We start from the raw sequence: 144,179 nt of genomic DNA on the forward strand, positions 1-144,179 counted from the left end.
ACAAAGCAAGGGTTCTCTCAAGCTTAATACCTCAATAAATTTGAAAATATTCAACATGGTATGAAAATATGTTTAAGAATGAAAAGCCAAAGAAAAATATCATTCAAAAAGTTACGATAACATGAACAGAAAATCAATACTCAAATAATGCAGAATATATTATTTAAAAATTAAAGACAAAAAATGAAGGCATGATTACTTGAATAAACAGGAAAATGTACCATTAGGTGAGAAAAATTCAATACTGACAATGAATTTCACAAAATATTGTGAATAATTACAAAAATAATAACGAAGATTTAAAATAAAAAAATTAAAATAAATTTCATGAATGGAAATCAGACTTCATCTCTTAAATACTTCAAAAAAACACCTACCCCCACATTTTCTGCTTGTATTTGTCACCTAGTTTAGTCAAGGTTTCCAAATACTTATTACGACACTCAGACTGGCAATCCAGAATATGGGGAAGTATTGAGACTACACACAGCGGATGCTGTTCACATGCCTCCTTCAATGTCGCCTCATTAATTATCTAGAAATGATAAATGCAAATATTTCAGAGATTTCTAGAATTTACTGCACGAAGTATTATATGAGAAGTATAAGAATTTTTCCGAGAAGAAGATAATTAAGATACAAAAAGTATAGTCATCCACAAAGCCTGGATTGACACATTTTATAAGAATAATAATACATGGGCATAAATTAATTATCTAAATATACAATGATTTGAAATAAAATGAAAACATGAAATTTAATGTAATGAAACTGATACACTCAGCTAGATATCACATTTATGGTTAATGTTTCCATAATTTAAATTATTACATACATCATCATAGGTACATATATTAAATTGATAAGTGAAATGAAGGATTTAAAAAAAATAGAGAAGCATGGTCATACCTTCCCCATCATTTGCAACTCCAAAATAACACAGACCGCTAATTAAAATATGTTCATAATACACTTTCTAAATTAGTAACATAAGTAAATTACATGTATACCCAACACCAACCCTTCAAGTTGCCACTGACACTCAAAGCACTACAAATACGTCAGACAATAGACAGGACCTCCTTAAGTTTAACGAACATCTGCATCATATCAAATTGAATTACCTATAATAATAAAGGTTTCATCACAACACATTCCATATTGTGGTCATAGAATAGAAGACGACAGAGAAAGGTGAATGGCAAAGAGATATATTATGGCAGACTTAAAATTCCTTCTGTTCCTTCCAATCATAAATGAAATTCAATAGAGGATCTGAAACAAATGCTTTCTGCAGATGAAACCTTCAAATGGTGTAACAAGTGGCGGAAGTGGCCACGTAATTCATTCGACATTCAGCAAGGAAAACAGTGAAAGACTGATGGTGAAAAAAATTAATCAGGGATTGTTGCAGGGATCTGAAAGGAAAAAGTGAACTTAAAACACTTTCAGCATTTGATATCAAACAGGGTAACCATTGATGAAGAGATCATTATAAACTCAACAACTTGCTTGCACAGAGAAAACATTGCTTGGAGGTGCCCACACAGAAAGGCCACGGGCTTAATATAGAATACACATCAACGGTATCAACCCAAAGGTTGTTTCGATACGAGAGGGTAGAGCTCACTAAGCCCAACAATGTGTAGAAGTCACACATCGGGGTAATAGGGGGGACCAGTTTCTCTCCCAACGCTGCCTGCAGTTTCACAGGAAGATTTGGTACCAGACAAAATCACACCACTTGGATGAAGCCAAGGGTTTCCAGAGGTGTCACTCAGAATCGAACCTGGGCCCTCCGGTCAGTAGCCCAGCACACTACCCACTGGAGTATGACATCCTCATGAAATAAATGGTCCTTTAAATTGAAACAGCTCAATGGCCTTACCTACTTCATGGCTATCTTAACACATGCTTTGGCATACGCATCACATACAAGGAAATGATTTTAAACTTCCATATTCACAACATTGTATTCTCTTGGATGGCATTTTCTTAGGTCCCCCTGCCCACTTGCTAACTTCCCTCCGTACTGAAGATTTCTGATGGCACACAGATCAGCTCTTTATGGCACCCATGACAGGCAACCACTGTCTCGGTGCAATGAAGAGCACAAATGCTCCCGCGCAGCCGGAATTTCAAACATACAACATGCCTTTCTGTAAATTACACAATGTGTTTACTACTACAGGATATAATACCTTTAGGACAGCTGGAATTATTGTAGTGGAGGAAAATTTATCAAGTCCTAAAAGGATTACATTATCTATAGAAAACAATAGTTTTAGATATTACTCATATTCGGCACTTCTTCTAGCCTGTTGGTTGCACGCACCAGGAGGCAGATTATTTGCAATTAAACCCATCTCACTTGGGCAAATACTGTGTATGACATCAAATTCCATCTCAAATCCCTGTCTACACATATCTAATACACGAATCTAAAGCATTGCGTATGTTTCTAATCCACAAACAGAAGAATCAAAGGTGTGGAGCGGAAAGTTGACAAATGCTAAATTGGGTGGGCTTCTCTTGAGAAGTTTGACCTCTTCTTTCCTCTCTTGCCTATGCAATACAACTCACTTAATGGATTACACTTAATTACTGACCTAAAGGAGAACATGCTGGAACTAAAACTTTAAATTCATCAAATGTCTTTGCAAATAATTTAAGAGCTTGAAGATTTTATTACAGAGGTGTACGAAAGTTGCCGAGAACCAGAGAGTATACACATAAAAAAGCAGCATCTTGGGACAAATTACAGATATTTAATACAATACTTTTACACTGCGTTTGCTCTTCACTATAATTTCTGGTGTAGTTTTTGAGACTGAAAAGCCCAAATTTGGAATTTCAAGAATGTAACTAGACAGCATGATACAGAAGTAATCAAGAAATTGAAACTTTATTAATCTTAATTGTCAATAAAATTCGGATGTCAAAACATTTCCTGTTTTATAGAAGATAGACCTAAGAGAATATTAAGAATTAAATAAAAATCAGTTTCCAAAGCCATATATAAAGGACTACGTATGAGCATCATGCACAGACAATATTTTAATACGTAAACATATTTAATCAAATGAGGAAATCGATATTAAGACATGAACAAGTGTGGGTAATAATAGAAGCCAGCAGTTGGACAGTGCAAGGCAGGAAATTCAAAACAAATATGCAAATGCAATTAGTTCAACACAGTCCTTTCCCTGAAAACTAATGAAAATACATCCTCTGATCACACACACACAAACATCAGTTCTTCCCCTCCAGTTCTTTAGAAGCAGCATGGGGGAAACCACAAGGACAATGGTAACGTTATGCTGCAATCCATATACTACTAAATGAGAGCTGAAAGTTCTATGCTCCGGGATATAAGAGAGTTCCGGGGATTCCCCCCGGAAGCAGCATAGAACTTATCAGCTCTCATGGGGGAGAGGGGGGGGGGGCAAACCCCCCACCCCCATGTCCTCGAGGCATTTTCAGGTTGTAGTCATGTGTTGCAATTTGGCCAATACACATGACTCCCATATACAGTGCCCAAATTCCAAAGAAAATCACCTTGAACTGAAGATGCCTCCACCACTGGGGGCAACTCTGTTGCCCACAGAGCAAGCGTATGCAACGGAAATCCCTGAAAGCAGAATGGTAACTTCATCAAACAGCCATCGCGGAAACCTTAATAAATAGGCACTGTCCATATTCCGCCATACGTTGGGGTAAAACAGGTCGCTTAATGATTTAAAAATTCAATAATATTAATCTAGTTTTCAGGCATTCATTTGGATAATTTTTGGGTTGCTACATTTGACTCAAGTTTTTCCTTTTGAAATACTGTTCGCAATACTTGAATTATCGCATTGTCTGATATGGAATAGCTAGATAAGACACAAGAGACAAAATTACGGACTGCCATGAATTTTTCACTTCCCGTGAAATCCCACGCTTTTCTAGGCTATCCAGTTCAGCAGTGACCAAATGCTTATGCAGAGGTCAAATTAGTCACACTGATGTTTAATTTGTGGTTTCTCCGATCACTCTGGGTCTTTGATGGCACTGCCACTCTTGTGCACATAAAATTACAACTCAAGTATGAGAGGCAACACATGAAAATTGCTCCATCGAGAGTTTTTGTGGTGTTTCAATGTTTAAATTTGATGGAAAGATAGAAGCAAGGGCATCAGTGGCATTTTTAATAATGACTTTTATAAATAATTTATACAATTTTCCATGAAGATTATTTCAAATATGCAGTATTACCTATCTCCATTAATTTATAAACAATTAAAAAGCCAACAGAAGAGCAAATAAAAAATTGAAATCAAAATCAGTAATAGCCGAACATTTCTTTGAAATGAAAGAATGTGTAATGGTAGTCAGGAAAGGATTGGAATCATAATCTCACTTAACTGATTAAGTAAAAGGAAATACTGGCATACCTCCTTCATTTCAGGAGCGGGCACATTTTCTGCATGCTTGTCTAGCGCCCAAGAAACAATGTCCGAAGACGTCCTCCCGCCATTATATTCCTGGGCTGAAAGTCTATCTTTTGGACCGGATGGAAAAAATTTGATGGTAGGATAGCCCTGCACTCCATACTCACTAGCTTTACTTTGATGAGCTGTTGCATCCAATGCTCCCAATTTCACCTACAACAAACAAACATGGCTTAATTTACATCTTTAATTTCATGTTTTACCTGAGATATATTTCATGTGAAAATCCTGATGTGGCACATTAGAGAACTCCATCCATTTGGGGAAATGCAACCCATGCACTTGATATTATATCAGTTACTCTAATTTAAGACATAAAATTTGCATCATACATGACTTTGCAGAATACATGATAAAATTACGAGTTACACAACAACCAAAGGCAGAAGATTAAGTAAAATTCATAATTATATGCATTACCATTACAGCTGCAAAGTTATATTTTTATCCATTGCATAACAACATGAAAATTTATTTTAATTGGAAAAGATTTCTTATACAATATCACCAATACAACTATCAAGATAGATTTTGAGAACAAATTTTGGACTTAATGAGTATTGAATGACGAATTCCTCGAGACCTTTCTTTGTGCAGCACTCTTACCTAGTTTAATGACAGTAGATCACATTAAAAAAATCGAACCAAGGCAATATCCACGGGCTATTCACACAAAATTATAGCATAATGTCTGTCTTTCATTTATGATTAATACAGAGATAACTTATGACCTTTAAATTCCCATTTACCTTCTTTAAGATGCATTAAATTAATGTGCTGCTGACATTCATTTCACATGCTCATAAACTGACAAGTGCAATGGTGGTAAGTTTTATAAGTTGAGTAAAGACTGTGTGTGTGTGTCTAAGTGTGTGTCTGTATGTGTCTGTCTGTGTGTCTATCTGTGTCTCTGTGTGTGTGTCTGTGCCTTGTCTGTGTATGATAAATGAGACTTAAAGATTTAAATAACAGACAATAATCATACTAAATGCGAGTCAAAATAGGATTTTGAGGAATGTATACCTAAAACAGAATCTGTTGAGGGAACTGTAAATGTTCAAAAATGTCACGATAAATACATGAAAAATGACATATACCTTTCCCTTTAATTCGGTAGCAGCCTTGGCCCAGTGAGGAGCAAGATTCTTGCAGTGGCCACACCATGGTGCATAAAACTCAACCAGCCATATATCATCCGAACCAAGAACTAGTTTGTCAAAATTGGAATCTGTAAGTTCAATTACATCCTTGGAGTCTCCACTCTGCAATGAAATGACAAATGTACGCATGAAATAAGACGTATGACAAGATAATAACAATTAAAAACGAACTGTGTCAACACAAAATTTAATGAAATATCACATCGAAAAAGGTTTACACGATACAATGTTATCTCGCGGCAACAACTAGGTTAAATCATTTGAAATGATAATGAGACTATCTAAGGTTCAGATTTTTTTCTTTAAGCTTTGACTTCTCTCATCATTTTATTAATTCGTCGTGAGTCTGCATTTTAAATTGTTGCAGAACACTTTCGATTTTCCCAACTGATAGAATTATAATTTTGTCTTAAAATCATCTATACTTAATATTTCTGGAATTTTTATTAAAATCAAATGAACTCAACGAAATCGCTGTATCTGATTTCCATGGAACCAATCTTCATCCATCCAATTCATCCCTTGGTAGTTATAAGTTTATTCATTGGATGACGAATTTTGAAACGTTGCTAATAGATTTTATCAATTAGCTCCTGCCGGGGTGGATGTTCTATTTATTAAGAGAAAGGAGTACGGAAATCACAAGTGGCAAATTCCGGTAAAAACATTTGTCGTAGTACTTCAGGATGACCATTAACTGTTTGAGAACTAGTCTGTCATGAACAACAAATTATTGTGACAACATGCTAACCTGCCTGAAAAAAATCTTATCTGTGATGAGTAAATATCGTAATCAATTGAATTATATAAATAATTAGACTAATAAAAATGGAAGAGACAAACTTGATATATTTGACCAATAAATTAATTACAATGCAATGCATGGCAATATAATTTTGTCCTAGGAAACAAAATTATATTGCCATGTTATATATCAAAATAGGCGTAAGATATGAAAATAAATGTTTGTGAAATATCAAATGCTTTCATTGCCTCACATTCAAAGGGCAAAAACAGTAATAAATTACGGTGATTTTTAATGCAAAGAATTTTTAACGTGTACCGACTTACCTTTGAGCCACCACCACTTGATCCTCCAGACTTTTCCATCCTTGCCTCTACCTTGGAACGAGCTGCTTTTAAAGCAGCTTCCACAATTCCGTTGGCATTTCTAGCACCCTGAAAATCCTCGGGTTTCCTCTTGTCTGCACCAAATATCTTGATTGTCGGAAAACCTCTAATTCCATACTTTCCTGCTAGTGACTTGTGCTCATCAGCATTTACTGCTCCAACCTTAACCACTCCCTGTAAGAGATTAAGAAAAATTAATCAATTTCTTTTTGTGCTTACAGTAGCTTTCTACGCACGTAAGATTAAATTCTCCGCAGCTAATTAACAGCATTAATATTACTTAAGATAGCATAATTTCGGTGCCTTCAACATAAGGTCTAAAATTTCATTTCTGAGACATTTATTTGGACAAGAGCTGCTTGTTTTCCATCGATTTCAGTAACAATCAAGAAAGAATAGATAGCTCACCTTTAAAGCATCAGCAGCCTTAGTATAGTCTGGTACCAGCTTTTGGCAATGACCACACCACGGTGCAAAAAATTCTACCACCCAGACTTCATCGCCATCGATTACGAGTCGATCAAAATTTGAAGGTGTAAGGTCCACTACATTGGAAGAGGTCGGAAACAGTGCGGCTGCACCGGTGACAAATCCTACGAAGAAAGCTGAAAATACAAATTGAATATTATGAATTAATACATCATTCCTCAAACCTGTTGAATGTTATGCTCCCTTACCCTGGAACACGAGAAAAGTATCAAAACACTCAACAATTGGGATGCTACGGAAATATACTTATTCTAATAATCTTTTCCTGGTCTAAAACATGTCACAAACTAAACAAAATGAAAAGTATTGCTTTGCATCGCAGAAATGGTAGAAAAGAAGCATACCCAAACCAAGACGGCTTAATCCCCTCATTTTACGGTCTTTCGGCTACCAACAAGGAGCTTCTTGCCGCTGCAATCAAATTTTAAGCATTTATACACAGCTTACTATAGAACTTCGCGGCCGCCTACGCGCTTCTCGTTGTGAATCTGTCTCCAATGCGTGGTGGAATGTGATTGGGCCACCGCTCACCCAGGCAGGCTTAGACATGCGTACACGTCGTTACCGTCAGCAGATCGGCAATCGTTGACAGTTTGTTTATTTGTCGCAATGGATAATTTAAAATATGAAACCGAAAAGCATAGAGCAAAACAGTCAACAAACACAGTACTTTTTAATAATGTATATTCGTACTTTCATTGGTGGAGTATTATATATGTACTGTTCATTCTAAAGTTTATTAAATGAATTTTTAGCATGAATACCTCTCAATATAAAGATTTTCAAAGGCATTAATAAAATATTCCGCAACAAGTATCATTAGTTATATCATAAACGAATGACTGACTTTGTTTCATAGGCATACATTGAATTTCCTTTGGCGGGCGTTTCAAATGATATTAAAATTAATTAACAGCGGTAAATGCATGTAGCTTTAGTATACTGATAAATTAGTTTATTTAAAGTTAGGCTTTGAAATGTGTTTCTCTAAGAAAGTGCAATGAATAACACTAACGTACTATTTTACATTGATTAAAAATTGGTAGCTCAAAACTTTTTTATGGCATGCAATTCGCCAAATTGTAAGTCACAGACAGATTTCTTTAAATCAGTCCAAGTACCAGAAAAAAGTCTTAGAGTGGATGAAACATTAATATTCAAGGGATTCATTTATTTCATAATTTTTCAAGATAAGATTTTGTGTGTCATGCCAGTTAATCTTGCATGTTGCATGCATAAAGGCCAACAAATTATTTTGATCTTAATGCATGTTCTCATTCTACGGTGGATATTAAGATTTTATGCAAGTTTTAAGTGAGTGAAAACAACATTAGTACCTCTAATGGAGAAGGATGAATGGTTGCAGTTTCAATTTTAGGATTGAAATGCTGATGATGGAGTAATTCAATAGTTCTGAGTTAAGGAATTGAAATTTGATTTTCAAATTTGAAGAATCCATTTTTAAGAAGCGATAATATCCCAAATTGATTTTTCGACATTTCTGTTTCTATTCTATTTTAATAAAAAAGATGTCATGCAACTCTATCTTTCAATATATCATCTTTTGGATGGAAGAAGTTCAACTTCTTCCATCCGAAAGTTATACCACTGCCAAAGGTAATTGATTCCACTGGCTCTATTTTCACTTCTCAAATTGTGATTTCTGTATTCATTCTCTCTTCCAAACACAAGGATTTTAGTTTTATTCTTGTTGATGCTCATATTAGACAAGAATTCCCAAAGTGCTTCATCTACAGCACTCTTGTATTTCTGCCGATCCTGTGATTTCATCTTGAAACCAGAGCATATTAATTGCATCACTATTCACCTTGACTCCAAATTATTGAGCTCCATTTATTTTTTTCATGGCTTCATTGATACTTCATGGCCCCTTCTCCACTTTTACACCAAAAATTACATGTACAATGAAGATAATTACAAACACCCAAACCCCGGGTGGAGGATCAAGCAAGGCAGGAATCAAACCCACCTCTGGGTTGGCAGGCAAGGGCATTACACTGCCAGAACAAGGGGCGGCAAAAGTCTTCTATTGTCTCTTAGATATATGTTAAATAGTTCTGACAGGAGTTTGCATCTTTGTTTAACTCCTTTGTTTATATTGGCCTCTATTTTTCATTAGCAAGGTTGTAACCTGATTCTTTTAGAGGTGATGAATTATTCTTCTGATCTTGTAGTACATTCCAAGCGCTTCCAGTATCTTGCTCATTTTGTTCAATTAGGCCAAAGGTCTTCTCCACGTCCACGAATGCTACATATAATAGCTTGTTCGTACAGATCATTTTTTTGAGCAGTACCCTCAACCTGAGTATGCATTGCCTCTTTCCCTGAATCTGCATTGTTTCTCCATGGTGCTCTCTTCTGTTCTTTCGCCAATAATCCAGGCAAATATTTTCCATGTGTGAGGCATGATATTCTATGTTCTTTGCATTTATCTGTTCTAAGTTACTTCAGCATTGCCATCTTCACACTCATTAGGTCCTCTGGTTGTTTTCCACTGTCATAGGATAATTAGGATATTAAATAGGATCAAAGGACCTTTAATTATTCCAAAGAGGGTATCCTTTGTTTTGAACCTAAATGTCTTCATTATTTCTTCATTAATATAGGCATGTATAAAATACATAAACAGAGAGCACACAGAAGAGATGAAGACTTACACAAACGAAACCACCTCCTGTGGGTGATGAAGTCTTCAGTGGCACAACCACCTTAAGCGGATGGAGGTCTGGTAGGAGAAGGGGAGGAGGGTTGAGAGAGGGCAGGATTTGGTTGGGTAGTAAAAGAAGAGAAGAAAAAAGTGGTGGAAATGGGTCCTGCAAACAGCATTGAGTTATAGTGCCAGTAAGCTTCAAGAAACCATACACGGAGTACAATTGGAGAGTTACAAATTGAGTAGCTTCAGTCTTGATGAGGTGGAAGTCGAACATAATAAATAACTGATCAAAGCACTTTTCCACTTGATACATTTTTTTTTATTTTACGACCAGGCTTTAAGACCTGATGATGGTCTAGTACATCGAAACCTAGTCGTACAATAAACAAAATGTTATCAAGTGGAAAAGTGCTTTGATCAGTTATTCATTAATTGGAGAGTTGGTTGGTCAGAGTAAGGCGATCAGTTTATTAACATTGTGGTACGCCATTACCCTTAAAAAAGGAAATGATTAAATCTACAACGTTGGGGTCAGGTCATTGGGAATGGACGGGTAGAAGGAGGCACTGAATATTAATTTGTAATCAGCAATATGAGACACGAGTGAACATTGAGACCCATATAAAATTAACATCCAAATCAATTTTCTATCATACTGGGAGAACTATAATGAGACTTATCAAATTTTATCATTTTAATTTATCATCACAAATATAAATACATTCAAATGATATGCTTTGATGAGCAAATACAGAGTGATTGTCTGGACGGAATATTCAACATAACCAATAAAAAAATAATTGGATAAATACTCTCAAAAATTATTCAAAAATAAAATAATACAAAAATAGATCAAAATAAAAAGTCGCTGACCATAGCGCAGGAATATGAAACTACATGTAAGCTTCATTGATTGCTGATGAATAGCAGAGTGGGCAAGACATTCGAGAATTCATTTCTTGCTGAAAAGCATGGTGATGGCAAACAGTGCAGGTCCATTGAGCAGCCGTGTGAATCAATGGCCTCCCAGATGCAATGCATGCACCAAAGCAATCCTTGCAACTTGGACAGAAACTTAACCTGGAAAGAGAACAACAGGTTATGCACACTATCTATAACAACTCACTGGATGCCAGAGAGTCAAAAAGTTTTGAATTGCCAATATCTTATGAAAACCCTTGGCCATTATAAAGCTCACTACTCTGGGCAGAAAAAGTGCGATGGTTATTTTGCAATCTCCACACTTGCAAAGTTCTATTTGATTGCTGTTAGATCTAAGTCTCCTGATTCACCAGTTTATACAATGAGGCAACGTAATATGCAGATTAATCAGCCGCCCAATAGTTGGACAAATTACATCGCCACTACTTTCAAATTAAAAAAATATATATTATGGAAGAAACAAAGAGAAATGAAATAAAAAATCATATAAAAATGAAGAGCCCAACTATTTACAAGGTGGTTGAATAAGTTGCGTAAATACTCGTTTTAGGAATGCCATCAGTCAAGTAATCAATAATTACTAAACCATTATATGATTATTATCGATAAATTACTCATGTTGTCATTATGATCACTATTGATTAATGGCCATAGATAACTGCCCACATAAACCATACACACAGTAAACATCCCGGAGGTCAGTTTGGTAGGAGAGATGGTGGAGTTCACCCTGTAGTAAGCCCAACCAAACGTGAAATTTGCATCAGGGCAGGTGGGGTCATCATATCGATCATGCCTCATATATTCTTGGACAGTTCCTTGCCCTGTGCTGGTTATGGTTTCCCAGGAACCTGGTACCCAAAAAAATCACACGGTTTGGGTGGAGCTGAGGGTGCCCGGACAGGCATGCCTGAGAATCTAACCTGGGCCCTCTGGGCAGGAGTCCTATACCGCTCTACCCCTGGACAACCACAACCTATTAATTTCCCATATACATCTTTGATAATATCTCAGAAGGGGATGGAATGAAAAAACTTCAACAACCAAAAACGATTAGAGTATAATAAGAATAAGCCTAATAAAAAATGAAATCAATATGGTGATATAATAGTCTCTACAGAGGCTATAACTATTGACAAAAATTGTCAACATACCTATCAGATATTCGGGAACCACAATTATGACAATCTACATGCTTAATTTTATTGTCTTTTGGTGCATGTTTCATGAAGATTTCCAAGGCTAAATCTTCATACTTTTCCCTTTGTTCATCAGTTAGCTACATGTGGGAATAAAAATTTAATAATACAAAATAAACATAATTAAAACACCAAAATATGTCATTTTAATCATAAATTATCATATATTTTCATGCAATGGTATCACTGAAGTGGGTCCTAATATCAGATTTTGTCAGATCCAGTATTCACCATGGTCTAACTGCAAACGCAAAATGATATGATCTCACAACTACAAGGTTCAATATAGAGTTTATGAATCTGAGGATCCGAGCTTTAATGAGCAATATCTTTAAAATAAATAGACATATTGTACATTAAACATTAACTCTTAAACCTAAAAACAAAAATGCAAAAAAGTCTTACATTTGGGAGAGCCTCTAGTTTAATAAATGCCTTAGAACAAATCTCATAAGCTTCAGAACCACAGGAAGAGAGTGCTATGAGACAGTGGACTGTTTCCATATCCAAGAACTCCTCATAGTCTTTTAGGAGTAATGAAGTCTTTAGGGCAGCTTCCATGCTACCTGAAGATGGAGAAATAAAAATTGATTACGACAATGAAATAAAATTAAGCATGACAATGAGTTAAAAAATACAGTTTTAAATCAGCAAGCGATCAAATAAACCTCAAAAGGTCAGTGTAAATAATGAGGTTACAGGTACAGAGTAGAAGGGGTGTCGTTAGAACAATGTGGGCACTTATTTTCTAGAACCAATTCCTGACTTCTTCCAGATTCTCCGACGAACATTCAGTCTTTTTTATTCCAAATGTTTTTAATTGTTACAGCAAATTTTTTGAATTAATCCTCATTGCTGGGTGTGGCAATGTATGAACAACAGTCAGACTTACATTGGTTTTTGACTTTTGCCAGGACCTCATGTCCTATGACATACGCCAAACATTAACTGGTTTCTCAATGAAAAGGAGAATCATAAACATTGTGAATTCCTACTTTGGAAATAATACTACTTGAAACATATAAGGGGAAAATTTCATTTTTAATCAATAAATGTAAAGAAAATGCAAAAGCGGAAGTGTTATTTTCAGTCATAAAAATCATTGGGCCAAACTTGACGCAAGCTAAATAAAAAGGAAAGCTTTTAATTTGTAGGTCATAGGTGAGAATAATGACATAGTAGTTCAATTATTATCAGTTTCAGCCACCCCCTGAAGTATAGGGACTGAGTATATCAGGGTGCTTAAGCCTGGGTACGCTGACAACAGACTAAATTACACATTGGAATCCTGGTGGGTAAAAGCAACATCAGTAACATCTTTGAGAATACACACAGTAGCGAATAGTGATAATTTTCAAATAATATTATCAAGTATTCTTTTGCATACCTTCATATATCTGCTTTTGGGCCAGCATTAGATAGTGGTATGATTCAGCACCCTTCCAGACATTGTCCAAAATGAGATCCGAGTCAGTTAAAACCATCTTCTCATTCTCATCTTTATCATGTTCTTTTCCTGAAAGTCATAAAAATATAGGTGGGGGATAGAGTTTTATGCTAAATCTTTTGAATATATCATGGCACAAAAATAAACAAGATATTGGCCCTTAATAGTGTAGCAGGAATCAGCTGAATTTAAATGTGGAAAAGTCCCAACTACTCTACTTTGCAAATAAAAACAAAAACATGGCCACTTTTGCAATTGAATCAAGTGGAAAACTAATTCCCCAAGCGTCCCATGCAAAATTCCTAGGAATAGTTCTAGATGGGCGGTTGTCCTGGTGGGAGCATATATGTCACCTGGGCAAAAAACTGAATACCATTTGCTTCCTTATTAGAAGCATCAGGTTTACCGTAACAATGGATGTCCTCATGCCAATATATTATGCAAATATCTACTCCTGTTTAGTATATAGTATCCTTTTCTGGGGTTCTTCTCCGCTTGCAGACACAATTTTTAAAATTCAAAAGCGAGCCATACGCTTAATTGTCAAAGCAGAGCATAATGCTCCTTGTCGTCCATTATTCCATAAATTGAACATTTTACCTTTGCCATGTATTTATATCTATGTATTACTGGTGTACACTTTTGTAAACCTTTCAATGTATGACACAAATTGTGGTATTCACCACTATGGGACCAGGTCTAAAAATGATCTGCACCGAACTTACGTAAGAACTAGAACCACCGCACTATGCCCTAAATCTATAATAATAATAATAATAATAATAATAATAATAATAATAATACTTTATTCATTTTAAAAATGGTACAACTATATTAAATGTCATCAATATAAGTATTATTTAACATATAAACATACTTTCTTAAATGTGATGAAAATTGTCACAAAAGAATTCATCCAATGAGTATAGTGGGCGAGCAAGTAACCAGGTATATACCCTATTCTTGAAACTCTGGATACCATCTGATTTCAACTGAGTAGGCAGATAGTTATACAGTCGTATGTTCATATTGTGAAATGTGTTTTAAGTTAATGACAATCTACAATAAGTAGTATTTAGATTCGATTTACCTCTTGTGGAATAGTTATGGAGGTTGGATCTTAATTGGTAAGTTTCTAGATTAACTTTCACATGAATCAGAGCCTTAAAGATATACAAACAAAATACAGTCATGATTCTATACCTAATAAAAAAAGGTTTGCAGGAATCACGTGGTGGTATATTAGCAAGAGAGCGAATAGCTCTCTTTTGCAGTAGCAAAATTTGTTTAACATGAGGGGAATGACCCCATAACTCAACACCATAATTCAAATGACATTGAAAGAAGGCATGGTAAAGTGTTAAACGATACTCGGGTCCCCTTATGTTTAATAAGCTAAATGAGGACCTGAAATCCAGCACAAACATTTGTCTATTTAAAAGGAAATTGAGAGCTTTTCTTCAAAGGAATTTGTTCTATTCTATTAGGAATTTCATGGAACATGAAACTTAGAATAGGTATATGTATTACATTGTGTATTATTGTATGTATTGACGTGTCCTATACTATGTGTACAATTTTTTTGTATGATGCAGTCTCTGGACAAATAAAAATTATTACTATTATTATTATTATATACAATGTACCAAAATTTGGGGAAATCTTGTATCTGCACATGATGTTCAAAGGTGAATTGGCAATTTTCATGTAAAACTGCAGCCATGTGCTTTTTTGATTTGTCTTTCATGAATAACCTCATGAAATAGTCATCTTTTAGCAGCATTATTAGAAGAACAAAAACAAGTAGTTTTACTCATAAAGTTGACGATTTGGGAATTGTTATGACTATAATTATTGGCATTCTGCCATTTAAGGTAGGTTTTAGATGGACACAGACTATGCAATGAGTGGTATGGCAATACATCTCTTTGCCCCTCTTAACAAAACACAACCTGAAAAAACAATATGACCTTCTTCAATTCCACACATTTCCTGTCTCTCTCTTCATTCCATGAAACATACCTATCCCTTTCCTACCCCTTCCTAGCTCACCTAATGTTCTCCCCTCTTCAACGTTCAATCACCAATCAAAATGCTAAGGATCATCTTTCCTGTCTCCTTATGATTTCTCCCATCAACCCCCTATGCCCCCCCACCATACCCAGTACTTCCTCAAATGTTTTCTCTCCTGTCTATTTCACCTTTTACCTATCTTATATATCCACTTCTTCCCATACCTCTTCTACCATTTCCCACTCATATACTTCGAAAAGCACTAAAACATGAAAATGGACACCCATGTCTTCTTGCCCCTCATCCTAACAGCTGGCCTCGGTGGCTGCGGGGTAACGTCCTCGCCTACCAACCTAAAGGTCGCGGGTTCGATTCCCGCCTAGGTGGATTTCCCTCCATCTAGGGCTTGGTTGTATGTGATTACCTTCAATATAATGTCTGTAATGCAGGGTTAGGTGGAAGAAGGGACTATTAGTCTCAACCTCGCCCAATTAAGTCGATGAATAAATAAATAAATAAAAACACTCCAACCTACACTCACAACTGAGCAGTCTGAGACTTGGACAGATTAAGGATAACTGGCTTAACCCTCCAATCCGCATAGTGTGATCTGTCAGTGCATTCCTTTCAAACTGAATACGGCTGAAGATCCTATACTTGTAGATGGTATGCCAGGCTGGCCACCAGTTGGCATGCTTATTCATGGGTGAGGCTTTCAGGAGTTCTTTCAATTTCAGTTCGGTGAATGAAGAGCGTGCCGCCAGTCCAGCCCTCTATATACACTACCTCTCAATATAACCTCCGCCAGTAGACTACCTGTTGACTGCCACACACTGGACACGGTCAAATATCTTGGAGGGGGTTAAGCATAAACGTTTCTACAACTGTACCGAGAAGATGAGGGATGAAGCCTTCTTTTGAAATAATTGATCCCAGTACCTCATAAATTGCTAAGTGTTACCCTGAAAGTTGTTAATTTTGGATAAATTTTTGGTGTTACTGCCTGATAACTTTTATTTGATTTGTTGCTTGCAGTCATTTGAGTAGGGATGATAACTGAGCCACTATTAGCAATGCTAGTGAATGATTTGGAATGAGTAAATTTAAAGAAAAATACCATGATTATAAATAAAATTTATGCAAATAAATAACCATTAGTTCAATCATGGTACAATTGTGGCTGGAATAATCAACCACCATATTTATCATTGGCACTGTAAATGAGCTTCAAAGATTTAAAAGGTTGTTGAAAATGCTCCACCATGAACTAACCTTTAAGAAGAGATTTGCTTCTCAAAGCATGAAGATGACGCTCCACCAGAAGAGCAGCCAAAACATACAGCTTCTTTTTCTTTGCCACCAAATTGTTTTTCTCATCTTTTGCTATCTGGAAAAATTTCACAAAGCAAAGATAATTAGATTCCATAATGAAAGTCAGCGACAAACTTAAGTGTTCCACTCACTTGAAACATTATTTTTGCTGCTTCAAGGAAACATTCTGCTTTGCAATAGAGCTCTATGGCTTGAAAAGTCTTCTTCTCTTCAAGCAGGTGTGATATATATTTAGACAAGAGACCTGGAACATCTTCATCGATATTATGCTCTCGGGCTAGATCTACAGCCGTCGACCATTCATTCAGAGACACACACACATTCATCGCAGCTTTTTTTTGACCACACTGAAAATAAAAATGTCTATGATTCCTAATGTTTTCAATGCAAAATAATTACAAATATATCACAAATACACATAAAATCTAAATCATCAAAATACATCTTAGGCCAATTAATTTCCTTAATAAAGTGCCAATGTAAAAATTCTTTCGGTGAGAGATACTTGAAAATATGGGTAAACCCAATGATAATACCTTGAGGTAAGCATCAACAGCATCGCCACACATGCCAACTGATGCAAACATCTGCCCCAGCTCCATCAGCATGGGGTGCCCAGGGGAGAAGCTTTTAGCCAGAGCAGAAAGCTCTTCCCATTCTTCGAGAGCATGGAGACATCTCGCCAGACGCTCCACGTCACCTCCTTTGGTGTACATTTCCTTCGCCCTGGACCATTCACCAGACACCGCCAACAGATCCCCGGCCTCATTACAGGCCTGCTCACGCCTCCAGTCCTCAACGTGCCCACCGGAGCCACCTGAGTGCATTAACTGCAGTGCCGATTGCCAATCTCCCAGCTTCTCTCGCAACGTCAATGCCAAGTCCCTTCAACAGAGATGGGATTTACGATCGTAAACTTAGAATAAGCAAACAGAGAGTAGAGCCTTCAACAGATGTCTACGTACTACGACAACTACCCCCATGGGTAAGTTCAGAAACTCTTCACCAGAGATGGCTTGCACTGAGGTTGAGAATACTTCTTTGGTGGACAACTGGTTAGCGGCCTAACCCATGAAATGAGCCAGTAATAGTTCTACGGTAAAGTATTGTGATATTCTTCAGAGCAATATCTTCCTTCAACCACGACAACCATTTGGACTGACTCCAGTGGATTGGTGTGTTCACTGAATTTGAACAAATGTTACCTTACAATGAAAATCGACATAAGGGTTACTTAGTTGAACCAATCAAATGCCAAGCATTCATACATTTTGTGCCACCATCATCACTTGGGCTGATCAATTCATGGTAAGTCTTTTTGAAATTACCAAAATCAGAAATAAAGAATTTCTTGGATTGGCCAACATTTAATAATGTAGACTGTAGCATGAGCTACAGATCTTTCATTAGCATCATACATTAATAATACATAATTATAAAAGAAATTATGCTATTACCCGAGACAACAAAAGGCAAAAGTAAAGAAAATATTTAGAGGACACAAAATAAATACATCAAAAATGAAATGTGCAAGGGGAATCCCAGAAGTGCCCGACCCAACAAAGAAAACACAAAAACTTTGGGAAAAAATATTATTATTTATCAAGATACGAGGGCTGAGCAGGAAATAACCTCCGTTTTCGTGGAGCGCAAGAAGTAGTGGATGGAGCTGAATCGATCCCTGTATTAACGCACGGAATAGGTCAGTACATTACATCTCGATCTGCAATGGCTGGAAGGTCGCACCACTTGTCGTTTGTTTACAATAGCCAGTCAAAATCAACAATACAATTGAAATACCTGCCAATTTTGAAGTTCGTTCAGAGATAATGTTTTTACTGATAAAAACTTAGAAGTTGCTGGCATTCATCGGGAAATTTGTACTCAGTACGGACATAATGTGATGAGTGACAATCAGAGTAGTACGTCAGTGTTGTCGTTCATAAAAGAGTGAACATAAACGCCCATAATGAAGACGGAATTAGCTGCCCACCCGTCTGTGGTGAACCATGAAAATTAATGAAAACTTTCGTAAAAACCGGTGTTTTACCATAACCGAAATCTTTAGAAAGTTTTCCACAGATTTCTAAGACTTTGTTGCATGGAAATACAACTGAAAAGTTAGGCTACTACATGTTTTGTCATTGTCTCGACGAGGAACTTCAAGATGCCGTCGTCATTGGTTGTTTGGGATATCCAGCGGCAGAATTTTATGCTGATGGAATTTGAAAACTGGTTCAGGGATGTGTAAAATGTTTGAATATTTTTGGCAAATATGTATAAAAATAATAGAAATAAGTAGTTTTGAGATGAAAACAATACCTTTTTCCTTTCAGTTCTATACACTTTTTCCAGCGATGTTCAATAATTTCGAACTAAGCTAAATCTGGCGAATAGGTTGCATGAGGTAGCATTCAAACTTAAATTCATGAAGTTTGGCCATTGCAATAACAGAAATATTAGAAAGTATGGAATCTATAAAGAATATGTTTTAATCCATTATTGAAATAGAAAGAAAGACTCGTACTTTTCCACAGATTTTATTATACGGAACAACACGTTTCACCGACTTGCGGCATCATCAGGTACCTGATGATGCCGCAAGTCGGTGAAACGCGTTGTTCCGTATAATAAAATCTGTGGAAAAGTACGAGTCTTTCTTTCTATTTCAATAATGGATATCAATTACTTCCACGAAGTGAAGCCTGAAACAATAGAAAATATGTTTTAAGTTTGAAGATGCCACGTTGTTTAGTATTCATTTGGCAGCCATCGATAGAGAACGTTTTCAGTGAATTTATGAAAATGGAGAAAATTAGTCATCTTTATGTGATACAATGCTTTTATTTGAAAGGCCTCAGGCCAACCAATGTAAATTTTTTTCCAATCAGGACACGAATTACTCCCTCAGTAACACATGAAACCCACACTGAGGAAGATCAAGTTGATAAGAAAAAGGCTGGAATAGACTGACCAATCAGAGGGTACCTGAGAGCCTGCCCATCTGTGCATAAATTGGCCATTTGCACTATCTCGACATCGTCAGCCCTGAGGATAGAAAACGACTCGTTTCCCGAGAGATTGGTATCATCGATGGAGGAACTTACCCGGTGGAAGACCCGTGTATCCTTTAGCACGGCAATTCGCTGCCATGGTTTACATTGCAGTGCTCAAGGAGGGAGGGGGCGGATGAGTTTTAGTTGGCTTTGGTGCAGGAGAGGAGGAAGCGTGAGAGTACTTGGCATGGGAAGGATGCTAGGAGAAGGAAAAAGCGCGCCACAGTAAGTTAGGGTAAATGTTTTTCCCAACCTCACATCCTAGATGTTCCACAATGCTGAAGGAAAGAAGGTGGGATATGCTGACACATCAGTAACCAAAACAACTTCCTTTGCCCAATTCTTGAGAGTTTCAAATTTCTCCAACCCTCATTACTACCACAGTGGAAAAAATATTAGGACAGAAATCAGTCCCATGTACATCTTCCAGTCGATGCGAGGTGAACAGAGATGCTGTGCTCTTTTTCTGCAAATATGATTCATGCTTTCCCTACACACACTATCTGTTTGTCTGTATATAGCTAGGCAGTCTTCAAATACTACCGTGAGCCCCATTCCTGTCCATTTTTCCTGGTTTAAGACAATCATGCTCTTTAAGTTAACTTATTGTTTGAGGCAATCTTTTGTTCCCGCATTAAGTCTCTTAATGTTTTGGATAAGATTGCCTAAGTGCGTGAGTTTACATCATTTGCCTTTGACCTCCTCAACTCCATATATGAGTCTCATGGCATGTTTGAAGACTTTTTTCTTGTCTAAACACTCCATCAATTTTTCCATATAGCAATAACTGATACCACTTGTTTCATAATGCAAAGTACAAAATTTCAATAAAATGTATCAAACAATGGACAAGTTTATCTATATAGTAGTAATTTGAAAACAATATAGGTTTGGATTTTTACATCAGACTATAAACATGAAATAACAATAAGGACAACCACTAACATCCGAGTCCTAGGTGGAGGAAAATTCATCTAATCGAACCCACAACATCAGGGCTATCAGGTGAGGATGCCACCCCACCACCACTGATGGCAGCGGAAGTTTCCAAAAGCAAAATCTCAGAGCTCAATTACATTAATTTTTCAAATTATAATTAGTTACAAAGTATGAATAAAACTTTTATAAAGTAACTGGCTAGAGTTATGCTAATAACTCCATCATAACAATCAACTAAGTATAAATGATAAAGAAAGAAGAGAAATAATACCTGCGATCAGCCTCTATATAAAGCTGCTCAGCCAAATCAAAGTCTTTCAGGTAAGCAGCAACTTCAGCTCGTTTGAGTTTTTCTCCTTGAACTGTGGCAAGGCGCTTTGCAAATTTTATTGAGCCATAATCCCTGCAGCGAACAAAAGCCTCTTCAGCACGTTCCAGATCAAGAGTTTTTAGGGCTGCTTCACCCAGGAGACGCCTGAAAGCCAATTGCAGTTTTGGGAATTTTAAAATAGTCAACCAGTCAGGTAGATGATGCCTCAACTATTGCCCGTGAGAATGTTTTTGAAGTTTCATCCACAATAATATTTTATGACTAAACCAATAAGCACGTTATGAGAATCAAAATAATAATGATATAGTCACACTAAATTTATACATTTAAAGCATACATACTTCGGCACGATCAGTGACAGATTATCTGATTTCCAATTTTGGAAAAATTCAGAGTATTGATGTTGATTAAGGTTAACCAAATGTTAGGTGTATCCCACCAATTCCACAATTCAATGACAGATTTCGAATTGATTAATCATTAATCATTTCACTTCCCTTTGAATGTCAAATCAATATTATAATGCAATAATTTTGTAACCTTTTTTAAGTCAAACAACTTCATTCACATTTTCTATTTAATGAACCATGAATAGGCAAAAGTATTTAAGATGGTCAAATGCGGAGGCGAGGCATGCATTATTATCTTGCAAAATTGTGTGATTCTAATGAAGCACACTGAGCAGTTAAATTTCACATTCAACTGCCATGCATTTTCTCATATTTTCCTTCCCTGACCACCTTTGACTTAGCCTGCACCACTTTCATTGGATTTTTAAATCATTGGATGCATGCATCTAACGCACTATTATAATGAACAATCTCACCTAATGCATAATGTACAGTAACTTTTCAATCGTGCGGATTACCGATATCCTTAGAGCTCCTTTTGAGCTATCCTTTGAGGTAATAACGTTGTCGAGAAAATCTTCATCTTCCTGGACGCCGTCCAAAATTTCCCCCCGCGACAGTTTTGGTTCCTCGCTCAAGACCTTTGGCACCAGCTTCGCGCACACTTTCCTCATCGCAAGATCCTCTGTTACAATGGTGTGCATGGTTCCGATTGAAAGGCCAGTCTCCTCACTGATAAGGGCGATGGTTAAACGCCTGTCAGAGTCCAAAACGTTTTTTGCTTTGGCCATCTGAGCATCGGTTCGATCGGTCATTGGGCATCCGACGCGCTGCTTGTCTTCGACGAGCTCCCGGCCTTCCTCAAACATTTTGTGCCATCCTAAAACTCTTACGCAACTTAACGCATCATCCCCATAAGCCTGTTTATTGAGTTCAAGGGTCTCAGACGTGGATTTCCCGAATTTAACGCAAAACTTCACAGCATAGCGTTGCTCGATGGTGCGCTCCATCCTGGCGTGACGACACCACAAACAATCACACGTCACAAAAATCCACCTCCTGTCTCAATTCATGCCCCGAGGCGACTGAACTAAAGTGCGCCTGAGTGGTGGGGGACCCCTCTACCGAGCCAACTGGTCGGATCCCCATCCATCTCTTCGTTGAGGCTACAGCGAACAAGTCGCGATACTTATTGTACGGACCCTGTACATTTAATTTTTCAAGAATAATAGTACAGGGAAGAAATAATTAGGTGGTTTCTCTTTGCAGATTTGAAAGGATAAAAAATTATTTTCCCAGGTTCTGAGCTACCATTTTTTACTGACTCGTAACCCCAATATATTATTCTTATCTTTACATGTGACTTATGATCAAATATTGGTGAAATGATTATTAGATTTGATCACCAGCCATAACAATGATGCCACTCAAGAACTTGGGGCACCTAATTTTTGGCCTTTCTAATCTCAATGATTTAATGAAAGGCTGGTGAACACAGTCAGAAAATAAATTGAATGAACTTACAATTAACTGATAAGTTGAAACTGAATAGATTGGTCACTTCAAAAAAAATCATTACATGCTTGGGCAATGCAGAACACTTTACCAGAGCCTTGGGTGTGGATTTTCTTCAATGAAAGTAGAGGCTTCACCAATTCCAACTTTACTCAAAAGATCTCGAGTGTCCCTCAGTGATTTTACTTCAAGATCAAGAATGTGCTCCGAAACAGATGGGTGCTCATCACCAGACATCAAAGATGAGGTTATGATTTCATCCATGAGAGCAGCACGGATTTCCAAATCCTGAGGAAAATAAAAACATAATTAGGAAATGATGATGAACGGCCAAAGAAATCCAATAAAATTTAAAAAAAATAAGACAATCATGGCAGAGTAACTCAAATTTAGCACATCAACCAAATGATTACGTTAGGATGAGACAACTCGAGCAACACATATAACATTTACAATTTTGCATTTTAATTCTTCGCATAACATCAGTACCTGGTCCAAAAAATTTATTGAATTTAAAGCACAATACCAACAACTAATAGCATCAGTGCAGTTTGATAAATTAAAATGCTTTGGGGGATATCTTTGAGATCAGTATGGGTATCAAGGACATACACGAAAGCTGCAGATGTAACCGGAGCTTAGAATAGGCTCTTCCGGGTCCAAGTCACGGAATATGTACATCCTCGTCTTTTCCATAGCAGCAAGTTGCAATGGGTTGTCAGAGGCCCAACGTGCATCCCAAACGTCACGCCTCTCAAAGGAAGACACCAACGACTGCTCTTCTCCCGAGGACGTGAGATCCACCAACGTCAGCATGCCATTCACGTCAATCACTGACAACCTCCTAGTTAAGTAAATCGCAGTTATCATCAGTGAACTTCTTAAACCATTAATCCCTCCGCTGATTATTTAAAAATTACAACCATATTAAAAATAATACTGCTATAAAAAAAATTTAATGTTGCATGAATTATCAAAGATGATTTTTTTCCATTAAAACACTAGCGTTTCCATGAACTGCATACAAAATATCTTAGTTTGAAGTCAAGGTTTCGCTGAATTTTGTTTGAGCCTTTTTGAATCTGAACTCAAGTATATTCTTTTCTAACAGATTTAAAACTTACTATCACCCTCACTTCCATCTCCTTTATATACTGTTCTAATAGGATACACATAACAAGTGAATAATTCGAAATTACACAAGGTATGGTATGTTTCAGTATCGACTAAGGTCATGATAGAAAAATTAAAGTTGACTCTGAAAGAATTTAAGAGACCACTGATGAGTTAATGAAGCTAAAATTGATTTCTTAATCGTAATGACCAATAATATTAATACCATAAAAAACCATAAACAAAGTAATCAACCCGAAGGTCAGTTTGGTAGGTGATGGTAGAGTTCACCCAGTACTAAGCCCTATACGCCGTGTGAAATTCATGCATCAGGGTAACAAGGGGGCCCAATTCCTTTCCCTGTGCCGGTTATGAATTCCCAGGAAAATCTGGTACCCGAAAAATCACATAGCTTGGGTGGAGCTGCAGGTGCCCAGAGTGCCTTGCCCGGGAATCGAACCCGGGACCCTCCGGTCAGTAGTCCAACGCTCTATCCCCTGGACTACCGTGGCCCACGATATTAATACATACTTATCTTAATGAATTATCTTCAGTGAAAATTATATCTCTCACTAAAACTAACAAGGAAAATTGCTCTAAGGAAAAGAGAGAGAGAGAGAGAGAGGAATGATAGGCTGAATCAAAAAAAACCAAGACGTGAATAATCAAGTGAAGTATACTCGTATCATTACCACGTGTTACACCATGAATTTCCCATAAACTTACGTAGAGTCAGAGTTGATGGCCATCTGGTTGGGTTTTGCCACAGCGACATGTGTGCCCAAAAGTGCGACACTAGGAAGCACAGAATAGCGCTGCAGTTGACCCGATTCTCGGCCAATGATGAGTAATTGATCAGAGGAAGCCAAGCAACATATTGGATCATTTGTACCTTGCTGTTGCAAAAAACAAGATGCCAATTATTAAACTATGCAATGAATTAATAAACCATGCACACGAATTAAAATTTTTAGAGATGTCCATATCAGTAACAAAAAAGTAATCTTTTCTAGTGGTAGTTTTGAGGGGAGGCGACCGACAGCTGAGATCATTTGCGCCATTGGGGTTGGACAGGAAAGGATGAAGGGTGGAGAGAAACCCGGCGTCGGCATTAGCCTACTGTTATTGACGAAAGGCGCCAAGGGGTCCGCAGCTTACCGTCCCATCTGACGGACGGCGTTCTCACTCAAAGTGCCCTCCACAAAGCACCTCAAGTAGGGATCGGGATACCATTGAAAAATATTCAATACCGCCGGGATTTGAACCCGGGCCCTCAGGGTGGGAAGCCACTGCACCATCACGATCCCCAATAATCATTTCTATCAATTTCAATTGAAGGAAGGTTAATAACCTTTGTGAGTAGTAGTATCTTTTAAGCTGGAATCCATTATATAGAAGCCTACTGCATTGAAGATTTTAATGTATTGCCCTTCTGATGGAAATTTGCAACAACTTACTTTAACTGACTGGTCCAACTGCCACACTGGATTGGGTACGCCAATTGGAGTGTCATCAACATGAAATACCTTGTCCTTCTTCTCATGCAGCAAGGCTGTTTGACATTGAAATGCAATAAGAAAAATTAGGGTTCACGATCCTAAACAAAAGTGTTTCAACTACGTACATGGTAACAAAAGTCTTATACCAAAGGAAAGTAATAGCAGAAATAGTCAACTTCTTCCTTCAATTGGAGAGTTTATAGGTTCAGAACCTGAAAACAATGAAACAACAGAAAATCGTTTGGCAGTAGCCACGTAAAGAATATTCATAAACAAAGGAAATTATTTCTGTTGTGATTTCTATGAAAAATGCAGAAATTTAATTGAAATTGACAATGAAAAGTACTCTATTATTCATTAAATATATGAGAAATTAGCAACATAATCAACTTGAAAAAAAACCTTTGCTATAAAACAATCAAAATTATATTTTCTATAATATATACTTTAAATAAAGATGCACCAATCCTACCATAGTACACATGTACATGATCAATGAGATTATTATTTTTGGTACTCTACCGGTTAAGGTAGGTTTTTGGATGGACACAGCTACTAAATAAATATTTTGTGATTCCTAACAATAAACAAAATCCAGTACCCTACTCTTCTATTGATTAATAATCTCATTACTGCAATGGCATCATGCGCACCTCTCCCCTTCCTAAACCCAAACTGATCATCCCCTAAGTAAACATTTGCCCTACTCTCTATCCTTTTGTTTATGATCCTGAGAACAACTTAAGCTGTTTGGGATATCAAACTTATTGTCCTGTAGTCCTCACATGATGTAGTCTTTACCTTTTCCGGAATAGGAACTAAAACTGATCTCACAAAGTCTTCCGGCCAGATTCTTTCCTCATAAATACTGGGAATGAGCGCATATAACCTCTTCCTCCCACATTTCCCTAAACATTTCAATAATTCCGCGGGAATGTTATCCACCCCCACGGCCTTATTTAGTTTCATCTCCCTTAATGCCCTTTCCATCTCATCGTCAAGTATGCCTGGACCTAAGCTATCTTCCTCTGCGTTATGTTCCTTTTCCATGCCTAACTTTGCTGGTCTAAGTTCTTTACTCCACAGTTCTTCTATATACTCCTTCCATCTCTCCTGGATCTTTCCTGTGTCAACTATTATCTTACCCACCTTATCTCTAACTGTTAGCATAGATCTCCCTTCCTTACTTCCCGATAAAGATTTAACTTTGCTATACAGCGCACCAATTTCACCCTTCCTCTGCAGAATTTCCATATCCTTGCACTGCGTCTTCCACCATGCTTCTTTTGCTTTATTTGTTGCCCGCCTCAGTTAATTGTTTAATTCCTTGTACTTCATTTTGCCAGACCCTGTATCTACATTCTTCCATTTTCGCCGCTCATCCATCTTTGTAATCATCTCATCCGTGATCCATGGTTTCCTAGTCCTTTTAGCGTTAACAGTTCCAATAGTGTCTTTTGCGGCTTTAGACAACCCTTTCTTGATCATTTCCCATTTTTGTTCGATAGTACTAAGCCCTTTGCCACCCTCCATGATTTTCTCTACAGCCTGTTTGTATTCCTTCCTTTTCAACCCATTTAATGCTTCTACATTCCATTTTCTAACCCGCCGCCACTACCTTATCTTTTTGAAACGGACGCTACATTTCACAACAACTAAATTGTTGTCAGAGTCTGCGTCCGCTCCCGGGAAGCTGTGGGAATTTATCACACTGTTCCTAAACCTGTGTCTAACCAGGATATAATCTAGCTGATACCTTTCTGAGTCACCAGTCGTCAGTTAGCTTCGTGACGCAGCGGGAAGAAGCTGCTTACGAGGATGCAAAAATTGTTTCATTGTCAAGGCGACTATGTAGAAAAATAGCTAAATGCTCAACCTTTCCAACGATGTACACAAAGTTGAAAATAAATTTGATTTTTCATGAAAATAAAATAGGGGACCTTACTTTTCGAATCGTCCTTGTAATTATAAGTAAAGATTTGTTTTTGAGAAGTGCATATGTCTTCATACATTGTACAATAACCCTAAAACTCTCAAGTACTTTTTAAAGTTGTTTAAATCAAGGACATTAGAATGGCATTGTTAATTTTCTTCAAAACATTTTTCACGAAACTTCAAACATTAGCAATGCCCTTAAGATAAAATTTTGAAAAGAACAGGTGAATGAGCACATCTTTCAGAGGGTTACTCGGCACACCATCGGATGGAATAAGGCATCAAATAAAGTGAAGCACTCTTCAGCTGCTCTAACTTACTCAACAAAACCATAATAAACAGTACGTCTTGCCTTCTTTGTGGGGACCATTCCTCACAAAGATCAAAGAAGTGAACCAAAATACAAAAATATATGAACTCTCTAACTCAATATCTTGGACTAAGCTGTGTGTTTTAGCACTTACTTTAGTTTTGGTGGCATAGTTTTTGACCAAAAGAACTGGAAAATTATGGGGAATTCCAAAGACGAATTCAAATGATGATCTATAAGCTTCACTCCAAGTTGATGTTCATCCGGAAGGAAAAAAACATTGAATTTTGTCTTCATAATCATTATCGTTTGAAAATTCAATGGGAGACTTTCAATGTGATTTACATACACTATAGGAGCATCTGATAAAAAATGAATTAGCTGCTAATATATTTGCTATTGCACACCAGTTGAAATCTCCATCGCTGATCTTGATTTGGGTGTACGATAGCGCCACAAGAGAAACCGGTCTTTGGATGCTGCAAACACATGACTGTTATTCATTGAGATCCAGAATGGCTCAACATTGACATATTTGGCTGAAAGAGAAAGGAAGAAATCAAAGTTACATAAAAAAGTGACACATAAACTCATTTGGTTGTTACAATTTTCTAAACATGAATCAATATCAGGATCCTAAAATTGATTTGTTGAAGCAGGAACACTATGTACAATGTCTTATTCAATAGAACTTAAAAAGAAGAGCAATTGGTATTATGCAAAATGAAATCAAAACCTTACTGTCAACTGGAGTTCCAATGGCATTGCATAATATGAGCCCAAATTTCCCTTTGACTTCTTCTTCCCCTCGTGCGCCAACACTTGGTGAATCTTCTTCTAGAGTAGCTAACACACAGTGATCTCCAGAAGATGCCATTCCATACAAGAATTTCACAGTTTTGGTGTACAACTAAAAATGATAAGGAAATTTTTATATTAGGCATAGGGTGATACTTTTGATATCCTATGAAAGTATGCGTTGCTTAGACTCCAAAAAAATGAATAATATGTTAAATCAGAAGTATGTAAATTCAAAGAAACTGCAGGAGATGCCGCAACAGTCACTTATTAAAGCACTTGGCCAGACATCAAAGTATTCAGATTTAAATCCTGGTCAAGGCCCGCAATTTTTACACTTTGAAATTGTTGCATTGGCAGAAGTTAGAACATTCTCCGTACTTCATACAAACTAATATGCATTTCATTTATGGCAAGAGACAGTAACATATAACTGAAGTCAACAGAGCCATGGGATATACCCACTTACTTTGATGGATTCATCATCCACTTATATAAAAAAATTCAAGAATTTAACAGGCAAAAATAATTCGCCAAATGAAAGTGAAAGTGGAATAACTAAAGCGTCAAACATATCTTTGAAGCTTAAAAAATCAAGTTGAATGATATTTGCTAGTCTGTATACTTCCTTTTACCAAACGAATAACTCGTAGCTTGGTTGCCCTGCAGAGGACTTTTACTTTTTAATGGTTTGTCTAATGAACTGAAAAGTACTCATAAGACTCCTCTTGTCAAACACTTTTTGTTCATGAACTGCACTATTATAGTGAAGAAATCAATAAATGATTGTCATTCTAGTTTATCAATTTAAGGGTTGGTTTGAGAGAGTTCTCCAAACTATCCCGTTCTCTGCCCATCCGTTCATTCCCTCAAAGCTCTTTGCACTGACACTTTTCGTCACCCACTCCTCGCACTTCATTCTAGGCCTTCTTCCGCTTGCTTCAATTATGATTTTCAGCCAACAATTGCACCTCGGGATATGCTACATACATTACCCTCTTCTTCTTGTACGCTTCCTCCATATGCTCGTCCCTTCACTTGTTTCCCAAATGGTACTGAGACGTGCTTTGCATTCTTTCAAAAGGTATCTCAAAGCTTTGTACGCAGCATCAACTTTTCAATGGACAAGGGCATACCTCACTTCTTGCCACAACATCTCCCCCCCCCCTCTCTTCTTTGGCTCTCCTTACTTTTTGGTTGATTTCATTTCTAAACATTTTGTAGCATATCTGTCCTTCCTCAGTCCCTCAGCGTTTGTACTTTCTTCCCTCTCTCTCTCCTATAAAGGTTCAGTATTTCATTAGACATCCATTATTTCCTTTGACCTATAGTTTTCTTTAAGCATGAAAGACCAGTCTTTTACATTTCCTTTTTCAATTTCTGATGGAAATCCAAATGAAGCTCAGTTATTTTTTCCAACTTTCATTGAGTCTTTATTCTTTTCTTTGGTATCTTGACTTAATGATGCTACGTAATTAGCACCACATAATGGTAAATGGACAATATCAGCCCCAATGGTAGCTTTCGACCTTTAATTGATTCCTAAATCTCTGCTTCAAGACTATGGAGTCAATTTGTTATCTTCTTAGATCTCATGGCGTCATGCATCATCTTGGTGGGTGGTTGTGAAAACAGGCTCGTCATCATTAATTTGTATTGTTAGCAGAATTCTAAAAGACCTACTTCTCTTTCATTTTGCTTCCCTATTCTATTCCTCCCTCATGATTTTCCCTGCTAGCTTCTATAACGGTTGCATTTCAGTTTCCACACACAGGGTGCGTTGCAAAAGCAATGCCATCCAATGTCCCGGACTTTGCCGTGAAACGAGTCTCAGTGCTCTCCAAACTGTGGAAGCGGCAGGACGACGTCAGTTGTAGTAAACCTCTGTGTGCCCACCGTGGAAAAAATTAAATCAACGATCAAGCAACGTTCCGCAATTATTAAGTTTTGTGCTAAACTGGAAAAAATCTCCTAAGGCGACTAACAAAATGGTTTGTGACTGGGACTCTGCTCCTCTGTCCTATTGACAAGTATCGAGGTGGTTAAAGGCCTTTGAGGTTAAGGGCCGAGAAGAGGGTCACGACGAACAACGACGCTGTCTGGGCGGCCGTCAACCAGCAAAACCAACAACAATGCGGCTCATGTTCGACAATTGTTGGACTCTGACCGTCGATTGTTTATCAAGATGGTTGCCAATGAACTGAACTTGTCGTCCACTGCTGTGTTTCGCATTGCTACTGAAAATTTAGCGATGAGGAAAGTGTGCGCCAAGCTCGTGCCCAAGGTGTTTGCAACAATGTGCTCCTGTGAGTTCCTGGTTCCAAACACCAGGTGCCAGTATACCTAATTAGATTTTTTCTGCCTTAATATTTTTCTTACTTTGGCAATATTGTCATATACAAGGTCTGTTCAAAAAGTATCAAGACTGTTGTGTTTTTTCAAAAATTATTTATTTATTCAAGAATAACTATTTTTTCCCCTCCAAAGTAATCCCAATTAATTATTATACACTTGTGCCAACGTTTTTGCCAATCGTCGAAGCATTTCAAAAAATCATTTCTCGTCATCTTGTTCAGCTTCTCCTTCGATGCAGTCTTTATCTCGTCAGTCGTAGCATAGTGTCGTCCTTTCATGGGCCTCTTCAGTTTCGGGAACAAGAAAAAGTCACTGGGGAATACGGTGGCTGCGGAATCATTACTGTGTTGTTTTTGGCTGTGCACAAGAAACGATGTGTGAGCAGGGGCGTTGTCATGGTTCAAAAGCCAACTTTTGTTCTTCCACATATCCGGGCGTTAGTGATGGATTGCCTGGCGCAAACTGCGTATAACTTGCCGGTAATATTCCTTATATACCGTTCTACTCCGTGGCAAGAACTCATGATGCACCACGCCCCTGCAATTGAAGGAAACTGTAAGCAAAACTTTCACATTCGACCGAACTTGGCGCACTTTTTTTGGTCTTGGCTCGTGCTGCAGCTTCCATTGGGATGACTGAGCTTTAGTTTCCACGTCATAACCATAAACACATGATTTGTCATCAGTTATGACCCTCTGGAGAATATTTGGGTCGTCGCGGACACCTCATTAGCAATGTTAATACGTTGCTGTTTTTGGTCGAAATTGAGCAATTTTGGTACGAATTTCACAGTGACTCGTGTCATGCCCAAATCATTGGTAAATTTCGAATGGCATGAGCCAATTAATATGTTTAGGTCCTCAGCAACTTCTCTAACGGTGATTTGACGATTGGCCAAAACTATTTTCTTCACTTCATCAATGTTTTCGTCTGTTGTTGACATGCTCGGGCGTACGGCACGCTCTTTGTCATTCACATGTTCTCGGCCTTCTGAGAACATTTTGTGCCACCGATAACTTCGGTCCAAGGTAGCTTCTCTATATGCCACAGTAAACATTCGGAATGCGTCCGTGCACTTAATTTCGTTTTTCTCACAAAATTTTATTAAGATTCTTTGATCAATTCTTTGGAACAGGCAAAAGTCGAAGACGAGCCAAAACACGTCCAAGCAAAACAGCTGTCAACAATTAACTTGACGTTCAAAATGGCCGGACTCTTTGGCATAAGGGAGAGACATAAGTACCATACATAACGCCACAAAAAAATCGAAAATCAAATATACATAACCTACTGAAATTCAAATTTTGCAATACTTTTTGAACAGACCTCTCCTATACCACCTCCACTTCATTATTATCCCAGTCTGCTGTCAATATGTAAACTTCTACCACTATGGTATCCGTGGGTTTAGTTTCCATTTGCACTTCTAATTATTTTTTTATTGTACTGCAAGAAACTCTCCACCCTCATTGCAGCATTTTTCCATTCCAGTATTTTCACTCGATACTCAAATGATACTGCAGCTGTTGCTCCAAAGGCATCCTTACCACGGCAATTTCATTTCATTAATGCCCAAAATGTCAACTACACACCTTACTAATTACAGGAATTTGTACACTTTATACCTATACCATCATGGAATGACCAGTCCTCCATCATGTCATCTTAAACCATATTTTGAAATAAATTATTATTAAATAAGATTTTACTTTTTACCAGGAACAAATTCAAACCTGTGGCACATGGATTTCATATAATAATAATTAAACAATAAATATATTATGAAACCTTAGAGATTATTACTTCATAGATCTACTCGGTTCTATTCCTACCTCATTGCTGGTAGTTTCCCAAAATGTTATATTAGTCCCCGTGACTGGCTCTCGGTGATAAACGGCTCCTTCTGCAGCATTGACTGTTGGTGGACAGTGGTGGGCGTAAACTAAAGTTGTGGCCAAATAACACCACTTATACTGAGGTCGAACATTAGCAAAGTAGATGTGCGAGTCAATGGCAAATGCTAATCGGAGAGATCCAAATCCATCCCATGCCAATGCTGATATTTGACGGCCAGGCATTCTTAAAGTGCGCAGGCACTGTAAAATGGAAAACAAAAATCTGTACATCAAAGGAAATCTATGGTAATATTTCAAGGGCATAAAATTCACACAGGACAACAGAAAGAAAGAAAACCAAAGGCTTCTACTCCAAGCATAAAAGCAACTCTGCCTCTAATATTTTAAGACATTGCACACAAACAGGGAAAGGAACTGGCCCCCCTACTCTGATGTGTGAATTTCACACGCCGTATAGGGCTTAGTACTGGGTGAACTCTACCATCACCTATCAAACCGACCTTCGGGTTGATTACTGTGTTTATGATTTTTTTATTGCTCACATGTACCACACTGCAGACATACTGCGATGCAAACTGTACCACACTTCATTATTTGAATTCCTGCTCTTCACTAATTTATACGACGGTAGGCAGAATACTAATGCACACATGCTTGTAGACCACAAACAAAATGACCTTCAGAAGCACTCCTGGTGGCATGTGGAAGTAACATTCCCCCTCAACACGTATGGGCAGGTTTGAGGTATTTTGAGAAGTATGGAGATACATTCTAGTGCTATGTCAACGCGAGTCAAACAGCGTGCTGTTATTGAATTTTTAACTGCAGAAGAAGTGACTCCTACTGAGATTCATCGTCAATTAAAGGCTGTTTATGGTCACGATGATGTTGATAGCTCTACTGCAAATCGATGGGTAGTAAAATTTCGTGGTTGCGAGCCTGGAAGAGCCATGATTGTTGATGAAACACGCAGCAGACGTCCGATCACTGCCACGATCGACGTTAAACATTGCAAACTCATCGAAGATTTGATTCAAAATGAGCGGCGAATCACTCAGAAGCATATTGCAAACCATATTGGAATATCCAAGGAACATGCCCGCTTCATTATTGAACAATTAGGATACCGTAAAATCTGAGCACAATGGGTGCCATGCCTTCTCACAGATGGGTAAAAACAAAGCCCTCCTCATTCCCCCAATCTTGCGCCTTAAGATTTTTATTTTTTTACCTCAAAAATTTGATAATTGGACCTCGGACAATGAGGTGAAGGCAAAAATTCGAGAACAGCTCCCTGTTTAACTCGCATTGACATAGCACTGGAACATACCTCCATACTTCTGCTTCTTGAAATAAACTGGATGAATGTAACAACCTCAAACCTGCCCATGCGTGTTGAGGGGAAATGCTACTTCCACGTGCCACCAGGAGTGCTTCGGAAGGTCATTTTGTTTGTGGTCTTCAAGCATGTGTGCATTAGTTTTCAGCCTACCCTCGTATAAATCTACATTTTTTCCTACAAGTGCCCATGTGGGTATATGGCAGGGGGTTTCAGGTCACTAGCCATTAGTATAATTGGTTATTATTTGCATTCCATATTATTTTACTTTCAGGAAGCTCACATTGATAAAATAGCATGGCATATAAAGCATTAGCTTTCTCTGGAATAGTTTTATGCACACACATCCAATTTTTATCCAGATCCCATTCCTGGCACCAAACACTCATACTCCTCTTACAGTTGCTAGTACAGGTCTCATTGTCCATTTTATTGCTTACACCTTAGTAGATTACTATATCACTTGGTAATGACTTGATATTTGCTAGCTATTTTGGAATGAATGCCATTGATGTAACTGAGAAAGAGGATGGGGTCTCCAATTCCTTCCTGTGGGATGACAAAGACTACTTTTAGAAAATCTGAACAAATTCCATCAGCCATCATTGTTCTCAGAAAACATCCAGAGCCCATTTTACTATTAAATACACATAATCATAGTATAGACATCAGCTTATTGGGTGGTGCTCAATCAAAAGAATTTACTAAGTCTAAGGGAATTGTATCTAATCTTTTAATTAAGGTTTTCACAGTGATTAATATTTTCTCTACATGTACATTAACCTTTTTTGAAGTTTACAAAGAAATGTTGAAATTGATACAATGTACAGGAAGGTGAAAACACTTCTTTTAACTATATGGTATATAAAGACAGTTGGCCATCAAGGCTAGACATTAAAAAAAGAATTATTATTTTTAGGTAATCTACCAGTTAAGGTAGGTTTTTGGATGGACACAGCTCCTAAATAAATATTTTGTGATTCCTAACAAAACACAAAATCCAGCAACACACTCTACATCAGGTCCCTCTTCATCTCTGAGTACTTTCTTCCTCCCTTCATCCCGACCAACATCCCTATCTTGTTCCTTCCCTTTCCTATTTTGCCCTACATTCTACCCTCTATCACAGTCTTCAACATCCCACTGCCGGTCAACACCCCCTTCATCCACTTTTCCTGCATCCATAGGATTTCACCCAACGAACCCCTCTCTTCGCCCACCATGCCAAGTACTTCATCATTTGTTTTCTTCTCTGTCCATTTCACCTTCTCCATTCTTCTCCACACCCACATTTCAAAAGCCTCCAGTCTATGTCTATCCTCCTGCTTCAATGATCACGTTTCCGCGCCATACATAGCTACGCTCCATATCAAAGTCTTTGCGAGTCTTTTCTTAATATCCTTACTCAACGTCCCTCTCTTCAATTCCCTCCTCCTTGTGAAAGCCTTAATACAGTTATTGCCTCCTTGTGAAAGCCTTAATACAGAAATACAGTTATTCAATGATAATTTATTGTAAGTGACACAGGCTTGATTTTATTAATGTAGGCAACACACTAAACTTCTATATCGGTAGTAAACTCAGCATTGACTTAGGCACAATAGAGCACTTGTGAATTATCTCATTTAAATTTTTATGGTAAATTAGAATTTTGCCTTAAAGGGTCTCAAAAAGTGTTATTTCATCCCTACAAACAGTAAGTGTTAATGAAATTCTGTGTGCCCACGGGTCAAGTTACATGTGAAAAACCAAGGGGCCAATTAAAATCATTCTGAATGAGCATGAAAGACAGTTTCAGGTTAGGATGATTTCAGCCATCCCTGAGCATATCAGGTCAGTAATCAATGCAGAAGACACTCTCGTCGACGAGACTAAAGTTTTGGCCAAAAATGTGACTGCATTTTCCTCATCTGATTCAAGAAGCAATCAAGGTAGCCAAATAGACATCTCATTTTGACAGGGAATATGGTTAATGGCTCAGTTGTGCGTGGCAGAGATCCCTAACCACCAATAAGTAACAATGCCCTTGGTGTTTAAATTTTTTGAATTATGGTCAGCTGCAGCTACCTGAGCAAGACACATAAGGACTGCATGTAAAATTAACTGATGTTCTCAGAAGTAAGAATGAATCATCAAGCCTTAATAAATGCTCAACACACTGCAGTAAATCCTGAAAACAGTATTATTATTACAAATGGTTGTCAACCAAATAAGGCAGGTTATAGATGGGTACAGCTCATACAATGGCACAACAATGCTATTACTTGCCTTACTTACAAAAAAACACAACCCAATATCCAATTCTAAAACAAGCCCCTCTTCATCTCTGTTTACTTCCTTCATCCATCCAACATCCCTATCCGATTCCCGCCCCTTCCTTGCTTGCCCAGAATTCTCCCCTCTATCATAGTTTTCAAAATTGCATAGGGGATAATTAGAATTGGTAGTGCATATATTTTATCCTGCATGTTTCTTTCTACATATTATTCTTTTTATTTAATAGACAATGTCAATAGTCTTATTTAATATTCAATGCCTCTTGCTGGTGGAAAATGTAATAAAAAACCATAAACATGGTAATCAACCTGAAGTCAGCTTGGCATGAGGGGGCTAGTGCCTTTCCCCGTGCTAGCTATGGTCAATCCCAGCAAGATCTGGAGCCAGAAAATTCACACAGCTTGGGTGGGGCTGAGGGTGACCTGAGAGGCTTTCCCTCCGGTCAGTAGTCCAATGACTACTTCTACCCCCTGACTACCACAACCCACAGAAATTGTGATATGGCAAGTTAACTGATTCAGCTGAAATCGCATTAAGGTAAGATGAAACTTTTAACTTCCTCATTTGTCATGGAGTGCTCTTAGATTTAATCTTTTTCCATACTCACCACCCCAAATGGAGAATAGAAAAGGACTACGTTTGTTTCCTTAGTTTCTGGCTGATTTGAGGGCATGACGCCCGCCACAGCAAGTACACTTCCATCCTGATTCCACTGACAGCAGACAGCCTTCATTCCACAATCAATAATTACAGGAGCTGTAAATGAAGACAGTCATTTCATCTTCCAAACAGGAAAAAATAGAAATATTCTGCTGACACCACTAAAATGTTTGACATAATTAATAACCAGACTTATAAATTAAAATCTAAAATGCACTATTTAAACATAATATAATTATTTTCACTGAAGATAATTTACAGAGCTCCAATCAAGTTTAAAGGCACCCTCAGCTTCACCTAAGTGCAGGGATTTTTCATATCCCAGACCTTCTGGGGAATCCATGGGCAGCACAGAGAAAGGAACTGGCCCCCCCTTAATCGCCCTGAGAGTGTGTCATTTTCACATGTGCTTGGGATTCGTACAAGGTGAACCCTTCCTTCACCTATCAAACTAACCTTCCAGCTAAAAATTGTGGTTAGTTAATATCCATAATTACTCCTATCATTACATGCTACCCAGCAGAATAAAGTGATAGATATGACATGAGAATTAATCATCATAAAAAGTAGGTATTGAGATTATGAAGGAATAGGAAGGCTAGGACATTCCGTTAAGTTGGGGGATATGAAGTGGAGTGGGTAAAAATGTTAAGATATTCCGGAAGTGTTTCGAAGGATGGAGGGCAGAGCGGTGGGGACATTAAAAGACGAATTGCATTAAGGGGCATGAGAAATGAAGAGGTTAAAGTTGATTTCCAGTACCTTAAGTATGGCGAAAGCAAACAAATAGTGGAAACTTCCATATGGATCATAGTGTTGTACGGTTCAGGAACTTGAACATCATTGAGCAAAGATCATTAACGTAGATTAGATATGTTTGAAAAGATTGGTTTGGAGAAGAATGGAGAAAATAAAATGGACAGAAAGAAAAACAAACGCTGTAGTTCTAGGCCTGTTAAGGGGGAGATGGCGGTTGGGGGTGATTAAATGACAATGTGGTTGCAGGAGATGCTGAGAGGCGATGAGATGCTGAAGATGGAAACAGAGGGGAGACTGCTGAGAAATTGAGGTAGAGTGAGCAAGGGCACTGGGAAGAATGCAGAGCTACGGAATGAGTTAATGCAATGTATATGGTAAGGGATTTAAGAATACTTTTTATCACATAAGTTAGGACTTGGAAGTGGAGGAGTACGTAGTACCAAGGCCCATCAAAACCATGACCTAAGCTGGTAGACTATAGCTACTAACAATAATAATATGTGCATAAACTTAAAATTTACACTGGCCAAATTAAAATATATCCAAAGAAATCTATTGAGAATCAAGAAAAGACACAAAACCTGCAGCAAAATGTGCATATTTTCAACATGATATTAGATTGCTTTATTCCATAATGGTAAAGGAGTGCACCACAAGTGATCAAATGTTTTTCCCTGTAAACACCTGCCACATACCATCATCATTTTCATTTTTCATGATTTGCAAATGTCCATTATTGAAGAGAATCGCAAGGCAGGGGGAATCTGCTTCCATGTAACCATATCTTCCATTGTACCACTGAAGCCCAACAACTGTTGTGGTAGACCGGTAGGATCCGGAGACTGGCCCCATGTTTAACTTCATCTGAATCAATGAGATACATCAACATCATAATCTTAATCATCATCAATTTTCACAAATATGAATTCCATGAACATTTTGAAAGGAAAACAAACTATCAAAACGAGAACTTGTCACATCATTAAATAATGATGATAAATACATCAAATCATCAATAGCTAATAAAACAGAATACCATCTTACAAGGAAGTTTCCTTGATTGTCATAGGCATGAACTTCTCCTCCGACCACACTGAAAAGCAGAATTTTTCCATCCGGAGACCATTCAACGCCAGAGAGAGGCTTCCCTTTCACATCCTTTCCCCATATGCGATTCCCATCCACAGAGCCAACTATGACTGCACCTATTGAAAAAATAGCACCATCATTAACTTCGAATCAACTTTCATTGCGTAGAATAGATGAATTCAAATAGTTAAAAATTTGGTTTAGAACCTGACGAAAATTTCATTTACCGTCTTCATACACAATGCATATTTTCTGCCCATCGAAGTTCCATGACATTCCTTTCACTACAGACTTATTTCGGTTGTTTATCATTTCCTCATACCAAGCGCCCTTTAAGTAAAACCATTTAAGTTTAGCAATTAATGAAACTTTTGATGCCATACAACACAGTCATTGAAATTCTTACTTTGTATAGCATCCAAACGATGATCAGTCCATTCTGATCACTGCTAGTGAGTTTTTGATGATGCTCATTCCAAGCAACTACTTGAATTTGGCCACTGTGGCCTTCCAGAGTTTGATTCATACTTAAATTAGAGGGAGCAGCCAATCCCTTTACTTTGCTGTCTTTTCCGGAATCTAATTTTAATACTTTCAACATTCCATCTTCTCCTCCGCAAGTAATAAATCCACATTCCTTGTTCCATGCTAAACAATTTATCTGCGTGCTGTTCGGAATGGCAATCTGTTGGGTATGATTTTAAAATATATTACGAACATCTCTTAGCCTCAGTCATACACTTTTAAAATACCGAGGTTTCACACACTTTACCCAGGCTCTTACCTTCTTGCTCAAGTATATAAACATTTTCAATCGCCTTAATTCGTTTCACATTCCTAATATATATTTTTATAGCCGGCGAAGTTCTAGACTTCAAAATTAATACAAATATTTTCCTTCTTCATTGTGGGAACTTCAAAAATGTTTCCTGCTTCCTTCGTATTCATTGGTCTTCAATACCTGGAAAGTGCTGCCACCCCACGAGCGCGACTAATACTTGATTAAGCGTCGCAAAAGTGGTCTCGGTCTACCAAGAATTGTCGCAAAGTTACTCACCCCGCCCATTCTATCACTCACCTGGTAGGATCTTTGGTGGGAGTCATTTGTAATTCCCCAACGGGTGATCTACCAGTGAATACCTATTAGTATTTTGGTTTGTGTAGCAGAGCAAATTCCCTGGTTTGTTTTCGACATGGGTTTCGCTCAAAGTGTTTCGTGACTCGGGCGAGTGCTTCAGTTGACTGGAGGGAGCGAGCACCTGTGCCTTGATGTGGGTGGTTGATGCAGGTGAGAGGCAAGATAAAGCTGAAACATGGCGTCACTTGTTTGGCGAAAGAAGCGGTGGCGGGATAGCCAGCTGATATGGCTGCTTTTGGCTTGGAATGTGTGGATCGTAGTGGCACAGACTAATTATCGAGACGGAACAGGCTCGAGGGACTATGCGAGAGAAGGTGTGTACAATCCAGACGGGAGCTATGGACAGGGAGGATATCCTGCGTACGGACCTCAGTGGCCCGGGCAGCAATGGCAACAAGATTGGCAGTCTCAGCGAAAACAACAGAATTATGGAGCCTTCGATGATAGGTGAATTTATTTTCTAACATACCTTTGGTTTACATAAGATATATTGTTTCTTGGGTTTTAGTACAAATTTATTGGAAGCGGCCCTTCTGTGCTGGATATTGCACAGAAACGAATTAGGAATGCCCTCGAAAATTCGTTGTTGAATGTAGTTTTTACTTTCTACGTCATTTATGTACTAATGATTTGAACAATTTTTACGTATTTTATCCTGGGCCTCGTTTCCATCGTTTTAAAACTTTTAGAGTAGTTAATTTTTGGAGATTTTGAGGCACGTTTGATGAGATCGATGAAATTCGTAAATGTCCGCTACATTATATTGGCCGCGCCCACCTCATTTGCCAGATTCGCTGCAGTCGCATTTGGCAGATTCTGAGCATGCGTGCTACTCATACGATACGTACTGTTTTTCCATCTCTAGTAACTAACGCACGGGGTTGGAATGCCGAAGACCGTCGTTAGTACCAAATAAACTCTTTCGAATGAAAAACTATTACCCCTGGAAAAAATGGATTAACTGGAAGGGCTTATTGCAATTGTCGGTCAGACATAAGACGAGAAGTAATTCAAGAGAAGACTGCTTAATAAGACGAGAAAATTCTTCCCCTCTGTAATTCCGAAGTTAACACCACCCTGATCCACCCTACATCACTCTTAATCCTTAACGACTTGGTTTTTGTGGCTGTTGATGTGTCCTTATTATGCCATTGCAAACCAGTGTCGCCCGCAGTTAATAAATAGGTGATTGGCGCCTTAAATTTCTATAAATTACCTCTAGTCGTTGTTGTACACTATTGTACCTCCAAAAATGTAGGCATATGGCCTCCATCAATTATTTAAATTAGAAAAAAATTAAGCCTTCCCCATAACGAGGGATTTGTTGTCCCGCATCTTTCCTTGGATTATGTTTTCCTTTTCAAATATTACTTTTACATTAATTGGTAGTATTCGAGGAAGAATGGCTTTATCATCAATGGCTTACGCGCAAATGCACGGGGGTGAAGTCTCTTCCTCCTTAATACAAGAACCCATGAGCCTTTGTTAATTGGGAGTAAGTATAATCTCCACTTTCCATAATTGCGAAATTGCCATTTATAATTTTTATATGGCACCGCTTGGAATTGTTTCTGATTACCATAATCATAGTCTATGCTAGTTGGGTGGTAATTGTCAACTTTTACTGAATATTTTTGTACCAACTAACTGGGTGCTAAAATCGCCAACATTTAAAATTTTAATTCATTTGGTAAATACAAAGGTTGTAATAATTACCGATGGCACTGAAATCAGCCCAACAGCGTTAATTCATTTGGACATTAGTTGGAGTTGATAATGAATCCTCCGTAGGCCTAACCGAAATTCCGTTTTGATTACGTTACCGTCAAACCTCGAGGTAGATCAGAGAATTGGGGATCGTATCTGGAGCGTGGGCATGTGCATGAAATGGCATAACTCGTGAAGTTGTTCCCTGTCTATTAAATAATCCATTCTGTGTATCAAGTAAAATCACCGATCCTTCACTAAACTTTTATCCATAATCCTCTGGATTGCAAATGGAAATGCACCGGCGTTAATTTTCACTATAAATGATTTTAAGAATTAGAAGTGGAATGGAAACTAAATAAATACGGATATAATTAGAAGCAACTTAATTTTATGAGTCCGTGTTTTTGTGATGGATGGTGGGTTTCCAAGGTGACGAAAGACAGATGAACAGAAATAACGACTACACGATTTTAATGCGGGTTTTTACATGACAAAGCACCAAACCCTTCCCATGGAATACACCCTTGACGTGGTGGAAGGGCTTGTGCGTTCCGATGACCCCTAGAGCTGTGCTGGCGGGAGTAATAATAATTGCTCCTGGTAGGGTCACCCATGCCAGATAGGTCGAAGGTTAGGAGCCAGACGAAGGTAGTCCACGCAGCGTCTGTTCCTCACTGAGGCGGCTGCAATGGCGTCTGACCCCAGTGGGGCGGCCAGTAAGTGATGGTGTCACGTTAAAAACACTATTGAGGAAGGCAACGGGAAACCACCTCAATTATCATTCTCAAGATTGATAATGATGGTCACCCCAGAGATTTTGAGTTATGGCAACTACGGGACGGGCCTGTACGTGTGTACGACGCGGAAACATGATCACTGAAGTAGGAGGATAGACATAAATTGGAGGCTTTTGAAATGTGGGTGTGGAGAAGGTGAAGCGGGCCGAAAGGAAAACAAATGAGTAATTGGACGAGAAGAGGATATTGTTGGTAGAAATCACAAGGAGGCAGGAAAGGTGGATGCAAAGCACACTGATTGGCAGTGGGTTGTTTGCAAATTGTGATATACAGAGGGGAGAATGTTGGGCAAGCCACGGAGTAGGAATAGGATGGATAGGCATGTTGTGCAGAATGAAGGGAGGAAGGAAGTATACTAAGATGAAGGGGGGCTTGTTGTAGAGTAGGTTGTGTTTAATTAGGAGAGACGAGATAGTTATTTGATAGTTGTGTCCATCCAAAACCTACCTTAACCGGTAGATTACCTTTGATTGATGAGGACTAGTGATGTGAGGTGCAATATGTTCTTTTCAATAAGGCGCCTATTCCACATCTCTAAATTTGGTTATTTAAAAACTTGCATATCTTTGTGCATAGGTATCCCTGTCAGAAATGCTATAGGAATGTACGGCATGAGGGCTTATACTTTTTGCTTATCAAGGAAATATTAATTTTGCAAAATGGTAAGATCGTTTTCTTGTATTTAATTATGAGAGAAAAACACCAGGTGCTATTTGTTTTTTAAAATGAAACTACTGTTTTGTCGTTAGCTAGGATTTTAGCTTTTTAGCTAGGTATGGTGGGCGAGGAGAGGGGTTTGTTGGGAGAAAAAATGGATGAAGGGTTTATTGATAGGCGATTTCCCTCTTCTTACGTGTATTAGGGATAAATGTCGCCATCGCAACTTTTGAAAATTAAAACAACGGTTTCAACGTTACAAAGTAATCATCAGGCGTACCACACATATGATGTTAACATGCTAACGTTGAAGCTTGTTGTGTGAAATAAAAAATTGTTTAGATTGGAGACTTAAGTTACAGATTCTTAATATTATTTCGTCGTCGGTCGCTATTGCTCAATTCCCTCTACTTTTGGTGAGTGCCCTCCATAAACCGCTCTCGCCACACACTCTCCGAAGTACACATACTTAGGCACTGTAGGCACTCTCTCTGTCCACTCTATTTTCACCATTCTCTGCATCTACCAGCGCCTCCTCGTCTTCTTTTCCCTGATGTTTCCATCTTCCAAGTCCTAGTACATCCGCAGCATGGAATACATCCCATGTAAAATGCTCTTATGACAGATCACTTCTTATGTCTATGCTAGTACGTTTTGCTGTTAGTAGCTAGTTCTTTTAATGAGACGCCATCCTGACCAGTACTCTTCTGCTTACTGTCGCATTGAACGATTGCTTGTCACCGTTAGGGGATCGAGTTGGTGCGGTAGCCATCGTACTGGCTTCCCACCCAGAGGGTCCGGTTTCAAATCCCGGAGGTGTCCAATATTTTTCAGAGGTATCTCGATCCCTACTTGAGGTGCTTTGTGGAGGGCACTTTGAGTGAGTGCGCCGTCCGTCGGATTGGACGTTAAGCTGCGGACCCCTTGGCGCCTTTCGTTAAGAGTAGGCTAATGCCGACGCCGGGCTTCTCTCCACCCTTCATCCTTTCCTGTCCATCCCCTATGGCGCAAATGACCTTAGCTGTCGGTCGCCTCCCCTCAAAACTACTTCTACTTGTTATCGTTAGTGATCTTGCTGCCTAGATTTAAGGATCCCGCGACCGAAGACGCATAAGCCCTGAGGTTATTTAAGTATTCCAACCCGTTTGTTACTGCTTGGTTGTTTTTTAATTTACCCCGGATGTATCTCTGTGTCTGTGCCGAGCCAATCGCTGCTGTGAATCCTGTTATTCGCGTCCCAACTCTTTTAGATTTATATTGCATTACATAATTGTATTTTTCCAAATTTCTAGGTGCAAATCATTACTTTGAAGTGTTATTTGATTGTATCTACAAGAATTACCCATTACCGTTTCGTGTGCTTTTATAAGTATTAATGAAAGCATCGAATTGCCGATCAGAGGAAGCGATGTCGTTCGGGTGCTGGCTGACTGTGGGCATTTTGCTCAGCATGTTGCCATACGATCGTATTCTTCGTGCCGGCTGAACGATCATTTACGATGCATTGGGGATGTGGTGTTGATTTTTTTAACATCTCCCGCCCCAGTCTCCTTAAACAAGGAAGCAGACAGATTATGAAACTGCCAGCATTAATGTTTCATTGGGGAAAAATCTACGAAAATTTGGTGACCTCAATGGTGGCAATGAGAGAATGATGAAACGAAAGTTTGATCGAAAATGTCAGAAAAATTCCCCGGAACTCTGTTTACGGTAGAAAACAGGAGTTAAAAGCTATATATCTAAAATGCCAGAGTGTAATGCGGTGTGAATGAGAAAGCAATGTTAAAATCCATTCCAACGCATTTGTAAAAGGGTAGGCTGAAAAGTAATGCAAACATGCTTGAACACCACAAACAAAAGCAAATAGTAAGATTGGGCAAAAAGTACAGTAAAGTACAATTCATAAGTTTCAAAATCATATATTTATTTTTCAACATAGTAACCGTTGAGGCTAACACATTTCTCCCACCGTGTAACAAGTTTTTTCATTCCGTCACTGAAAAACTCTTCCGACTTTTCTCGAATCCAGGACTTGACAGCTGCCTTCACCTCATCTTCCGAGGTGTAATGATTACCCTTGAGGTGTCTCTTGAGTTGAGGGAAAATATCGGGGGAAATAAGGAGGGTGTGGAATCGGTTCCAATTTCAGGTTTCGCAGAGCCTCTCCAGTTGCGGGGTGCGAGGTGTATGGACGAGCGTTGTCATGTTGCGAGATTGATTGTTGGCGCCAGGCTGCCTTCAACACGACAAACTCGACGTCAGAGGTGTTTTAGAGTCTGTATATATTGAGATGATTTTACCGTGGCCCCTAGTTCCAGAAAAGCGGTTAAATAAAAAGTAAAAATGAAATAAATGAAAAATGTTATGCATCCTGCTTCTCGACAGACAAAGTGAGGAACGATGGAGTCGTTCGATATAGAAGAGCAGAAGGGGATAGGACCATATGGAGAACTCTACGGCAGGGAAGAACTAGATGAATTGGACACGCATTGAGGCATGGATTGATTAGGAATGTAATAGGACGGAATAATCCACGAGGAAGACCAAGAGCTGTACATTTCAAAAAAGACAAATTGAGAAGGACGTAAAACAGAGAAGGCATCAAGGATTGAGGGAATTGGCATTGAATAGAGTTGAACGGAGGGCTGCAGTAAACCAATCCTAGGATTGAAATACCGATGATTATGATGATATCTTGCTTCTCACCATTTTCGCTCCCGTCCGAAACAATCGGCGTATTCATCGCAGTAATATTTTTCGCGTTCTTTTGTTCGACTCGCGCGGCTAAAAAAATGTAAAAATGAAGGGTGCGTCATTTTTTGAGTTGATCATCGTAATTGGTTCTGATACTTCTTTGTAAATGGCTTTCAGAAAATAAATATTTTTTAAGAAATTTTTGTTGTATGCATACATTAAGAAGTTAATGCCATGTGGTAAGAAATACGAAATAGCAAGACACACATAGTGTAAGCCAAAAACCAATGCGGAGTGACAAGAATTATGACGCCGAAACAGATGCAAGCAGCGATGAACAGTGACGACATCTGAAGCCTTTTGAGACCAAATCTGCGCTCTGTGTGGGGATTCATGCTGCATTCGCTGAAGGACTAGTCACTTATGCGCTTCTTATTTTCTTCACGGAAAAATTTGCTAATGGCATTAGAAGTACGTCGTTTGAGATTTACTGAGCCACGTATAGGAATAGGTCAGTAATGTTTGGTAATAATTTCCATGATTTACTCCATTTAGAGCTTTAGTTTGTTTGTGCTATTCAGCAATAGGGAAATGCTACATCAGTGCGTCGCAATCGCGGATTGGATGTACTTATCAGATTTTGCCAGCCAAGAGAATTTTTCGTTTGCTGCGCTATTCATAACTTCGAGTGCCGAATTCGTAAGTTCTTTTATTTTTGTATGCTATATTTTTTCAGTTAATTTTTGCTGTGCGTAATACGTGGTCAGCCTATCGGAGGTTGACTTCGAAACATCCCCGACTTATCTCCGCTGATTTCCGAAGCACTTGGTTACAGAATAAACATTCTTGGCCCTAATTCGTTTCCGTCCCAAACCTTTGATACCTTATATCCACCAAACATTCTACCGACTAGCACAACCTTCGATATTCATCCACCGATGAGGGTTTCCTCCATTCACTTCTTGTTCGAACTCCCCCCCCCCCCCCCGATTTCCTCTCTTCCCAAACGACGTCTGGCGCTCCGTGGGTCTCCATTATTCCCCTCCTCCTTATTCTCACTTCCTCCATTTTACGTCGACGTTCTTCTCGACGACCAAACTTCGAAACCTTGCCTCATCGCTATATCAACAATTCGTTTCCATAGACGCTTCCTTGCCCTCCAATTAATTACTTTCTCTTCGTAATATCTTATTCTGTTGACATCATTCTTAATCTGATATTCACACTACTCTGTCTATCACCTTCCTTTGCCTTATTTTTCAGGATGAAAGTAGATTTTTCGTTATTTATATTGGAATGATAATTTTGCCTAAATTTAATGTGTCCGTTGTCTTAGTAAATTAATATTTTTCGCGATTATATTTATTTTAAATAGCTTTTATGTCAAAGCTGTGATGCAGAGGAAATCATAATCTCTTCTTGAAATTTGAAATCTCCGTGATCGTTTTTTAAGGAATTAATCGATGTTCAAGGGTATAAATTGCAAGGACGAACCATCCATTCGAGGTCGCTGCACGCCATATCAAACGCATCTCAATGCTTCGCCCCAAACCCGTGAAAATACTCATCTGGATTTGCCATTTAAAACTTATCGCACGAGTGGGTCATGTGACTCTGGTGACCCAAAGAAACAGTTGTGAGGTGTAATCCATGTCTCTCTCCCAGAGGAGGCTTTCTCCTCGCCATCCTGCTCTTTTGATTCCGTTGTCATCACGACAAAGGAAACGCCATATCTAGTCTTGGGATCTTCTGGGCTAACGGGTTGCTCACACGTTATTTGGGCTTGGAAGGTGGTTCTTATTTGTGCCCTGTAGCATGGTAGAGACAGAAATCCATCCAGTCATCAACCCGCAGGTTGGTTTTAAGCATGCAGTTATGGTGAGCTCAACTGCGCTGGAAGTCATGCATTCTGGTCAGGGTTTGAAATGTTTTCTCCAATTGGTCATTCGACTGGTACCAATTGGCGCCGCGTGGTGCTGCTAACAGTTGTAGCTTGATCTACATCTACGTCATTCCCAGCGAGCCGTTGTGAGGAATCTGGTTAGATGGGGTGGGGAAGGGCGGCAGCCTACATTATATAGTTTCTTGGAAACGCAAAGATTTTGCTAAAGAAATAGCATTCGGCATTGGATTTCTTCATTACAATGTTCTTATCTTTCTATTACAATGTGTGCTTAGCCGTTGGTTGGTGGCGGTTGTGAGTTGTTCAATTTAAAGAACAATTACTTAAATCTGTCTGTGCTGGAGCGTACAGGGTTCGTCCGGAAAATAAGTGTACTGAGCTCAGGAAAAAAAATTTATTACACTTTTACATATCTTAAGCTAATATTCCTCAAAATAGGACCCTTGTGAGTCGATACACTTGTTCCAGCGGCGTTCCCATTCCTGGAACGCTCCCGCGAAGGCATCATCGGGAACCTCTCGAAGACTCGTCGTCGACCTCTTCTCTGCCCTCCACGAACATCTTGTGCCACCGAAAGATCATGTTTCTGGAAATGGCTGACTCCCCGTAAGCCTGGTTAATCATACCGACAGTTTCGGTAGACGATTTCCCAAGCTTTACCGCAAATTTGATGGAATAACGCTGCTTCGGCATCGCGTTCCGTGACGTGGGTCGAGCGTGGAGGTTCGCGTTAACAGAGCTCCTCACTACACCACAGCTCAGAGCCGACTGCCTTTTTCAGCGTCGCTTGCCAACATACCCCCCTCCAATCGCAGCCCGTCAGAGCGGTGCTGGGCGCGCCTGGAGCGGCGCGCCCAGCCCAGGAGTCAGTACACTTATTTTCCGGACGAACCCTGTATTCTTCAAGTGGCAGGAGCAGTTTATGGGGAGGTGGCCGACGGCTGAGGTCATTTGCTCGATTAGGGATGTGTAGGGGAAATCGAGGAAGGGTGGAGAGAAACCCGGCGTCGGCATTAGCCTGCTGTTAACGAAAGGCGCCAAGGGGTCCGCAGTTTAACGTCCCATCCGACGGATGGCGTACTCACTCAAAGTGCTCTCCGCAAAGCACCTCAAGTAGGGATCGGGATACCAGTGTAAAATATTTGCCGCCTCCAGGATTGGAACCCGGGCCCTCTGAGTGGGAATCCAGTACGCTAGTCTCAGCACCAACCCGATCCCCATATTCTTCAAATTAGTCTAATCTGCCATTATCGATTCTGCCCTAATAGCTGACCCCTCCGTGTCAGTGTGACTCAACTCGAGGGTCCTGTCCCTTTTTGGGTGTCTTTTTTTAGCTTGCTCTATGGAGCGTTGACCCCGTCACCCTTCCCTCGGTTCATCATCTTTCCGATTTGACCTGTCTTCTTTGAACCTGTCTATTAAATTCCTCAATTACCAATCTGTGATAAATTACAGAATTTTTTCCCGATGTTTTTAATAGGGCTCAACCATTAGTTATATACTCTGCAAGCCACCGCTAGGGTGTGTGGCAGGGGGTGGTTACACCAGAATAATTTTGACCCTAATATGATGTTACCACGGTCGGAAAATGTTATTATGATCCCCTATCGTTCATGGAAAAAATGACATCTTAAATCTATCTGTTCTACACCAAATCTCTCTCATTTAATTGATATGATCTCTCCTTCCATAGTACGATGGGGGTAATAATACATTTTCAACATCACTGCTGTAGAGACTCCCTTCCAATTCATGCAAGAGCTTCAATCTGTAATTTAACCTTCGCTCCGTGAGTGATTCCAAGCCTAGCTGGTCTAATATTTTGGATTCGCTCCGAAGTTTTTCATAACAGCGTTTCACAAATCTAGCTCCTCTACACTGCACGCAATCCAATTCGGCAATCAATCCAACTTCGTGGAAAACCAATATACTTGCAGCATATTCTAAATAAACCATTTCGAAATGGCATTTCTCCTTAACGTTTTCATTACATTTTCCTATGCTTCATTTATTGAAGCTATTCGTCTTTAGGTACATCCGTGTTCTTGCATTGTGTGTGTGTGTGGACCTCCAGTAAAAAATTTTATTATTCACCTCGCCGTAATGAAGGAGGGTGAATTCTTCCCAATGAGTTATCCCAACCCGATAATCTGGGTTCCCAGGAAGATCTCATCTAGCAGATGTGCGAGAGACAGATATCCCTGATAGATCACACTTACTCTAGTTTCTTGGGATGAAACTATAAAATCGCTAATACTTCAAGTTTCGGGGGAATTGTTGTCGCTATGAGAATACTAAAAAATAAAGTAAACCAAGGAAATCCACTACATTGAGAATGTAAATCGTTTCTAATGTCGGCCAAAGGAATGCATTGGTAATGATTTCGCTTGTTTTTTGTGGTGGCAAATGCATTTATTTAATGAGGGCATAGAAAAATCCCATTCTACCAATTTTGTTTTGTTGATAGATGCAATTCCATCAAACCTAGAACTGGTTATCTTCCTCAAGTCTTCACATTCTTCACTTGGTTATCTGCGATTTATTGTTCATGTATCCTGAGTTCTATTCTGTTATTCTCCCAATTCGCTTCTCACACAGCATACTATTCCAGTCAAGCCATTTTCCTTCTTCTCCGGCTCTGCTTAATAGGTTGCTCAATCGTCCAATTTGTTCGTCAGTTACCAATAGCACCACGTTTACGTCAGGTCAATTGTTTTCTTAGTCATTGTTCATCACTACCAGGTTGATCACACTAGCTTGAAAACTCATATTGTGCTCGATGTGACATATCTTAGCTTTTTCTTTTAGATCGACCCGACCGAAATACTCTCCTTGTAAACCACGCCATTCCCATTTGTGTTCAGATGTCTGTGCCCTAAAATAAATGACGTTTTAACGGAAAACAATTTTTTGACGTCCAGTGAAACCGGCATCTCTTTGACCCTCTTGCTAATCTCCGAACGAAGTATGGAAATTTGAATTTCAAATAGGATCTGAACGAATGTACACCAGTGAATTTTCGACTGTGACATGTTTGTGCATCTAGTCCATGATTGATTTGCTGCGGGACCCACGAACCTTATTTTGATTCGTGACAATGCGCATGTTCATGTTATAATTTCATTTTATTTCAACCAGGTCAATCAATCTAGTCTGTGGGAGCATGAAGCAACCCTCTTGTAGACAGGTGTCCCTCAGGGGCTTACGGAGCGGACGACTAATTCAAGTTTAAGGTATGACATATGCCGTCAATAAGGGAATAAATACACTGATGGAAATGATGCTATGAAATGAATTGTTTGCTGGTCAAATTCCAAAGAAACTGCGAGAGATGCCGCAACGGTAACTCTTTAGACAGAGTCAGCCGCTAATGTGCATTTCAATGCAACAATTTAAGAGTGTAAAAATCATTTGCCTTGGTCGGGATTCGAACCAGTCAAGGCGAATGATTTTTACACCCTGAAAATGTTGCATTGTTTGCTGGTGTTTGCATGGGAATGTATAGATTGGAACATACTGCATGCGCACGAATCACTGCCAATGGACAGCGTAGCTATTTGTCTGTTTAAAATATTTAATCCGCACTGAGCATTTCCAACTAATTCTGGGTTTGCTCTGATGGATACTAGACGCTGTGAGAATGCCTAAATTAAACTCGTGTCCTCGCGATCGCACGGAGCACGAGGAAATCCAACCTCCCAGTCAACACAGCAAGTGTTTCCGGGTCGATAAATTTTCTTTGATCATATGCACAAGTTGTAATGGACGGGTTCGTGTTGCCATCGTTAGCGAAAAATTAGGCTACAGTGGGTATTGCTTTGGAGACGTTTTCGTTAATGTCAGTGTCGTGTTTGCTGGGAATAAAAAGTCAGGGTTTTTCAGTCGTAGGTTTTGCTTATGTATTAAGGAAAGAAAGCGTCAGCTGAATGCGTTTACTTAATAAATTTATGATAAAAGGTAATAATATTTTTGCGCCTATATGGAGGAAAAGTTAAGAGACTGAGAAAATGTGTCATTGCGACCTAGGTTCGAAATATGGAGATGGACTTTGTAGGATTCTTATAGAAAGTGTCATGATTCATAGTGTACCAACTTCAAGGATTGTGCAGTAATTTTCGCCACTTCGGGTGTGGCATTGCCAGCCTTACTTCATGTGACGATGGAGTAATTATAACTTTCGATATCTTTCGACGTTTGCGAAAAAAACATTTCAAAATTCTTTCCGTTATTGACTTTTAGAGCTATCATTCTGCAAAAAACGTGTCAGGATATCCCGTGAAAGGGAAGATCGCCGTAGGAGAGGAGACAAAATGGATGAACCTTTGGTGCAGCTCTGATTTCGGCCTGAATCTTCATCATCATAGTCGGCCTCGAGTTTCACGTGTTCTCTTTCGTCCGGTTATAGATAAAACAACTACGCTAATACGCTCGTGTATTTTCGCGATCTTTTCCCTGCCATGTGTGTTTAGTGCTTATGCTGATGCAAATAGGTATTGATTATTGGGGGAATTGGAGACTCTAGTGACGGACATTCGTGAAAAGGTATTAATTTGGGAGAGAATAAGGAGAGCATCCCAGAATTCCCTTCGGAGGCTCGCTAGAAGAGAAATTGTTCGAGTCGTAACAGGAATACTTCCTTTCCGACCGAATAATCTCCACTTTGGGAATATTCTCCACGCTTCATAATTTTCCTTAAGTGTTTCTTATATCCAAATTTTGGGTCGAAGCCGCTGCCTGTAGAATGCGGAATTCAGGAGCTGTTGTGGGAAATCAAGAAACAATTTCGAGCCCGATACGTTTGACCAAATGAATTGATGCGAAAGGCCCCGCGAAGATGCTGTTTAGAGGACATTGGCTTGTATTATAAAAGAACTTGCTGCTCTATAATCGACAATAAGGCGAGAAAGTTAAGCTTTCAATTTTAATGAGGCGATTGATTTTAATTTCTGTGAGCCTAGCTGTAAAAAGTAACTGCGTAGATAATTTTCACCTACGAAAACTTATATCTATGTTAATAATCTAGTTGAATTGTTTTATTGAAACCAAAGATTTATTGCAATCAATTTTCTATGCACGGACATTTTAAACTAATCCATCAGCAAATGCCAAACTTACTTGGTTTATGTGTACATTCTGCTTTACTACTTGAAAATACATCTGAATATTGCTGTAAATATTATAGATGCATTCCATTTTACCTTTATTATAATTTTCAAGAATTCTAATTTATTCGGCTCGTATCGCATTTTCAGATTTAACGGTTAAAACTGGAAAACGTACCCATTTCTGTTGCGAGAACCGCATGTGAGATTGAGTGTCTGTCATCACTCGTCCATCACAACTGGCTGATGTGGGTGAGAAACTGTCCATTTCTCTGCTGAAGTTTAAAATTTTTCTCTGTACATCAGAATCGCTCATCCCACCAATGTAGTATGTAACGCTGCCAAGAATGAGCGGAGGTGATAAAAGTCAGCTATGGAGCTGCACAGGAGTTCGTGACAGATCTCTTCCCTACTTCTACATACTATATACATAATACCCCCCAAGCCGCCGCATGGGCGTGTGGCGGGGGGTGTCAGGTCACCACCCGTAAAATGGAACACAACCACTCGCAAAATCAACATATGCATGCAAAACATTACCCACAGTGGCGTATTCATTCATGCAAAAATCCTTTCATTCTACTTGCATGCAAATACACGTACTATCACGTAGGATGCAGTAAGAAATGTATCCAATAACGTGCAATTTGAAAAGTAGGAAGGCGAAACTCCACCACCACACGGACATGCTACTTAAAATTCTTCATTCTAAATGCCAGTAGCGAATGCAAGGGGTTAAGGCAGGTTGCAGTTATTGAGGCATAATTGACTTTGTCTCTTCAGTTCACCATGCGATGGTCATCGGAGCTAAATTCTCTCTTGAATTTTTAAAATGTCTTCTTTTCTTAAACTATGCTTTCCCGACAAGACCCTGCAGCCCAAGACGCGTATTTTTAGGTTATCGATGGCGGTAAAATAAATTATATGAGCTGAGAGAGTTTTAGGCATTTAGTTGCTCCGTGACTTGAATTAAAACAATAGCCAAAATAATGATTTCTCCTTCCTCGGCGGTTTTTTCTCTCTTAACATTTATCAGGGATGCCTTTTTAAAATTTCACCGCGCATTGCAAGATATCCTTTTAAGCTTCGTCTCCCACCGTGCCCAAAAGACTATTTCTGTGCTCTTTCCGACTTTATGCCTGGCTTCGCGTGCTGGAGTTGGATCAATTCCTTGTAAATGTTACCAAAGAATCGATTTTCAAGCAAAAATTCATCACAGGCGAACGTGCAGGCAGTCATCTGAGAATATCTACGTTTCACTCATTGTGGATTTTTTTTAATTTTCCTCCTTCTATTCGCATTTTGACTAACCTCCGTGTAACTACGCAAAAAAGTTGAATTAATATTTACGAACTTGAATTCTCGCCATGGTTGGTGAGCCAATACAATGGCCATGGTGAATTCAGGTCTCGTAGTCTGAATTAAATGATTTGATCACAAAATGAACCGATATAAAACGGAATAAATGTTGTCCATCGTGAAATAAATATGTCGAATTTCTAAACAATGCCTTATTAGGACCAAAAGAGTCTATGGTGCGCGATATGATAATGCATGGAAAATTTTCTACGATTTACGTAGACTGTTTACAGTTATGGCTCCTTTCTTTTTCGTCTTTAATTAAATTCCTTAGGCTAATTTAATTGTGAAAATATATTAATGAGTATACGCTTATATGCTTCACTTTTTGATGAGTGTTTTTCGTGCATACTTCTGATAAGGTATTTTGATGTCCGTCCATGAAGTCTTAAGAAAGTTCGTTGGAGTTTTTCGAATGGAGTAAGTGCCCTGGGAGAACTCCGACCTCGCTTGGGAAAATTAGTCGTTGGAACAATTCTATGGACGTCTTTGTGCGGAAACGGTGGAGGCATTTCTCGACCTCATTGAGCAGATCTGGTTCATTTCCAAGGACAAAGTAGAACCAAGCACACGGCCGACTGCTGCGGCGAAAAACAGCTTCGCCAACTCGCATTAGTCCGTTCTGAGGACCAGGAAAGCCAATGAGTGGATGTAGGCTTGCACAATTTTTTTCCATTCTCTTGATCGTCGAAGGGGATAATTGAAATCATTCGGAAAGAATCGGCCGTGGTAATTCGATTGTCTCCGCACTTGAACTCAATCAAGCCTCCCATTGTCCATGATGAGAACTGAAAGGCCAAATGCATATATGCACTTTACAGAACGGAGTTTGGTCATTAAGAGGCCGTTCTACTTTAGGTGGGACAAGATTCATGGCACGAGGAAGGCAGAAAGTTTCAACCAGTGAACAACACATCGTGTCTTATCGTATTATCCATTGCTGATCGGTAGTCCTTATATTCTCAATTCTGCTCGTAATAATGCGTCTTATTAATTTTTTTCAGGTTTTTTGTGATTCATTAAGTGGTTTACTTTAAAATATTGCCCTATGCTCATTGGTCCACATTAAGTTCTTATATTAAAATTGCAGCTGGTTTACACGCACATAATGTTGCTTCCAATCGCTTGATTAGGATAAATATATTTTTTTCTGATTCCATACTAAAAGGTTGTATGGTGACATCGGGAGCGATCCATGTAAATTAAGCCTCCCGTAAGCATTACTTATTGATTTTTATTTCCATCGGATTTAATGTCACGAGTCCTCTTTCGGTAACTTTAGGGCAAAGCTTTCTGATCGGTTCATGGCCATGGAATAGTCGCTGTATTGGTAATGTATTGCTACAAGTAGGAATGAGATTGTAGAAGATTATCTCTCTCGTTTCGAAATGATTTACACCAGTTACAGTTATTGCGTCTTATGTCAGGGGTTTTATTTACCTATTACGTGATGCTATTTATTTGTTTATTTACGTCATCAATAGTTTTGAAAAGTAAATTTATGAAGAAAAGAGGGCATCGAGGCACATCTCTCTCTCTCTCTCTCTCTCTCTCTCTCGCCTGCAAATGCTGAATGATCTAAAACCAGAACAAAGGGCGTGATTTAAGATAGGGTTGATTAATTCTAGTATGATTTACTTCCTGAATAAGACTTGAGTCATAGAATCTGTATCACCAGGTTGGTGAGATATTGAACATTACTTTTCTATTTTAAACAAATAAAAATTACGTTCTCATCACTGAAACCGGTCTCTAATTTTACTGTCTAAAGAATTGACAGTACTTAGAGAAGTGAAAAAAAACTCGTAGACTTTTCTGGACTTTCTAGTCTCGCACGTTGTTCTCCCCAATTCGCATTCCGTTAATTTCCTTTTTTATTCTTCTCCTTCCCGTAGTGTTTTATCTTTCGACACACCTCCGTGAGTGAGTCTTCGCGCGTGAATCTGTGGAGTTCGTGCGGTGCGTGGCTACGCCTCGGGTTTCTGTAGGAAGAAGCGAAGCGTGGGCGAAAGTATCAAATGATCACGAACGCCAGCTTAACCAAAACTCTGAAAGTAGAAGGGGCATCAGCGTGGCCACTGCACAGAGGCATCAACTACACAGGAACTGAAATATCATCGTGTGTAGGAAAATTCGTCTTCGAGAGGAAAAATACTGATGCATTTAGGATAGATAATCGTGCTTTTACGCTGTCCTCGTGTGTGGGAGATGAATGGTGGTTAAGTTACCTTTGGACTTATTAGTAAGATTTTACTGCATTGCAATAATGGTTGTCTCAGAGAAGAATGAAAAAACTCTGAGGATGTACCGTTTTTTTGTCACCAAGTGGTGATGGAGGTGGCATTTAAAGGAAATACTTAAAACTTAACGATTAATTGAAGAAAGATTAATTAGCGTAAATGCTATCTTCCCACTGAACCACGAGAGTAAAATCCTTGTAAACTGTGAGTGAGTCTCCAAAGGTTCGCTGCAGATCACAAACCCGAATGTGTGTTTGTGTTCGCATCTCTGCATTCATTTTGATGTCATTCTTACGCTATTTCTGACCTCGCAATCCCGTTCTGGTGGTCTTGGCCGACTGTTGCAGTGGAGAGGACTTCGGCAGGCTTCTGTCTTTTGACTCCATGTGTAAATGTCACTTTTCCCTATTGTGATAGGTCAATCCTTAATGTGCATACATTCATAGTTGGTTATAGATGGAAATTTCTTCACTAAATTACAAATGTATGCCTCCCATCAAGCACCTACTGTACTCAACTCAACGGCAGGTAGGTACCTTGCATTGTTATACGCTGGTTTCAACGATAAAAACGCCATCGCTGCGAATGCTGCTTATTGTCATCTATTATTTTATTCATAATTTGGTAACATTTTCATGCCCCGTTTCATGTGCTCTGTATATAATTTTCCTAATTGCGTAACCATTGCCATATTTCCTTATATTTACCCTTCACGGACGGCATATATTCCGTAATTGACATGCAAGTTCGCGACTTCTTTCTGCGGTTCCCAAAAACTACCTCCACCCGCTGTTTTAATTTTTTTCAGTAACTATTCGTTCCGTTACTTTAATCACAGTACCTTCTAACTGCGCCATGTTTACTTTTCTTCCCATCGTTTCTTTCTTATTCCGAATTCCATTTAAAGCGCTCAGAGTTTAAGAGGACGCCTCGATAGCTTAACTGGCTATATCACTCGACCGGATATTGAGGGATCTGGGTTCGAATCCCAGTCAAGGCGAATGATTTTTATGCTCTGAAACTGTTGCATTGAAATGGAAAGGGTCTTTCCAAATCGTAGCTTAGTATCTCGAAGAATATATAAATCCGACTTGCTAACAGTCCCGTATCAAAATAAAGTTCTGTGCCTTAAATCGCAATGCTTCAATTCTGACTAGAAGTGAAATTGGAAAGACATCATTCAGAGCCTTGCCTATGTAAAAAAAACTGAAGTACTCCCAAAGCTTTTTTTAAAGTTATCGTTCACTTTTTAAAACGCGAACTAGCCCTATGTTCTGGTTCGGAGATCCGTACATTTTAATATCTTGTTATGACGCGGTGAATTACGTCTTTCGCCGTAAACAAAAAACTTGGTGTAAACCTCACCCATTTTTTCACTGACGAATCTCTTCCGGTTGATTTCCTCTTCATTGTTATCTGCCAGAAATCTCCTCCGATCAATTCCTCATTTGTTTTGATTCTGTTACGCGAATGCTTTGGGTTGACAGTTTGACCCCCATGTGCCTCCCCATTGCCAAGGACGAGCGAAGGCGGACTCGTAACTTATTTCCATGCCGCAGAGGGTCGCCGCTGTGGCGTGCGCGAGGGTCAACGACCCTTTGGGACTCATCCCCTTCCCTCTTCCTCTCCACATCTCTCACACTTTCTTCCCCCCCCCCCCCAGGTTCAAGTATCAACCGATGACCACCGAGCTGCCGCTGCCGGGGATTCTGGCAGGTTGGCAACCGGAGCTACAGGGCCGGAAGAGGCCCGATTCCCTCAACCTGGATATCAACGTCCTCGTCTCCACCAACTACGGGCAGGTGCAGGGGTTCAAAGTTTACCTCTACGACCACCCGGATCCGAGCGTTGGGTTCCGCACGGCACATTCGCCGGTCGACCGAGTGCAGGGTGTCGCCCTGGCGTTCCTGGGCATCCCTTACGCCATGCCACCGGTCGCTGAGGGCAGATTCAAGGCGAGTCTTCTTATCTAGTACTATTCTTTAAGGGTCTTTGACGCGCCGAGTATCCGAGGCTTATATCTCACCTTCGCCTGCTTCAAGAGCCGACCATGCAGTCAACCTCAGTGTAAACCAATTGAGTATAGTTGGACTACTAGTAGTAGTTGGAATTCGAACATTATAAATAAAATATACTAACAATTTTCCACTAAACAATAAACACAGTAATCAACCCGAAGGTCGGTTTGGTAGGCGATGATAAAGTTCACCCAGTACTAAGCCCTATATGGCGTGTGAAATTCACACACCAGGTTAGGGGGGCCTGTTCCTTTCCCTGCGCCGGTTATGGTTTCCCAGGAAGATCTGGTACTCGTAAAACCACGTAGCTTGGGTGGAGCTGCAGGCTTCCTGGTAATTGAACCTGGGCCCTCCGGTCAGTATTCCAATGCCTGGACTTCCGCGACCCACAATTATTTTTTATTTTTTAAGTTCAATAGTACGACCAGGTTTCGATGTCAGGTCAAGATGAAGACCTGAAGATGATGTAATACTTCGAAACTATTTGTTAGTCGTGCTATTACACTTATCTCGTGGAAAATTGTTACTATCTTTTCATTATTAACCTCAGTATGTCATGGAAAAGTATAAACTATGGAAAACATGTAATAAAGACTTGTTGACAGTTCTGTAAAGAAGAAATCGGTCGATTCCTTCATAAAACTGAAGTAACGATCGATGGTAGCTACGAAAATCGAAAATTCGGGAATCAGGTATAATATTGGGGATTTTATGTTGTTATGAGAACAGTGCACGCTTCGCGCACACCGTAACTAAAACAATAGAAACTGCAACTATGCCAGAGGCGTTCCGACACTTTGGTTAGTAATGAATTTGAACCAGAATATAAGTGTGAATACTGAAGGAATACTATTTAAGTGCACTGTATAAATCATTCGAGAGAAAGTTTGCAGCTAGCCTCACGTGCCTGTTTCTTGAGTTTTTGTTTAATTTTCCTGTCTTATTTATAAGTACGCAGAGATTGAGCAATTACTAAAGTTTCCCCTCCCCTGCAGTTAGTTTGAATTCCTCCATTTTTACGAACAATTTTGGTTTGTTGACATACAGGTATTTATCTGAGATAAGAGAATGATTATGATCTTGATGATAAAATTAAGATAACCGTAGGCTTCCACAATAAAAGAGACGGCGAAAACTGTTACAAAAAACTCATTTCTATGTCAGATGTTCAGTGATGAGTGATCATCGATTTTTTTATTCGCATTGTTTATTGGGCGGAAATATAATCCATTCATCCGTTTTTGTAATGTATTTTAAAATATTATTTTCTGAAAATAGGGATACCTACTTAGGTTAGTTTGATATTACTGCGCGAAGCCTAAGTCAGTATCTATTGGCGTAAATAATATTTTATTCGGGTGTGCACCGACAAAATCACTACTCACAACTCTCCGTGATAATTTTGTTCACCGTGGAGTGGTCTACCTGTATTGCTGAAACATCTGCTGTTTTTCCATCCGTCGAAATGAATTGGTTGCGTTTTCACATTGCATATTATAACAGTGCGTGAGCAGCAGTATTTTTACCACTAATTGGGACAGTTTGAGTTTCATTTTCAAATGAGACTTCTCCAAATCCCCCTTTTTTCAGCTTTGCTCCTGTTTCGTTTAGTCATGTTTAAGACTCACCTGTAACATGTCAAAGAAAGGTCGTACTAACGCTTATATAGCACGGGATACGGAAAGTTTAGACCGTGATGGAGGCTTCTAACTTTCCAACGGCCTTACCCTGCCCTAGAAACCTATTTATTAGAAGTTCGAGTTAATTTTTAAGGCATTAAAAGCACGCCGTAGTAAAATCAGCGCTTGAGTTGAGTAATTAAAAACACACGAGCGTTGTCGCCAAGAGACTGACTAGTTTCCCTTGCAAACATGCATTTGCTTTCGGCCGTCACGGGGCCACTTTCTTCGGGTAGCGCTCCATTTAGGGGAGGGAGAAAGTTGCTATTGCTTTGGAGGATTAAAGTTCATGGACATGCGAGCAGAGTCACTCGTAGTGGAGACACTTGAACGCAGCTCTCATCTTTAAGGGACCTTTTTAAGCGTTAAGTGGTCTGTTTCATTGCGGCTCAGTCAATTTTCTGAGCCATTACCCATTCTAGTCTCTATTCTCACGTGTGAAAAAATGTTCTTCTACAATGAGACTCTTATCTTAGGTATTTTTGTTATAAATGTTGTAGATTGAAGTAATATTCCCTGAGACAATGCTTTTCCCAGTACAGATTGGATGGTCAATTCGAGGCGAAACCAGGATTCTAGCCTGGTTTTTAGGGCCGGGTTTTGGACACTACAATTTTGTCAAATCTGTAAATTTGAGTTAATTCTGGACAATTGACCTTTTATCCGCCACTCTCTTGCATATGCCGTGAGGGGCATTGCGTTTGTGACACAAAGGGTATCGGGGAAAGTCACATTAAATCCCCTCTTACCAAAAACATCGTGTATTATACAGCCTCAGACCCATTACACCATTTACGTAAGCAATTGATTACTATGGATGGCTAGACCCATTGGTAACCTGACGCGATAACGGAACATATTAGCATGGCGGAACATTGCCTGGGACGGGGTAAAGGTAGACGCGGTCACGAGACTCGTAAGTCAGGCCCGTAAGGTCCCGACGAGGAGTGCGGAAGCAGCGAACGCTGTCACAGACACACACAACACGGCGTAGGCCCTCGTCAGTCGGAAGGTAAGGGGTAAAGGCAGGATAGACGCGGTCACGAAACTCGCAACCCAGGCCTCGTCCGAAGGTAAGTCAGCCAGCCATAGGGCACGCTGGCGCGACAAGCGCAACACAGTCGAAACCTCGCGTACTACCCGTATCGCGACCAGGGCTTTTATACCCAACTTTTGGAACCAGGGAAGGAATACTATGTCGCGTACTTGCGACATTTTGTCATTGTTCACTTGGGAGATTCGGAGGAGCCAGGGAAGGAATATTATGTCACATACTTGCGACAATACCATACTAGGTGTGATCCAAAAAAGACCCGACTGAGAAAATTTGAAAGCATTGGTAAATCTGCCGAAGCATAGAATAAAGCCAGAGTTAACATTTTAAAATGGGTAGAGCAAATATTTTTAAAATATATAGTTTGGGATTTGAATATTGGGATTAAATAATAAGATTTTTAAAAAAATTGAGTTGAATTAATACAAGTATTGGACACGCGAGAAGCATTTTTTGACAGCTAAATATTTTGACTGAGTTAATCAGTATGATAATTATATAACAATCACTAGTCGTCAGAAAGTTATCGAAAAGAAAAGTAACTCATTCTCGTATGATATTTCTGTAATTGCAATACAATGTTTATGTGTAAAAAATCCATTTAATCTACGTAAAAAATTGTTAGAGAGAATCTTTGTTTTTTCTTCAGGTATAAACAATCCATTTGCCAATATTTCTGAATTTAACCAAAAAGGTAAAACATTGAAAAGAAATTGCTTTAAAGAGGTCACATAAAATAATGCGCAATGGAATAATGTATAAGTTGTAAAGGTGAGGGATACTTTACACCTATCAACAGTTGTAATTATCCACAATTTAATTAGTGCAATCTAAAAGTAAAATTCTCAAAATATAATTTTTCAATTGATGTTAAATTGCATCTAAATGTAGAAAAAAGTAAAAAAGTCGTCTTATTTCCCAATCCCAAAGCCGATCTGACAGTATGATGTGGGTAGAGGTCACTCGTTACTAACTGTCAACCCTACGGCATATGAAATTAATATGCTCGGGTTATCTTCATTCATTGTTCAAGTTGCGCCTAATTTTGTGGAATTAAGAACGCAGAAACCCATGCTCGGTGTCAGCCTCGCAATGCGAGGAAGGCGACTTGCCGTCGTTGCGATATTGGAGCTCCCGATTGCACCCTTCAGGGGAAGATATTGATATATTTTGACGTTCTGTATTAAAGGGCAAAGCCGTTCGTTTATAAACTTTCGTATCTCCGTGTGGTTTTCGGTAATCAGTTGGGCGCTTCCATTCTTTCGAACAGAGCGCACCTTTCGGTCTGTGGAAACAGACTTCTGCGTCGCCGCCGTGTTGTAACTTATCATATTCACTGGCAATCATGATGCATTGCCCGTTATAAGAATTGAATCTGCGTGAGTTGTTTTCTTTATTTGTTGCAACTGGCGATTCTCTGAGTTGGCTCACCTAAGTGACATGGCCGACAGTGCATTTGTTAGCTGCTGACTCTATCGCGTGTCCAGAGTCGAGGCGACTGCAGTTGAACAAGTATGCTTTTTTCCACGGATTGGTCTTATAGTTAAACTACTGGAGGGGCCAGGGTTCAAAACCAGGCGATACCATCGCACCTTCCAACTTACGGTTATTTATGGGTGCAAGATTTCCCAGGGAACAGTAAGCGACATTGGAATAAGAAAGTGTAAAAAACTATAAACACAGTAATCAACCCGAAGGTCGGTTTGGTAGGTGATGGCAGAGATCACCTAGTACTAAGCCCTATACGGCGTGTGAAATTCACACATCAGGGTAGGGGGGCCAGTTCCTTTCCCTATGCCGGTTATGGGTTCCCAGGAAGATCTGGTACCCGAAAAATCACATAGCTTGGGTGGAGCTGCAGGTGCCCGGAGTGCCTTCCCCGGGAATCGAATCCGGTACCCTCCGGTCAGTGGTCCAACGCTCTACCCCCTGGACTACCGCGACCCAATAAGGAAGTGTACCCTACCCTAAATACGTGATTTCAAAAGCTGAAGGGCGTAACATGAGCATTGGCAACCCTATCTACATTGGCCGGCTCCGGTGGCGACTGGGTACCGTCCTCGTCTGCTAACCCGGAGGTCGCGGGTCCGATTCCCGCCGAGGTGGTTTTTCCTCCTCCTAGGGCTTGGGTGTATGTAATTGTCAAATTATGATATTAATGTGCAAAGTCCGATGTAAAGTTCGAAATGCTATTTTAGGACTAATGCTTAATAAATAAATTACCCTATTTGGATGTGGTTGATGCTGAATTTTAGAATTGCCATGCTCCGGTGAATTTGTGTTCTGCCTTTGGTTTCAAATCGTAAATCCATTTGATAGGAGCTAGTTTTTTTGCCACCTTATGTGATCACTCTGCTTTTTCACCTGATGCTATCGAATTAGTCACGAGTCGACGTCACGGGCGATGATGAGGTAGGAGGGTAGGCGGCGGGAGATCGGAAGAACGTCCTTTCTTCAATCGGAGCTGCTTATCTACTGCACCTGTTATCTCCCATCGGATACGAGTTAAACTTAGATAAGAATTTTTTTATTTTGTACTGGGGCGGATTACGGATTCGCTTCTCCATTTATTCTTACTGGCATCAAAGACCGAACGAATGGACATTTTCAGAAGTAGCTCAAAGCGTCTCAAGTAGTGGTAGTTATTGGGGAAGTAGTAGTTAGTTTTTGGGACGCTGCAAAATGAGGTTTTGTGTGATGCCTTAAGCATTTCAGGATTACAAGAAGCTATCGATCTGCAAGAAATACAAACCATATGTTTTTTATCTGGTGGACGATTTTAGCATGGTTATATGCAAACGTTAGGAGTGCAGAATTGGGTGTTTAGGTGTGAGGTGATGACGTTATTTCATTTCTTTTCTTACCACTTTTTATGTATTCTTCGTATAATTTTTGTCTTTTTGATATCTTCTGCCCATTCTCCGTTTCAATTTTATTGTGAAAGTTCATGCCCATCAATAAACAATTCAAGGGAATGAATAAGGAGTAGTTTATGGAGGCAAGTTGAGCTGGTTAAGAATATAGTACTATCGGTTGTAGAAGAATAAATAAGTAAATATTGATGAATGGAGTCTTTCCATTTCAATGGTACGTTAGAGAATGAATGGCTGGGGGTAGCTAGCCTAGCTTCAATTTGAAATACTAAAGAATAAGGAATTAAGCCATTCATGCAATTGTAAATCAACAATTTTTTATGAGAATCTGCCACTTTTATCATACATGTACCGAAGAGTATTATAGTTCCTGAAAGTACGAGGGTCATTAAATAAGTGAAGAGAAAAAGAGCCGTAACTAAAAAACGGTTAATTGGATTCTTGCAAAATTGTGATATTTATTGGCGTAGTTGCCCCCAATATGTCTGCAATAGCCTCATCTTTCATGTAGCTTCCTAATCCCTTCGGCCAAGAATTCTTTCGGTTGATCCCGAAGCCACTTTAGCACCGCTTCCTTGCCTTGCTCGTTAATGGCAGATGTTTTTCCACGTAAAGCGTCTTTGAGTCGTTCAAACTGGTGAAAATCAGGCGGGGCAAGGTCTGGATTGCACTCAGGATGAGTTGAGACCTCCCAACCCGCTTCTTGAAGCTTATCTCAGGTCAGCGTGGTTGTATGAGGGTGGGCGTTGTCGTGATGAAAAAATGACCCCTTTTGCCAAAAGACCAACTGTGTTTGCTTCTGGTACCTGGTTTAAGTTTGCGTTCCAGCATTTCAGACTGTACCCTGTGAGTCCAAAAAGATGGTCGGGAATCACCCGCGTAGGGTTGAACCTTGAATTTTACGCGAACAGGAGAGCTAGTTTTTTTCCACTCCATACTCTGTCTTTTGGTCTCATGATCGTAATGATGGATCCAGACCTCGCCGCAAATCACTATTCTTTAAAAATAATCGTCTTCTTCAATCGCACTTCATTGCTTTATATCTTGACTAATGGAAAGTCTCGATTCTTTTTTAGCATCTGTAAGCTGCCTTAGAGCCCATTTCACACTCATTTATCTGTACTTTAAATGGCAATGAATGATATTGCGTACAGTTGCAATACTTACTTGAACTTTCTAAGCTATCATTTCAACAGTAACTCTTCTGTTATCGCGAATTTGTGCATCGATCCTCGATTCAAACGAGGGACTAGAAACTTCGACTGGGCGTGCACTTCGGGGCTCAGCACCCACACTTGTTCGGCCATTGTTATACCGAACAACCCACTTGTAAACATTCGCATGGTTCATAAAAATTTTCCCGTATTGTAGCAACATCATAGAAAGTATTTCACTTAATTTTACACCTCCTGCGACTCAAAATCTAATGACAGAGCGCTGGTCTTCGAAGGTGCGATCTTCTACTGTACTTGCCATGGTGAACTGAATATTTTGAGGTTATGTTGATATAAAACAATCGAACGGCTGAAAAGAGCTCATCCCAAGTTTGCCAACTAACACCCCTGAAAAAAACGGTAAAGAGTCATTGAATAGTTTTAAAATGAGAGCACTTGTCTCTTCACTTATTTAATGACCATCGAATATTACCCGAATTCTCACCCCATTGTCGAAAAACCCTTCTAAATGATGTTTCCTTCATTTGCGTTTCTATTGTGCTCAGATGCGTGTATTATTGCCATCTTAGCTCATCAAATCATGGTGAACACATATTGTTATCTTTACTTTATTTTTGTCACAAATTTTTTTGCTTTTCTTAAATTTTTATGTCCCTCTCCTTATTATCTTGTATTTACTTTTATCTTTGGTTTATTTACAATCCATGATCTAAATCTTATATTTTTTCATTTGACCCGAATTTTGATCATTTCTAGCGGCTTTTAACTTTTTAAAGTTTTGCCCGTTGTGCAGAACTGCTGGGAAGAAATAATTAAGAGTTTGTTAAAAATTGACAATATCTGATTAAGAATTATTGTTGCACTGTTTCCTTTTCATGTGATCAGTCCTTGAATTGGTAAATGTCAATACTATACAATACCAATATTATTTGTTTCGAAGCTCTTATAGAAACATTCCATATGCAAGTGTGCATGTTTCCATCTGGATGGAAAGATATGTGTAACATTGTCATGTCTTAATTTGCAATAATTTCTACCCTTATTGTTTTCTCATGCATGTCCATACAAAGCTTTCTGTCAGTTTAATGTACAACAAATTCAGGGTATGACCAGAATGATAATTAAAAGCTGTGTCTGCTGATCAGCCCATCATACAGCTCGCTTACTGACTACCTAACAAATTCACCAATGACAGTGAAATTTTACAAAATGTCCATGTAAAAAACTAAATTTGGAAATAAAAAATAAAAATTGCATTGTGCCATTGATCTAAATTCTCACAACAATTAATTCTCTTTAAAAAACAGAAACAAAGTTTTTTCTCCTTATATGCAGATATGATTCCTTTTTTATTAACTAACTAAGAAGAACATTCCTTGAGTGTATCTGTAATCTGTCTGCTACTGCGTGAGCTTGGTGTTTTACAATGTGCCCTTTCCCGAAAAAATTGGTGGAAATGTTAGACAATGGAAAATGAATCCGCCATAGTTCTGTGGATGGGATGATTGGGTGAAATCACCCGGGTAAGGTATCCGCACTGCCAATTCCACTAATTAAAATAAATGAGTTGGGGGCTACCTTATCTCCAGAAAGAGCTCCTTTGGGTAGGAGAGAATGAGTTGTTCTGCTTCATACATATGCTTTCTCTTGATCCAGCTGGAATCCAACAAATGGAAACTACTTGCTCCAGCAGGATCTAACGATTACTCATCCTCTTTTGGCATTGTTGCCTTAAATCTTCTTCTATCAAAGTATGCTCACCATAGTCTTTTGGAAAAAAATGCCTAGATTTCAAGATTAAACATAAGTGAATGAGAAAGGGTTCATATGCATCACATATAAATATTTTATGACTATAATTAATGCAGTGGTGAGTCATGCTAGGAAGTAGTCATATTCTTTCTGCTGTATCACTCCCTGCCCTCCACTGATTCTGTGCAAATCCTCTCGAAATGGATGGAATAGGGAGCTAGGATCTCTGGGGTGATGATTTTGTGCACGGAAGGATGAGGTGTTGGAGTTGAGACTGGAGTATTAAAAGTGAAATACTGGAAATGTTATCAAATTAAAAAAAAATGAATTGACACTATTGAAGTTAGGGCTCCTAAGTATGAATTATCGGGGGAACCTGAAATAATAATGCGGTGGTATTCAGGTATTTTTGTCACCTAACAGTTCTACCTATGCTGTCACTTAACAGTAAGCTACCACCATAACACCTTCAGTTTGAAGGTGTTATAGTGGTATCTTTACTATTATGTAACTTAAAAGTTACAGCTGATGATTTGCCACCAGCAGACTTTTCATTGGGAAAATTTGAACATTTCAAAGGAAGTTTTGGAAATGTCATGCAAATAAATCCAGGGGTAAGGCAACCCATAAATAAATTAATAAAACCATGAGGAAATTGATGATGTTCTTCATTCAATTGACAATGAGGAAGGGAATAATAATATTGAAGCATGAAATGTTAACAAGAAGTTTTTACATAATCTGTTGAGATCTGTGTGCTTCTGATTTCTATTGGAAGAAATTGATTGAAATGGTTGCTGTTGCAGTGATCTAGTGTATATTTTTACTTTTGTAATTCTGATCATTTTTGTAAGCGTTTGCAAAATTGTCTTTCAGCCTCCACGTGCCCACAGGGGCTGGCGGTTTTTGCAAGCCGTTGATTTTGGACCAGCCTGCCCTCAGCCTGTGCGCTACACTGGTGCCACAAGGGGTGTTCCCAGGGTGGATGAAGATTGCTTGTACCTTAACATCTTCACCCCACCCGTGAGTACGCAATAAATTGCCCAGCCAATTGAAAGCATTTTGTCATCTGTTTAGCATGGTTATCTTTGATTATCTCGCATCAGCATCTTCAAGTGATTCTGCTTGAACTAGCGCCTTGTCCTGAGTAAATGTGACATAGCTTCATCCCTTCTTAGCATAAATAAATGAAAGGTATGCATTTGGCATGCCTATCATTATGCATAGGTATGTATGTATTGTTAATTAATGGCTTTGATCAGGAATGCATATGAGTATTAATATTGCCATAATTTTCGTACTCTCTCTTTTTGCACTTGATGCTCTCTGATAGTGTTTGAGGCACCATGGAGTGGTGAATAGAATTCAAAGGCATTGTCTATATGCACTTGCATATGTTTGAATATTTGGGTGTGAGCAGCTACTACTGCAAAATGAGCATTTATTGTTAATGTTATTTCATTTTTCATGAGAGCTATTGTTCTCAGAACCATCAGCAAGAGGGATGATCAGTTTGGTTTCAGTAAGGGCAGAGGCACGCGTGATGCCATTGCAGTAACAAGATCACTAATAGAAAGTACCATAGAATAAAATTAGGTATTTATTTGTCTGTTTTGTAGATTTTGAAAAGGCATTTAATAGAGTGAATTGGGTGAAATAAATGAGTATATTGAAGAAAATAGGAATTGATTGGGGGAGACAGGAGGCTAATCCACAACCTGTACATGTCTCAGACTGCTCAGGTGCGAGTGGGGGATGGGGAGTCCGGATGGGCAGTGTTAGGAAGTGGTGTAAGGCAGGGGTGCCCATTATCACTGGTGCTGTTCAACATATATGGGGAGGAAGGGATTAAAGAGGCATAGGAAGAACATGAGGTAGAAATGAAAGTCAGTGGACAATTCATAAAATCAGTTAGCTAATGCCCCTGCTCTAGTTTGTCAGTCAGTCAAGGGGTTTCAAGAATAGTTGAGTAAATTGTACGAGGTAGTATTATAAATTCATTGAAATAGATATGGGATGAGAATAAATGTAATTGATATACAGGTTATGCATTGGGTGAAACAGTTAATGTATTTTGGAAGTGCTTTTGACCAAAATGGTCAAAGGAGTAGGGACATACGGAGAAGAATTGCATTCGGCAAAGAGGCTTTTACTAGGAGGAGGGAATTGATGACAGGGACATTATGTGAGGATGTTAAGAAAAGGCTTATTAAAACTTTGATATGGAGTGTAGTTATATAAGGTGTGGAAACATGACCACTGAAGTGGGAGGATAGACATAAATTGGAGGCTTTTGAAATGTGGGTGTGGAGAAGGTGAAGCGGGCCGAAAGGAAAACAAATGAGTAATTGGACGAGAAGAGGATATTGTTGGTAGAAATCACAAGGAGGCAGGAAAGGTGGATGCAAAGCACACTGATTGGCAGTGGGTTGTTTGCAAACTGTGATATACAGAGGGGAGAATGTTGGGCAAGCCACGGAGTTGGAATAGGATGGATAGGCATGTTGTGCAGAATGAAGGGAGGAAGGAAGTATACTAAGATGAAGAGGGGCTTGTTGTAGAGTAGGTTGTGTTTAATTAGGAGAGACGAGATAGTTATTTGATAGTTGTGTCCATCCAAAACCTACCTTAACCGGTAGATTACCTTTGATTGATGAGGACTAGTGATGTGAGGTGCAATATGTTCTTTTCAATAAGGCACCTATTCCACATCTCTAAATTTGGTTATTTAAAAACTTGCATATCTTTGTGCATAGGTATCCCTGTCAGAAATGCTATAGGAATGTACGGCATGAGGGCTTATACTTTTTGCTTATCAAGGAAATATTAATTTTGCAAAATGGTAAGATCGTTTTCTTGTATTTAATTATGAGAGAAAAACACTAGGTGCTATTTGTTTTTTAAAATGAAACTACTGTTTTGCCGTTAGCTAGGATTTTAGCTTTTTATTTAATCATGTCTAATCAAGAAAGTTTAGGATCACCTTCAAATTAGTCATTTATGCTCTTTTTAGGGGGTGAATATAATATTTGCTTTTTTAATATTGTTACATCGTCATATTTTTTTATAAATATTGTTTTTAGAATTAAATATTTTTTCCTGTAGCAGTAGTCAGAGTGTCATTTGAATTTCATGCCTTAGAAACCTTGTTGAAAACAGTGAATAGTCCATTTTCAGCCATATCATTTTGAAACATAGCAGTCCAAGTCAATGTTTGCCATAAAAGTGGTCTTGCATAAAAACTCCAATTGGATTCCCAAGAGAAATATTCTTGTTCCCTTGAAGAAAATGAAAGCTATGTGGAGGTTTTGAAATTTCATGCCTTATCTTAATTTTTTAGAGATCTACCAGTGTTCCTGTAAAATTTCCAGTGATGGTTTACATTCATGGAGGAGAATTCTTGCATGGTGCTTCAAACCTTTTTCCTGGCCACATGCTTGCAGCTTTTTATGATGTCATAGTTGTAACAATAAACTACCGGCTGGGAGCTCTTGGTGTGTATTGCTTCATTGTGAACTATCTCTAATATTTGTCGTTTTCAAATAGCAAGGACCCCGTCACTCTCATTTCTGCACTCCTTATCATGTCACAGTTGCCATCTTATAGGCATTGAAAGTGAATTTGATGAATAAAGGAAATACGTTGTGTGACTGCAGATTTTACAAGGGAATATGATTAGCCAACCAGGTTGCTCTTTTTTCCAATAATAATAATACATTTATTTGCCCGGAGATTTGTTGCATATTCATTCATACACAAATATAGGACACGTCAGATATAAATTTCACAATTTTAGAAGAGATAAAATATATATATATATATATATATATATATACCAATACACTAGTATAATTACATATTAATTGGTGTAGCCAGAATTGATTCATAGCGGCAATTCCAGGTATTCATTTACAGAATAGAACATATTATTTTTTAAAAGGTTAAACAGCTTTTTCTTGAAAACAGTTACTTTTGTTTCATATTTGATTTCATGGGGAAGCTTATTGAATAACCTTAAGCCCATTGCTTTGGGCCCATGAGCAGTATTGTGTGTTCTGACTAATGGTTGGTGCAGGTCCTTGTATAGTGACTATGGTAATTGTGGTTGGACTTGTACTGGGAAATATTACCCTTTGCATGTAAGATGACATTAAATATATATATATATATATATATATATATATATATATATATATATATATATGTATATATATATATATATATATATATATATGTATATATATATATATATATATATATATATATATGTATATATATATATATGTGTATATATATATATATATATATATATATGTATATATATATATATATATATATGTATATATATAAATATATACATATATATATATATATATATATATATATATATATACATATATATATATATATATATATAAATATATACATATATATATATATATATATATATATATATATATATATATATATATATATGCTTTCATAGACGTAACACGGAGGTGCCGAATAGTACAATACACAGTAACACATAATATAGAAACACAAAAAAAGAGAACACTCACACGTATTTTCTTGATATTTCGACGGAAACAATCCGTCTTCCTCTGAAGATGTAGAAGTAATGACTGCTGGAATTGTTGAGGTGAGGGGTGCGAGAGAAAGGGAAGGGGGCCAGGGGAAGGGGAGAAGGGGAGGCGAAGGAGGGGTGAAAGGAATGGTTGGGGAGAGGAAAGGGAGAGGGAAGGGGTGGAAGTAACAGTTTTAGGCCCCTCCCATCAGTGAACGACATTGAGGCCCGGATGCTGATAGGCCATACAGATGTAAATGAAAGCCAATTCAAGGGTTTTTAATTCTATAGGGTTCTCGGATGTGGGAAGGGACGCTAGGACGGAAACATTGTAACACTGGTTGAAGGGGGTATTATGTATATATATATATATATATATATATATATATATATATATATATATATATATATATATATATATATATCTGTGCAAGGTACTGGTAATAAACCAAGTCTTTTGAAGAGAGGTTTACATGGTGCATCGCAAGGGGCGTTGCTCATAATACATATTAATCCTCTTTTGGATTTTGAAGATTATGTGCACACTGGGAGAGGAACCCCTGAAGAGGATACTAAAATTAACACAAGAATAAAATTCACTGTAGTAAATGGATAGAAGGACCTCTAAATTTACAGAATATCTAATATTTCTAATGAGGAAGCATAGGGAGCTTAACCTTCTATGTTATTTGAAAATGTGTTCCTCCCAAGACATGTTTCTATGCAGGATTACTCCCAGGAATTGGGTGCTGGAATTTTGGGGAATGCTCACACCTTCTACATCTACTGAGATTGCACTGGAAGCTTTGTTTTTAATAGTAAAATAAATCAGGCAGGACTTATTTAAATTGGGTTTTAGGAAGTTATGAAAACGCCATTCATTGAAAATCTGAGCCACTTCAGCTGCTCATTCTGTCAAACTGTCTACTGAGGAGGCTGACACAATGATATTTGTATCATCAGTATACAGTAATGAGTCTATTCCCTTAATGAACTTAAGGTTATCTGGGAGATCATTGATATAAATTAAAAATAAAATAGGACCAAGTACAGAACCCTGGGGAACACCCAGTGTTACTTCTCTACCAGGAGAAACAAATTTGGAGCCATTTCTTGAGAGCTCAACATACGGATGCCGTTCACTTAGATAAGATTCAATCCATTTGTAGGGCGTGCCTCTTATACCATAGCATTTCAGTTTACACAAGAGTAACTGATGATTGACGAAGTCAAAAGCTTTAGTGAAATCAAAAAATAATCCTAAAGTTTCAGTTCTATTATCCAATCCTATAAGCATTTGATTCACCATGTGATATGTGGCTGTTGTAGTAGACCTTGTTTTTCTAAATCCATGTTGAGATGTGGATAATAGGTTATATGTTTCAAGATATGATACTAGACGATGATAAAAAACTATTTCAAATATTTTCCCCAACTGGTTCACAGGGATATTGGTCTACAAGAATTCATTGCCATTTTGCAACCTTTCCCTTTGTATATTGGCACGATTTTTGCTGATTTAAGAGGGCTTGGGAAAATTCCAGTTTTTAAGGATTCATTAATTAAGAACAGCAGCTGATCCTTAATAGCATTAAACAACCTTTTTATGACTATCCCTGGGATGTCATCTAATCCAGGACTAAATTTGTTAGGGAATTTGTTGATTATGTTGGTCCATGGCTGAACATGGGAATATATATAATGAATTACATGAGATAGGAATATGAGTGAGAATGGTGTTAACTAATGAAGCTCTGATACATGCAACATTCCTTCTCCTCCTGTGATGCACTAAGGTGTTGGCATCACTGTATTGTCAGCCATAGTGTGCTATTAATAATTTTGTGGTAGGTTTGATTGAATATTATGCCAGTCAATCAACCGAAGTGCCTATCCACTCAAAGGAAGACATTTTCTTTTTATCATGTGAGTAACTCTTCCGATGTTGCCTCTGCCACTATAATGAATGTGGATTCACTTGTTTGAAATGTGTTCAGTAATTAAGTAATAATAATGTTAATTTAATGAGCTCTGAAGTATGGATTTTCCAGCTCTATTTGTCTATTGGAAATATAAAGTGCATATTGGTTGAAAAGGGTAAATTGTTCAAACGGCAGATTTTTTCTGTGCAAGCAAAATTAAATGTCAAGTTTTTAAAGATCATAAATAATTAAGTGGCTATTAATTACTGCCCACAAGAGTCTGGTTCCCTTAAAATTATCTCCTTGTCCCCTACACTAGGAGTGTTTGTATCCTCACTGGATACAAGGAATCCACCTAACAGTTGTTCTCTCCTTCTGCTGAGTTGTAGTGGCCTCATAAGACAACAATAGTATCAGATCACTAGCAAATAAGTATTTTAAGAGGACATTAATCCCATCGCATGGACTAACTTACCTCCATCAAGCTGACAGGCTCGTTGGATACAGTAAAGTGGTTTTCCTGGATAATATTCCATACCCTAGGAAGCCAATAAGGGAAAGAAGTATTCCCACAAAAGCCACACATTACCAATACTCAAAGGTGCTGGTTTAAATTTAAAGTGGTATCAAAGGAATAAACAGACTGGTTTGAATTAATACCCATATTTAGGTCACTACAGTGCCCTCTAAGGCAAACTGAAGAGAGATCAACTCTGCTATACAAGGTGAACTTCAGTCCTATGTTAGAGTCAGCCTCTTCTATATTACATAGTTGTGAATTTAATTTTTCCCAGTTGGTGATGACTCTTTAGTGCCCTTCCCCACTCTATCCATATCCCCATAATATTTCTGTTAGTTCTCTCATTGATGAAAACATTTTATCATTGGAAGCAATAGTTTTAAGCATTCATGTAGAACATATGCACGTTATGCCTCAATATTTATTGGGGCATTACAAAAAAACCATAAACATGGTAATCAACCCGAAGATCGGTTTGGTAGGTGATGGTAGAGTTCACCCAGTACTAAGCCCGACGGCCTGTGAAATTCACACATCAGGGTAGGGGGGCCAGTTCCTTTCCCTATGCCATCCATATTTATCAAGAGCTGTAATAAGAACGGGAGGGGCCTGATAAAGTTAATGCTTATAAATGCACTTAAAGGAGCCTTGCATTGTATGCATAGAGATCATTTCCGATAACAGATGCTAGCATTTAGGCCATTTCCCATCTGCTTTGAATCTGTATAATAATAGCTAGAGCTGAAAACTCCTGATATACATGTGTCTTGTGTTTGATGGTTGAAGAGAGACTTGGCTATGAAGAATTGCCTAGTAGTGGAAAATAAATAATACTATCTTAGTTTGCATTTATTCTGATGGCAAGTGCAATCATTCAAGGTGCATTTCGTAGTATAGATGTTGCTTTGATATTAAAACAGCCTTGTACGAGGGCTGTTCCTAAAAGAGTGGTCATAAATTTTTCATTGGCATGATTTATTATGAAAAATTTAGTTTTATGGTACATTGTTAGTTTAATGTGTAAGATATATGTGGTATAAGTTTCATTGATTTTATTATAATGTTGCATCAGCAGCAGCTGTTGCAAAAGAACACATGTTCGCTTTGTCTATGACATTGCTAATGAGAAATGTAACTGCAAACCACGCAATGGAGATGGAGGCAACATGTGGTGAGCAGTATGCAGTGTTGAAATTCGACTTCTGCCTAACATATCATTGGCAGAGGTCTATATAAAGTTGCAGGAGGGTTGTGGAGAGTCTTTCTTCTATCATTGGTAGATGATTTTAAAATGCTTAGATTATGTATGCTCTGCTTTTAGGTTTCCTGAGCACAGCTGATGAAAACTCACCTGGGAATTATGGTATATTAGATCAGTCAATGGCTCTAAATTGGGTCAGTGATAACATAGAGTACTTCAATGGTGATAAAAACCTCATTACTCTCTTTGGACCTGGAGCTGGAGCGGCTTCTGCTGGCCTTCTCATGGTGGCTCCCAAAACTCACCATCTTGTTGCCAGAGTTATTGCCCAGGTGATTTTAAATTTTTTTAATGCATTTAATCCAACTATCTATCCTATAAACATTTAATTTGTTGAGTAAATCAAAGGGATGTATTACATGTGAATGTGAGGAGTAAATTATGTTATGTGTACTATGCAGAGGGAGATGAATTGGTTGTTGAGGAGCCAGTGGTTGGGAGGAACTTGCCCCAACTTTCAAGTCCTATTTTCTCATCAACATCAGAAAGCTTATCCTATGAGTTTAGCTAAGCTTAAGGTTGAATTGATGAGTGACATCCTGCGTTCACGTTTGTGTTTCACTGAATGTTTTTCATTCTTTGGTCTTCCACACCCGACTGTTTCCATCTCATATTTGCCCTTAATCTTCTCAAGAATGTTACGTTAAAACCTACCGAATCTGATCTGGCTAGTGAAAGCTGAGGCTTCAGCCGTAATGAGCTGACTAATCAGAAATTAACCAAAACCCTTGGCTGTGTAATTGAAATCAGTAATCAGCCAATATCATGTATAGGTGTATCTCTGGTTCATAAACTTAATATAATTTTTCATCATTGCCTTTCGATTTCAGAGTGGTTCACCCGTTGCTGACTGGGCTTTAATTCTTGATAAGTACAGAGCCCAAAATACTAGTATAGTGTTTGGTAATCTCCTTGGCTGCTCTACTGAATCATCATGGAAATTAGTGAATTGCTTGCGGCAAGGTAGAAATTTTTATGAAATTGGAAACACAGAATTTGTGGTTAGTATGATGCTTTTTTGGCATTAGATTATAGAATAATTTTTTAATTAATAAGATTGATAGGTTATTTGGGAAGTTGTAATTCCTCCAGAGGAAATACTTCATGAATGGAGAAGAATAGTTTTGTATTGCACTAGTAGCATTGACTTGATAGCATTCGTGATATTTATGAAAACTTGTGAAAGGATTTTTGATTATGTTGTCATGTTCAGTTAATCAAATGGTAAATATGTTTATTTTTATATCATTTTAATATGTATCTGCTTTTCATGAAATACCCTAATTAAAATGTCATTGTAATTACAATATAAGCTTCCATTTATTAAATGGCTCTATGCAAAAATTTCTCTTTTGCGATTCTATCATCATAGTGTATGCTTACAGGGCGCTCAGTTTCAATGTCTAATGTAGGTTTGAAAATCATTATGAAATGGCCAACATAAATATCTCAATAAAGGTTTTCAGTCCCACTTAAACTCAGTAGAAATGCTTTCAAAGCATTAAAGGTTTGAAAAAGTTATGCTTTGAAAAAATACTTAGAATTTAATGCCATCGAAGTGGTTACATTTTTCCTGTGCATGTGTATTCTTAATGATAATTTTATTTAATGTCATAGATTGATTTAAATATGCTTCTGTTTTTTAGCCGCAAGTGGGAACATTTCCATGGGGCCCTGTTCTTGATGTTAACTTCACTCACCCACCAGATGGCTGGTATGAAGGATGGCGATACGATGATTGGAAATTCATTACAGACACTCCAGAAAATCTAATTAAAAGTGGAGCTTTCAGGCCCAATTTGGCTTATATGAGTGGGGTTACTCACGATGAAGCTTCTTACATGCTTTGTGAGTGTCAAAACTGCTTACCTCTACATTTTCTTGTAAGAATATCTTGAAATGATCAATTCAGAGGTTGGTCCTTGTTACATTTGGCTTAAATGTACTGTGACTAATGATGCATCACTGAATTTTAAGTGTTTTATTTGAGTGTTCATGAAAGATAAATCCATGAAGTTTGAAGAAAATAATTAGCCCTATCAAATTGTATGTTTGTAATGGATGTCATTAATTTCATCTGAGCAACTTTTACAATTTAAAGACATTAAGTAAATGCTGAAGAAATTGCTAACCATCCATATTATGGTTACTATCTGTTTTTCAGCCGTCAGTTTATGTTATTTTAATTATGGTAATATTTCTTCAGCATATTAATGCTGCTTATAAACGTTGCAAAAAAAATCCTCATGTTGACCTTCAAAAGAACTGTTTTGATTGCATATTCAATCTGACTGTATTAAATAATATTTTCTTGAGCCATAAAGGGTTTATGGTTAAAGGAAATGTTTTTTAATATAGCCAGTTTTAAAAGAGGCCGCAAGAAGCTCAATTTGTCCTTTACATGCATAGTCAAAGGAAAAGTGTTGCTTTTTACATTTGGACTCGGGGAAGATGGGTGGTTAAGGAGGGAAGATTTTGCTGCAGGTGAAGTACCATATTTCCCGGCCCATAAGTCGCACTTTTTGAACTCCATAGTTTGCTCTGAAATCAGCGAGCATATTCTTATAGGCTGAAGGTGTTATGGGTGTAAATTCAACCTATAAGACTCAAACTGTAGTCAAAATATTTACTATTACATTAGTTTCCCTGCATCAGGCATAGATAATGGTTGCCCTTATTATAAATTTTGATGATATCACTGTTGTGAGTCAGTAGTAAGCAATGAAGTTTTAATAGTTTGTTGAAGGTACCAACTAAAAAAATTCCCAGATAAATCGCAAATATATACAATGTAGCACATTTACTTACATCTCACATGTGGTGCTGCTGTGAAACTTAATATGCATTGGGCTGACAAGGATATCAGCCCTGTGCTAATGCATAAATACATTGTATCTCTGCCGAAAAATACTTGAATCTACAGGCATTCAACCTGAAGTAGCTGGAGAGTGTCGTAAAGCCTTAGAAAATTGTTGCTTTTCATGCAAATTTTGGTAATATCAAAACAATAATAGAAATTAATGGTCACATTTAAAAGTTAAAATTAAAATAACCTCTTGGGATCTAAAGGGAGAAGATTGTCATGCAGTATTGCATTTAAACGCATGAATTACACTTCATAACACGTAAGCAGGGCAGCTGAAAGGCCTCTTTTGCCCACCTCCGACTGGGAAGATGATACGAGAATAGAGGACACAAAAGGTAGACTCAGTAAATGCAGAGATTTATGAGATTAGCATACAATTTATGTTCATGTTTTCCTTAATGACCAAAGCTTGATGGACATGTTGAGAAGTGGGCAATAAGTCGAGGGAAACACATGATTACCCTTTCAACGAAAATGATTTTAAATGAAGGGAGAAAATAAGCTGATAAGTCTTTGGCTGATTTTTTCTGGGACAGCGTCATGGTGCGAGTGAATCATGAAGAGAAGTGGTCTGTGGTTATGTACCAGATCTACAATAGCACAACAACTCCCACTTGAAGAGGAAAGAAAGACTACAAGAGAACAACTCATGGTGTCATGCCAATGGGAGGAATGAAACAGCCATTGATTTCTAGTGATTGTGTTTGAAAAGATCCTGTTGGAAAGTGAGACTATCGTAATGTCTTTTTATGAATGTGAAATTAGCTCAGCAGTACATGGAAGTGAAGATTTTTCAAATTGTGCCAGAGGAAATGACAACCCTGGAGAAAATAACTGTGGAAATGATTTAGCAGCAGTGATGGCAAATTTATGAGATACTGCAATGATGAATAAATGTTGATATATATGTGTAGCTGCTAACATGTAACATTTTAATTTTCATGTGTTTATATCCAAATGAGTTGATCCTTTTCTGTCTGATCCAAATATTTTTCTAAATTCTAGTCTGAAAAATCAGGGTGCGTCTATGCACCAGGAAATACGGTAGATATGGCCGCAATTAGTTTTGTGAAAGCACAGAGAGAAATGACTGGTAGTGGGGAGAAATGGGGAGAGACTCTTGGAAGTACTTTATTTTCCATTTAAGGACAGATTTTTAACATGAATTTTTATTATTACTGAGTGTTGATGTTTTTGCTGAAACTGCCAATGATGTTGCCATTACGCAAATGTGTTGAATGTTGACAGGTTGCAGTGATATTGTCCATGTCTTAAATTCCTTAATAAATATGCAATTCATTCAAGTCTTTAAAATTTCGTCTGTTGTCAGTCCTCTAATTTATGGATGAAAAATATATTTTAAGCAACCTATTTTAAGGAATTTAACTATTTATAGTGATGTATTTGAGTCATAACTTCAAATATTTCTTATCATTTCAGTTAATAACGAGTCATTAGCACCAAGGTATGACATTAATGAGGCATTCTTTGACAATAAAGTTAAAGAATTTGTCTTGCGGTATAATTACACGTTAAATCCCGATGGAATATACAATGCAATTAAGTATATGTATACCCACTGGCCTGACCCGCAGAATACCACCCTCATCAGGGAGGAGTACATTAATGTAAGTATTTTGTTAATTGAAAGGCTTACCTGATTGCCTGATTTGGCTGGCCTCAAAGAACTTGCAACATTTCAGATAAAATATAACTTGAACATGTAACAAAAATCAAAATATGAGGGTAGCTTGAAAAGTTCTCAAAATAGAATAGAATTATATGACTTACCATAGCGTAACTTTTTTTATTTTTCAATGTAGTCTCCCTGTACATAAATGCACTTCATCCAGTGATTTGCCAATGTCTTGATCCCATCTCAAAAATTAGATTTCTTCAGGCCTGCAAAATACCCCTCTACTTCGGCCGTTAGTTCTTTGTTTGAAGAGAATCTCCCTCCACCGAGGAAAATTTTGAGCTTGGAGAAGAGATGGAAATCTGTCAGAGCCAAATGAGGCAGGTGTGGAAACAATTCTTATGTTCACATATTTTTACCATGGCGACAACACTTGTGCTTGGACGAGCATTGCCTTGATGAAAGATGACATTCTTCCTTGCCATTCCTGGCCTTTTTTCATGTATCTTTTGCTGTAGATGGCCCAGTAGGTTAGCGTAGTATTGTTCATTATTTGGTTGACCTGTGGTAAGATAATCTATCAGTAGGTCTATCCCTTTCATATCCCAGAAAACTGAAGCTTATACCTTTCCGGCCGATCGTATTGTCTTTGCTGTCTTGGGTAGCGGTGAATCAACATGTTTCCAATGTGTTGACTGCTGTTTTGCCTCGGGTGTAGAGTAGGGGACCCAAGTTTCATCTGTGTTCACAAACGGGCGCAGGAAATCTTGTTGGTTGCTCTCAAAACGGGTCAAATATTGTTTGGAAATTTCCATTCTGATGTGTTTGTGATCCTATGCAAAAGTCGCAGGACCCATCCAACTGATAATTTTCTCGTATCCAATTTCCCTGTTAAACTGTGATATGGCCCACTCTAGCCTGATGACATCCCTACAGCTTCTTCAGTCGGCGATCCTCAATGAGCATTTAATGCACTGCTGCAATAATTTCTGGGGTAGCGCCACAGTTAGGCCGACCACCATGTGAATCATCATGTTAGCTGTCCCGGCAAAATTTGAACTCATTTGTACACTAACCAACAGTTGAATCTGAAGAAGCAGAGTCCCCCAGAGTGTTCTGAAAGTCAGCACAAATTTCCGTTGTTTTCATATCTTTCTTTACGGAGTATTTAATAACTGCTTGATTCTTGAATTTTTTCCATCTTCTCAAATCACTGCACAGGAACAGCAACAACAGAGAGGCACCCGCACCACAGATATGTTTGTTCATAAAGGATTACCTATTACTATGTCGGAAACTTGTTGTGCCAGTGCTGACATGTGGTTATGATTCCGAGAACCTTTCAAACTACCCTGTTATTCTGTATTTCCAACCTGATTGTTGAAGTTTGCCCTCGCTAGCATTCAAATTGATACATGGAATATAGAACAATATTTGAACAATTTTCATGCCTCTAGTTTTTAATTATTTAATGTATGAGTAATCGGCTATTGATGTCACATCTTTCTATTGACTAATGCATTGTTTTTGCAGATGCTTTCAGATTTCTTTTTTCGTGCTCCAAATGATAAAGTTGCAAAGCTGCTAGTAGAAAAGAATGTGCCAGTTTATTTATATGTCCTGAATACCACAATAGAGGCTCATAGGCTTCCTTTTTGGAGAAGAGTTCCTCATGACATAGAGCACCATCTCCTCACAGGTTCTCCATTCATGGATCCAGGTTTGTGGCTTTAAGAATTGATGTAATCTTGTAAAAATTTTGTTTTCTCTGATATCTCATGCCAAGCATTGCTGATAATTAGCTGTAATGACTTCAACTGCAGTTAATTTTAGTGTAGCGCAATGTTATTAAGGAAGCCACAAAAAAATGGTGGCATTTTTTTATGCTTTGCAGAGTTCTTCCCCAAGAGGTCCAGGTTGGATAAACATCTTTGGACGGATAATGATCGGAACATGAGTCATTTTTTCATGAAGGCATTCAGCAATTTTGCACGTGAAGGGTAAGGATTATAAAAATATTCTGTGAAAGTATTGGACAATAAGGGTTTTCCTGGTAAAACTAAGGCAACATTAAAACATGGAAGTTAAATGGGCATATTTTTAGTCGCAATACTACACAACCTTCATTTATTTTGGTTATGCACTGCATTCTTTCAAATAATTCTGCAATAAGGTCATATAAATCGGTGGGACTAGAATTCTGTTAAAATTCTGACTGCTATTGTATTAGTGTTTCTGAATTACTTCGAAAAATCTCTGATGGAGTACATTTAAAAAATATACCCCAAAAAGTATTGTATCCCTTTCAAGTTAGTTACCTTTGTTGAGTGCACATCTTGAATATTTGCTAGCATATTATTTTGAAAATAGCCCTTCAGAAGCTGCCCAGTTGAACGGTAGCTTTCGGTGTTGGAATTTTGCTCTTTTTAATTGTAATAATACGAGGGTAGTTTGAAAGGTTTTATAAACCCTACTAATCCTTTCTCTACTCTAACTCTATGGAATTAAACTCTGCTAACACTATGTGTGTTTCATTCAATAAGTCCTTAGGGAAACATAGAAAGACAAATTATTTTGGATGGATTTTTTAATTTTTCATCAATGTATTCTTTGAGCTTGATACATTTTTCCCTGCATTTCTCGAACCTTTTCAAGTCATCCAAAAAGTATGATATCGTAAAGCCCTCCGAAGAGGAATATGTGCTGGCAGTGACCTAATTTGTTGTGAATTGTTTTCTGCTGAGATATTTCTTCTTATTTGGAAATACATTAATTTCCTTGCGGCCAAATCTGATGAAATTGCTGGATGTTGTAAAAAATTGAAATTAAATTCCTTATTTGTTGCCATCAAAACTGCATAGGTTTGCACTTGGGCATTATCTTGATGGAAGAGAATATTTTCTTTGCCAAATGAGGATGGTTTTTCTTTATTTCTTCACTCAACCGGATGAAGTAACAATTCATATTTCTCTCCACGCATGGTTTGTCCTTTTTGAAAGTAATCAATGAAGTTGATTTTTTATGCATCCTAAAAAACCAGAGCATCACCTTGCCAGCCAATTTCACTGTCTTTGCATTCTTTGGAGGTGGATCCCCTTTAGAAATCCACAGTCATCTATCAAGACAGAAACTCACAAGGATTGCAATGGAAAAGTACCAAACCAGCCTCCAAATCGACCTCACCATTGCATTTATTTTCCATTGAGAGCAAACCCACTTAAACGACATTTTTTTCACACCCAATTTTTGTTCAAAATTGGAATCACTGTACCTTTTGACATGCCTGTGGCCTCAACCCTTTTGCACACTTTGATTTATCGATCACTCAACACCACATCATGGATTTTTTGAGCCATTATGGAGGAGGTCACTTGCACTGGATGTTTCGAAACATCCAGTGCAAGTGACCTCCTCCATAATGGCTCAAAAAATCCATGATGTGGTGTTGAGTGATCGATAAATCAAAGTGTGCAAAAGGGTTGAGGCTTCATTTGTGGAGGCCACAGGCTGAGCCTTATCCTCACCACTTAGTACTAACCCATGGGTTGACTATTATGTAAGCTAATAGCACTTTACAACTGCAATTCACAAAAATAAATTTGAGTTCTGCCATGGACAATGATCTGATTAAAGTAGTTATAATCTAAGCTAAGAGTAAGGCATAATTTCAGGAGCCTTTGAATAATTTTTAGAAATTAAGTTCAATGCAATGTGCTATTCATACTTTTTTAAAATAAGGCAATGGAATGTTTTATGTAATTTAGTGAAAATGGTGTAAAGCTTTAAAATTGATTGCCTGTTTCAATTAAAAAAGCTTGTGAATGTCACGATCTGTATCATCTTAAAACTAAAAGCGTGCATATACTGTAGTTAGATCCCAATTTACGGTCTTTAGTGTGGAATATATTTTGAATATATATTGAATATATTTTGACCTTAGAAGTGATCAATGCCAGAAAGGTTTGCATTTGTTGTAATTTTAACCACTAAAATTTACCAATAAATATTAGTATAAAGTATGAGATTTTAGTATGCAAATAAAATTAATGAATGAACTATTAAAACATGTGTCTTTCAATTAAATTATTAACTTGTGGCTTCTCTTGTCAATATAATATTTTTTAATTCCTTTTCAGCAACCCAACATCTACCCAAATTCTGGGTATCCATTTTGATGTGGCTCGTCCTGGCTCCCTGAATTATCTCAATATAAACACAACTTTTAACTCAAGTGTGATGATGAATTATCGACAAACTGAGTGTGCCTTTTGGACTGAATACCTTCCAACCGTTATTGGAATTTTAGTGCCAACATATCCTCCTGTTACAGAGGTAGGGTGCATACTTTCACATTTTATTATGAAATAGACATCTTACATTGGTATGAAAGTATGCGGCAAACTTGATGCTCTAACTAAGGGATCGTACTCTACATCTAATTTACTTTTAATATGATCCTGATTAACCCTTGAAAGTTTTAATAATATGTCATATTTCTTTTTATTTTGAATTAAATTACTAACATTTAATTAAAAAGGTGTTATAATAGATTCAGGGTATGTCTATATGTGTATTTAATACGCCATGTGGAATTTCTGGTGTTCTGGTTCACTCTCTTAATGACAAGGCCTGTTGAAGAAGTATTTCTTGAATTTCCCAGCGCACAGTAGTGATGCTGGGGTTGCACCACTGTGCGCAGTGGAAGGAGACATCTTTGATGCGCATGCTTGAATCGTTTCTCCGCCTTCGAGTGAGTTGCCTTAGTCATCTCACGCGTGCATCGCTTCCTCTCTCAAGATGATTGAACGATTCGATTTTGTTGGGTCATACATCCATGCACCCACGACTCCAGTAGAGGACACCACCCGCACTGATCCTGAGTTTCTCAACACCATAATAACCAACCAACGGACGGACGACCCAATAAAATCAACTCGTTCAGTTTTCTTGAGAGAGGAAGCAATGCATACATGAGATTCACCCCCCACCACGTGCCCTTGCGGCGGCTTGCGGGGTATTAAGTAGATGTAGAGATGACGACGGCAACTCACTCGAGGTGGCCAGCACGCAGCGACTGGCTCACTCAAAGGCGGAGGAACGATTCGAGCCTGTACATTAAGCTGCCTCCTTCCACTGTGCCCTGTGAAGCTGCCCCTAGCATAGTATCCACTGGGCGTGGGACAATTCAAGGTCAGATACTTTTTCGATCCGGCCTCTTATGTCTAATTGTTTGGTCGGAAAGCAAGCCCCATTGCTGCTGAATATTATTCATATTTTGAATGCTGCAATAGAATGAATTGACGAGAGTTTTAAGTTGTGTCATTTTTGTATTATGGAGTGGTAATCGTAGTTCTTGCTGAAGTGGATCTTCCTTCCTTTTGCAGTACTGGTGGGAACCTAATGAACCTCTGCAAATAGCTTTTTGGAGTGTATCTGGAGCCTGCCTCGTCCTCATTGTTGTTGTCGTGGTCTGTTGCATTTTATGGAGGAATGCTAAGAGGTGAATTTTAAATTATAAAATGCCAATATTACGACTAAATGAAGCTAATGACATTCTACTCATGGCAGTCAAATATCCTGATGACAACCAGTGTTTGTGTTGCCCATTATTTGCCAATCCATTGTTTACTCATTCATCTAGGGTCGTGGTACCCAACTGGGTTGATACTACCCCCCAGTTGTCATAAAGGATTTGTTGGGGGTTATTGAACTTCCTGGCAATGACAGGTGGGAATTCCTTAATTTGGTGCTGGCTATATAATAACTTTTAGGCTTCTTGAAGTAGAATTTTTCTCATTTGAAATTTAAACTTGTAATTTTTTGGACTGCTCAAAATTCACATAATTGAATTTCTAGATTTATGCAATTCAATTTTTTCAAAAAAATGAACTTTATGAATAAGTTCAAATCTAACCTTCAAAATTTTATATCTAAATAGAAACATAAGCTTTCATACATGCTAATTAATGTTTTTTTCATGTTCCCTTTACATACCAAAATGAATTTTTCAATCGTGGAATTACTTATGAAAATAGTCAAGAGGCATTTCAGTAAATATTGAATATGGTTTACCAGATATGCATTGACCACTGCTGATGTTATTAATATTTTAAAATATATGCTGATCTCATTGTTTGGAAAACATTGACTCATAAACTGGAGAACGAAATGGAATTGAAGATACAAATAATCCCAAAGTAGTTGGGCAGGTAGCCATCTTTTGATTTAAAATTGGATTAATTTTTTTACGAGACTTTCAACTTCTATCGACACCAGTGTCGGCTCTTGCCGTAAGTAATGTTGTAGATGAGCATCATTTAAATTCCCCACTTAGTGAAATCCTGCTCATCAAGAGGACAGGTAAAAAACTTTGACCTTCACCTGGTTATCCATGCCACTATGTTATTGTTTCAACTTAATGGTTTTACTCTAAAGAAAGGAACTGAAATACCATAAAGAAAGGGAATCCAAAATAATATAAAAAAGGAAATACGAAATAATAATTAACCTGAAGTTGTTTGTGAAAAAGTGCTACTTGAAGATGAAAGAAAAAGTGTACCCAATGGAATTTGGCTGAAGCACAGAAGACAACGCGAATGTCGTACTGGAGGATCAAATACCAGAAGTGGAAGATTTTGTTATTTGGGAAGCAGAGAATTCAAGAAGATATAAATTAGCTGAGGAAATTACCAGCAGGGCAAAATGAAATGAAAAATATATTTTAAAGTAATCATTGTTAACTTGCATTTCTTTTGTAAGGAAGCATAAAAGAAGTAATACAAAACATTGGAAGTGTGGAGGTTAATTAGAATAATGGAAATCAAATGGATACATTGATTGACTAATGAAGAGATTCTTTGAAGAGGAGCTTGGGAAAGAGGTATAATAATAACTGAAAATGTGAGGGGACAAACTTATTGTCCTTATTTTTAGAACCAAGAGGCTGATGAAGAATCATTTAGGGAAAACTGAATGGGAAGTACTTCAGAGGAAGATCCCCGATGGATTTCATGAAACAAATAGGGATAGATTGGTAATAGAGTTAATATGCCCTTGTGAAGTGGGCAAATTTATTCTCTTTTAAATGGGTTTGCCCGTAGAAGATTTGAGTGTATGGTTGTATCAAAATTTAAACGATTGTTTACCATTTCCGATAATGATGAATGTTGCCAGAGGAATAATATGTTTATATTAGAGTGTCACCTCAGATGCAACTGCTGTCACTTATTCATTGAAATAGACTAGTTCTGCAAAAGGGGCATAGGAAAAGAGGATCTCTACGGGTTCTCAGAAGTTCGGCACTCTCAGATGGAAAATATGCGTGCGAGGTACTATGCATTTGGAAAAAGACAACATCAAGTTGTCTCTACCCAATATTGATGGTTAAAAGAATCTACAAAAAGGTTTTTCACTCCTGCTTTTGTTTGCAATCCATTTCCTTCCGCACTCACATGCCATAGGATATTATTTTGTCTCATGGTGTTAGGTGCAATATTCTTAATGAAGATCAATTGTACAAGTGCAACTATATGAGTGGAGCATTGGCAGTACTCATTCTATGCATATATGGGGTGCAGCGCTTAAATCCCCTCTAGCCAATGTTTCCTCGAATTAGATTTCCTCGCCGGGTCAGCAAAACCTTCCCCAGACTTCTCCAAAGCATTATACTTAGCCACAATATCATAAACAGTTGATCTGGGTTACCAGAAGAAGAATCGAACTATTTTGAAATATAATGCCCAGCGCGAACACTTCGATAATAGCAACTCTTCAACTATACTCCGTACTTGTACGTAACATCTCAGCCATTTTGAGATTATGACTGTTTACTAGATGCCTATAGCTTTCAAGAACGCCAATCGCCACCTTCAGTGGAACTACGACATGATTCAAATTGAAATTTGTCCGGATTTAAGCCCTGCACACTGTACTCCATATCAAGTCTCCATATGCCTATAAACGAGTAAATTCACACTTGGTGTCTCCCGAGTCCTTTTGTCTGAAGTTGAATAGGGGATGTGGTAGTGTAGTGGATAGAGCTTTGGACTACTACTAACGGAGGGCCTGGGTTCAATTCCTGGGGACTTTTAGTTTCACCCAAGCTTGGTGATTTTTTTTGGGTACCAGATCTTCCTGGGATACTGCAAGTAGCTAAGGGATGGAACTGGCCCCTCTACCCTGATGTGTGATTTCGTACTCTGTTGGCTTAGTACTAAGTGAGCTCTATCCTCACCTATCAATTCAATCTTAAAGGTTGATATCTGTGGTTTTTGGTATTTAAGTAGTTAAATGAAATAGCTTTAATGCTTATGATTAAAAAATTGGAAATTTTTGTATCGCATGTCCTTTTCTTGGTGTGCATTTTAGTCAGGTATGAATGTAATAACGCATTTATTTTCGTGGCGGCAACACCAATGTTTAACTCCTCCCTTCTTTCCACTTTCACCTCTCTTCCTTATTATAACTATATATATTAATAACTATAAGTTTAATGCCTAATATAGTATGTATACGATGATGGGTTAAATGGAAGAAGGGACTATTTGGTCTCAATTTCGCCGAAATAAAGACCTCTATCTATTTATCTATTATTCCCCTGTCCCTAATTTGGGTTTGGGTTACCAACCAATGAGATTTAACCCTCCGTTTATGTTAATTGGAATACTTTAATGTCAGTTGTTTCTGGCTTTACCCAAGTTGAGTCCTCAACACATTTTGAAATGTTTTAGCTATATTTATATTATTAGTTTTTAGTTTTAGTTATATTATTGTGATCACAACTCCTAACTAGCTGTTATCATTCATAATTCATTATAAAATGGTGATGTAGAGTTTATAATACCAAAGCCTTCAGATGTACTCTAATGAAAACCACATCAAATTACTAAAACTTGAAAAGCAACAAAAACATTTTCTTTTTCTATATTTGTTAACAATAACTTTTGTGTAATTTTTCATTTTGGCTTCATGACCAAATGACTCCATGCCAGTTTGACCTATTTTGACCTCCCTGTCCTCCCATGTTATGGTGATTGTATCTGCTCCCCTAAACTGATGTCACGATTCCTGAATATTATCCAAAATTCCTAGTGCGTACAAAATTTTTCCCCTATGTAATTTTTTTAATGTGTCAAAAGTGAGTTTCAAAGCTTTGAAAATGTTTGTTAAGCTGATGTATGTGGTGATGAGTGCCAGGTTATGCTTTATGGCTCTTTTGTCAATTTTGGGTCAATAAGTAAGTAAGTAAGTAATTTTATTTGCCCAGCAGATTTGTACAATTGTAAAAAACAAGCACAGATATAGGACACGTCAATGTTATATAAAGAAATGATAAATACTAAGTACATGTTTAAATACAAAGAAACTCATGGGACTAGAAGTTCATTAATAGAATAAAACATTTTACAGAGTAAATTTTTCTGAAGGTTGAGCTTAAATATAGGCAGCTTATGTTGTGCTTTCAGTTCTTTAGGAAGTTTATTAAAAATCCTGAGGCCCATATGTTTAGGTCCATGGGCGGTGGTACAGGTTCTGACAAAGTTTTGGTGGAGGTCAGCAGAATGCCTTGTGTTATAATTGTGAACGTTGGCATTGGAAAGATAACTAGAGAAGTTGCTTTTGACATACAAAGATGCGCAATACATATACACGCAGGGAATGGGTAAAATTTTCAATTTTTTAAAGAGTAGTTTATAAAGAGTAGTAGAGAATAGTTTGAAGTAATTCAATAATTTACACTTAATTTGTACCAATTTATTAGGTAACAGTATGAAAAGCACATGAGTGTGCCAGGAAACAGTAAGCTAGAAAACTAAATATAACATAAGAAACCTCTCATTGGATACTTTAACAAGAAAATAAAACTTCTCTTTGGGATTTGAGATCTGCACCCCTGAAAAGATAAAGAGTAAGACCGTATGGTTACTGCAATTATATCAGCAATAGGCAAGATAATAATACTTATTAAAATCAAACATAACTGGGGGCACAGGAACAATCTTCGTAATTCTTAATGTAATCTTGCACCAATATCTGCAGTATACCTTGGAGAGCCACCATATGGACGGGGACTACTTTCTACTTTTCCAAACCCTGTGTAAATGTGCGTAAAAAGAAATATCCTATGGGATTTAATATTGGTTTCAATCAGTAAATGTGACTAACATTGGATATGGTCAGTAGTATTGGAATATCAGCAAGGAATATGTGTATCAGTATCATATACAATTTTGTGCCACATTTAATGCTAACAGAAAATAATTAATTAGTTAGGTATGGTATGAGGACCGTTCAATAAAGAGCAATTATGCTTTTTTGTATATCTTACAGTGAGTAAGTAGTGTAACTTCTGAAAGAGTTGGGAATAAAAATAGAAAGAAAAACTGTTGAGCTAGTGAAATCATTCCATTATTTGGCCAGCTCAGTAATTTGAAATGAAAGCGATGCTGAGGAAATAAGAAAGGGAGTATATATAGGTTAGAAAGCTTTGGAAAAAGTGAAAGAACTTTTGGCAGCAAGTAGAATTCCTATGGAAGCGAGAATGAGATTTGCTAGATGTTTTGTCCGAAATGTAGTTGTTGTAAGCCTGGGCATGACTTACTAAGGGCACTCAGAGAAGACTGAATCACCATGATTCAGGCCGTTGGTGTAAGGATCAACGGAGCGATGAGGTAAGGACTCTTTGGTCATCCTGTTTGGGAGAGCTCAGGGTATTGACCCGAAGCATTTTCAGAAAGAGTGTGGGAAGGATAACACTCTTGGGTCATCGGGAAGATTGCTGGGGCAGTCGGTGAGTGGTAGATGCCTGAGGTGGAGGTCTGCCCTTCTTTCACTGAGTCACTATGAGTTTCAATCCTTCATCCACCTTCCACACCACTAAATGGGGCTTGCACGCTAGGCGAACCCCTCTCACCATGCTCTAGACTGCTCGAGCATGACATGGTGTCTTACAATGAAACTTGGAAAGTTAAAAGAAAGATGAAAAATACTCTTCAAAGTTTTGAAACATGGTTGTGAAGAAGGATGGATGTGGTAAAGTGGACTGATAGACTGAGGAAAGAGAAAGTTCTAATGAGAATGGGAGAGGGAAGAAAACTGCTGAGAGGAATCAAAAAGAGAAAGACATCTTGGTTGGGGCATATAGTAAGCTGAAATTGCTTGCTAAGAAGAGTCATGGAGGGGAAAATTGAAGGAAAGTGAGGAGACGGGAAAGAAATGGGATTAGAATATTTGATGGGATAATTATTGGCGGAAGATTCTGGCTTATTAAATAAGATGCTCAGGATTGAGTGAAATAGAGGGCATTTGGTTGAAGCCTGTTGGAAGACAGTTCGAGAGAGATAGAGTACTTATGGTACTGATATTTCAATTTGATATATTGTTAACTAAATGCAAAATCTGTATGTGACACAAATTTCATTCGTTTGACTCCAAGATTGCATCAGTCGTAGCCAGTGCAAAATAGAGGTAAAATGAAATGCTGCATTCAAATTTTACTCTCACCTGCACTAGTCATCACCTGAGGCCTATGCAATGCTATTGGAGGCATATAGATTTTCAAGCTATAGGGAAGAACAGCATAGCAATGCTGTTCTTCCCTCTAGCTCAGCCAAAAGATAGATTTGAATATTTATATTAGGGAGACAATTTTAAAGGAAGGTGGACCCAGAACTGCAGTCACTCTCTTATGGGAGAAAACATTTACACCACTGCTTCCATTGTGAGCAAAGATTGTCAAATAATTTTAAAAGCACTATCAGAAATATTGTAAAAAAATTGGGTGTAACTTACCACCTGAAAAATTGGCCATCAGATGTGTTTCTGTGCAGCAGGTTCTATGAATTCCACCATAAAATCGTAATTATCTGTCAAAATCATTCTGAAGTGTGTTGATCATCCTTAATGTAGTATTGACTTATCTGACTTTTTCCTCTTCCCCTAAACAAAGACACACCTTTGTGGAAAGTGTTTTCCATCACCAGAAGCAGGCGTAGGTGAACAACTGAACATGTTTCAACTTGCAGTGGCTGCTTGTGATGTAAAACTGGAGTCAAGTCAGTGAAACTAAGACCACGTAAACATTATAAATTGAGCATGAACATAAATTATTGCGCAGTAAATTATGTGAATAAAATGTTATGATCTCTTTATTGAATAACTCTTATATATCAGAACTTCATATCATATATAATTATTTCCTCTGAAGCTATGTTTTTCAACACTAAATTTCCAGTACATCCAAAAGATGATAAAAATGAATATGGTGGGTGAGAATGTTTTTGAATAAAAGTGAAATTCTTGGCAACCCCTGACCCATTTACTATATGTTTTGATTAATGGTCACCAAGTAGTGTGCATATGTTTTGATGTGGGCCAAGACGTGCAGATGATTTTATTTGATTCCCTACTTGTGCTCATGATTTAATGATTCTATGATAGCTCAATCTGCTTTTCATGGAATATTAGTAGTTCATGGAATAAGTGCTTGTTTGATTGCTATTTGATGCCATGCCATGCAATATTTAAACTGTATTTGTGTCATTTATTTTTTCCTTCATGCACCAGGGTTCTGTAGTGAATAAAATATTTTCAGCTGCATTGCAAACCTTCAGTTGCTCATTATTATGCTTCCCTTGCATAACATGCATGTGCTTGGTGCATAGCTACCTGTCCCTCTGCCGTGGTGTAGTAACTGCAAGTCACTTGTGTGAATATAAAATTGAATCCTTTACAGGCAGTCAGATCGCTATTACAGTGGTCAATTAGGAATAGATCAAGATGACGGTGATGGAAGCACGTTGGACAATCATGCTTATGAATACAGGGATGCAATGTCACCGCCACTGCATCTGAGTAACCCACCAAAGGGCCGCTCTGCCACTCCCCCTCCAGTTTCTGCCCATCCAGGAGGTGGCAAGGAAGCACCAGGTCGCCGCTCGGCGAGTAATCCATCCTTGAAAACTGGGAGTGCTTTGTCCCTGAAAGATTCGGCATACAATGGCAATCGGGGTGGGAATGGGAAAGTGAGCGGACGTCCCCAGCCTATACCACGGTCATCCGTGCCTCAAACAGAAGTCTGAGAGCTTGAATTTGTGCTCCAAATTGTTTTTGATGGTGAAACCTATCTAATTGTTTTCTTGAATGTATATACAGAGTGAATGCATGCTTTTTATTTTGGTGGATATATTTTATTTAATATATTATTGATCAAACTAAATGTAAACGAAAGAAATTATGAAATGATCAAATGAACTTTTTAAACATAAATAACTAGTGCCTGGGGATTTATGTGATTTCTACGTGTACCGAATGAAAATGGGCAAAGTTGAAAGAATTGTGCTCAAAAACTATTTTTGTGACTGCTAGGATCTCAGTGATTGTCATTTGTATTGTGTTGTCTATGAGTGTGTCTAACAAATGAGCATCTTTGTGGCCTTATCTTCGGGAATTTCATCTGAAAACAAAGTGAGATACACCAAAAATGTATGTTATACTTTAAAATCATCTATCCAGAGTTTGCAAGGAGTAGAAAGGTTGCGTTGTAAGAGCTGGAGGTAATCCATTTTAGAAAACTTAAAAATATATTGCTGTAGAAAAAAGGGTTGAGGAGAATGAAGAGGGACATCAGAACTAAAATAGATAAGGAGCCTATGCCATCCTTAGCCGCTAGCTCCAATGGGTTTAGAAAGAAAGTATACACCACTCCAAAGAACTGTGGGAATTTCTGTGCCAATTACTTTAATGGAGTCTAATGTGTGCCAAAATGCAGACATTTCAATATACTTGTACCTAATTTCATCTCTAGAGAAGGAATTTTGTAACGACTGGATAATATCAGAAAAGTTTGGGAGGTAAGCAAGAAAATCAAGTTAGATGTCTAAGAATTTTCCTGTTCAATCATAGTAATTTTGGCTGACCATTGATAATTGAAGTACTAACATTTTTTTATCTTGTTATGCTTAAAAAATATTATAAAATGAATTATAATTATTTCTCTGAAATGAAATTAATCAGAAAACATCTACTTTTGGTGACAGGCTCAGGAAAAAATTTGTACATGTGCTATTCATATTTAGGTGTACTGATCAAAGGACCTGGGTTTGATTGTGTTTCAAACTCTCGGTTTTGGCCAAGCTATGTGATTTTTCATATACCAGATCTTCTTGGGAAACCCTGGGGGGTATGGGAAAAGGAACTGTTTACACCCTAGTGTGTGCATTTCTTGTGCCGTTTGGAGTTAGTAGGAGGTGAACTTTATCCTAACCTATCTAGCCAATCATAGGGTTATTTACTGTGGTTATCAATAGGTAACTTTATAGGCCTTGAAGGAAAACGAAATAATTTGTGAGAAAAGTTCAGGAAAAGTGCTTGCATTTGTTAGACATCTTGTAAATAGTCTTAGATAATTATGAAAAGAAGGAAGGGCAAATGTGGAAGAAACATGGACCTCTTTTCTCTCTTCTGGTAGCAAGTAACTTTGTGCAAAATATTTGTGTTATAATCAAATGCCCATAAATCTAAGCTTAAATGAACTCAAAAAGCATACCAATGAGAGTGTGCCTTTCAAATTGTGTTCTTCAGCTTCTGTGATTAATTCCTTGATCATTTTGCTGTAATGAGTGTAAAAATAATAGTTATAAAATAATTCAGAATTTCATGTTCATCCATGCAACTTGATTGCCGTTGTTCAGCTAAAATGAACAGGTTTTGGAGTGTAATCATTGTATCTTTTTTTCCTCCAAGGAATTTGCTCAAAGTCTTATATTTTTTGTAATATTTACTCATATTGATTTAAAAATCCTTTGTCACTTGTTAATCTGCCTAAGGCGCTGTCCATGATTTAGGTCATGCTTTGTTCGTGAAATGGGCCACTTTGGCCATTATTCATGAACTATCAACCAAAGGGAAGTAACAATGCTTTCATCAAATCCCCTCCCCTAGCATCATGGTTAAAATTGATTCTATTCTTTTTGAGGGCAACTGCTAGAGATTAAACGTCACTTATTCACAGATGAGTGAAACAATTGCAAAAATTTTCAAACAAGAATGAAACCCTGTAATCTTTTTCTACATGATCGAGTTGGTTGTTCATCAATATCAACTATAATGGAACCCCTCCCTCCTGAAGAGGATTATGTCTTTTATGGACAGTGCTTCATGTATTTAACCCAATTAGTAGTTTTCTCCCATTCTTTTTAGATCATGATTTTCCCTCTCCATCATTTATATTTGAACATTGAACCTCCTTTGCAGTGACTGTAGAGCCAAAGGGTTGGTTTAATATTGTTTCATCTATGCTAGGTCATCATCCCTTTGTCTCATTGAATGAATGTTCATTTTCATTGTGAGGAAAGATTCCAAGCGGTAACTAACTACTTGTGAATTACATTTATATTGATGTGCTTAAAAATATTGTTGTTAATTAAAATTTGAATGAATTTTGAGAATAAATTTTTATATAAAAGAAATCATTTGGATAATAAATGTCTCCAGATTCCTTGCATTTTGATATGATTTCCAATCTGATATTGATGCATGAATTAGCATTTTCTCAAGGCACAATATCTTTTATTTGGGTATTCAAATTATTCCATCATTAGGTCTCCTCTCAACAGATTGCAATTCCTCTCTTATTTATTGGATGAGGAATTGATAGCAGAGTAGACGATTAAAATTGGACATCTATAATGTTAATGGAAATCAGATGTCTATGTTTTGATTTAATATTCCCAAATAATAAATATTTTTAAATAATATAGCCAAAACATTTCTATCAATCAGTGCAACCTTTGAAATGTGACTTCTTATGCATAACCCTACCTGTAATATGGGCAGCTATAATTGCTAAATTGATTGGTCCAAAGAAAAAATGCTTCATAGTAGTAGTAGTAGTATTTAAGGGAGGCGACCGACAGCTGAGGTCATTTGCGCCATTGGGGATGGATGGGAAAGGATGAAGGGTGGAGAGAAACCCGGCGTCGGCATTAGCCTACTCTTAACAGAAAGCGCCAAGGGATCCGCAGTTTAACGTCCCATTCAACGGACGTCGTACTCACTCAAAGTGCCCTCCACAAAGCACCTCAAGTAGGGATCGAGATACCTCTGAAAAATATTCAACACCGCTGGGATTTGAACCCGAGCCCTCTGGGTGGGAAGCCAGTACGACAGCCACCGCACAAATCCCGATCCCCAAAAATGCTTCATTCTTTGCCTATATGAATAATTGGGATGCTAATATTTTAATCCTAAAGCCAACAAGTGCTTCAGATAAGAACTGGAGAAAATATAAATAACATTAAAATGTCTGTGTAATTAAATTTTACAATGTCCCAGTGATTCATTGATGATAAATTACATAGTAGGGGATGTGCTGCATAGTGTCTACAACACTGCAGCCATCAGTTGTAATCTCCTTTTTAGGATTCTCCCTGTATGCTTCTTATGCAGACCTCCACTCCACAAGAGACCATTTTAGCGATGCATAAATTACTTACCTTATGTTACTTGCAGCTTAGTTTGCAATGTAGGACAAATTTTTACAAGATTTTATCTTTCAAGAAGATTAGCCTTGGGCTCAAATACAAAATGTCTCTGCTACTATGTCAACTTATTCATTAATCAAATGTATTAGTTTTAATATTAATTTATTTGTTTCACTTTGGAAAGCACATGCCAACTAAAAATACTGGCGAGAGAGAAATGTGAAAATACAGGGGTCTGACACATTAGCAGTTGGAACAATGTGGGTGCATCTGTATTTTTGTTTCCTGCTTGAAGGTGGCAACAACCTGGTAAGTTTCCCATTTTTGAAGCCAAAGTTTATCGGTGGTTTGCCTTGGCCACCTCCAATTGTTTTTGGCCTATACAGTAAATGTTACGACTAGTTCAGTTTTCCTTTAATTTAGTCCATGTATATGTGGGTGGAGTAACTTAATAACCGATTTTAAAGAATTGTGCAATTGATATTTATTAGGCGTTAAGTTAATGATTTGGGGGTTTGCCTGACTCCATGGCTTTTTAAATGTATTAAACGGCTGAATTACCTCTCAAATGAAATTTTCATAATCAGACTCTAACAATATTGAATTCAACATTTATCATAGACTTCTTTATGTTTCATCTAGTTCACAAGCCAACAGTCAGGCCAGAAACTTAAACTGGAAAGAAGCTAACGTCTGCAATAGTGCTGGTATCTACTGTGGATTTTGTTGGATACCTTATCAAATTCGGCAGGCAAATCTAAAACACTGCATTAAGTTATTAATTACAATCACCCAAAACAATGCATTATTCAAGTTCAATTTTTGCTACATATTGGTTTGATCCAAGCCGTAAATTGCTTACGCAGGTGCTAATGTATCTCTGTGTGAAGAAGTGGATCACCAGTCACAACACTGGAAAAGGAACAATGCAACTAAATAAATCCATTGGCCAAGACTGATGACCCTCCTTTGATTCTCCGACAGTGCAGTTTTTCAGTGATGTCTGCGGGTCCTTGTGTTTAAAAATACCTTGTGTCCTACATTGGCTTTAATAATGTCCAGAACAAATTATGAAGCAGTTAATACAGTAAAGCAACCTTAAAAAAACCAAAAAATGATATTGGTACTTAGAGAAATGGCCCTTGAGGAATGGCTTACCTAAGCAATTGAACAAACATTATTTCATCTAACCTTTGCATAATACAGAGATGCATCACACCATAGTGGGTCGCGGTAGTCTGGGGGGGTGGGGGGGGTTGTGTGGAGTGTTAGACTGCTAACCAGAGGGTCCCCGGGCAAGGCACTCCTGGCACCTGCAGCTCCACCCAAGCTATGTGATTTTTCAGTACCAGGTCTTCCTGGGAAGCCATAACCCGCCCAGGGAAAGGAACTGGGCCCCCTCCGCTGATGTGTGAATTTCACACGCCGAATAGGGCTTAGTACTGGGTGAACTCTACCATCACCTACCTAACCGACCTTCAGGTTGATTACTGTGCTTATGGTTTTTTTTATCACACCATAGTCTTATCACTCAGTAATACTATCGAATTAGGGAATGGAATAGAAAAAATGCCGCCAGTGGGGTTTGAACCTGAATCCACAGCATGAGAAACCAGTATTTGACCTACCATGTTAATATGATCATTTCTTCTGGTAATATCCCGTGAGCCTTTCTTTGAATGGCCTTCCATGCTTGTATTATGATAATCTTCTTTCTCCATGTTCTCTTAATTATTTTTTTTCTACTTCATAATAAATTCGTCTCAAGTTTTTCCTGGGAAATGTTCTGGGTGAAGAATGTGATTTTTCCTAAAATTTGTAGGATTATGCATTAAATTACAACTATACGTCACTAGACATCAGAGCAATGTTATCTCCATGATGATATGCCAGCATGAGCCCACCATAATTAGTATCAAGTAGGTGTATAAGAATACATAAAGTGGTCCTTATACAGATATATCCTATCTCCCTTCAGTGATATTTTCTTACATTTTGGATTTTAGAAAACGGGTTACGACTCATCCAAAAATTTTGCAAACTAAGGATCATTGATTTTCGAAAGATACCATTTGAAGTTTTCCAATATGAAGTTGGTTCTTAGAAGGTGTTAGAATTTTTAAAAATAAACAGCAAATCTGATCAATTGCCGGAGGCTGGGTATCTAAGTCAAATAAAATATTCTCAATATTGAAATTAACTATGAAAAAATTCAGTTCCTATTTGGCAAGATAAGTTTAATAATGTAAAACTCAGTACATAGTCACTCGAAAAGGCTTCATGGTTTTAAATAAATATGTGGTGATATTGCTTAATACATTTAATAATCAAGTACTTCTTGTAAATTAAAAGGTACTCAAAAGTCAACAATATTCAAAATTTTTCAGTAAAAGAAATCACTAGATCATAATTACTCAGTTATGTATACATTAAAAACACAGTTATAACATGTCTTCACTATATATATATATATAAATAGGTTTTCATAAAAATATGTCAAAATCACTAAATTGAGATTGATTGGTTTTGACATTATAAAAATAATGCTAAGGAGAAAAATCACTTGGCAATGTGGACGGAAAAGTACAGCAGTAGGAAAACATATGGATACATTATTAAGGCACAATTTTCATCAGTAAACACAAGGGTAAATGCCAAAAAAAACATGACCAATTAATAATAAGCATCATTGAGCTGAGAAGACAATTACACGCCTTCGTGGACGGAGAAAGACAACTGCAGAACAAAAATATACATTTTGCAGACAAAATGTGCATCAGTCATTAATTACTAGATTACATCACAAAAATAAAAATATAGCCACACATAAAAACTATGAGAAAACTAACCATTATTTTAAAATAATACTAAGTTGCTATAGATATCATTCAGAGATTTATAAACACTTCTAAATGCAAATGATTTCCATAAAAAATTAACAAGTTGCCCACAGTGAGTATGTAATTTTGAAAATCATGTATTTTTAAACGATTTCAATATGATTGAACCACACAACATACTGTGTGCTTATATAAGAACAGAGATTAATTACTGTTCAAAATGGAAATTAAATTCCACGGAATGTAATATTTCCCCAAACACTCCTCATCACATCACGGGAGCAGTTGAAATAGTGCTGTGAGGCGTGGTGGGTCTGGAGCCAGAAATCGAATGTGCAACGGATGCATTCAAAGAAGTCATGGTCCCCATCTGGAAATAATGGTGCTCACTGGTGATTAAACTACATTAAGTTCTAATGCCATGGAAACATGAATAATCATCTCCATGTCCACAGTTTCAAAGATACAAGAATGATTCAAATTTGAAAACCATCAAGTTAACTTTCCCCATTCCTTAACACATTAAGTTAGTTATAAATGTTTACTGCATTATTCAAGAGATTAGTAAACTACTTAGTTCAAATCACATGTTTCCATTTCAGTTCGTGAATAATACAACAGGTCGGGCAAAACATCAGCTGAAATCTAATGGAACCTGAGAATACAAAAGAAGTAACTAAAAATCTTCTTGTGTTCTGTTATAGGTAAGCGCAAAAAATTCACCAACCCCCGTGAATGAGAGGTGGGAGAATTGAACTTTGAAACAATTTAAGACCTTAATTATATTACTGTGACATGCTAATCAATCAGTGCATCAATAAAAGGCTTGGATGATATTATTTCAACCTGACTCCAATAAAATGTTTGGGTAGAATTATACATGTTAACCCAACAGAGGCACTGACGGCAAAAACAAAAAAGTGATCCATCTTCAAGGAACAACTTGGAAGAGAGACTAGGGAACATTTACACAGAGCCTTAGATGTAGTTTACACAATAATTAAAATCAACAAAGTAATTACTATAACTGATGCAACTGGCGTTACACACAGTTCCACATCATAGCAGCAGTTACACGTTTATCATAGAAATTCCAAATGACGTGGTGAGCAAACTTTGCATTGATGAGCAAGGTTCAGAACACAAGGGCAAATGAACTTTCTCAGTAAACCCATCAAAAGACCCGAGTATTCAGGCTGATCACAGAAATTCGAAAACAGGAGTTTTAATCGCTTTTTGGCTTTCTGAAACTTACCCTAAGATGGGCCAAGTCTTCAAGTTTGGTGAGGTCAGACAGCTCCAAATACAATGAATAAACTAGAAGCCACCCATATGCATCAACGCAAGTGAAGACAATCCACAGAAGGCACATGAGTACATTGTAGCCAAATATTAAATCATTGACAATGGCAGCAAAAATAAAAGCCAAGAGTCTCCAAAGGGTGAAAATTCCCATGCAATATATCCACGGCAGCATTTTGGTTTCATACTCCTAAAAGAGAAAATTTGTTCAAGTCTTTGATTTCATAAGTTCTGGAAACCATCACATACATTATCCCTACGGCAATCATGCCTCATCACACAATTAAAACTTTCCATACATCTCAATCAATATTGGCAGTAATATTAAGCAATTATTGACACTTGAGAAAATGAAATTAACCAATTTTATAAAATAATGATAGAAATATTTCTCACACTAACATCACTTCTATCATGATTTCATAATTCTACAGCTGTGTAATGAGAAAATATTTGACTCAGTAATATTCCTACTAAACATAGGAATCCAGGGAAATTTCAATCATGACTGGCATAATTTAACTATGTACTCATTGGAATACTACAGCCATTTACATAGCAGATCAAATAAAAAACATGGACGAAGCTCTAAGGGGTTGTTAACCAATCTCAAAACAAATTACCCGCCTACAGGGTGCGGCAACATAACTACATCTTTAAAAGGGGTTTTACTTTATAAAAAAGGAAGTTATGTTGCTGCAGCCTATGCCATATCCTTCTCTGACAAATCATAAAATAATCTAACAACAAGTGAAACTCTAATGTTACATCAATGAATTAAGAACAACCAAACAAAATAATTAATGAGTATTCCTCTTCATTTGCTTTGCATTGAAAAAATGCATCTAATCTGATTGAACATGAGACCATGCAATGCACAATTATTGTGATTGCAATTGTTATTTTCCCAAAAATTAGAGACAAATAGATTACTAATACAAGACTGACGGTAAGAATTCAATTTTAAAAGTCCATTTCGCAAAAATTTAAGTGGAAATAATATTGATTCATATGACACCATATTACCTCTGCAACAAAAAATTGCCAAAGAGCAGGCAATGAGTAGACAAAAAATAATTACAAGTACCTTCCTTAATGCAACGATGAGGATAATACTTGTCACAAAAAGAGCCATTCCACCAATAAGAGAAAACAGAGCAAATACAATCAAAGCATTTCGAACTGAAAAAGAACACAACAAAATATATTAAAAACTATAAGAATGAGCGTACTTGATTAGTTTCATTCACAAAATAAAATTCACCAAAAGAATCAGAATGGCACAGAAAACTAAAGTGAATTATTTCAGATATATAGAATTGAAGTATAGCAAAAATTCAACTCACCATGAAAACTTCCAACAAATACAAACTCAAAGCTAATTATGTAATATCCATAATGTGTTGATCCTGGAGCAGCCATTGAGAGACAATATATATCAAAGACTGATGTGCCAATGGTAAACAGGCTTAAAATCTGAAAAGAAGAAATGTTCAAGTCCTGATGTAGTAAAAAAATTCAATTTACAATGTTGTGTATTTTACGAGGTAAAAGGGTGGAAGCAGTAAAAAGCCGTCACACCTATGCTAAATACTTAATAAAATAAAGCAATACAACAATTAAGATTATATTTTTTTAAATCGACATTTCCCAAATTCTTCTAAATTTTTGCCAACCCTCTGAAGAACTTTCACATGCTTATGATTGTTAATAATTTCAATATAACAATATTCACTGGGTCGCTTTTGGCACATAAGCAGTTGTTACGCGAGTAACATAGACGGAGGCTTCCTCCACGACGATGTATGTAATTATAAACTATATATATATATATATTATATCCATTGAGCCCTTTACATTCTATTTACCAAAGAATATATGCCAACGACGAGAGAACCTCGTTGTATGTCCAATATCATCGCATCTTTCAAAATGGGCTTTCGATACCATGGTATTTTTATAGATCTCATAGACCTCGTAGATTTTAAATTTGCAGATGATCTCGTAACATGAGAGTACACAGAGGAGGCCCCAATACTGGGCGACTTCTTGCCGTAATTCATTATGACCTGCTGAAATAATTCCAGATAAATTTCAATTCATAGTTGGTTAAATAGAAATTGTAAAAAATCTAATACTGAACGATAGTTTAAACATAAAATAGACCTAATTCATAAATATTTGCATCAAGTGATTAAATACAAGTTAAAATCCTTTTTCATGGTGACAAAAAGTTGACAAAGAATAAGTGAAATCGTTTTGTCGATGTAAACGATACATGAGCTAAGCATGATCTTACCAAGTTGATGACCTAAAATAGGAGAAAAATAGCATCCAACCTAACAATTTCCTATTCTGATAACCGTCGAACAGGTTGTTTACAAAAGTACGGGCGTGGTTTTTATCGTTCTTTCTTTGTTTTTCATCATAGGTGACATGGCCACCAACTTTCAAAAGGCGGGTTCGCTACGAACTAAGGGAAACGGTTTTTCGAGCAACTGCTTCCGTAAATCGTCAGTGCAACATGTATTCGAGCCAAAACCGAAATTTATTAGTTAATTTCTATAATTAAAATCTACAGCTAAACAGTTTTTTCGATATTTTGTGTCATACATTTGGGATACGTTATCTTAAGAAGCGGAGAGACATGGTTCGTACATTTTATGTTTTCAGTAATTCACGATATCCAATGCAATGTGAACAGTATCTTGTGTGGGTACATTCACTTTCGCCTTTTAAGTAATTGAGTTGTTTGGGTTGTATTACTATTAGATGAGAACATCGTTGTGCGCATTCGGACTTATCTATTGCTACTTGTTAACTTTGCATGATGTGATAGTGACTTTTCCATAATATGGAAAAAGCTCACTTTGGTGAAAGAAAATCAATTAAAACCGAATGGCACTTACAATAATATGCCAACATAATAATAAGGCAGAAGTAATAGCTTAAAAACTACCAAAAATATGTACAGAAAAGTTATGGATATTGTACTGGCACTATTATTTTCACAAAATCACGGGAACTTACGTGCGAATTGCCTCACTTTCGTGCCTTAAAAATAGATATTTTAATAAAAGTTACTTTTGTAATTCAGTGATTAAAATCCTACGTTATGATTCAGTGTATATGAACCCGTTTAACTCTGTAAGTGTATGCACTTTAATAAATGAAAAAGAAACACTTTGTTCCAATCCACCAATTTATAATAAATGAAAAAGAAACACTTTGTTCCAATCCACCAATTTATTACAGGTACGACTAGTTTCGACGCTACGGCGTCATCCTCAGGTACTACATTGTACCTGAGGATGACGCCGTAGCGTCGAAACTAGTCGTACCTGTAATAAATTGGTGGATTGGAACAAAGTGTTTCTTTTTCATTTATTATAAATTGGTGGATTGGAACAAAGTGTTTCTTTTTCATTTATTAAAATGAACTTCCACAAAGTTGAGGCTGAAACTATTGAACTAAGTATGCACTTTAGTTTGCAAATGGCTAAAGCTACGTGCGGATTGCACCACAGTACAAAGCACACAGTGCCGTATACATATTTCGTGGCCACCCATTGCCCTGGGACACGGTTGAAGGTTCATGTCATCCGTATTCTAAGACTAGAGATCAAGGTTAGGGGCCGTTAAGTCTCGAAATAGCTTGAATGAATCTGTGCATCATTCATTGCAGTCCATTTGGTCCGCTAGGTTTTGGACGGTGCCGGCCGCACTAGGCGTACGCCTATAGAATTATTTGATGCTATTTTAAAATCAAGTGAAATTACTTCTCTGATGTTTTGTTACGCAGGTAATATTTAGTGATTACATTTTCGTCAGAGCTAAGTATTTTGGTAGCATGTCTTATCGAAAAGCATTATATTAACGTTTTAAAAAAAATGAAGTCTTGATGAATCGTAATTGATATGCTATTTCTTTCGGATGTTCTATAGCTGCATCATTTCAAAATGCATTCTTTGTATGAAAGACCTTTTCATTGACAAACGAGGTTCAGTTACATTATCGCAATCTTTGAGTGACAATTTACTGAAATAACAATTATAATTGGATTCGAGGTTTCTTTTAAACTATTCTTTGACCTAGCTATAGTTTATGCCATCCCATTCCCCCACCATGATTTTCATGACCTCCAAGAGTTTCTCTTTTACCTCATTGGGGGTAGTTTATCTCATTTCTCCGACCCCTGCAGTTTACCGAAAGTGCTGACCCCGAGAAAGTAGCTTCCTGTGCGGTCCCCTTTGCCTCCTTGCTACGTTTTGGGCCGCAAGGCAACTGCTTACTCTTGGAATCGAGGATTAAAGATGTAGGGAGGAAGCATGCATAGGCAAAAAGTATGGCGTAAGTATCCTTCACTGTAGAAAGAACGGATTCTGTTCACTTGCAGCGATAATAATTAAATTTGAATAATTTACGTCTCATTGCATTATTTACTGCCAGCGCCTCTGTGCACTGGATCGTATTTGCCAGCCTCCAATTTTATTAGACTACCCCGAACATTAGCGAAAATTTCCAGAGGAGATACACTTTTGCGGGACGAGCTATCGCCTCATCGATGCTACTTAAGAAGTATAAAAAAATAACGTAATCTTAACTGCTTCGGGAGTACACGAATTAGCTGAAGTATATCTGTCAAAATAATCCACTTGCATCAATGTCTAGAGCAGCTTACAGAACATGAGCAAAGCTGTTTATCTCCCGTTGGAAAATGACAGCTTTTCCAATAACGCGTTATTGAACAATATATAGTAAATCAGGAAGGCACCAATCAGTCGTCAACTTTTAAGCATAATCAATTCTAATATTGACTTTCTACAACTAATTCCAAAATGAAGCCGTCGCTGTTAAGGTTTAACGAAGGATGGAGAAGATTAATTTGAATCTTTGATTCACTCCCGTACATGAGAACGTTCCTTTACACGTGTATGTATATACTAGAACGCTGAAAATCCTTTGGAGATACTTTTAAATACTGAAAATATTTGTCGTACTCGTATTAGGCTCACATATTGATGAACCGAATAGTTTCAGGCATTAACTTTGTGGAAAGTTTCCATATTGGAGAGAAACTGAGACTAACAATAGTGATTTCCAAATGACACGTTTAACTAATTACATGTTGCTATAGCCTTTGCATTTTCGTTTACTAGAGGTAATCAAAGTGTTTCGATAGATGGACTGTTACAGTCTCAAAACACGAACTACCTCAGACCCTTCTGTGAATGAAGTGACACTGATCATAAATCACAAGACTTTTACAAAAAATATCGCATTTTTATCTCTGCAATTCTGCTTCAGCTTTGCATACTATTTCTATTAGTTGAAGTAATTTCTATTAGATTTATGCTAATGCTGGTGCTTTTGAGTGACAGTCTCTCTGGTTAGATTGGACCGCAGTTTCACCATTTTTAAAACTATTCTTCAAGTGGAAACTAATGCCAGCCATTTGTGAGATCCAGCGAGAAACCAAAATAGTTAAGGGATCGTCAACACGTTAATGCGTGAAGGTAATGAGTGGCCATGCCTATTTTTAGCCACACGGATATCACAAAAAGTTTGGAACGAAAAGATTGTGGAGTGAGGCAGCACATATAATTTAGCCACGATCTTATTGTGGCATGCAGTGTAACTAATTTTGGGTCACTTGTGGAAAGAGTGCAAGAATATGAAATCAGTACCTTATAAGAGCCCGAAATTGATGAAGGGTAAGACAATATGGCATTTAGTTATGTGTTAGACATAGATAAAGGGACTCATGCTTGTTTAAAACTAAATTTAGCGTAAATATGACAATTTATCTAAAAGCATAGGAAGTTATTGATGCGTTCGGCGACAGCTCTACGTAACTATGCGTTTTATAAAAATAATTATCGGTAACCTACTGTTCTATGCCATTTTTCAAGCTACTAGAAACAGTGCAACATATTTTAGGGTATATTTAATGAGGATATCCCCTGCAATTGGTTGGAATGGAAATACCTCAGCGTTTGAATAGTTACCAAAGGGTATTCCGGCTGATTTACGATTCCCATTGTTCCAGATTGCCCAATCGGATCACTCGACATGCCTTTCAACGGAAGCGACGGAGAATAACCGAGTTGGGATCTCAATTGAAACCCCCATTTCTGCGGGGCAAAAAGAGGCTAGTTAGTGAGGTATTTATTCCGGGAATGAAACGAAAATTCCCATATGTATTCAGGTCAACGTTTCTTGAATTCTCCATCTAATTTTTGATCGGTATTTTCAGATGCAAGAAGTTCAATCACCTCTTGAAGCTAGTGCGGCGACCTCGAAGGGAGCTTAGGGGAAGGATCGTTATATTTTGTGTGACCTGGCCGGTGGTTGGTGTTTGAAGTGGAGGGCGCGTCGTTCGGGTGAGTATCGAACTCGGCCGCCAACCCCCCAAGGTCAAGGATTCGAATCTGCTTTCAGGCATTTATGTCGCAGATGATTACTATCATGGCATGCATCATTTAAAAGCTGAGTCCATGTGGTTTACTATGGCCCAAGTCTATGAAAAACATTGAAAATTCGTTTCCCGCAACCTCCGCTACGAATCCCATCCCCGCGGTCGATGAATTTGGGAAACGCGAAAGAGGCTCTTCTTCTGTGGGGGGGGGGGGGGGGTTAGGAAATCGAGACGCTATCTCCCTCCCCTCCTTTTCAAAGTGGCATTCACTGGCCGACTTCAACTTCTCCGACCCAATTCATGACCCAACAGGTGAATTACCTATTGGAGATGAAATAATGATGGCTTCGTATTTCCTATGGTAACATTATTTCAAAGTAATAGTAATGCAATGGCAGCATTATTTCCGAACTCTATAAAACTTGTTTGCACTAAATGTATTTGCTGTACTTTCATTATTTAGGAATTAGAAGTTTATATTCGCGTTTGAAATAGGTATATCAACTCTTCCGATTCTTCATTTCGTCCCTCATGTTCTCCATCTTTCCTCGCCGCAATTCGTTAGTATTCTCAACTCTAATCTCTATTTTCAGCCGCCCACCTCTCTGTAGGTGCAAACGTATGTGTGTTCTTCTTTTAAAATTGATTTCTCACCTCCGGACTCACTTATTCGAATTCAATATTGCCTATGACCACGGGATGGTTGGATGGAGGGGCAGGCAAGCCTAATAAGCTAACAGTTGCCATCATGGCGTTGTGCCGTTTTAAAATACATCTTCTAGCCAGAGTTCATGCTGGCCATTGATTTTTCTTGGAACTGCGACCCGAATCGAATTCTTATAATTTAGTATACGCAGGTTACATATTTCTTGCGTTAGAAATTGCGCCTTTGTGCGTCAACGAATTATGAGAATCTGGCTTTAAATGGAAGAAACATTTTTATTCTCCTCGTCGGTAGCTTTTCTTTTTCCCTTCTCGGCTCGTTTTTGCCTCTTCATTGCTCTAGAAATTATGCTCCGACGTTTACATTCTCATTTGCAGTGATCGATCTCAATTGAAATTTTAGCTTTTGAAGCTAAGTTTGGAGGAAAACATTTTTCAAATGAAAACTCTACTGAGGAAGCTATTATGTTGGCACCAATGTCATCACATTCTGCTGTGTCCTAAATCATTCTTCAAGAGTGGGAATACGTAATCGCATTCTCAATGATAAATAGAAAACGTTCAAAGTTCTAGAAATGAATGAAATAATTTTTAGCATTGCTCTCAGTCATTTTAAATTGATATTTCAATTTAGCTCAGGTGTCGTGTGATTGATACAATCGCATTTTATACTTTAAAAATTCTTAACGAAGAATCAAAATACCTGTATAATATTGCTCCTAAATTTGGTTTCCATTGTAGGTTTTTTTGGTAGGCCCTTTTCTTTTTTTCTTATTCGCTGAGATAATCTAAAAAACCGCCTGTTTATCGCGTACAGAGATAAGTGTATGGTCATTCTCGACTCGGGATAAGAAATAGGAACAATGAACTCTTACGGCTGAAGACATCGATCAACTTCCGCAACATACTCTCAGCAAAGTACTGCACGTGTTAACGTTTGAGTGCATTGCCGATTTTTTAATGGTATATTTGCGCCGCTGATTCCAGTATTGCAAAGCTGTGGACGTTCTTCGGTTCCTTTTAGGTCAAATACTATGGAAAATACTGGAGAAAATGGAACCTATCCCTCAAATCGCCTATGCTCAAAGGAAGGAGAGGTGTGATTTCCGCCTTGTCTCGAGGAAACATGATACGATCCCTAAATGTCCCTAATATCGTGTCTTAGGGAAACCTATTCCCATGAAAGCAGGAACATAAGATTATTTTCGGACGACACGATTATGTGCGCGTAGAGGAATAATACTCAACGAAGTAAGGCTTCCTCGCACTTGATTTGGATTAAATTCCCAATCGACCAAATATTTTCGGGTTTCAATAATGACCATGAGTTTCATGTTTCATTTCTCATGTTTCATTAGTTTTTCGGGTTGCTTGCGATAAAGCAGGAACAACATGAGTATCTTTAATCTTTTCTTCGAATAATAGTGCAGTTTTCAAGCTTACAAGTCACATCTTTTGTATATTAGTTTAAAAAAATTATAATCGACGGAAATTAACGTTTTCTATGTCAATTCTCCAAATTTAAGATTTCTTCGGGAATCGTTGTTTGCAGATCGATTTAGCTTGCCAATTGAGCCTCATAACTATGTGAGAGAGACATTTTTTATAAAATCCGTATGATCTACATGTAGATGGAAAGTTTGCAGAGGATGGGAGATATTGGTGCGGCAGCAAGGTTAAATCTCTTGAGGGTAGTGAGAAGGAAAGATTGTGCTAACAGTAAGAGATAAGGCGGGTAAGATAATAGTTGACGCCGGAAAGATCCAAGAGAGATGGAAGGAATGTATAGAAGAACTGTATAGTAAAGAACTTAGACCAACAAAGTTAGACATAGAAAAGGAACATGACGTGGAGGAAGATGCATAGGTCCATGCATACTCGACGATGAGATAGGAAGGGCATTAAGGGAGATGGAACTAAATAAGCCCGTGGGGGTGGACAGCATTCCTGTGGAACTACTGAAATGTTTAGGAAAATGGGGGAGGAAGATACTATATGGACTCATTCCCAGTATTTATGAGGAAAGAATCTGGCTGGAAGACTTTGTGAGATCAGTTTTAGTTCCGATTCCAAAAAAGATAAGGCTACATCTTGTGAGGACTACAGGACAATAAGTTTGATATCCCCCGCAGCTAAAGTGGTTCTCAGGATCATCAACAAAGGGCAAATGATTACTTAGGGGATGATCAATTTGGGTTTAGGCAGGGGAGAGGTACGTGTGATGCCATTGCAATGATGAGATCACTAATCAAGACGAATATAGAATACAATCAGGACGCATTTGCTTGTTCCATAGATTTCGAAAAGGCGTTTATAGAGTGAACTGGGAAAAACTAATGAATATATTGTAGAAAATAGGAATAGATTGGAGGGAAAGGAGGCTAATCCGCAACCTTTTTATGTCTCAGACTGCTCAAGTGCGAGGGGGGACGTAGAGAGTCCGGTTGGGCAGTGTTAGGAAGAGTTGTAAGGCAGGGCTGACCGTTATCACCGTTGCTGTTCAACGTGTATGCAGAGGAAATGATTAAAGAGGCATGGGAAGAAATGGAGATTGGGATTAAAGTCAGCAGGGAATTCGTAATATCAGTTAGGTTTGCTGATGACCAAGCTCTGATTTGTCAGTCAGCCAAGGGGCTGCAAGCATTGCTGAGTAAATCGTACATTCAGTGCGACAGATATAATATCATCAAATCAATATCAAAGGTTATGCGATTTTCCAGAAAGAGATAGGCTAAACTTAATATTAAGGTGGAGGGTAAAAACTAGATCCGGTGGAACAGTTTACACATCTCGGAAGTGTTTTGGACCCACACGGTCAAAGCAGTAGGGGCGTTCGGAGAAGAACGGCGCTAGACAAAGAGGCTTTACAAGGAGGAGGGAATTTGATGACAGGAACGTGGAGTAAAGATGTTAAGAAAAGGGTCATCAAAACTTTTATGTGGAGCGTAGTGATGTATGGCGTGGAAACATGGTCCTAGAAGCAGGATGATAGGTCAGTCATAAAATTGGAGGCTTTTGAATAATTGTGAGTGTGGAGAAGGATGGAGAAGGTGAAATGGCCCGAATTGAAAACAAAAGGAAGTGGTGGGCAAGGAGGGTGGTGTGTTGGCAGAAATCCTATGGAGTCAGGAAAAATGGATGAAGAGCGTATTGATCGGCAGTAGGACGTTGAAGACTGTGATAGAGGGCAGAATGTTTGGCAAACGAGGAAAGGGCAGGAATAGAATGGGGATGTTCGACGGTATGAAAGGTGGAAAGAAGTATGAGAGATGATAATGCACAACTCATTTTGAAAGTCCAAGCGCACAATTGCTCTGGGCATCAGAATGCCGAAAATTGCAGGTGTGGCGGTCAAGCAGTGGAGGAAGTGTCTTGCTTAGGACTGCGAGCGATCGTTTCCTAGCCTTCGCGTGAGAAAACGCTCCGACAGACTTTTTGCTTCTTCTCAAAGCTCCACCTCATGCAATACGTTTCGAGAATTCCGGGGTCTTAAATTTTCAACCGAACCCTCGCGGCAAAGTCAGAAAGTTTGCTGCCCTAAGGTAAAGGAGAACTTTGCCTCACATTCCCAGCGATTCCATTCCGCTCTCCTGATTCCCTTGAAAGTGCAGAGAGGCGGCTGCACAGTTCGATGCAGAATACTGTTGCCGTGGATGTGTGTATCCCCTTAAAACTGTGACTCACGCCGTGCTTAACAATGCTTGATTTTGCCTGTCTCCCGGGCGCCCCCGCCCTCATCACCCGTGTCGAGAATCATCTGCAACTGGGGTGCGCGACGGGCTGCGTGTGAGTAGTAAAAGTCCGGGTTGGTTTAACCAGCGGGTTACGCCGAATGTCATGCGTTTATATTCAGTAATTCACAGAAGTCTATCCGTGGAAGGAGATCAATCGATATGGGGAAGAATCGTAATTTCTTTGTTCTTTGGGATTCAAATCAAAACCAAAGTAATGGAATACATTTTGTCATTGCGTGTGAGAGCAAAGCTCATTTTGCCTATTGATCACGCTGACTCGACGTATTTATGAGTATTCGGTGTCAAGAGTAACGTACATCACGTGATTAAGTAATTCTCATCACATCGCTGGCATTACTATTTTGATAATTCTGCAATGAGCACATTCATAGTCGATCCAATTTGATATTTGACGCATTCGTTATGGCTTCATCAATCACGTTGTCAAGTTTTGGTATTCTTTCTTGACTATGATATTTTGTGCGGAATCGAAGAACTGAGTATTCTGGAGGGTGCTGTCTGGTTGCGTCTTGCTAGGCGAGACTTATAAATCTAGCGGCGTTCAGTCTGAGTCTGCCCAAAACCTGCCATAAACGGTAGACTACTAAATGACAGTTTTGGTTGGGCGTGACATGGTGGCAATCCTTCATTATGAAAGAAGACACTTTGCTTTTCCACGAAGAATTTTTTTATTACGACTTAGGTTTCTTTACAGCGTAACATCTTCAGGATACCTGAATATGTTACGCTATTACGAAACCTAGGTCGTAATAAAAAAATTCTATGTGGAAAAGCAAAGTGTCTTATTTCATTGCTAGACTACCAAATAATAATAATAATGACGTTTTATGGGTCTTAGTGAACATCTACGGGGAGATCATTGGTTGATTTAGTTGAGATATTTTATGCGTCACGTTGTCAGTGATTCAAACACGAATCTCAACTGCTCTTTCGGTGAGCATGCGCCCTTCGTCTATTTGTGAATGCCTCGCGAGATCATTCGGCTGAGGACGGACAGCTCACTTCGACTGCAAAGGAAGTCATAAATCAGATTTTTCCGCGCATTTCATTGAGGGTGTAACCGAGGACTGATTAATGCTTCATCCAAGTACGTTCAGACCTTCATGGACGTGAGCTTAGGATGAACCGGCAGGGCATTTATCAAACTGGGAAATGATCCCTCGTTTAACAGTGAAGACCGCTTGGTATTATTTGGCATAGATTCGTCCGATGAAGCAAACAGGCTAAATTAAAGAACCTTAGTGTGCTTGGAGAATTTTCCGAACCAGAGAAGAGCCATCATATATCGCGATATATAAAACTATTGTAGCTCTTGCCAAAAGAACATAGGGCGTACAGAATCGATGGCTCTTTCTGCATCCTGTCCCTGCCTACTGAACTCTTAAATATATCCTGCGACGTGGCGAATTGACTTGATGGCTGACGAAATATCTGTAATTGTCAAACAGATAGCATGTTTTTTTGTCATGAATGATGAGGTAGAGCTAAATTAATATAATCAATGCGTCACAGTAAAAATCGAGCTAATTAAAAGAAGGATAATTTTATGCATAGGTACAATTAGAAATGATGAAATGTGTCTTAAATTATAATGGGGCAATTCAAAAAATGGTAATACTCTCAAAACATTAATTAATCTCGAGAAATGAGAATGAAAATTCACCATTTATAGCCACACTACCCAACTCTTAAATTTATTTATCGCCCTTCGATTTAGATTATTGAAAATGTAGTGAAATGTCCTGGAGTTAGGGATGTTGCTTGTCAGATCTTTAATGAAGCCAGTGAATTTCCTTGAAAATGCCAACAAAAAAGAGGCATCGAGTCACCAAAGAGGGCTCTCTATCCTTTTGAAGGAACCTGACAGTTCCTTCAAAAAGAAGAGAGCCGTATTATTTCCATAATTTTCGTAAAATAATATTTAAACTCGTGGGTTTCAAAGATTCGAGATTTTTGAACTTTTAATAAATTAGCCTTTAAAATGAGATAAGGGGAAAATAAAATGAGTAAAATTTGCACAATACATTGTTTTGCTTTCCATACTATCATGGTTGGAATAGTAAAAGGCCTATTTCACGGAGAGCGAAAATAAAAAACATCTCACCATTTCGATCGTGCCCACACGCGTCTACTGATGCGAGTTTTTTTTCCAGTGGTCTTTCGACTTGTTTGAGGAGTTTGAGGAGGTCCTGTCCATCGGCCGCCAAGCACTTCCAGCGTACCTTCGCCCGCACTCCCGAGCGCAGGTCCCGCCCATCGGACCCGACCACGTCAATTGATTAAATTGTGTCGATGAATACTCTTTGGCCTCCCTTGGTGAGCTGCGCTCCTAATCCGTAAGTTGCGGCGGATTCAAATGCCGCTTAAGAGTTTACTCTCCACATTTCTCCTCCAGTTCGTCATTTTTACCAGTGTCAAGGTTAAGTGACTACTTTTGTGCGTGAAACATTCGAAACATAAAAGGATTTACTTTGACTGCCATTCTTGTAAACCTTGACTGAATATCGGTGCATAGTGTTGAAGGCAGGTTTTATGGGACGTTTTCGTTTTCACCGGAGGGTCCCGGGTTCAAATACTTATCAGGTTATGCCTTCGGAATGGATGCCCTCTCTCACCCACAGTCAAGTCGGTATGATGACGTTCTCGACTCGAATTCCGTGAGCAACCGACCGTTGACGCACATGGTGCAAGTGCCACCTGCTTTGTTCTGCTGCTAATTAAATTTTATTCCATTTGAATGTTTTTTACATCGCGATAATTTCCCCAATTACCTACATTACGCTCAATTACCTACAGGCGTTCGCCCATCGTTAATACTGCCCCATAGTTTGAGTGCGATCTTGTCTCTGTGCCCACTTCCCGCATCTTTGGAAAAATCTGTTTTTGTATCGGCTTTTATCCCTTAAGGGATCAGGATAAGGAATTTATCGGACGCCAGTCGTTACGGGACAGCGTTCACCTTACGCAACATACAGGGTTCGTCCGGAAAATAAGTGTACTGACTCCTGGGCTGGGCGCGCCGCTCCAGGCGCGCCCAGCACCGCTCTGACGGGCTGCGATTGGAGGGGGGTATGTTGGCAAGCGACGCTGAAAAAGACAGTCGGCTCTGAGCTGTGGTGTAGTGAGGAGCTCTGTTAACGCGAACCTCCACGCTTCGACCCACGTCACGGAACGCGATGCCGAAGTTTTTGGAGCAGCGTTATTCCATCAAATTTGCGGTAAAGCTTGGGAAATCGTCTACCGAAACTGTCGGTATGATTAACTAGGCTTACGGGGAGTCAGCCATGTCCAGAAACATGATCTTTCGGTGGCACAAGATGTTCGTGGAGGGCAGAGAAGAGGTCGACAACGAGTCTTCGAGAGGTTCCCGATGATGCCTTCGCGGGAGCGTTCCAGGAATGGGAACGCCGCTGGAACAAGTGTATCGACTCACAAGGGTCCTATTTTGAGGAATATTAGCTTAAGATATGTAAAAGTGTAATAAATTTTTTTTCCTGAGCTCAGTACACTTATTTTCCGGACGAACCCTGTATAATTATCATATTTTTTGGGAGAAGTTTATTTTGTGAAAATGTTGAAATTGCCCGAAGTTTTTAAATTGTCAAAATTTTCATTTCAGTATTTTCCTGAAACCCAATTCCCATTTTTGCTTGTGGCAAAATTATGTATTACTTTGTTGGACAGAAAAAGGTTGAATTTTGCGTAATAATTTATTATAGTCTTCGTGGAAAGATTCCGCTATATTTAAATAATTGACGTGTATTTATTTGTTTGGTTAGCTGTTCAAAAAGTCGTGAGCGAATATCCATTTGCTTATTTTCTCGCGACCTTCGTTATATGAAATTGTGTTTTTCTTTGTTTGCTTTCTGTTTGGGAGTTGAATTGTGTACTTTAACGAATTATTACCATCAAGCGATTCTGATATAAATAATAATTGATTCACAATCAGCTACTTTGAAAACCAAGTTATTTTCACTAATTCCACACAGTGGTGCAAAAGGGTTTTCGGAGTCCCTGCTGAGAAACATTAATTGTGAAGAGGCATTGATTGATTTGTGGAACATTGATTTTTGCCCCCGGAATTTATCTTTTGTTCTTGAGTTGCTCCTTCTTTCCTTTTCGTCACTTCTCCGCTCGTCTGTTACATTACAGTGACAATACAGGCTGTAAATAATTCTGATCTAAATTGTCGATTCCTGTCGACGAGCCATTATTTTTAATCTATTAATGATTAATAATTACTAATCCTTTTTCATTTATTTGGAAAAAAACTTTCAACAGAGCGGTAAGGAATAATATTTCAATTCATAACTTATTGAATATATGTAAAAGACTTAATCTAGAGTAATGCGGGGATCGGAGTCGTGCGATGGCTAGCGTGCAGGCTTCCCACCGATCCCTACTTGAGGAGCAGCTTTGTGGAGAGCACTTGGAGAGAGTATGACGTCCGTCGGATGGGACGTTAAATTGCGGACCTCTTGGCGCCTCCCGACAAGAGTTGGCTAATACCGATGCTGGGTGTCCGGGTTTCTCTCCACCCTTCCTCTTCCATCCACCCTTAATGGTGCGAATGTCCTTAGTTGTCGGTCGCATCCCATAAAAACTACTACAAGAGTGATGCTTAGAAAATGATTGAAGGAGGATATGTATTGTAGCATGGGTAAAAATACTAAGATACGATTTGCTAAAGAGGCCTTCAAAGAGAAAAATACGTGGGCTACCAATAAGACGGTTAATTTAAATAATGGTGAATTATTTTGTGCCAAATATGGAATTACATGGGGCTGAATTGTCTGCGCTGAGAAAAAGAGGCAGAAGCAAATAATTGAAAGCGTTCGAAATGTGGGAGTGGTGGAGAATGAAAAAAGGATAGTGTGGAGGAAGGGCTGAAGAATAAGGGGTATTGAGTAGAGTTGGCAAGGAATCTGGCTTAATAAAGGTTATATTTAGCAGGCATAAGAATTGGATATGCCACTGGATAAAAAGGAATACCCAATTGGTGGATGGCCTGAAAGGAATAGCTGAAGGAACAAGAACGAAAAGGGCGGAGGATTCTCGAAGTTACGAGTCTTTGTTCATAAAGAACCTTCTGGTGATTATAAAATTGTTTCAGAACTTATTAAATTGACTTTTCAGAGGGTATGTTGTTTAGAATGTTTTATATTACGTTCATGAATGTGTTTTAAGAGTAATTGTACATCGACTGTAGCCATGAGGTGTAGGTCCTACGTGAATTTTGAATCTCACGAAGAAAGAAGAGAACAGCGGAAGACAGTGATGTGTGGAGAGGCCCAGCTAAATAGCAAAAAACATTAAGTAGTTAATATATCACTACTGTATCGATTGTAGTCCGTGAAAAGGTCAATTTAAAATGGAAAAGCCGTAGTATTTAACTTAGGAAAACTAGCAGTCACCTTTTTTTATAATCGGTAACCTTTGAGTAATGGTTACTCCTATTTTGGGATACTTTCAATGTTTTCGCCCTAATTGTAATTTTGAAAGGTCAGAAAAAATGTAAAAATATCCTCCTAAGTTCATCCTTTTCTCTTTTGACCAATATATTCCAATTTCCGCGTCGGTGCGCTGGCTAGAGATCATTAAATTTCATAAGATTTTTGATGAGACGTAGTGTTTCTAGGCGTCATCTCAATGTCTTCGGTCAAGCAAAGAGATGACTTGAGAACAAAACATAGCATCAACGCTTCATGAAAATCATCAAAATTTGATCATAATTTATTATTGCGAATGAAAATTTAAAAAATCATTATTTCGCGATGAATGCTGAAAAATCGAAAAACCCTAAACTCCTATCAGAGAGAAAAGGATTCGCTTCATTTAAGTCCCTGGCCTCTTCACATCGGTTTTCTTCTACCCCATTACACCGAGTCGTAGGTACAAATTATGAGGAAGGCTGGAGGCTTGAATGTAATGTTTTATAAAGAAGAGAGGATGGTTTTATCTCGAGGGAATGAGGTGCTTGCGGGAAAAAAGTGGCATCGACCCTTTTCTCGCTTCCGTCTTTTTACCGCCAGGCAAAGGGAGGCGGAGGGAGGGGGGGTGATCTCTGGGGAAAAGCCCCTTCTGTCGCCTTCGCCGATCGTAGCTTACTTTGGAGAATCCTATGCGACTGCAGTATTAGATATTTTTCCCAGAACTTGAAAAAACACGAGTGCGACATATTTCGGCGATCTCCATTCTCCTCTGTTGAACGGCGCCACCGTATCAAACATCTAAACCGGCCAATGGTACGAGATATCGCCACGCGAACGAAGCGAAGCTTTGTTTCGTCATTAATGGGCTGAAAAGTGGACCATGGATCAATTCGCCGAGGCTTCTGATTCGGATTGCTCTGCTTCTAGTAGTCGTGTACCGCTCGGCAAAACTTGCTTGAAAAGTCTGTTCGGGAATCGGAAATGTCACATTTAGTCGCGGGATCGTTCCAAGAGCAAGCATTTTTCCTTCGAAAGAGACGCAGTCGGAAGTACGTCACGCACCCTTGGCCTTCCGCGCCACGCCTACTGCTCGGGGTTTTGGTGCTCCTTTGGCCCGTGGCCTCATTCACTCTACCACTCCCACAATCAGCCCACAATTCTCCATTAAATGGCAAAACGGCCCTTAGCATGAGCTTTCTTTCATGCATGACGCGCGGTTGTACACTAACCTACAGTTACTGTGGTACACGCATATCTCCGCGTTAATTTTATCGACTTGGAAAAGTGGCGCCAAATTTATTCTTTCTCATTTGCTTGGTGCAAAAGTTTACGTAGGCTACGTAAGTTTTCGTACCATTTATTATAAACGACTCAAATTTTTATCCAATTGTAATTACTGTTATGAGCTGCTCTAGCTATCACAAAAGTTATTATTTACTTAATCAAATTGATCTAAATTTCGCAGTATCCCCCCCTCTTCCCCATGACCCTTAATCGTACTCCCCCCTACAGTTTGACGATATAAAAATGACTAGCAAACCCCAACCAAATTATGCAAAAAGTTCTCTCGGGTTTCCCACCGGGTCAGGTTGCAGTACACCGACGTTTCGATGGCTGACTCTGCCATCGAAACGTCGGTGTACTGCAACCTAACCCGGTGGGAAACCCGAGAGAACTTCTTGAATACCATACGCCGGGAAAACCTGAGATCCTTCGTCCCAACCAAATTATATTGATAATGACACAAGTTGTCGAAGCGAGGGTCGGTTGGATTTAAAATACGGACTGAAGATTCACATTCGTTTTTTTTGGTTATCATGATATTAGTTTTGGATATGAGCTTGCTCTTAAATACCATAGATGCTTTGTTCATCATACACTCTAATTCTACGAAACATTGAAATGCATCCCAATGGTATTCCGTCTTCCTCTCTCTATCAGTGATCTCATTGCTGCAGTGGCATCACGCGTGCCATCTCTCCTTCCTGAGCCCAAACTGATCATCTCCTAAGTAATCATTTGTTCTGCTCTCCATCCTCTTGCTGATGCCCCTTAGAACCACTTTAGCTGCGTGTGAAATCAATGTTATTGTTCTGTAATCCTCACAAATGGTTTCCTTTCCCTTTTTTGAGGTGGAAGATTACACAGATCTCGCAAAATCTTCCGGATAGATTCCTCCCCCATCCACGCTATGGATTAGCTCATTTAACATTAGAAAATACTTTGTTCAGCCACATGCATTTTGTTATGCACGACCTACGTTTCGACCTAGAGAGTCATCATTAGCGGTTGTCAACATCATTTGTAAGTCGAAACCTAAGTCGTGTTTAATAAAATGTACGCGGAAGGACAAAGTATTTTCTTTTCCGATATGATTCGCTTCCACAAATAGACGCCTCAAACCATTCTATTTATTCTGTTCATCTCTCTTAAATATTTTCTAGTTCAGTTTATAATATTCCTGACTTATTTTTTATTGTTAGTACGGATTTTCCTTTGTTATTTCGTGACAGTGCTTTCACCTTCCTGTACGGCGCTTCAATTTCATCATTCCTTTTTTTCATTTTACTTGCACTGCATCTTCCGCCACGATTCCTCCGCTCGGTTTGTTTTCTTCCTCAGTTTATATTTATTTCCTGTACCTCAGCCTCCCTAAATCTGTGTTTATATTCTTACATTTCCTTCTCTTGTCTATCTTTGTAATCATCTCGCCCGCAATTTACGATTTGTTTAGATAGCTAAGGCCAAGGAATACGTGATTGCGAAACAGAAAGGGCATTAAGGGATTTAAAGTCAAATAAGCCCGCGGTGGTAGATAACAAAATAATATTAATACATGATTGACACATTCACTCTAAAGACTTCGAAGTAGTACCCTTGTACGTCCGCACAGCGCTGCCAGCGTTTTCCACGCCTCGTACGCCTTGTGGAAGGCGGCGCCCGGAATGCTGTTGAGCTCTCCCGTCACGGCCTATTGAAACACTTTCACCGAGTCGGGGTGACGTCCTTCCAGCACGGATGCGAGCAGGGGGGATATAGGAAAAAGTCGGTTGCGGCATTGTCTAAAAAATTTGGATCCTCACTCACATTGTAGGGAAGCCCCTGGCAGGTCCGCGTGCGAGTTTCCTTTTGTTCTTCGTTCGAGAGCACTCGCGGCACCAACTTCGCACACACCTTTCTCATGCCCATGTTTTCGATCAAAAGTCGATGCACATCACTTTAAGGAATGACAAGTTCATTGGAAACAATGCGAACCCTGAATCTGTGGTCCCTGTCCAACAAAGCCTTCACTCTTACAAGATTTTCGTTACTTTTTCAGGTCGAAGGGCGTCCCGAAAGATCGGAATCTTAAAATGATATGTTCTCTTCCCTCTAGAAACAAATTGTGCCACTCAAAAACACCTGATCTACCAATGGCGTTATCAACATAAGCTATATTTTTCACGTCATTAGTCTCTTTCCCGGTTTTATCCAGTTTCACGCAAAATTCGATGAAGTAACGCTATTCCAATACTGGCTGATGACGAAGTGTAACAAGGTCACGTTATAGAGGTTTCGCAAACGAATGATCCGAACTCCGCAAAGGCCGGGAGTCAACTACCACTGGCCTCCAGAATTTCCGTTGACTCTAGTTCCTCGAACCCAGCCAGAGACACCGCTGCCCATCCGTTCATCTATCCGGGGCAAAATAAGTTATTTATTCTTTTAAGACAGACCTTGTATTTCTGAATCCCCCGGCATTTTTCATGTACTTTTACCTACGCCTTTGTGGAGTTTAAATTAAGTGTTTGTTTTGAGCAAGCCCTGTTTCCTACAGAACTATATTGCTTTCTCCCCATGGTCATTCCTTGTTCCTAAACTGTAGTTTCCTTCCACACTAGTCTGTACACCTTCCGTCGCTCACCGCCTACTTCCAATCCCTCCGCTGTTGTCAAAAAACAAATTCTCCGACGTTATGTGGTGAGAAAACATAGTGAATTTTATCTTGAAAATGTGATTGGCAGGATTTAGATGCCATGAATTGAATCTTCCTTTTTCGGGTCCTAGAAAGTAATATATCTGTGTTCCTACCTGTGGAAGAGTCATTGAAGTGGCCCAAGCATTCACTAAGACAGTCGCCATCTTACATTTTTGTATAATAAGTAATTTCAATGCAACAATTTCCGAGGGTAAAATCATTCGCCTCGACCGGGATTCGAAACCGCATCCCTCAATGTCCGGTCGAGTGCTTTAGCCAGTTAAGCTATCGAGGCGTCCTCTTAACCTTTATGAAGAGGACGCCTCGATAGCTTAACTGGCTAAAGCACTTGACCGGATATTGAGGGATCTGGGTTCGAATCCCAGTCAAGGCGAATGATTTTTACGCTCTGAAATTGTTGCATTGAAATGCATATTAGCGGATGACTCCGTTAACAGTTACGGTTGCAGTTTCTTTGGGATTTATAAAAGTAAGATATCAGCGTTGAGCTACTGCTCTGAGATCTATTCTGAATGTTAGTGATTATAGCGATTGAAAAAGTTAAATTGCGTCCATTATTTAGCACTACAAAGGCTTTCAATAGTTTGTGGTTAATATGCCGTTTTCTGGTGGCAGAGCTTGATCTTTGACTCGTGGAAAACGAAGTAAAGTAGGTTAGAAATTAACTCATCTACATCTACATAATACCCCGCAAGCCGCCGCAAGGGCGTGTGGCAAGGGTGTTAGGTCACCAACCGTAAAAAGGAAAAATACCACATGCAAAAAAACAACACGGAAAATTACATCCACAGCAGCGCACACACTCATGCAAAAATCCCTTCATCCAAAAACTCCTCTGTCCAACTCTGAGAATCCTTACATTTTGTTTTTGTTAAATGAAAACGTAGAGGAATGTCGATGTTGGGCTACATAGATAAGAATTACCACGAAAGTTTGTAAATGATAGATTAAAAAGTTAAAACTTAGTCCATTCCCTTCTCCCCAAGGATTTAAATGATTTGTGGTGTACCGTTTTTGGTTGCGAGGAAGCGATTCATCTCGGGACTTTTGGAAAACACATTAAAAAGAGCGTGTTGGAAAATCACCCAGAGACTCGTTACGTTTTAGTAGAATAAATAGTGGTTCATCATCGTTGCGCATATAAATACAGGAGGTTACCATAGTGATGAAAAGGATGGATGCACTGCTCACTCCTTTTGAACCCCATAGATTTTGATTATAAATCTGTTAAAATGGAAGGCCTGTGGGTACTACACAGCCGCCGCACAAAATTTTGACCCGCTCGACCCCCATTAGGAGGCCTCAAACAGAGCCCTCTCTATCCTTGGATTAAACAGGGCCCTCGACTCGGCGATCTGCCCCTGCGCCGCTCGTGGGCAATGCAATGAGCCATTGAGCACATTCAACTTTGATATGTCTACATTTTTCGTTTTGGTTTCAGTGCCCTGATGAAGACTTTTAGGCGGAGATATACGATGAGTATGAGCAAATCGACGTTCCGGAACTTGTGTGGTTTGTTTAGGCGAGACGGCGATTGTTCACCGTGCAACGCCACCCCTCCCACTCTGCCGCGCCCCCAAGTGAAATTGAATTTTTAAACGATTTGGGGGGACATAGTCATCACTATTTTGAATCTAAAATACTGCTGACATCCTAATTGTCCTCGATTTTTGTGCATGCGATTTAATATTTCAGGGGTAACAGGAAGGTGTGCATTGCAATATAAGAATGCCTTGCCGTATCTTCTCCGGTCCAGGCTTGTGATAGCGCCGTGAAATAAGAAAGGGATATTAATATCCTTACGTGTACATTGATACCCCGACTCTACCTTCCAAAAATGGAGAAAACGGCAGCATCGGTACAGGCAGCGTAAACAAGGCCAGTATTCTAAACAATGTTTCCATTACGTCTACGCCAAAAATATTAGTTCCATCCTCACACACCAGAGGAGCACCATAACGTTGTCTAATCCATTCTTCTATTTCTATTTCTTGTGCTACTTTATTGACCATGAGTCAAGTTAGTGGCGACTACGCATAGGAAAAAGAAAGGAAAAAAACAAACAACACCCTTTCAAACAATTATTCGATGTTAGAATAGGTTCACGTCCGTAACCACACAAATAGTAAGAAAATAAAACACGAAAACCTTTAAAGGTTATACTACCTAATGACCGTACTTATTCCCGAGTTGCTGTGAGTTGCTGCTATTTCTTTATCTTATTGTTCTCGGAAAATACGAGATCATAAAAATCTACCCGTTCATCAACCAAGCTCTTTGATTTTTAATGCATGGTCTTGTGTTTCATAGTAAATGTTGAGATTTGAAAAGTGCTCGAAGTCATCACAAGTATTATTCATCAAGAGCCTATAAACTAATCGTGTATTTTCTAAGTGTTTCCATTTTAAATCTTCAAAACATTTCAGTCGCCCTGCTCCGTTCATCGTCTCTTCAATAAAGTAACCTCGCTGCTCTACGCTGCACGCGGTATAATTATTTCATTAAGCCGAACTCATGAGTTACCAAAAATTATTCGCGTACTCCACGTGAGGGGTAAAAAAAACGTTAAGTAATACTGCTCTTCCTCCGGTCCCGATGTCCTCTTGATGAAACCAATGTTGGTCAGTTCATTTATTACGATCAATAGTTCATTAAACACGAATCTGGTAGCATCGGACAGAAAGTTTTGTAAAGGGTTGAATATTAATAAGAGATAGATTTTCGTCAAAATTCAAAAAACCGTAATGTCAAGGAAACATTATCTGTATTGGTAGTTGGTTGCTGAAGTTTGAAAACAAAGTCGTAGAATATCATCACCTTATTCGAAGCACAGGCGCAGAGATAATTATTGGGACAGAAAGCTGCTAATCCACTGATTTTGTCAACGGTGAAATTATTCTAAAATCCTTTTCCGTTTACAGAAAGGGCAGAGCAAATAGACTCGGTGATGATATCTTTATTGCAGTTATAAATTCTTGCGTCAGCAGGGCTGAGGTAATTCTGGGTAATGGTTTTGAAAGCATTTGGTGCTCAATTAAAAGTCCTCAATCCAAAATAATTCATGTATGCGTATTTGACAGGCCGCCGGACGACAAAGAAAATCCATTACTCGAATCAAATCAGTAAATCAAAGGTTTTCATCCAAATACAACGATCGCGACGCTATAATCGGTGGAGATTTCAATGTCACATCTATTGATTGGAGCACATATATTTTTTAACGGAGGGCAAAGACAAAGATAACTGCGAGTCCCCATTGAATTTCTTTAATTTGAACTCCTTGCATCAACTCGTCACTTCGCCGAATAGGGGCGATAATAATCTTGATATGTTAGCAACGGATATTCCCGAAAAAGTCTCAACTATAGAAACTATAAAAGGAATTAGCGAACACGAGGTAGTAAATGTTAAGTTATCGCTACATGGGGTCCGAAACAAGAAGCCTAAGAGGAAAATTTGGTTGTTTGAAGAAGGGGACTACAATGGCCTAAAGTGTGCGCTACAGAGTCAATTTGCAAGTTTTAAGAAATATAGTAATCACCGAAATACTGAGGATGCGTGGGATCACTTCCTTGAGATCACGCGCTCAGCAGTCAACAAATACATTCCTCGTAAATTCACAAAAGATAGCACGGAACCTAGATAGTACAACGCGGGTGTTAGAAGTGCATCACGACGTCAAAGGATATGTCACGCTCGTATATTTAAGGATCTAGCTTCGGAAATCGCGCCGTATCTAGAAATAATATTTTAGAAGTCGCTGTTAGATCTCAAGGTTGCCAGAGATTGGAAAACGGCTAACGTAACACCAATACTTAAAAACGGAGAGAAGAAGGAACCGAGTAATTACAGACCTATTTCCCTCACATCCATTTCGTGCAAGGTTATGGAACATTAAGTTGTTAGTTCGATCATAAGACACCTCGATAATCAGGAGTTATTTATGAAAAATCAGCACGGTTTCCGAAAGGGTAGATCCTGAGAGACGCAACTTGCGCTTTTTGTCCATGATATTCTTATTTCGGGAGAGAGCAATATTCCAGTGGACGCGACATTTCTACATTTTAAAAAAGCTTTCAACCAAGTACCCCATAGTGAACTACTCACAAAGCTATAAGCATATGGCTAAGGTAAAAATATGCGGTGTTGGATTAAAGACACTTTGAATGGTCGGGTACAAAGAGCAGTCATACATCGAGTTGGCTCAAATCCAGTAGAAGTTACTTCATGTGTTCCCCAGGGGAATGTAATTGGACCTCTTTTATTCGTTCTTTACGTTAACGATATTCACTCCGTAGTCACCAGTAAGATACGTTCATCTGCCGACGATGCAGTCGTTTACCGTGATATCCGTGACCCTGAGGACACAGCAGCTTCGTCATATGACATAGACGCTATACAACGCTGGTGCGACACTTAACAATTAAACTTAAAAAAGTGCATATTCATATATTTTTGGAAAAAGAGCAATTCCCACCCGAACGCCTACTGCATTGGGAACACCGAAATGGAAAGTGCCGACTCAATTAAATACCTATGCGTTACCCTCACTCAAGATTTCTCCAGGGTGAAACACATACGGGGAAAATGTGGATAAGCTAAAAAATAATTAGGATTGATTAGAAAATTACTTGGGAAATGTGATGAAAAGGTCAAAGAGAAATGTTATCTGTAGTTTGCTAAGCTCGCTCATTTAGAATATTCTGCATGTATCTGGGATCCTCACGAAGCTGGATTAATTTCTGAATTGGATCGCGTATGGCGTAGAGGAGCTAGATTTGAAATACGTATTATGATAAACTTAGTAACGTATCCAAGATATTAGAGGAGCTAAGCTGGGAATCCCTCACGGAGCGAAGGCAAAATTATAGATTGAAGCTCTTGCATAAAATGGAATGAGGTCTCTTAAGCAGTGATGTTGAAAATGTATTATTACCCCAATCGTACGTACTACGGTCGGAGAGATCTTGTCAATGACATTAGAGAGATCAAGTGTAGAACAGAGAGATTTAAGATGTATATTTTTCCACGAACGTTAAGGGATCAGAATAACATTGTCCGACCGCGGTAGCGTCGCATTCGGGTCAGAATTATTGTGTTGTGTGTTCAACCCCTGCCTCACACCCTAGCGGTGGCTTGCAGGGCACTAAAATGAATTAAAAAAAACCTATTGTAATGCCACGCAATTTCTTGTTAATTTTCTTCTCGTACCCAACGTGGGTCCCGAAAGAGCATATTTTGTGAAACTACATTGGGATCATTGATTCAATGGATCTTCATTTTGGTCGAATCGAGAAATCAAGAGTTGCTCGTTAGACTTATGTTCCCTAAATAACGGGATGCGGGAATTTGATCTGGACCTTGAGATTCATTTGGACCAAGCATTTCTTGCTGTTGCACTATTCCTCGACGTGATCTCGCTAAGCCATTCGGCGGAATTTATTGATTAGGGATGTTCTGGGTAATTTTCGCTATGCATTGACTAAATCCTATTTGGAAGACTTAGTTCGACAAGTAAACTTTTTCTAAATTGGGTGTTATTTTTGCAAGGCATTTTTCCACCACCTTCTCTCGCATGCGGATGGAGATGCCCTGGGATTATTGCCTTCCCCCCCCCCCTCCTGAATAAGAGTCAGCTCTGCACGGGACCTCCTAATAGGTTTCCATGAGGTAAACATTTTGTGCTGTATGACGAACACAATTAAATGTCCCCGCGATTCCTTCCCATCCGCCTACTTCATTCTCTGTTCCAATGGGGTTCTGGCGTCGGGGGCCAACTTCGAGGCGCTCTCCAATTTCCGGTCCTAATAGCGAATTACTCTTGATTGAGTCTCACTAATGGCCCCAAGGAAATAACATGGTTTCAGCGCTCCAGGCGGAAGAAAGACTAGGATGAGAGAGAGCGGCTATAAACGCTACACATGGAACCTCGACCTCGCGTTCTTAATAGGCGGGAATCAGATTTCTGCTAGTAATTGATAAAAACGAGATTTTTATCCATAAGAGTAAATACAAAGTACGTAGTACATATATTTTGACATCTACATGATGCTCCACAAGCCGCTGCAAGGGCGTGTGGCGGGGGGTTTTAGGTTACTACCCGTAATATAGAAAGGAAAACACAAAACTAACAAAGTCATGCCTACCCACGCCCACAGAGGCGTGTATATACATATTCATGCAAACACCATTTTAAATAACACACATGAAAATATATACACTAGCAACTAACTTATACATACACTTATGAATGTACCTTATGTCTACGCAGCGTTTAATCTTGTCCTCGCTTGTACGAGGGCGATCCGAAAAGTAAGGTCTTCTCTTTTGTCATGGAAAATCAAATTTATTTTCAACTTTGTGTACATCGTTGGGAAGGTTGAGCCTTTAGCTATTTTTCTAAATTAGTCGCCTTGACGATCAATCACTTTTCGCATCCTTGTAAGCAGCTTTTTAATACCGGCGTCGTACCTTTCTCCCGCCGCGTCACGAAGCCAACTGTCGACTGCTTCTTGCACTTGCTCGTCTGACTTGAATTTCTGTCCTCCAAGGCGGTTTTTTGAGAGCGGGAAACAAGTGGTAGTCACTAGGGGCAACGTCCGGGCTGTAAGGAAGGTGGTCGCTGATGTCCCAGCAGCCGAATTCATTGAATAGGGTGGTCGTTTGATGTGACACATGTGGACAGGCATTGTCATGATGAAAACACGCTCCTTTGGTGAGACACCTTGTTGTAACCGAGGACATCCGACGCAATATTCTGCAAGGAGAAGTAGCCTTTTCCTTTCATTAAGGCCTTCCTTTATCTCACGAAGGGTAATTCTCCGGTTACTGCGCACCATCTCGTCAATTGGAGCCACTATTGATTCCGGAAAACTCGGCCGTCCCAACCGCTGATCATCGTGGACGCCATCAAAAAACCCCCTGCACCACTTCCGTACGTTTTTGATGTCCATACACTTCTCACCGAACACTTCCACTAAATGGCGATGAATGTATATCGGAGAAGCAGGCTTCAGGCAGTCAGTTGGCTTCGCGACGCGGTGGAAGAAAGGTACGACGCCGGTATTAAAAAGCTGCTTACAAGGATGCAAAAAGTGATTGATCGTCAAGGCGACTTTGTAGAAAAATGGCTGAATACTCAAGCTTTCCAACGATTCACGCAAAGTTGAAAATAAATTTGATTTTCCATGACAAAAGAGAAGACCTTACTTTTCGAATGGCCCTCGTAATTTGAATGCCTTTACTATTTATATAATGACTTTAGTTTCTTAATATAATGATTCCTCCTTGTCCGAGAAAATAACGAGAATTTGTATCAATATGCACTGTAATATATCTCCCTTATCTTATCTTTGTGGTCTCATCTACCTAAATGGTGTGGGGCCATAATAATTCCTATAGTGTCATTGTTGAATTCATTTGTTCTGAACCTTTCTAAAAGTATAAGCTTGTTCTCTTCTCATCTCAAGCGGCTTCCAAACCTGATGCCCTTACAAGACCTATCACACTGGTCTTCTTGTCGCAACAGTTATGGTCAAATCTGACGGATTTTCTCTGAACTTCGTCTAATTTATTTATTTATTTATGTATACCCTGCAAGCCACCGCTAGGGTATGTGGCAGGGGGTGAATACACACAAGAATAATTTTACTCGAACATGACCCATGACCGGTCGAAATTCGTGGAAAAAATGACATATTGATATTCAAGACATTCTATATCTGTTCTACACTTAATCTCTCTTATTTTATTCACATGATCTCTCCCACCGTAGGACGATGGAGGTAATAATACATTTTAGCACCACTGCTAAAGAGACATCCTTCCAAATGAATGTAAGAGATTCAATCTGTAATTTAACTTTCGCTCCATGAGTGATTCCCAGTCTAGCTGCTCTAATATTTTGGATACGCTACTAAGTTTATCATAACAACGTTTTACAAATCTAGCTCCTCTACGCTGCTCGCTATCCAATTCGGTAATCAATCCAACTTGGTGAGGATCCCATATACTTGCAGCATATTCATTCATAACTTTTCTCTTTGACCTTTTCATCACATTTACCTGGTACTTCTCTAATAAATCCTAATTTTTGTTAGCTTGTCCACATATTCCCGAATGTGTTTCACCCAGGAGAGATCGTGAGCGAGGGTAACGCCTAGGTATTTAATTGAGTCTAAATATTCCATTTCGGTGTTCCCAATACAGTAGGCGATCGGGAGGGAATTGCTCTTTTATAAACATTTATCACTACGTACTTAAGTTTAATTCTGATTCCCAAGTGTCGCACCAGCGTTGTATAGCATTTATGTCATCTGACAAAGCTACTGTCCTCAGGATCACGCCAAACCACTGCTTCAGCGGCAAATAAACGTATCTTGTCGTACTAGTGACTACGGAGTCACTGTCGTTAACGTACAGTAGGAATAAAAGAGGTCCGATTACATTTCCCTGGGGAACACCTGAGGTAACGTCTACTGCATTTGAGCGAACTCCATCTATCACCACTCTTTGAACCCGATCATTCAAAAAGTCTTCTGTCCAATTAATTGGGAGACACCAGTGAACCGTAGGTTTAAATACGAGGTTAAATGGTACATTACCTCGTACAGGTGAAATTTACTGCGTAAATTTGAGGCAGGGTACTTATCTGAGGATGCAAAAGACATATGACAGGCCCCACTTACTGTGGTAGATCAGTTCACCAGCGTAAAATTAGGGTAATAGATAGTAGGACGAACAGATTTAAAATTTCGTTTTTTCCTCCTACAATTAGAATGTCCTCCGAGTAAATGCCGGCGTTCTCAGACCATATTAAAATAATAACATCAAACTGCCGTAGCAATAGAAATAAAAGTTCGGATATTGAACATATTTTTGTCAGTACAAACGCAGACATAGTAGTTGGAACGGAAAGTTGGCTCACGGGAGATATAGCAAACAATGAGGTTTTTCCGAGCGGTTTCACAATTTACAGAAGGGACAGACGAAATAGATTGGGTGGGGGAGTATTCATTGCAGTAAAGTCGCATCTTAGTAGCCAACGATATGAATGCGACGTAGATGACATAGAAAGCGTTTGGTGCAACATTAAGGACTACAACGGCAGAAGCCTATTCGTGTGTTCATTTTATAGACCCCCAGATTCTAACACAGATGTCCTACACAAGCTCGACGAACAAATATCCACTCTCAGCAGAAGACATAACAACAGTATTATTATAATCGCTGGTGACACAAATCTACCGTCAATAGATTTGGAATAGTACCGCGCAGAAAAATCTGCCAGAAATAGAGATTCATTTCAAGAACCTCTCCATATATTCGCAAAAACACTCTTTAGAACAAATTGTTAAATCACCAATACGGGGCAACAGTATACTTGATATCTTCGCGACTTCTATGCCCGAGATTATTACAAGCATTGAAATAATGGACGGCACCATTGACCATAAAGCTATTCTTCTAAAAATAAAAACTAACTTCTTAAAAGTAAGCAAAGAAAAGCGTAAATTATATTTATTCAACAGCTCAAATTTTAGCGGACTTCGAGAATATTTAACAATTTAATAACCAGAACTCTAAACAAAAATCCTGATAACCGATATAGAGAGCATTTGGAAGTATTTATAAAATATAGTATTATACGCAAAGGAATGAAGACGTACATTACATTCAAGCTAAAATGCGACTGTAAGGAACCTAGATGGTACAACGGAGAAATCAGATCGAAATTAAGAAAGCAAAGAAGGCTGCAATCAGATTTTTTAAAGAGTTTAAAAAGTGGTGACGTAGTTTATACATTTATTACATTTACATTGTATACGTAGTTTTTAAATTTCAGTTTCTTTTGTTATGGGTGACATGAAAACTTCGTCTTCTGTGAATTCCACCGAGACTACTTTTTACTGTGACCTCCACCTTGGACGTCATAATTACCTATCCTACGTCTTATGCTAATAACTAATTGCTTGCAATTGAATAATAAGGATTATGTCCCAATTTCTGATGAGCGAAGTACCGTAAAAAGTGTAAAGAGTATGATCTGGAAGACTAGTTCAAAGAAAATTGCTCTTGGATATTGAGATGTTAATCACATACTACTATCACTGTGAAATACTGTAAGGACGACTGTGATGATGGTGTAAAATGACTACTGTCATCGAAGCAGTGCTCTATTAGTGCCAATTAACTCTTTTTCAGTTGACATGATCCAAAAATGAATGAATTTTGAGTTGGGCTGCTAAAATGAAAACCAGAACTCTTCTTAAATCTAAAATTCAGGATGATCTCCAAATATGGACCTCTCAAAGCTATTAGAGAACTTGTTAAAAATCTTATAAATATATTGCATTCTACACGTAGCTCTTAGACACACACATCTGTGAAATGCTACGGATGCGGACGATTGGCAAAAACTAATTTGAAATTACTGATATCGTTTTGAATATGAAATTTAAAACAAATTGATTGGTTAATTTATTGATGATGCTACTTATAGTATTAATTTCTTCGGACATTTTCATTAATATTGCTTAAATGGAAAACGTTGTAAACAAGCGGGAAATATTTATTTTGAATACAAATCCTGTAATATAAAGAAAGCGTAGAGCCTCTTATAATATATAAGTCCTTGGGGGTCGTTTCCGCTATTCAAGAGAACTTAAAAACACATTTTCTTGCTGATATTGATGGAACAGACTATGAGGAGCTCACCAGATAGGCAAACAGATGTCCCTGAGTCATAACCCCCCCCCCCCCCCCGTTATTACTGGTTCTCAATTGGTGTCGTGTAAGGGACGGGTGCTTCGCCGTGAAGAAGCAACACATTTGAGCGCCCCCTTATAGCAAGCGGAACGCCCGCCGCGGGATTTTTAACGGTCTTGTGAGTGGATTTTAATTGCGAGGCCTGACCGTTTGCACTCGTGCGCTGGAGGGCCCCGGAGAGCGTGTGGCGCGACCACACTACGCACGCCATAAACCCTTGATTGTGAAGAGCGCACTCGCTGACGTAATTAGCATGTGATGGTCGATCTCTCTGTTTTTCAGTGGTCGGAGAGTGAGAGTGATATTCCCATAGAGTTGGGGAAGCCTCTCCCTCCCTCCGTTTACCGCCCTCCCTTCCATTAATTAAAAGACAGGGGAATCGGCGCGCGGAGGACATCTTTACGACAATGGAGCGACCCTGCAAATGCCCACTCCCCCATCACTGCTCTCTTTATCTCTGTCATCAACTCTGGGCAAACAAGGCACAGACAGCTCCTCTACTTAACTTTTCTCATTTTCATCAATTAGCAATTACCATTCTGTAATCGAGTCGGTGCGGCAATAATGATCCTGTTTTCATAATATTTGCTGATCCGCTTAAAAAACTTTCTCGTCGAAAAGTAGAATATGGACGTTCTCCGAGTGAAACACCTTCTTTCGTCGCGTAAAATTTTTCATTTGATTATGCAAAACCGAGTTGCCCTTCATTCCTTCGAGGCATTGGCTCCAATTCGCACATTATTGTTTTGGGTGAATGATCCCGACGAAGCCCACAAGCCTTGGCGCGGAAATTCGGTCCTCTTTTTTTCTTTTTAAGATCTTTCAGTCATGAATTCCCCCCCGAGATGGCATTTTATACGACTGGGGGGGGGAGAGAGAGTACTTTTACGGGTTGTCACCGAGGCGGCGTGGAAAAGGGACGAATTCTCGAATTGGGAATCTCGCCCGAGATAGAGAGAGAGGAACAGCGAAACGTTTGCACGTCCGATTGCTTCCGGGACACGACACTGTTGCATGAATACTCCCTCCCCCGTCCCACGCCTCCTAAGAGTCAACGGTTTGAGTGGGAGCGGATTTCGAATCAAGAATGGATTTTTGATCGTTTTTTGATTTATTTCTCTCGAATCCTTGTGTCTCTCCTCTTTTTCCGTTGGACATTCTCTCGGAAGTAGGGGTTCTGATTTGCCGAAGGTTACGGTGAAAATAAGGTCCTCGGATGCTCAGGTCTCACATTTTGTCGGTCATAGTTCCTGTCGCTTTGAGAATCCCTGTACTGCATACGAAGAATCATTTACTCGTATTTTTTTACGTTTTCTCAGGGAGTCCCCATGGTAGTTAAGAGAGTAACTCACAGTAGGTCAATACCGATGGAGATGTGCTCGTATGACTTGGTTCACAACAGCCTCACGCCGATGTGGCACTAATGGTCAGATTTACATGGTAATGAGTGAGAAGCACATATGTGTTTTCTCGAATGTTGAAGTTACTAACATTTGTAAACGTTTTACATGAATGCAATAACTATTTGTGACAGTTCTTAAATTTTTGATTAAGATGACACGATTATGCGGGGGTATTTCAGTTCCCTTTTGTTTTCAGGAAGTTTGTGCGAGTTGTAATTACAAGAAAGAATAGCCATGTTGAATATATTTTGCTGTAGATTCTTAGGACAGTTTAGACTTACGATATAATCATGTGTCATCTCTTTGCGTTGGTCCTTCCAAGACTACATGTACATATTCTACAGCAATATTTATAAATTCGTATACTACGGAAAAAATGGCGATAGTATTAGAAGGGTAACTCAATTTTCGCGGTTTTTATTTCATTTATTTGATTTATTCATTGCCGAATTGGATCGCGGGCAAGGTAAAGGAGCTAGATCTGTAAAATGTTCTTATGATATACTGAGTAGTGGATACAAAATATTAGAGCAGTTTGGCTGTGAATCACTCGCGGAGCGAAGGTTAAATTACAGATTCAAGCTCTTGCATAAATTAGAAGGACGTCTCTTTAACAGTGATGTCGAAAATATATTATTACCCCCATCGTACTTCGGTGGGTGGGTGGATCATGCTAGTAAAATTAAAGAGATAAAGTGTAGAACAGATATTTTTAAAGCTGTCATTTTTTCCACGAACGATAAGGGATTATAATAACATTGTTCGACCGCGCTACGAGGGAATAAGAATTTTTATTCTTTCATTCTAAGAAGCCTCGTATGGTAAATCTTATCTAGCTTTGTTTATCGTCGTCCTTGTTCCCTACAGCTCCTCTAGTAGGAAAGTACAGTTCCCTTAGATACCATAGTGCTTCTTCCTATAGTAATCATGCCGTACCTCATTTGAATAGTTAGTTACTATAATTATATATACACATAGTAACTAACTAGTGTATATATAGTAACTAAATATTAAGAAAAATTTCATTTTTGATGTGTCATGCCTTGTGTGTGTAATCACCCTTGCCACTCAACATAGCGTTGCCTTGCAGGGTACTATGTAGATGTAGATGAATTTGCTATGAATCTACCGAAAACAATGAAAATACCATCCGTAATTCCACTATTTTCAAAATTAAAGATAACCTCTCCTGCATCGCACCCAAAGAGCAACCCTCTTCCAGCGGCCATTTCCCAATCCCTCAACTTCAAAAACAGTAATGCAGAAGGCAAATCAGATTAACTCCATTTTAATCGTGGACAAATTAAGTGAACCTGCTGAAATTCTAAGAACATCTCAATTCCTGTTCACACGCGTAAATATAAATAAAACTTCGAGCGAGATGCTCTTGCAAACCAAAGCAGCCCTCATATCATTCCCCAGACTAATAAGCCAGAAATCAAAATCATCCCAAATCCTTCAGTCCGGAAACTCTACTGTCTCCCCAAAATTCATAAAATCAAATGTCCAATGCTACTTATGATTTTCGCAATAAGCTCACGGACTTTTTTCAAGCGCGTTGTCTGGTCTCTAATTTTCTTATTAGGTTCCTCCTGAATGTTTTCCGTTGAAAATTCCGTAGATATGAGTCATAAAATTAATCATTTTATGCTGAAACATTCGTAAATCCTTGCCTCTTTCGCCATTAGTATACCTCCCAGAATCCATATTGATTGCCCTCCTTGAAACCTGCTTAAAACCCGAAAACTTGCGTAGCCGCCGCCACAGTAGATGAATACACAAGTCTTACCAGCCGTTGCACATCCCACGACTAATATATCCATCTACGTGGTGCTCTACTGGCCACCGATAGGGTGAGTGGCTGGGGGTGATTACGCATTAGGCAAGCAAACTGAAAAATTAAGTTTTTCTTATTTTTTAGCTTCAATATATTTTTTTGTAAAAAAATTCAAATAAGGTAGATCAGATAAGTACAGGTACTCTCACTATGGCATCTAAGCGAGATAGTAGACTTCTCTACGCAGACACGAGGAGCTGTTAGAAAAAAGGACAATAACTAAGGCTAGATATTGACGACATATTTGGCTAATTAGAATGAAAAGGAAAAATACTCCCTCTACTGTGAGCGGATAGTGTTATTCTGATACCTTATCGTTCGTGGAAAAAATGTCATCTCAAATCTATCTGCTTTACACTTAATCTCTGTAATTTTATTTATATGATCTCTCCCACCGTAGTGCTAATAATTTTTGGGGGGTACTTTTCAACTTAACAATTCATTTTTAAAGCAAAATTTAGGCGCTAGCATGGGAAACCCACTTTTCCCATTCTCAGTTGAACTTCACCTAAGTAATTTTCAATGCCTGCCAACTGCCAAACCTTCCTTCAACTATTTCCCATCCATTTACTTCCGTTTCTTTGACGACATATTCACCATCATTGACACTTCTCATGTCAACTCACATGTGCTCCAAACCGATCTTACTAATGCTCCCCTATTCATTACCTTCGCCATAGAAACGGAATACAACAATATCCCGCCCTCTTTGGACATATTAATATAAAAGAGCCACCGCTGTACGTTTTCCTTCGAAATATTTAGAAAACCGTCACATTCAGAACTTCATGCATCTGATTCCTTCCATTTGATGAGTATGCCTTTTCCAAAGCCCTCCAATGCAGTATACCCATCGCCCCAGGCTACAACACCAATGTGATACATCGAAAGCGCAAAAAACTAATTATTTAATTTTATTTAATTAAAATAATTTAATTGAATCTTAACCCTCCGTATCTTCCGCAGGTTTACTCGTACACTTCTTAAAGAGTCCCCGCGATCATCACCCCTGCCCCAGAGAATGCATTTACAGCTTCAAATCCGACCTGAGTTTAAATTCAGACCCGGCCTTGCTGGTCCTGCTGCTGGTCCCCGATTGTGGCTAAATTTCGACCACCTTCAAGCCGTATCCACCCTCTTTATATGTGCGCTCGACTCAATATGGCCGGCGCACACATATTTCTATGCGGGTACGGCCCGAGAGGGCTCGTCGGCCAAGTTGTCAATCGAGGGCACCCAGGACCAGGCCACCTTTTGTGACTGTATCTCTTTCATGCGTTGAAAATACACATCTACAAGTTCGGGTTGCGTGCGGAACATAACACCATTTCCCCGCTTTAAGGTATACAAAGCGGATTGATTGCCCATATATATATTAATAGCAATGTTCGTAAGGTTAATAGCGTTACAAAGCAAAATTACGTCGTACAAACCAAACAGAGCCGCGGAGAGTTCTGCGGCATTTGTATGCGACATATTATGAATAGGAAATGACCTCGAAATGTCCCATTCCGGAACCACAACACCTCCTTGGGACAAGGTTGCGTCCGTGTGCACTTCTAATATCGCCGCTGGCTGTTGCAATTTAACTTCTTCGTCCAATATGTCCATGTTGGTTATGCGCACCCATCCGGAGTCATCTCGTTGGTAAACTTGAGATATCAGGAACATGGGAAGCCGAAGGATCCAGGCTATTCAGGCCAAGTATCCGGCGGCCTTTGGAATATCTGCTTGTCTTAATTTAGTCATAATGGGAATGAGTTTGGTTACCCGGCGTCTGGCTTTGGAGGTCAATTGTAAAGTCAGTCTATCGGTTTTGACTAACACTCCTAAATACTTGAGCTCGGTAGTTGCAATCAACTGAGATTTTGTCATATTAATCGTGATGCCGAATTCCGTGGATAAATACTGTTGAATCTGGAAGCTGCACATCTTAACTTTGCTATACACCAGGCAGTCATCCAAATACGCCAATGACTGTGTGTTAAATTTTGTATTGACGAACTGGAGCACATCTCCCGCCCACCTCTCAAGGATGGCCGGGCTGAGCGGGTGACCCATAGGTAGAGGCGTATCGCTTGTCACCGTAACTAATACCGCCAATGATGGAAATTTGTTGGGATTTGGTAAAAGGCGCTTTTGAGGTCAAGTTTTATCATCCAGGAACCTTGGGGAATCAGGGCTATAGCTTTAGCGGGGCCTAAAAGTGAAAACTTTGGTTTCCGGACGTGAGGCGTCCATGGGCTTAAATCCTGTATGAAACGAAATCCCCCGTCGGGTTTGGGGATCGCGAAACATCGGAATGCACATTTAATATGCCAGGGGACAATTAGACCCGCCTGCAAAAAGGATTCTGGCCCCCTCATTTCCCATCAAGGCTCATCGTGGATTTAACCCACCCCTGCCTCCCCACCACTGCCTCACCCCTTTTCTTCCATTCCACCTTACTTCCCCGCGATCTGTTGTGCCGGCATTCGGTAATCATTCATTGTCTGGCCATTTAAGCAACGTTTTCGTTTCCTTTCCCTTCTTATGATTCTTCCTTCCCTAACTTTTTTCGCTCATTAACTTGCTCTACCTTAGTCGCCACCCTTGCCTTCCACCATGCCGCATCCCTCTCTTGGTGACCTGTCCTTCGTCTCGTGCGGCTCGGACTCCGTGAAACTGCCACCAGCAGGTGGTCCTGCAGGCGACAAGCGTCGAAGGATTTTCCTGCAAGCGATCGAGTCGCGTGAGTCACCATTCCCCTCTATGTTCCTACCCTAACATCCCTCGTCCCGACACACTTTATTCCCCACTCATTGGCCATTAACCCCCCCCCCCCAGATATAATTACAACACTACGACGGTTGGGAGGGATTTAAAATTCGGTGGTGGTATAGAGGACACTTAATGAAAAAGGTCACTGGATACTGCTTTCGTTGCTACTATAATTAAAACTAAGATCATACCAAGATGACAAAGAATACGGTGTAGGGTGTCCGTTACTTCTGGAATACAAGGTGTGATCAAAAAAATACTGGACTGATTTTATGTTGCGCAAACCGTTCAACAGATCGGAACAAGATACAGTGCGCCATCTAGCGACACATCTGACGACTACAACGAGAGGCGTTGCGTTTGTTTACGTCGAGTCGTTACGCAGCAGCAGCGGTACGTGTCTTAACCTGTTCGTCGCCGCGTGCAACGGTAGCAATGAAGGAGCTAGAGGAACAGCGTGTGTGCGTGAAATTTTGTTTCAAACTTGGAAAAAGTGCTACAGAGACATTTGGAATGATTCATCAAGCCTTTGTTAATGGAGCTATGAATCGAAGCCAGTGTTTTGAGTGGTACAGTCGTTTTAAATCGGGCAGAACCTCGACAGATGAAGATTCGGCTTTCCCCTTCAACAGACCCCAACCATGTCAAATTGGGGAACGATTTGGTGCGGGCAAATCGCCGTTTAACTGTTAACGAGATAGCCGAAGAAGTGAAAATTAGTTTTGGATCCTTTCCGACAATTTTGACAGACATTTTGGGCATAACGCGCGTCGCATCAAAATTCGTCCCGCGGGTGCTGACTGATGAACAGAGACAAAAAACGTGTGGACATTTGTCAGGAACTCCTGTATCGAGACAATGCTGGCCCAGAGTTTCTTAAAACCTTTTTGTTTCCAAAGCTAAACTCAACCTTGAAAGGGTGCCGTTTCGACTCTATTGCAGGCATTAAAACTAACTGTGCGGCGGACCTGAAGAGGATCCCTAAATGACCAGGCAGGGTTCGAGAGCTGGAAGAAACGTTGGCAAAGGTGTGTCGTCAGCCAAGGCATGTACTTTGAGGGCGACAAGTTGGATTAAGCTGCATTTGTCGAAAGTTACATAATCAGTCCTGCCTTTTTTTGATCACACCTTGTATCATTCTGCTTTGTACGTGAAATGCGGTCGTGTGCGGTCTTACCTGTGGGCATGGGAAGCTTCATTTTTGTGGATTACCCGGATGTGGGCTGAATGCGGATGCTAATTCGGTCATCTGGGACTGTTTCCATCCGTCTTCATCACCGCAATATAATTCCATTACCATGATAACGTGCGAGTGGACCGGTTGGGCTATCATTTAGGGTTTACGCTATTTAGTAATTTGACCTGAAGTCATACACACTAAAAAAGCGTAACAAAATAACTGCTACATAGGCATACTACTTGTGTAACAGTTATTTTTGTTACGATTTTTAAGTGCGTAGGACTTCAGGCGTGATCCCTAAGCCTGAGTTTTACTGCTCGTTTCATCATTAGTTATTTTTTATGAAATTTTTATTCCTTATATTTTTGTCCTCGAATTATTCCAAAATTTTCTACGATAATTATTGAAGGCTATTTCAAAATGTCTGCTTCATTTGAATGAATCAATTACCGACAGGAGTCTATATTCTCTACGTACATCATTCACGGAAAGGATAACACATTGAATGATTTATAAATGATTCGTGGTTTGTCGTGGATGTGTTTTGGTTTGGATTTTTTAACCAGGATTTGTTTTCTGTGATTATTTGTTTATTTATTGTTACACTATTATATGTCACCCCGTGGGCCACCTCTAGGGTGTGTGGCAGTTGGTTTACACACCAGAGCACTTTTGACACAAAATACAACAACTTTTGAAACAAATAACCCCTCCCCCCAGTGCCGTCGGGCAACGTTAGTCTGATTCCTTACTGTTCGTTGGAAAAATGGCATCTTAAATCTATCTGTTCTACACTTAAGCTCTTTAATTTTACTAGCATGATCTCTCCCACCGTGGTACGATGGGGGTAATTATAAATTTTCAAAATCATTTCGAAAGAGAGATTCTTCCAATTTATGCTAGAGATTTAATCTGTAATTTTACCTTCGCTCCTTTGAATGATTCGCAACCTAGCTGCTCTAATATTTTGGATACGCTGCTAAGTTTATCATAACAACGCTTCACAAATATACGCAGCTCATCTACGCTGCACGCGATCCAGTTTGGCAATTAATCCAACTTCATGAGAGCCCCATACACTAACAGCATATTATAAATGAGGCCTTACCAGGGAAAGATAACATTTCTCTTTCACCTTTTCATCACATTTACCCAGTACTCTTCTAATAAATCCTAATTGTTTTTGACTTTGTTCACATTATTCCCCGTTTATGTTTCACCCAGGAGAGATCGTGAGTGAGGGTAACGCCTAAGCATTGAATCCGGTGTGCGCCTTCTATTTCGGTGGTCCTGATGCAGTAGACGTTCGGGAGGGAACTGCTATCATGTAAAAAATCATTACTACGCACTTTTTTAACTTTATTTCTCACTGGCAGTTGTCGCAACAGTGTTGTATAGCATTACGGACGTCTGATAAATATGTTGTGTCCTCAGAATCACGGATATCACGGTAAAACCACTTCACCGTATCTTACCATTAACCACGGAGTTGAAATCGTAATCATAAAGAGGGAATAAAAGAGGTCCGGCAACACTTCCCTGGAGAACACCTGAAGTGACTTCCACTGCATTAGAGGTAACTACTCTGTGTACCCGACCATTAAAAAAGTCTCAAAATGAAATACGTGTACAATATCCAAATAAAAAGTTGCATTTGAATTAATAATGAGCATTCAGGCTGTTCGATTGGTAGTTTTTCATAACTATTTGTCGTCCGTAAAGCCCCAGGCATCTGCTTAAGATTCGTTCATAGAAATTTATGTTAGAGGCAAATGACATTTCCAAATGATCATGACGCGTGCCAGTTGGAGAGGGTAAATACAAATCTTTCGGCTTCACTTGAGAACCAAGCGTTTCCTGTCACCAAGGACCGCCCTCAACATGACCAAGTACATCTCATTCTCTCGCCGTCTCAAGAGGCATTCGCCGGCGCCCATTTTTGGGAGAGGGCCAGCGGTTGGGGTAACGAATGCCCCTGGGCCTGCGATAAGCGACGACTACGCTCCCATTATTCCGCCCTGACTCATGGGATCCTTTGGCGAGAAGATAACCCCCACCATTCGAACATGCGGGTGCTTTCCCGTTAAATGGAAGTGCATTCACCACACCAGATAATTTATAGTTCAATGTGGACCCAGTTTGGGCTTTTACTCGCTCAGATCTTTTCAATCAAATGATTATTTTTACATGTGCCTCTGTAGTTTAAAAGTTTTACTCTATGGTTTTAGGTCCCTATACAGCATCCCTCAATCATCCTCCAGAAGAGCAGCAAGTGGAGATGATCAAATGATGGTGACTGAACATGAGGCGTGGTGGACTTACTCGTGAATTTGGCGTGGGCCTTGCGCGTTTTACACTCGACAGACAACGTCGTTGGGTGTAAAAACGGAATTGGGATGGGCACGCACATCTGATTTTCTGTCGCGCGACTTTTACAGTCGTACAAATCGTAAATTCGTAAAAAAAAGAAATGGTGTCGGTTCCCTGTGTGCATTCATCTTTAATTCGATAAATGTTACGAATTCGTTTGAATGTCAGAATTGTTTTTGTAGTTGTGCCTCATGCCTGGTGCGTGATTTCATCTGTTCGTGGTGTGCTGTGCGTGCCTGTCCTTGGTACACCTGCTACACACCTTCCCAGCATTCCAGGATAATCCTTCGCATTATTGAAATCATCGTAATCGGCCGCTCATCGTCACGAGTAATCAAACCGACAAGTGGTCTCCACATTGTCCCGTTCCCCCCCGATCTCTTCATTTCCTCGTGGTTCCTTGCTTGCCCATATTTTCCAATACCGGCTTTTCGTTGATCATCGTAGCCCTTCAATTCTTCCACTCCATGTTTCCTTCAATCATGGTATTCAATAGCTGCAGTGCCTTAGCATACCCCCAAACAATTGTCCTCTTTTAGTTTTAAGTGTCCCCCATAGCTTTCCCTTTCGCCCGCTCTTCGATGAACTTCTTCACATGTTACCTCTGTCTTGTCATTTTAGTTTCAGCAATCTAATGCAGTGCCACATTTCCATTGTCTTCGATCTTATTTTCACTGCTGTTTTGATCGACCAAGTCTCATGCCCGTTGAAAAGTAGATGTAGATAAAATGAATATCCAACCAGACTAACTAGCAACATCGATACTTTGCAGCGATTAAAAATGGATGTGATATTAATAGAATGGTTTGAGGCGTCACTTTGTGGAAGCGATTCATATCGGAGAAGAAAATACTCTGTTCATCCACGCATACATTTCATTAAACACGACCTAGGTTTCGACTTACTAAGTCGAAAGTCAGGACCTGATGATGACTTTGTAAGTCGGAACCTAGGTCGTGTTTAATGAAATATTTGCGTGGAAGAACAGAGTATTTTCTTCTCCGATATGAAATTAATATCAATATTCCAGTCCTCATTCAAGATCTCACTCGTGCTACCCCAATGGTGCGTTTTAGTTTCTCTAGTACCTATTTTCAAAACTCGTTTCACTTAAAGGCATTATTTTTTTACTATTCTCAATTTTCTCTCAATTTTCCGTTTTATGGATGATTACTCCTATCAATCCGATCACGTGAACGCGTCGGAGCAATCGTCGAATATTGTTTTGTAGCCGTTGTACACGCAGTGCCTCCCTCCTCCATCGAGCCGACGGCCTTACTAAGTGAATATTAATGGCCCACCCAGAATGAACGGTATGGCCTGGGCCAATGACATCATTTTATCGGTTCTGATTTCAAAAAATTAATGATATCCTATTGACGCTATGACGGATGCAAAGGGTAATAATGTTGAAGTTGAAGTTATTTCTTTTTGCTGCGCATTATTTCGACATATCATTTTGAAATGTAATTCACGTGGATTACTTGTCGCATATTGAGCGTAGCTTACTCGTGTTACTCCAGACACTCTCTATTAAGCGTCGCTCCTGTACTTCATTGAACATTTTCCCCAGTACTATAATCACCTTGTGGTAAAGCATGCACTTTAAATGAACTCCCTTTACTTTGGACTTTTTGAGGATTCCACTTACGCATTCCTTGAAACAATCGCCAACGCTCGCGTGACTCAGTACTGCCAAAGCAGAGCGAACATGCTAACGAGATTGGCCGCGCTCATTTAGTGCTGTAGGATATATTTTTTTGACTACGGACGCTCAACGCGCAGTAAAAAAACGCGCGGTAACCGTATCAAATGGACTTAAAAGAATTGGACAATTGGACTATTTTCATCATTCTTTCCTCTTGCGCCCTCATTTATCGATTACATTGTACTACTCATTCGAGAATTTATTTCCCTCTTATTTCAGGAGTCAATGGATAATAGTGTTTCAGAATACTGATTTAGTTCATCAAATATTACTCTGAAGTATGCATATCATTCTTTATTGATTGATTTATTTCCAAATTGGATGAAAGGAATACTTTTTCGTCAATTTTAATGAGCCTGATTGCCTTCGTTTTCGTGTTTCCGATAACTGAATATTTTTATTGCCATTGGCATGACGAAGTATTTCCATATAAGCGAATAATTCAAAAATTTTAGAAATCATTGTATACTACTTTGCAATGGAGAGATATTCTTTCTTGCAATGGAGAGATATAACTGTGTATCTACTCCTTCTGAAGGATGTAATTAGTACATCCATAAATCTTTGTTTCTAGATTACCGTTACAGTTTTAAATTATAATTTTGAGCATTTAAACACAAAATGTCTCACATTTCACGATCAAATTACCTTTTAAAATGAAAAACAATTAGCGTGCAAATATTTTCTTTCACTCAAGAAACCTGGTGTTATTTTTGCACGCATATTTCGTTCTACCCGATTTATACGACGGATTTCTCTTTCGTGAATGAACTCACTGCATACATAACGGTAGCATTCTGATTTATTTATTTCAAATGCGTGTATCAACATATTAAATGGAAGAAAGGGACCATTTGGTCTCAATTTCGCACAAATAAATACCTCTATCTACTCGTATCTATCAACGTTATCCGGCGTCAACGTTAAAACCGAGCATCAGTATATACTTATTGCTGTTACTACTCAGCGGATCTTGACAACTAAGTATTCATTAGACGAGAAGCAGTATTACGATCGGCCAGAGTATTGTAAAAAGATCGGGAGGAACCACGCGGTGCCCTTACGGCCGATTGGCTGAATCGTACCCTATGCATTTGAGTGGAAGACTCTTTCAAAGCTTAGAACAGTAATGCTGCTAATAGTCATACAGAAATAAAAGTCTTAAAACGACCGGGAAGTGTCGGAATTTTTTTTCGGAGAACTTGGGAGGGAATCCATCAAGTAGCTTGAATGTTTAATTCGCGGAAGTTTGTCTCCATACGGTGCCGAAGATACAATCTTGGTGGATTTAAGATTTAGC

General features: G+C 38.8%; 4 protein-coding genes across 6 annotated transcripts in view; 1 reads left to right on the top strand and 3 right to left on the bottom strand.

Moving 5' to 3' along the window:
* The window catches only part of CaBP1 (Protein disulfide-isomerase A6 homolog CaBP1), a 10,995-nt gene extending 3,224 nt beyond the window's left edge, over positions 1-7,771 (bottom strand). The window contains exons 1-6 of the mRNA XM_071584598.1: positions 7,618-7,771; positions 7,193-7,389; positions 6,725-6,958; positions 5,591-5,755; positions 4,437-4,646; positions 378-535 (exon numbers count right to left, since the gene is read on the bottom strand). Coding sequence (XP_071440699.1) covers positions 378-535; positions 4,437-4,646; positions 5,591-5,755; positions 6,725-6,958; positions 7,193-7,389; positions 7,618-7,645 — 992 coding nt within the window. The 5' untranslated portion in view covers positions 7,646-7,771. The remainder of the gene's footprint in view (positions 1-377; positions 536-4,436; positions 4,647-5,590; positions 5,756-6,724; positions 6,959-7,192; positions 7,390-7,617) is intronic.
* Positions 7,772-10,714: 2,943 nt separating this feature from the next.
* On the bottom strand, positions 10,715-39,984 carry Oseg4 (intraflagellar transport protein Oseg4). The gene is made up of 20 exons (XM_071584597.1): positions 39,846-39,984; positions 39,468-39,746; positions 39,289-39,391; positions 39,017-39,177; positions 38,668-38,836; positions 37,161-37,309; positions 28,670-28,838; positions 28,336-28,467; positions 25,642-25,736; positions 24,911-25,080; positions 23,684-23,915; positions 23,163-23,359; positions 21,147-21,350; positions 17,417-17,765; positions 17,012-17,227; positions 16,821-16,935; positions 13,476-13,604; positions 12,494-12,654; positions 12,044-12,168; positions 10,715-11,027 (listed from the first exon to the last, which is right to left on the bottom strand). The coding sequence occupies exons 1-20, from the start codon at positions 39,867-39,869 to the stop codon at positions 10,841-10,843; spliced, it is 3,366 nt and encodes a 1,121-aa protein (XP_071440698.1). The 5' UTR covers positions 39,870-39,984; the 3' UTR covers positions 10,715-10,840.
* Positions 39,985-40,088: 104 nt separating this feature from the next.
* Gli (carboxyl ester lipase-like protein Gli) lies at positions 40,089-95,442 on the top strand. Of its 2 annotated transcripts, none has more exons than XM_071585067.1 (14): positions 40,089-40,646; positions 58,325-58,616; positions 68,089-68,235; positions 70,553-70,706; positions 75,543-75,754; positions 76,313-76,483; positions 77,129-77,330; positions 79,789-79,976; positions 81,518-81,704; positions 81,879-81,984; positions 84,121-84,316; positions 85,369-85,484; positions 92,718-93,834; positions 94,959-95,442. In XM_071585067.1, exons 1-13 carry the CDS (start codon positions 40,375-40,377, stop codon positions 93,061-93,063), a joined length of 2,589 nt encoding a protein of 862 aa, XP_071441168.1. In that variant the 5' UTR covers positions 40,089-40,374; the 3' UTR covers positions 93,064-93,834; positions 94,959-95,442. The 2 variants fall into 2 exon arrangements, with proteins under 2 accessions (XP_071441168.1, XP_071441169.1); XM_071585068.1 differs by lacking the exon at positions 94,959-95,442 and adding an exon at positions 85,626-85,711 and having other exon boundaries at positions 92,718-92,829.
* A 3,367-nt stretch (positions 95,443-98,809) lies between these two features.
* pasi2 (Protein) lies at positions 98,810-103,016 on the bottom strand. 2 transcript variants are annotated; one of them, XM_071584979.1, is made up of 6 exons: positions 102,907-103,016; positions 102,476-102,679; positions 101,954-102,083; positions 101,695-101,789; positions 100,561-100,797; positions 98,810-99,675 (listed from the first exon to the last, which is right to left on the bottom strand). In XM_071584979.1, exons 2-6 carry the CDS (start codon positions 102,668-102,670, stop codon positions 99,574-99,576), a joined length of 759 nt encoding a protein of 252 aa, XP_071441080.1. In that variant the 5' UTR covers positions 102,671-102,679; positions 102,907-103,016; the 3' UTR covers positions 98,810-99,573. The 2 variants fall into 2 exon arrangements, with proteins under 2 accessions (XP_071441080.1, XP_071441081.1); XM_071584980.1 differs by having other exon boundaries at positions 102,476-102,676; positions 102,907-103,010.
* Between the last annotated feature and the right edge of the window lie 41,163 nt (positions 103,017-144,179).

This window comes from Hetaerina americana, unplaced genomic scaffold (genome assembly GCF_022747635.1).
Source record: "Hetaerina americana unplaced genomic scaffold, ioHetAmer1.1.p SCAF_2, whole genome shotgun sequence".
NCBI classification, from domain to species: Eukaryota; Metazoa; Arthropoda; class Insecta; order Odonata; family Calopterygidae; genus Hetaerina; species Hetaerina americana.

Excerpts from the sequence above, each read along its gene's own strand:
- Oseg4 (XM_071584597.1), bottom strand. The coding sequence starts at position 39,869 with ATGTTTATATACTTGAGCAAGAAG. Across the intron at positions 23,360-23,683 it reads GTTACATCTGCAGCTTTCGT|GATTTGGAAATCCGTGCTGC; the intron begins GTATGTCCTTGA and ends TATTTTCCTCAG. Across the intron at positions 17,766-21,146 it reads TATATAGAGGCTGATCGCAG|GGACTTGGCATTGACGTTGC; the intron begins GTATTATTTCTC and ends TCTCTGTTGAAG.
- Gli (XM_071585067.1), top strand. The coding sequence starts at position 40,375 with ATGGCGTCACTTGTTTGGCGAAAGAAGCGGTGGCGGGATAGCCAGCTG. Across the intron at positions 76,484-77,128 it reads TTGGAAACACAGAATTTGTG|CCGCAAGTGGGAACATTTCC; the intron begins GTTAGTATGATG and ends TCTGTTTTTTAG. Across the intron at positions 77,331-79,788 it reads TGAAGCTTCTTACATGCTTT|TTAATAACGAGTCATTAGCA; the intron begins GTGAGTGTCAAA and ends TTATCATTTCAG.
- pasi2 (XM_071584979.1), bottom strand. The coding sequence starts at position 102,670 with ATGAATTACGGCAAGAAGTCGCCCAGTATTGGGGCCTCCTCTGTGTAC. Across the intron at positions 101,790-101,953 it reads ATTTGTTGGAAGTTTTCATG|TTCGAAATGCTTTGATTGTA; the intron begins GTGAGTTGAATT and ends GTTCTTTTTCAG. Across the intron at positions 99,676-100,560 it reads AAGACTTGGCCCATCTTAGG|ATGGGGACCATGACTTCTTT; the intron begins GTAAGTTTCAGA and ends CATTATTTCCAG.